This window comes from Falco peregrinus, chromosome 6, assembly GCF_023634155.1.
Source record: "Falco peregrinus isolate bFalPer1 chromosome 6, bFalPer1.pri, whole genome shotgun sequence".
NCBI lineage: Eukaryota > Metazoa > Chordata > Aves > Falconiformes > Falconidae > Falco > Falco peregrinus.
In genome coordinates this window covers 90550778-90681786 of record NC_073726.1, presented here as the reverse complement: position 1 = coordinate 90681786, position 131009 = coordinate 90550778, and the positions used below count along the sequence as shown (strand labels likewise).

Here is a 131009-nt window from a genome sequence, read left to right as displayed (position 1 = left end):
AAAGTTCACATCTATTCAAACTGTTGAGATGTGCTTGAATCCCTCGGCTCATGTCAGCTCCCTTCTGTGTGGGGGATAATCTCTCCAGATGGCGGATCACACGACAGATGAGCAACTTCATTGTCATTTCTCTCCAGAACTGGAGAAGACTCAGATCAATGGAGAGGTTCTGAAGAAGCTTCCTTCATAAGGACTTGTCCTGGGCACCAGGGCAGCGATGGCACAGCCAAGGACCAAAGGAAAGGGCTAATTCCCTCCTGGGGCTCTGGGGGTAGAAAACAGTCTAGTACGGAGCAAAAAAAAATGGGGCAAAAACATTTCTGGAGTTTAGAGGGGCAGGAAGAAGATGATTCCATAAGTCAAAGCAGCTAGGTCACCAACCCACGAAACTGAGATGGTTAGAAAAGTCCAAATGGTAGCCTGGATGAGGAAGAAAATGACACTAAGCACCTGCCTGAATTACGTACCTTTCACATGCTGACTATCATAGCTGCACAAAGGTGTAACTCTGCTTCTCGGAGGAGTAGTAGTGAGCTAAAAGTCACTTGCACTGGGAAGAAGCCAAGGACCTACAATTGTACAGTGAGTGCAGTGGTGGGACTCTGTGTGTTACAACCTAATGGGACGCCAAAGCCTGCCTGTATCTGATGAATGAATTAGCTGTTACTCCTTAATTTCCGTGCCGGTCGCCTTCCACCCCGCTTTCACCTGGGGCCGCCTCCTGCGCATGCACGGTGCGGATCCAGCCTTGCCAGTGGGGCCCGTGGGCTGAGTTAGCTCAGGGGGCTGAGAACAGACGCTCTTTTGAAGCAGGTCCAAATAATACCCTGCTGCTTTGTTTTAATTACTGTTGCTTGAATTATGACATGAGGGCTCCCGGACGGGGTCAGCTTTACTGTGCCGTCGCTGTCTCTCACGGTCCCACAACAGCTACCCAGCGCGGCTCCTTGCAGACCTGACCTTGACCTTGACCTTGGCTGTACCTCCTCGGCCCAGCCTTTCCCCACTGATGATGTGGTAGCCACAGCAAGCACAACGTGGTTTTATCTAAAATGCAGGGGGTGTCTGTACTCCCAGTAACGCTCAAGCAACCTCTGATGACAATTTGGCACCTAGTGCTGGTGTAGCACAACCAGGAGGTGTTAATGGTGTGTGTTAACGAAGCAGGGCTTCTGCGGAGGTTTTATTTAGGTGGTGATGGCACGAGGACGGTGACCCACTGAAAGGAAGGGGAAGTGCGCTAGGAAAGGGAGAAGGAGCTGGAGAAACGAAATGTCACTGACTTCAAAGATGAAGGATTCTCTTTATAGTCTGAAAGAGGCTGAATAAAGTGACTGGCATTGTTTAGCTACATAGGATTTTCTGCTTGTGTCAGATTATTTTAAACGTCAGTTTGATTAGCCTGATTGCTCTTGATTTGTCCCTAAGAAATGCATTACATTAGTTTAGCTTTATATTGAGAAGATACTTTGAATTATACGCTTACACAGACATTTATTGATGTGATTTCCTTTCTCCCAACAGATGTGTTAGCTTTGCCCACAGCGCTTGAAGTTTAGTTTTAGGCGTAGAGCTCACAGCTGGTTCCGGCTGCGGCAAAGCTGCCCTCTCCACAAACACCTGGAGCACCTGCTCACGAGGAGGCTCCAGCCATCCCCTCCACTTGGTACAAGAGAAAGCCGGTAACACTGCACCCAGCTGTGCCGCAGGCACCTGAGGGGCAGGGCCAATTCGCACGTCACGGTAAACCCCTGAAAATAGGAAAAGCACCCCTTTTGCTAATGTTTTTAAGGAGAAGGAGTTCCCAGGAGAGGAAGGAGGAGGAAGGCTTGGTGCACCCTCGTTGAAAGCACCACCAAAAGTGAGATTCTACGGCCCAGGAATGTAGCCAGCATTAAACCCCATTGCACTAAGGTGTATGATTAACAACACGTTGTTCCACCTCCACTTCGCAGTTGTGAAAAGTGGATTTACTCACTGAAGCCTTCCTGGTGAGCTCCCCCACCCATGGCACCAGGACAGAGATCACTCCTCATTCTCAGCCATACATTCTGGAATGTTCCTTCTGATAAAAGGGACCTGGGGACTCAAACAAGCATTTTAAGGATACCCTTGCCAGATTTTGTGCATGTCGTATCAGTGACCGGTCAAGGCATCTCTTAGGATGCTGCTGGAGTCTGGCTGCGAAAGAGCTGCAGCTCTTTGCTCCTGTGCCTCGTGCATGGGGCCCAGCCCTGGAGAGGGACAAGCACACAGCAAATCCCCACCATGAAATAACCCACAGACCGACCTCCTCCTCAGGCGGAAAGCAGCTCGGGAAGGAGCACCCTGTTGGGTGCCCCCGGAATCGCTGAAGGACAAGGTCAGGAAGTTTCAGGGTTGGCCTTGGCACCAACAGGGCAAAGCCAGGTTATTAAATCCCATGGCCAGAAATGAGCAACCTCTGGCCACCTCCTACAGCCCAGCCGTGCTGGGAGCGCTCCCTCGCATCATCAGCTTCTCGGTCCTGCCAGGTGAGGGAAACATTTCCAAGATTTCATTTAATACCTGTATTTAATCCATTAGTTCTCCCTGCAGACTGCCTGAAGGCTGGGCTGCGATTAAGGACGAGATAAGTGCCCTGCTTATTGCTCTCCTGATACTTCACTTTCCTCTCCACTTCCACGGGCAGTTTTCACCCCGCAGTTGTGCAGTGCCTTGGTAGGGCGCGTGGGCCCCGCTGCCCTGTCCTCTCGCCATGGGTTGATGAGGAGAGATCCCCCCAGCTCCAGCAATGCAGTTCCCACCCTCCCATGCCTGCAGCAGGGTAAGATGCTCCACTCATAAGAGGGAACTCTGTGCACTGCTGGGCAGGAATGGGAGGAGAGCCAGGAGTAAACCCCTTGCTCCAAGCATCCATACCTCCGAGCAGACATCTGTACCATCAGGAGTGGCCAGGATGGATTCACCAAGGGGAAGTCAGGCTGCACCAACTCGATAACCTTCTGTGAAGATGGGACTGGCCTGGCAAATGAGGGTTGAACTGTGGAAATTGTCTACCTGGACCTCACGAAAGGCTTTGATGTTGCCTCCCGTAAGATCCTCATATGGAAGCTGATGGAGTACAGGCCGGATGAGCAGGGAGTGAAGTGGACTGAAAAGCGGCTGAAGGGCTGGGCCCAGAGGGTGGTTATCATCTAGGTCTAGCAGGAGGCCAGTAACTAGTGGTGCACCCCAGGGGTCAGTTCTGGGTCCAGTCCTGTTGAACATCTTCATTAACGATCTGGATGATGGGGCAGAGTGGGCCCTCAGCACATTTGCTGATGATGCCAAAGCGGGAGGAGTGGCTGATACACCAGAGGGTCCAGAGGGACCTCAACAAGTTGGAGAAGTGGGCTGACAGGAACCTCATGCACTTCAACAAGGGCAAGGGCAAAGTCCTGCACCTGGGGGCGGAACAACCCCATGCACCGATATACGCTGGGGGCCACCCAGCTGGAAAGCAACTTTGCAGAAAAGGACCTGAGGGGTCCCTGTGGACACCAGGTTGAACATGAGCCGGCAACGTGCCCTTGCCACAAGGCAGACTGATGGTATCCTGGGCTGCGTTAGGTAAAGTATTGCCAGCAGGTCAAGGGAGGTGGTCTTCCAAGCCACACTTGGAGTCCTGTGGCTGGTTCTGGGCTGCCCTGTGCAAGAGAGAGATGGACATACTGGACAGAGTCCAACAAAGGGCTACAAAGGTGAGGCAGGGACTGGAGCAGCTCTCCTAGGAGGAAAGGCTGAAAGCTGGGGCTGTTCAGCCTGGAGCAGAGAAGGCTCAGTGGGGGAACTTATTAATGTATATGAACACCTGCAGGAAAGGTGTGAAGAGGATGGAGCCAGGCTGCTCTCCAGTGACAGGAACTGAGGCAACGGGCACAACACGGAACACAAAAGGCTCCAGCTGAACATCGGGAAATGCTTTTTTATTCTGAGGGTGACCAAGCCCTGGCACAGGGTACCCAGGGAGGCTGGGGAGTCTCCATCCTTGGAGATATTCAAAAGGCATCTGGACATGGCCCAGGTGCAGCTTGCTCAAGGTGGCCCTACTTGAGCAGGGGGTTGAACCAGATGACTCGCACAGTTCCCTTCCAACCTCAGCTATTCTGTGATTTTGTGTAGTTACAGCCCTTGTTGTCAGGAAAAGTTATCAGCAAGATGGACAAAGAGTCACCTGCAACCATCTGTTCTCCTTGATTCCTCGCCATTAAGCTATAGGTTTGGGTATCATCTGTTTCATTCTCCCAGTTTAAAGGGAAAATTGGGTGGTTTTTTTTCATATTTTCACTCTTCAAAATACAAGGGGAGGGCTGGGGGAAGTGGCCAGGCTAGGAAGGAATGGGAGTAACCACCTCCCACAGACCGTGCCCCGTGTACAGCTCTTCCCACTGATGCGCTGCGTGAATCCTGCAGCGCAGCCACGGCTCCTGGGAAGACCCGAGTGGACAAACAGCACCAGCATCTGCGGCCCGCCAGCTCCCTGCGCTGCTGCAGCTGTCGCTGCTACAGCACAGAGTGCACCAGTCCCACTGAACGTTTGGCTCCCAGGGCTAAAAAAGGCTGGATTTCCCATTCAGAGTGATCCATCAGTGGCTGTGAGGCCAGAGCAGTTCCCGTTTCTGCTTCCTTGTTACATCCCCAGGTGCCAAAGGGTGTTTCATATGGGACAGGGAAAGGTTCTGGTTCACCTCCCCTTTCTAGTCAACAAACATGATAAATAACACTTCGGTAATGCTGTTCACCTCCTGTTCGTTGGTTTCGACCACCTGAACAAATGTGCTTCCCCGCACAGCGTTCACCGGGCTTGGGTTTGGTATTTCTGATGGTTCGGCTCACACCTTTCCCGGGGCAGGCTCCATTAGCATGGGAATGGGCACTCCCGCAAGGGGCTCGTTAGTACAGTGCCAGGCCAGAGCCCTTTAGTTCATGGCAGCACCTGGTCCATCAATGCACCAAAGATGCTGGTGCCCACTGCATGAGGAGCAAAAAAATGCAGGTAAAAAACCCCAAACCCGACATGGAAAGGGCTGAACACATGGCGTCCTGACACCCGTCCGACTGGAAGAGTCCATGTCTGCAGCCGATGGAGATAAGCTCTTTTATTCCGAACTCTAGGCAGGCTGCAGCGTGACTGTCCCGATAACAAAACCTGCCACTATTTGTTGCTCTTGGCAATAGTTCCTACCTAAACCGTACAACATCCCTTACCTGTTAGCATTCCCAATGGGAGATGCTTTGGGGGGCTGGGCAGCACCCTGCATGACTTTATGTGCTTGTTTCTCATACACAGACACAACACGCGCTCAGATGAAACGTTCAGAGACAGCGGCACTTCTGAATGCAGCACCAAACACATTTTTGCAACTCACTGCTGCGAGGCGTTCTTGCACCAAGAGGTAGGAGTCAGATCATTCCAACGGACCCGCAGGCTCCTGCTGGCGCTGGTTGCTAACGTGGGACCTTCCTGATGCCTTTGTGTAACTTCCAAGGGGTTGGCACACTCGGAGAGTATTACCCTTCCCGACGGGCTCTGCGGCAGGGGAATACACCAGGATAAAGGCACTGCAAGCCAAGTCCCTTTGCAGCACGTTGTATGTGTCTTTGCTTGGATATGGCACCCGTGTCGTCCGGGAGAGTATGCGGAAGGGACATTTCTCCCAAGATGTGTCATTTCCTAAAGGCCATATTTCCTTCTAACCCCACTTCCCTCTACTCTTCCCTGTTGTAATGGGGATAGTTTTCATCTCCTGACATCACCAGAAGGGCTGGGAGATGCTGAAAGCTCTTCTTGGAAGGAAGCATTGTAAGGCAAAGGGAGAGCAATCGTGGTGACAGCACAGGGAGAGCAGATACACATCCCTAAAAAGATTTCACAGCCTCATCTGCATTAAAAAAAAGGTTTTGTTTTTGGGTTTTTTTTCTAGAAGCAGCAGGAAAACATGACAAACTCAGCAATTCAAAATATTCTTATGGGATAAAAAGAAAAAGGGTTAAAAAAAGAAAAAGATCAAATCCAGTCCTACCAAATCACATCTGGTTCAAGCAGCAAAGATCACGTGTAAGAAAGTGACCAGCCTGGGGCTGGTGCCAGTTCCCTCCCCGCTGCAGGGAATTAGGGATCCTGGGAGGCATTGCCCCGAGCCCAGCCAAGGCCTCATTTCTGGAGAAGGCACAAACGTGCCATTCATGAAACCTCTGCCAGGACATGGTGTGGCCTGAGGCAGCCATGGCCCAGACCAGCATGGTGGAACTCAGCACCACAGTGCCACCAGCCCCAGGAGTGGACGGGGCACAAGCCAGAGCTGCTTGGTGGTGGTGGTGGTGGTGGTGGTGGTGGTGATGGCGGTGGTAGTGATGGTGGTGATGGCAGTGGCGGTGGTGGTTAAAAGACTAAAACTTCATTTTAAATTGACACCTGCGTGCAGTCACAGAGGGGTTGAGTTTATGAGTGCCCATCAGCACTGACTGGGAGAAGAATCACCAGCACCTTCGCAAAGAGCCGGTACGGACAACCTGACCACAATGACCCAACCTACCATTCCCCTCAGGGCTGGTTCAGACGCTGCGACCTAAGGGTACGCAGGTCAGCTGGCAGCAGCCACTCAGTGGGGTTTGGCAGGACTGTACCCCCATGATCTACGTTAACAGGGCACAGGAAAAGCACACACTCTGCTAAGAGAGCCCGGCAAATCTGGCATTGGATCAGGCAGGTTCCATTGTCAGAAGTGCAGAACAGAAGTGTTCAAGGCTCGGAGGATCCCTTTACCGGGTGGAACCGAGCCAGGCTTCTCAGCTCTACGCACAATTTTAGCTCACTGCAAAACTACCACTGCTCACCCTCCTTTCAGCAAGGAACAGGATGGCAGAGGCTGGTGATATGGGTTCCAGGTGAAAAATAAGCAGGAGCAATATGTCAGGGCTTTAATCACATCTATCCGAGATGTGATTTTTCCTCCTTGCCAGACGTACCTCTTTTTGTACACAGACGTTAATGCTCATGGAACAGTATCTGATCAGCCTTAATTTCCAGCCTGGATCCCTGCCTGTTCCTGTGGCTGAGCAGCCCCAGGTCTCCTCCCGCCGCCGTGGCAGGATTTGTGCATTCATCGCTGCATGCAGCCGGGGCGATGCACGCAGGGTCTGTAACGCACTGCAGTGGAGCCGAGTGGCTGCCCATGCGGCTGGCGCTGCCTCCTCTCTGCCATCCCTGGCTGGCTCATTAGCATCAAACTGTTCAAAGGGATGGAAATTAAATTATATTTAGGTCACATATTTTAAGCAAAAATACCTATTATATTTAAAGCATCTTGTTCAGAGACTCTCTGTCTGCTGCTTCCAGGATGGTTGCACAAATACTCACTGTCCTTAATGTTTTTTAATGATACAGCAGGTGCTTCCAGAATCTGATTTTTGTTTAAATACAAATTAAGTTCATTCTCTCTCAATCTGATTAATGCTGGTAAATAAGAAACCACCTTCTGGCAGCTCATTTAGGTACCCCAAACAGTCAAAAGCCCAGATTTCCCTGGATAACTTTGAAAGAGGGAGAAAATAGCTCTGCCATAGAGATGGGGTTGTAGTCCTGGACAGCCTGGCGCTCTGCTCTGGGCTCCCTGCTAGGAGAGTGCAGGCAGGCGGGTGGGCAGGGGGACACAGAGGCAAGCAGGCAGACAGGGGGACATGGAGGCAGGCAGGCAGGGGGACAGGCTGGCAGGTGGACAGGGAGAAAGGGGAACAGGCAGGGGGGCATGGAAGCAGGCGGGCAGGCAGGGGACAGGCAGGCAGGGGGACAGGCAGGCAAGCAGGCAGCAGGTGGGCAGGCAGGCAGGCGGGGTGGGCAGGTGTGGGGGGCAGGCAGGCAGCTTTCCAGGAGCACCAGCAGCCAGACATTGCTCCCCATGCTTTGGGCTGCCGCTCCTTTTCTCCATGACTCTGTGCAACCACATCTTAAATGGCTTCAAGCATCTGGCTACGCCTCCTATCAAGACTGGATGAGTGATGATCTCCTTGGACTTTATAAATATCGATCATTGTTCTGGAAGCAGCCCAGCAGACAGGAGCTACTCTTCAGCCCCAGCTCCTGTGCTCCTGGAGAAGAGGCTGTGGTGACTCACAGTCCATACACTTTAAACTGGAGTGTGTGGTGGTGCTTAGGGATCCTTGGCTGGCCATGCTCACTGCTCCAAAGCCTCCTGTGAACAAGCCAGGAACATGGTTACTTTGCCCACAGCTTCCAGTGGGATAAGGCACCACCGGCCCTAGCACAGTCCAGTGCAACTTCCTGCAGCGCTGCGTGACACCCCCCCTCCAAGGGACCAAGCCCACAGCCTCACTTGTTTATGCCAACACATGCCAGTGCAGCGGAATGGGGCTGCTGCTGCATCTCTGCAGCCTGTCTGGTGGAGCAGCCTGGACAGCCTGCTGGCTTGCCCTGCTCCTGAAACGCCCTTCCACCTGCTCATAAACTTTCCATTTCCATGAAGGCTTTGTCTTGCATTTGATCCCTGAGACAATTTCTTCCTATGGGGGCACAGCAGGAGAGAGAGCCAAGCGCAGCTGGCTGCTCCCCCCCAGCTGTCGGACGTGCCCACAGCATGCGCTGGCACGGCAGGCATCACCTAGGCAGGGCTCCTTAGATGTCTCAGGGAGGAGGTGATACGATTTTCCTGCCCTTCCTCCAGGGGATCTTCAAATCCCTCGACTCTCACAGAGCAACACTGTTTCATCTGTTTGAAGGAGGCAGCAACCCAGGAAGAGTTGGATGGAGGAAGCAAAGTTTGGGGAGCTCAGCAGAAAAGATTAAAACATCCTGTTTTCCAGCGTTGATAGCTATCTTCCCCTCCATCAGCAGCTCTGCTGATCTGCTCTGTGCATCACTACCATGGCGTCCCTGACCCGCAATGGGCGCAGGGACAGAGGCACCCCTGACCTCCAGGAAGAGGAACATGAGCAGCTTGAGAAATGTGTTTTTCTTTCCAGCCTGAGCTGCAGTGCCCTGGCCTCAAGCGCACTTGCCAGCTGAAACGCACTTCAGGCTGAAAGCAGACGCAGAAACTGCTCTGAGTGGGGTTAGCGGATCACTCACCCAGGAAGGCTCCAGCATGAGGCCAGGCTCGCGGTGTCACTGGGTTGCCATCAGTGCCACATGTACGGCCCAGCAGCCAGAGGGAACAGCCAGGCCCTTCCTCAGAATCCCCGGCTTTCTCCCGTGCATTAGCACCAACCTGCTGGCCGTGGGTGGCTTTGCTCGCAGCAGCGGCCGCTCCTCATCTTCTGGCACACAGAGCCCTGCCTCAGCTGCAGGGGAAAAAAGGCCCTATCGATTGTACGTGCCGCTGTTCATTCAAGCAGCGCTTGTCGTGACAGGGCAGCAGCAGCTATAGCTGTCCTTCCCCTGGAACAGCGCAGAGCAGCCGTCCTTCCCGAGAGCCAGGAGCTGCTGGAGAGGGCAGGACACACGGATGGCGTCTGCTCGTGTACTCTGACCTCCCCAGTCCCGAGGGCCGCAAGCGGTGGGCGAGGAGGGGAGGCATGCCCTAAAATCTGCCATCCCTGGTGCGCAGAACGTACCTTACTGAAATGACAAAAATCACAACCACGGTACAACCCACAGTTAAATGCGCTTACTAAGTAAAACCACTATTCATACGTGATTATACTGGACACAGATGCAGTATCAGCGCTCTTAAAGGAAACGCCAGTATTTCTTCACTTAAGCTTTAACAAACCTCCAGTTTGATTATGCAGACTTAAAACTCAGTATATACTGGTGAGTTACGAGCATGAGGAGCTGTGCGGTGTTCAGGGTTAATCCTCAGGTTCTGTCTTCGGCTCTTTGTAAATCTACCTGCTTTTCTCCAGTGTTAACCTTGAATTCAACCAGATGAAATCTAGGCGCAATTGGTCCCCTGCTTCTTTTCCATTAGCTGATGATTGAATCTGACTTAGCAGCTCCATGGCTTGACCTCTAGAAGACTGACACCAGATCTCGGAAGCCTGTCTACACAAGAGTACGATTTTAAGTAGCAATAGGATGTCTGTGAGAGCTCCACCGCCAGCCTATGCTTCCCTCAAGGAAGGAGGAAAGGAATGGAAGTGCTGATCAAAAAGGGCCTCCCCACAGTGCCAGGGTAATGGAACATCCTTCCTGGAAGTGCGGAGAGTCCAGGAGGCATTCAGGGAGGCTCTGGTGAGAAGAAACAACGAGCAGTGGGATTTCAAATAGTCCTTCCCTCAAAGGAAAGCCGCAAATTGTTTTTTTTCTTGAATGGAGTAAATCAATATGATAAGCAAACAACTCTCCAAAGTAGGCACATGACAAATTGGAAGATGACAAAGGGCAGAAATTTCTGTTTATTTATTCCTCTTTAAAATTACTTAAAAGGAAATGTAAAACACTATTTAAAAAAAAGAGGGGATTCAAAATATCGAGAAGCTGAAAATAAAACCACAAAGGAGGCATTACAAGGTTAGCAGAGCATAGAAAGCATAGTTAGTATAAAACAGATTTACAGTCTCAGTGAACAGCAAATTCATGGTGCCCATGTAAATGGAACAGCATGTGATCTGCCCCTACCCTCTGTCATGAAAAATTATTTTGTCATTTTGTTTTATTGTAGTACGGGATAGGAAAACACAACAATTTTAAAAAGCAACATTTTCAACTGGAAGAGAGAAACATTAAAAATATGATATTGCTCTGTAGGCACTGATAAATATTTTTCTATGGTGAAAGAGCGTGCCAAAGCAGAATTCAAAACTGCAGAATTCAAAATTGCATAATTCCTTAAAATGATATGGCCCTGGTGTGACTGCAAAGAACAACTAGCTATGCCATTTCTCTGGCACTGCCTGACCGCAGCCCTGCCCACTACGAACCATCTGCAACGCTGGAGTTCGGACAGGGCGAGGCAGACACAACAGGCAGCAATACTGGAAATCGAGAGCGTCCCCTGACAAGTCAGAGCGCTCTGACAGCTCAGAACCACGAACGAAGAGCAGCTGTGTGTGCCTGCCAAGGCTTTCACTCGGCATCTTTCTAGTTACTTGAGGTGCTGAGACCTAGTAAGGAGCGAACAGGAGCATGAAAAGGTGGCTGCCCACAGGTCTGCTTAGAAATAGCTGCTCTGGTGGGCAGCGGTGCTGGTAGGGCAGCTGCAAGTGCTGCCCAAGCTCGCCATCGGCAGACGAGTCCTTCCCTCTCCCCTCGCTGAGCACAGGCAGCTGTAACGTGACTTAAGCCCTCCTCTGCAGAGCGCTCTCACCAGACTACGGAGCCCTTCTGTCCTCTGAGGGCAGGGATGTGGATTTCACTAGGATCTGCAAAAAAAATCAGCTCCAAGCAATTGGGGGAGGGCACCCCAAAGCAGATTTTTACCTTGCAAGCATCCTCACTGCTGAGGCTTGTCCTCCCCTACCTGTTTTGGCACGCGCAGTGCCCGGCTCCCCTGCACTGGTGAGCACGATGCCTGAGATTAGCAGTCCCAAGCCCCAGGGTCCCTGCGCACAGGGGATGAAAGGTGCGTGTCAGTCTTCTGTTCTACTAGGGACACTCTGGCTTGAAAAAGTCAGTTTTTAAAAGACGCCACGGCAGGAAGCAGTTAATCAAACATGTCCTCAAACATGCGCTGCCCCATGGCTATGTAAACCTCTTTTTCCTCTGGCGTCATCTGGGCCACCAGCTCAGGGCGCTGGCTCACTTGGCTGTATGAGTGTGGACGCCCAGCCACTGTGACAGTGGGGTCTTCTGCCACCACCTCAAACTCTTCATCTTCATCCTCATCCTCCAGCCCGTATGTTGTGGTGGCCGTGGTGGGAGGGCGGGGAGGGGATTCCTCCTCTGACTCACTTGTCTCACTCTCGGAGTCACTAGCGTTGGCACCAGAGAGAGGAGCAGCACCTCCGACGGTGACTGTTGAAGCAGAAGGCGTCTTCTTCTCGTGGATAAGCAGGGCACGCATCACCTCCTCGTTATCATCCAGAGCTGCCCGGCCCTCCTCACGCTCCTGGAAGGCACCCAGATCCCGGCTCCCTGCAAACAGACAAAGGGAATGATTGCTTCCTCACAGAGATCTGCCTAATGGCCCTGGAGGCTTTCTGCACCCATATGAATTCCTGCCACAGAGCACGCCTGGCCAAGTCACACCCGCTCTCGATACCTCCTCTCCCTTAAAAGCCAGAGGTAGTCATGTTTCTTCTCATAACAGCAGAGCAAGTATTGACATGTCCTGGGAGTTGGGAGGTCTGGAGTCAGTGCAGCTCCCAGCTGGGAGCCTCAGCCAGGAGCACATCACAAGAGAAGACAAAAAACGTATGGGGAGCAGGCACCTGGAAATTAGCCCCTCGCGGGAGATGTCCAGCCCAGGTGCCCCCCAGCCGGGCTGATGCGCTTCCCTGGCTGTGGAGCAGACAGCAGCCCTGGGGACCTGCGTCTGCCCTTCCAGGCACCCACAGCCCATGCTGCCACTTGCCAGAGAGACAGCGAGTACCTCGGTGCTGTTCCACAGGTGACTGAGCACAGGCTGTTTCCTTTGTGTCCCTTTGCTTCCTCAGCCTGGAGGACTTGCGGTCAAGACCAAGACAACTGTGTTGTCGGTGGTTGTTGTCTGTGTGTTGCCAGCACAGACCGTAAGTGCAGCCCCCAAACCAGGCTGAGCTCCCCACGTAAGGATTAAAATGGAGAAGCAGATGAATCCAGGCGGACGGGGAGTACATGGAAACTGTGTGTTACAGAACAACGTTCCAAGCAGGTGTCTCTGGTAAGCTCAGAGGTGCACCTACCAGGCAGGAAGGGAAAAAGCTCATTACAGGAGGAACGTGGCTGTGCTGTCGAGCAGGACCTACCTCATCAGGCGGATGCAGCGTACAGCTTGCAGCCAAGCTGCACAGCAGCTTAAACCAGCTCCGGCTCTCCAAGCTGAAACAGCCCAGCCAGCCACCCTGGCTCCCTACCCGACTTCTTATCTGCAGGGGACCACGGGCTCCCTGCTGACGGACACGCGTGTCCTCTTTCAGGAAGCTTGGCAGCACAGTAGCTGGGAGGGTTTGACGTCTGCAGTTCATGGATTCAAAAGGTAAAATTCTGTTCAAAAAGGGGGCATTCTGCAGAAAACCTCTCCTAATCCTACATTGGATGAGAGGGCTGTGAGTCCACCCAGGACCAATAAAACCTGCGGCAGTATGGAAAAAAAGAAAAAAAAAAAAAAAACCAAAACAAATAAAAAATAGAGAACCTTATGTAAAAACACAGCCTAAAAAGTAGGATAGATTCCTTGTGGCAAACTTTCCATCTTGCACCAAAAGACGTTGCCTATGAACAACTGCTGGAGCTGAGGTGACGGCATTCTGCCTTCATACATTAATGCCACTTCTCCAAGGCACGGACCCTCGTGGTTTCAGCACCCCATCCAGGCACCTGGCACCCAAGCCTATCCTCCCGGGGTCAAAAATGCACTGGTTATTTTTTTCAACCCGAGATGAAAAAATGCTATGAAACAGGTAAACTAGGGAAGTAAGTTATGAGTTTAGCAGTAAAAGCCAAGGGAGTTTGTGGTCACTCCTTTCCTGCAGTAAAATAAAGGCCAAAAGACCCACCCTTAATGTCACTGGACTTGTGTTTTCCTTGTAAATAAAACTGTAGTAACGGGTGACGGCTACAACTACTAATATTAGCACACTGGCAAAATTCTTGAAAGGAAGAACAAAGGTGTTGTGTTGGCAGCCTTGTGCTCAGCTCGTTGCTTGTGCCTGTCGAGCCTCAGAGGCTACTGGAGAGCATCTCTGTGAAATAACATCATAGCTCATTGCACGGAGAGCTGTGAAGTGACCACAGCCTGAGGGAGCTCCGCAAGGTCTGGCTTTGTGGCTCAGGAACGGGGCTGTGTCTTGCTTGCAAGCACTGTTCCTGCCACATCCAAGCAATGAATCTTTTCTGCCAACATTCACAAGTTTCTGTCCTCCCCGTTTATGTCCCCCAAGAACTACCGAAATGTGTGGCAGCAGCAATTTCAGGCTATTTCCACAAGTCCCCTCTTTGACCTTCAGTAGCGGCAGAGGTTAAGCAGCGATGCCATGGTGCCGTAAGGAGATACACTCCCCCTCCATGTCCTTTAGTGGCATTTGAGGAACATTTATCTGTGTAGACTGAAAGCCATGCTGAGGAGCCAATATAAAACTACAGGTGAACTGAATGTCTAGCAGAAAAATGGGGTGAGAACTCACCATGGCTGGTGAGTAACAACATCTGCTACAGACTGCAGAGGAGGCTGTTTCAGTCACCTCACTTTCCTATTTGGAAAATGCTTTGGGATCTGTATGCTTGAAAGATGCTGCAGGTGAACAAGATCATTAGATATATTCTGACCGTGATTTCACATCTGTTTCTTCACTTCCACTCTACCTACATACTCCACTCCTCTCCTGATCACTGCACTGGTTCCAGGGTCTCACACTCACACGTGCGGTTCCCTTTGCCATCTGCTCTTTCGAGGGCATCAACAGTTTCAGTCTATAATCTTTAAATGACTTGGAAGATGGCATCTATTTATTCACTCTTCTAACAATCATAAAAGGTCTCTATTTTCTATTTGTAGTGTGTAAGCTTAAATAGCACATTTACCAAAGCAGAATATTTCTACTAGCGGTTACAAGATCTTGACTATGGTCTACAGACAGTCTGATACCAACACAAATGAAAATAAAAGCCAAGATAATGAGAAACGAACAGAAGACTCACCTGCCACGGTGACAGACCTTCCTTCCTACTCTACTTCCAGAAGCTTTATTTCTGACGCAGTCTTCATATAAAACACATTTTGAAAAACAATTGGCAAGAAAAAGGCTGAGAGCAGAAAACCACTGCTGGTAAATCTGGTGGGCTTCAGTCACTGAATGATAATAAAAGTTATTTTTCATCAGTGACCTATCAGAGAGGCAGTTTTCTAGATAAAGCTGAAAGACCTTCACCTAGAAGCAATAAACTCTCAAGGTGGAAGATGTAACAGATAATTAACATTTTAGAAGCCCAGAAACGATTTTGCGGACAGCTCGGCTTTACTGACCTAGATTTTAATCCTGGATCTAATAAATCAGATTTTTTTACGTCTGCCTACACACAGGTGCTTTGCACAGCAGAGGGGAGCAGAGAAAATCTGGAGTGTTGGGAGCAGCAGCTGTACACACACAGGGGAACATGTTTTTGACAGCACTCTAAAAGCACCACATAAGCAGAGCAGTACTTCTGCCCTGTGCGTTTTCTTACCATCTTTGATTTCATCAGGGTCATACGCTCCCTGCACCGTGCTCTCCCGTAGCCAAATTGGCCTCTCTCTGGCTGGCTTTCCTTCACTTGCAGACCGGTTAAGATCTTCCTGGTCTTCCATGTTGATGACAACGTTCTGGGTATACAAGTCCTCGTATGATGGTCCCTTTGTAGACCATGCTTCCCGATGGTGTCCACCTGCAAGGCCAGCTGCTGTCCCCGAGCCAGTTCCAGCTGCACGCTCCTTGCTACATAAAAATTCAAAAAGAGAAAAACAGAGCGCTCAGAAGCCTTCCTTGGCCAGCCCTGCAACACTTCAGCTACGATTACTTATCTCCCATGATCTGCACCGAGAACTTGCACTCTCATTTCTAACATGTGGTGCCAGGAATTTCTTCACCAGCTTGCTGGTTTGGAGAACGTGGGGATCTCTAATGGCAAACCCCGCATGACTCCGTGGCAACATCCACAACAGACACTGAAAAGAAGAGGCAGCCCTAAAGCTGCTGGTACACTCGTGTAAAAACAAACATAAAACCCCAGAACACCCTGAAATAAAAGCCACAGTAGCAAAACAGTCGGGCAGTGATCTGGTATTTGGAAAAGCCTCTTATTTGGCCTTCACACAGCAACCATGTACCACTGGAAGAAAGCACTGAAGTTTAAACAAGTCCGATGGCAGGTCCAGAGACCCAGCATGCTCAGATGTGTGAACCACGATGAATCACAGGACTCGTGAAGGAGTTAACCCACCATGAAAAACACAGTTCAAACCTCTGCTTGAATCGTGAGTGACGATGGACACGATAAGCCATGTCTCCTGCGTTACACAGGAGATATGTACTGCCCACAGACACAGCCCTGGGAGGACTGGGGAGGCCAGGCAGAGGAGAAAGATGGGAGGGCACCTTCAAATCAGAGACCGGGGCAAAGGGCTTTGTGCGGTGATGGTGTGTGGGAGGAGGCAAGACAGAAGTGCTGTTACTCTGGAAAAGCTGGAGAAAGAAAGGCGATGACCGTCACCAAGTCACCAAGCCCTCCTTTGTTTCCTGAGAGGAGCTGCCACCAGCACATTCTCCAGGGCTCAGGGGACTGACGAAGAAAAGAAACATCCCTGCTTGGATCTGATGGGAAGAGGACATCAGGTGGAGTATTTTCTGCACAGTGATGGCAATGAGCCTAAAATACTCTGGTCTGTGCTGCTACATATGCATCGATCAGGGAAAGCAGCTGAACGGAAACTCACTACGTTCTGGGTGGGGAAAGCCAAATGTGACCGTTCCTCTACTTCAGGATCACATTTAATCTTCCCAGAGAGATGGATCCGCTGCAGCCTGCCCACCCTTAGCCACATCACTTCAGTCATCTGACAGCCAGTGGTACCTACGGATTTTCACAGCTAACAGTCCTCCCTGGATTCCTCTCGTCCAGAGCAAATCCATCAAGGATACTCGAAGTGTCCCTGTTCTGCTGCCAGCTGAGGCAGCAGGAGCTGCCAGTAAGCATGGCTCGGTCACCGCTTTCTGCCCAACAGCCCCTCCTCCAACGGAGCAGCTCAAAATCAGATTGCCGTTGGAGAAGACCTGAGTAATGCGCAACTTTTTTAATCAGCAAGGACTTAACCGCTACTTGATGAGCTAATTCTGCTGGATTTTTAGGGGCAAACAGTGAGGGGAAAATACATAGGGAGATGATCATCGCTCTTCCCCAGATCAAAAATATTGGTGTGTTCAGCTGCAGGTCGGATTGAGGGCTACTCGCAGCCTCCCAGCAGTGGGTTTGCTGGGGTCTGTTCGCAAAACACGTGACAGCATCCATGTTAGCGCGTGTCCACACACTAACTGGTTCTCTCCTGCAGCCAGCCCTGCCAGGAGAGCTTCACAGCAGCCTTGAATTTTGGGGCAGAAGATGCATGCACACGTATTGCTTATACAACCTAAGGAACCACACAGAGACCTTCTTCCCAGTGTGTTATTTCAAGTGCTGGTACCTTTCAGCTCTCCAAGACAGGCGTGTGTTCTGTGAAAAGCACCACTCTGCTTCCCACACAATAGAATTCTCTAACTAGCGTTTCCCTGACGATTTTATGTAATCCACTTTCCTCACACGATACACAATGCAGCTCTCCCTCCCCACGACTGCAGCGTGACAGCTAAACCCTCAGCAGCGCCAGGGACTGCCTAATAACGCTTTTGCACACAGGTCCCCGTAAGCATGCTTGAAATGGACTTTTTTTCCTACATAGTATCATTTAGCAGCAAAACACTTATTCCATGATGGCAGGAACATTTCAAAAATGAAAGTAACAAGCCTTAAGAGACACCTACAGTACCCATGACTTTAAGCCATCTACTGCAATGTCCTACACTTAGGTGGAACCATCTAGATGCTTTCTGACTACTTTCAGACCCCAGTGAGCTTTGCCAACGTGCATCAATTTCCTTCCTTGTTTGTGGAACTGCATCTTCAGCGACACTGTTGGTAGGAGCGAGCAACCCCTTGAGACTACGTGACTGGGGGAATACTCCTCAGGGCAAGAGGAGACCTTACTGCTCAGCGACCCCGTTCCAAAGTACAGGATTGACCACCACAGATCTGGCGCTGGCAACAAACCAGTTGTGCGAGCTGCCTTACAAGCAGCATGGAGTGGGTGAAGGGAATGCACTCTTAAATTCTCCCTCTCTTAGATCCAGGATCTGCTTTCTCTCCCCTCGGTCCAGACTCCGCATGGCCATCCTGCAGTCGGGAGCTGCGGCAGGTCAGTGGCCCAGGTGTGGCATGTGGCTACATTTGCTCAGTTACCCGTCGGCTGGTTTACCTTGATGGAAATCCCTTAACGAGCAGTTAGCTGCCTTTAGAGGCAACATAAATAATCCTTGCCATAGGTGAGGTATGGACCACAGAAACCACACTGTGCAATGGGGAAACAGCTTGAAATTTTCATCTCAGTCCTGCTCAGACTATTAAGAAAAGGTCTCGCGTAATGGGGATAAGTCTTTTTGTGCCATGTTTGAAATAAAGCATTTTTTCACTTTGCTGCTCTTAAGAGCTTCAACTTCACAGCAGACAACCCATGGTCCTTGATAGCATGACCACAGAAAATTAATTCTGTGAAGATTTTTCTTCTATAAAATCATGCTATTTTGACATAAGAAAATGGAGGGGTTATTAAGGTCCATCTGTTTTAGAAAACCACAGAGAAGGGCTTAGGTAAAGCAGGTTTTTTTCAAAACCTGTGGGGCTAATTCATGTTCTGCCAAGATTAAGAAAATTAATGACCTCCTAGAAAGATATAAATGAAGATCAGCCCAGTTTCCCACAGCAGGTGAATGACAGTTATGCAATGTCAGTGTGGTCGCTTCATGCTGTAAGTCTCCTGAAAACACACGAAGCCGCCTGTGTTGGCGCCAACACCAGACACAGGCACTTCGTGACCTTTTCTGTTTGTTTCAGAATCACCAAATGTCAGTTTTGTCAATGCTTTCAGACACTCAAGAGTCCATAAAAATAGAGAGAATAAATAATCCAGGGTTTGGCACTTTCAAAAAAAATCTCACAGCGGTGCTTTCATGCAATTGGCTGCTTTGCATTAATAAGTGTTAATAAATAATTAAATCATTGTATGTGCTGAAGCAAGTTGTGTTCAAGTAACCATTTAAAAAGCCGCCTATTTATTTTGTCATTCCTTGCACAGAGTAATTAATCATTTACAATGTTTTTAAGTATTTAAGAGTCAAGTAAGTGGGTGCTGGTTTTAATCATGGGACTGCACTGGACTTCTGCTGTGATAATTTCTTGGGCACAGAAGGGGAAGACTGAGAAATTACCCTCTTTTTGGTGGGGTTATCCCAGTTCTACTACTCAAACTACAGAAAAGGGTTTTTAAAGCAAAGTCTAGCGATTCAACTTGGGCATAAAGGCTTCAAAGAATTCCCGTATCACCAAAGACATGTTGAGCGACCTTCGAAAAATCTCTTCCCCTCTCTATATTGCTTCTGTTTTTCCATCAGAACGATGAGGAAAATTAGCTACCTTCTTGGCTAGAAAAAGATTATAAATAGATGAAGAAATTTTTATTATATTAATTAGAAACTGTCTAGCATGAATATATGAGAAATATTCTCTCCCAAGGTTAGCCTGAGAGAAAAAAAAAAAAAAAAAAAAAGGGTATCCTGCTTGCTCTGCCATTAAGTAAAGCCAGGCACCCCAAGGCTCTGTGGGAATGCTTCCCCTCATGGTACATCCCCCCCTCCATGCGTTTAATTTATTTATTTTAAACACAGAGAAGCGCATCACATTTCACCACAGCTGACAAAACTGACAGCTCCCCACATCTTTCTGCATTATTTAAACATCATCTGTTTTTGTACAGCTAGGAATGTTCTGAAAGAAAGTGTCATTTCCCATGGGTAGGAACATTTTAAAGAGTTTTTGACGATAACATAGTCTCCTCCCAAAAAGAAGAGGTGTGTAACAAGTAGGAGAAAATCAGAAGAAAAAGGCACCCTTATTATAAGTAATGCCTTCAGACTAGAATGATGTTACATGTGGGTTTGAAACGCAAGGTATAGAACGCAGATAGCTTAATTTCAAAAGCCGGATAGAAGCAAAAGGAATAGATGAAAGAAAGATAAGGGTCTGAGAGAAAGAAGACAGTGTAGATGGCACCTTCATGAGAGCCTTGCCGAACGACTGCACTTTGCATTTCTTAAATACTGCGGCAAGGGCTTGGTATACCTACCCGCTGCAGCACAGCCAGCAGCAGGTAATTCGTGTACCCCACCCCATGGAAAACTACAGGCAGGAGGCTGACCAGAAGCATAGTCATCTGCCTTGTTTAGCAGAAACTGGTTATGGCCCTTTGTATCCTTCTAAACATACATTCCTTGGGGAATCTGTCAGTTGCTTGCACAGCTGGTGCTGGACAAGGAAGTCCTCAAGGCAGCCAGAGGCTGCACCAGGTCTGGGAAAGCCTCACAGAGCAGAGGGACCGACTGCAAGGAAGCAGCGCAGCGAGAGAAGAGCAGGCGCGTTCCCACCTCTGCTTCAGGGCAGGAATCTCTGTGGGTTCTGGCTCCAGGATCTCATAGGCTAGGTTAACGTCTTCTGTCTCACGAAGCAGCGCATAGATGGGCTCGATCTGCTCATTAAATCTTGCCACGAGTGTCCTTGCATCCTTTTTGGGCATGGCTGACTCATCTTCTTCCACTTCAGTCTCACAGAAAGTACAGCGGAAAGTTCCTAGAATGAGAAAAAGTTGCTAAGCACTGGAAGGAGAGCAGCAGGCCCGGCTCTTACACAGCCTTTCAAGAGCAGTGCTTTGCTCTCTCCTTAGCTCGATGCTAAAGAGCCTTTCTCCCCCTGACGATCCCTTCCCACACGCAGTGTACCTGGTTATTATTTAAGCAGACAACAAAGCAAGCATTTTGATGCCATCCAGTGATACCCAGGTGGGTACAGTTCCTCGCTCTGAAAAGCCCAGATGGGTTGCAGTACCTCTACTGAGACATCTCCTAATCTCACTCCCTCTTTCATGCTGCACATTTTAAATGTCAGCTACGACTGGGCTGTGATAAAAGGCTATACAATATACTCTTAGGAATTCACATATCGTCTGTTTTTCAGGTGCTTGTGCTGGCATCTCCCAGGCCACCTGAACAGGCTAATTTCACAATGAAACAGGGTATAGTTTTACACTGCACCAACCAGCCTGCAGTAACTGCTGCTGGTATAACCATTTTTATTCTGCAACTACTGGAGAGAGAGAGAAAAAAAAAAAAAAAAAATAAGAGGCTTCTCATCATGTTTCAGGGCCCAAACATGCAAAACAGTCATTGCTGCAGAGCAGCAAATGCAAAAACTTATCCCACCTAACCTCCAACTTGACTTTTCCAAATTAAGAATGGCAAGATAAGAATTGTATGAATGGCAATTAAGAATAAGCTCATTTTACAGACTTCACCAGGATCTATAAAAACAGGTCAAACAGAAAGGCAACTGAAATGGTTGCATGGCAATGCAGTTACAAAAAACCTACCGAACTCCTCCACAGCAGGCTTATTCAGTCTCACCGCTCCATCTGCGAGTAGGACCCTTGGGGCAGTGCACGCACAGTAGGACCTTACCATATGGTCCACTGCGAGGGGAGCAACACGGTGTAATGACTTATCCTTGCAAGTGCTGGACTGAGAACATACCAGTGCCGCCTCAGAACGCTTACATCCAGAGTGATGCTCACAGGCTTCTCGACTTCCCTGCTCCCTGTGGGATTGTTTAATTTAACCGTTCTGTGACACCTCTACACATCTAGCATCATCTCTCAATACCCCAGCGTAGAAAGGAAAAGATCTTTTTACCAATGGGGAGCCTGAGAACAGGTCGTATCAGGGAAACAATAAGCTTATGTATAAAAATCGGAATTAGAATCAGTAATGAAGCCTACTGTATCACCGATGCTATGTACAAACACAGTCGAAAGAATGGGGTTTGCCCAGGGCACACAGGCACAACGTAATGAAGGCTTCTGGTATCTTGTTTTGCTGCTTACACAGACTTGCTAGTCTTGTCACTTCATTTTTCAGTGTATCTCCTTCTCTGCCTGTAATACAGTGATAAAACCAGACCTAACTTCTTCACTGATTGCTGTGAGGGCTAGACAATGCTTGCATGCTTCTTGGAGAGCCCTCAAAAGCACTGTTTGTGGCAGAAATCAGATCTGTTGCCTCTCATCACAGCCTGTAAAGATGCAGTCCTCTACCCTGGCAAAAGTAGCTCTTGCTCATCGTTACTCATTAATTAATGTGTGTTGTATACGTGACCTGTAATACGTACACACTTCATGCAATAGACTCTTTAGGAAATCCGCCTTATCTACATGTAAAAGCCAGAGCACCCAACAACAGCAGTATGTAAAGGAAAGGATAAGTGGATAAAGTCTTCTTTTCTCCCATCCAAGCATGAAACAGTCTGCTTATTTTTTTTCAGGCTATAAAGATTGCCCCTACTGATTCAAAACCTGTACATTATATAAGCTGTCAGCCCAGCAAAATCTGAAGCCAAAGTTTGATCTCCTTATCCCACATCTGAGGCTATTGGCATGACATACTGGCAAACAAGTTGAATCCATTTAAAATAATTAGCACATCTCAGTTCCCATAATGGACTAAGTGAACAGACGCAGATTAATGAGGAAAACTCCCCTCTTTTTACACCCCCCAAAAGTCCTGTTACATGTTCCTGAGACAGCTCAGACTTTTCACACTTCGGTCTGTGAACCCCATGAGTATTTGCAAAAGATTAAGATCGTAGGGAGAATGGTTCCAATTCAGAGCACCAAAAAATCAGAAAGTAAATACAGCTCTAATGAAACGGAACTCCTAAAGCTATCATGGATTTGCTGCAACTTCCACCCCTCAGGGTTCTTAATAAGAAAAAAAAAAGTTAATAGATGAATTATGTAAAGAACCTGGGAATGACTGAAATGACAAGCTTCCTCCATTAATATGCTGGGTTTTTTTGAAGTGATGCAGCATTTCACAAGAGGCATATGTGATTAGAGAACCAGGAAGTTGCTTTGCCACAGCAGATGGCATTTATATGTTGCAAACCTCTTTCGTTAGACTGTAAGAGGTCACAAAATGTCACCAGAGCTTTTATGACATGGCACATCACATCAGCAGTGACACATGTTCCTTACAGATATGGACTCAATGTGACAAATGTGAAGTGGAGGCCATCCAAAGGCTCAGAATGGCAATGTTCCCACTGCGCCGATGTATTTCCTTCTTCAGCCCTTACACAACTAATAGTTTTCCATTCAAATATGCTGCATAAACCAGGACAAGTGGACATCCTGGAGCAAACAGACATGAGGCTTGCCTGCATCTTGGAAATGCTAATGGAAAGTGCATCCATCCCCTCTTTCCACACATGCTCAGGCCCTCAGCAGACATCTCTGGGTACACGTTGAAAACCAGCCATCTGAAAGAGATCTCCTCATCTGCTCCCAGACTCTCCAGGGCAGGTACGCTGGTAATCTGGCTCCCCAGGGCACAATAAGATTAAAGCAGCTCAAGCTTTGAAGTATAGGGCCAGAATATTTCGAGATAATTCCTAATGACTTGATTTCACTTGAGAGAAGGATAAGGTCAACCACCCACACGCACTGCATGCATGATGTCCAAGCGTGCCTGCTGCATCTGGTACAATTAACACATTTAGCTGGCTACAGCCTCCTGAGTCCAAGCCCAGGTCCTGCTCACACCTTTTGCCAAGGGTTCAAGCTTCACCTCCGGCCCAACAAGGTGTCTTCCACTGTGCCCTTTGCGATACTGCCCCACACCCTCACTACTCTGATGCTTACAAACTCTTTTTCAACCTAAACTTACTCTCATTAATTTCAAACCATGCCCAAAAAATGCCCAAAACCACACCTCAGCACAGCTAGCTGCCATCTTGCTGTTAATCCTTCAGGTCTGTTTACAAACTGCTGTTATGCATCCCCCCCGTCTTCATTTTGCAAGTCTCAATAAGCCCCGCGTTCTTCTTTGCCTTTTCAAACCAGCCACCCATTCCCCCGCCCATGCTAGCAGCCTCACTGGGCACTCTCTCCAGTTCGATCCCACCTTTCTGCTGTAAAGCTGGAAGTATACACAAGCATCCAGACGAGTTCTCCCCAAAGCCCAACACCATTAGTGCTTCTCTGATAGCCTTTGAGACCTTTTAAGATCGCAGGGTAACATCATGAAAGTGCTGCCTCAATTATCACAAAATCTCACGACACCCCCAGATCTTTTTTGCTCCTTCATAGTTTCCAGTTGATGAACTCCAGGTTTATAGGAGACATTTGCATTAGATGCTAGGTGCATGACACTGTAACTTCATACTATAACCTTTCAGCACCTTTTTATTCCTCCAGCCTTCATCCTCATCATATACTTGATTCTTGACTGTTGTGGCACAAAACATTAAGCTAATTTATTTTCAAAATCTCCCACAACCTTCTTTTAGAAGTAGCATTATTGCCATTACGTGGAGAATGAGCTAAGGCACAGATGGCAATATTTCAGCAGGATCTGCTGATTTGAGCAGTACTTGATTTGAGATGCCTAAGAAATGCTTTTCTGAAACTTCTGTCTCAGAAAAGAACGTGCAGTATTTTTATCATTCTTCTTCCAGGCTCTAGAATCAGGCATCTCAAACGAGTTAGGTACAACTGCTCATGATAGCCTTTGCAAAGTTTTACTCAAAATTACTAGTCCAATGCCACACAGAAACCAGACCAGATCTGGAGGACCAGATCATGTTCCTGTGGCTACTACAGTAATTTTAAGTAATTCCCCGAGTCTCCCACTGCACCTTTTTCCTTCTTCTGCAGCAAGCCAGACAAAAAGTGCACTGTATGTGCACAGCTCTTCTCTCTCACTAAGCAAAGCACATGTTTTCTGGGGGGAAAAACCCCATTATGTCACAGAGAAAAAGTTACAGGATGAATAAGCAACTTGAATTTCAGCATCCCTAACTGTGAGTGCTTCATTTACTGTTGGAAAGAGAATATTAAGACCCTGAGGAAAGGATAGCAGTTGCCGACAGGAATCCGGACAAACGCCTCCTGCCACGTGCTGTTGTGCCAACAGCCACATGGTTCATCTGCAGCCACGACGCCCTCGGTTCTGCCGAGACCTCTGCCACTGGGCTCAACAAAGACGAGATGACAACCTGCTGTGCCGCAGGGGCAGCAGGACACCTTGCCTGCTTGCTTCCTGGCAACGGAGGGAGGATGAGAAGGAAACACCGTGGGTCCTGCTCCAGGTTCTTGAAAGCAATGTGCTTTGTGGGAACCTGCTACCCTACCTGCCAGCCCCAAGCCTGAGGTTTCCTACCCAGTGCTTCCCATCTGGTCCCACCCCAGTTCCAGGCTTCTCCCCACTCTGATGGTCCTAGTCTCCTTGCTAGCGAGTCCTGCTTTCTCAGCCCCGGCTTCTATCACTTCTCCATCCACCCTTCTTTTCCTGGGCTGCTTTTTCCAGCCTCAGCCTCTCCCCACTCCCATGCCTCTCTGCCCCACGCTCTTTGATCAGCTAATCCTACTTCTTAATTTGAGCCTTCGTCATCAGATTAATTTCCTGTTTCAAGCCAGAGAGGCAGAAGATCTTTCCACAGCACAGGCCGTCATTCGGAACAATATAACACAGGCTAAGGAACAGACATTTCTCCAGTCTCCTCTTCCATTTTCTCATCAGCCCATTCTTCAATACAGCCAAACGGGGTTTTGATTAGATTTTCCTAAGCAATTTAAACTTAGTCAGATGCACAGAATGGGAAAAAGTCAGCATGAAGTAAGTGTCTGACAACGTGAACAGAAGAAAAAACACAGAGCAATTCCTGTGCCCGCCCTCCATGAACGATCCAAGCTCATGTAATGGAAATACTTAGTAACCTAAGTAATAGGCACTGCTGTCAATACAAATTATAATTAACTGCCTGTCATTTCTCATCGATTTTCAAGATTTACAGGACTGTTTACAACAGCACCTAAAGGCATTTCTCTCCTGAATCATTAAAGACACAAAGAGTAGGCCGACTGGCTACAACAGGCTTGGATCATTAGTTACTGCAACATACTCCACATCAGGATATAAGGATACTCACCTACTAGAAGTACCAACCTGAGGGGTTAAAGTGAAGCAAAAAGAGTTGTAATGACCTTAATGGATTGAGCTCATAACAGCTAATTGTTAAAACTGTTGATTGTTAACTGGATTAATGATGATGCAGATTAGACTGTAAGAGCTGTTGATCTTTAGTGATTCCCAGACTCAAACAGACTTCTTAGCCCTCATTAAACTGTCCCTGTTAGCAGCCCAGCGTCTCCAGTGGCAAATGTGCTCCTGCCCCACCAAAAAGTCTCCTGTTGATTTTATCCAGTAGCCTTCCCTGGCCCCATCTCTCTTTTCTCCCAATACTGGAGACCTGTAGTCCCAAGTACATTTGTATTCACATTCAGTTTCCAAAACCCCAGTTGCTTTAGGGAGAAAATGGAGAAAGCCACCAATAAAATCTCTCCTGAACGCTGCAGCAATACCATTCTCTCTTGCAAGTAATTCAGTGTTGCTACACATGCATTACGAGAGCACAGTGTTACATAAAATGTAATGCCACAGCTCATCTTCCTAAGACAGGTTTCATGGTCCACTGGATCTCTATCTCTTGAGGACACTCCACAGCCCAGGGCTGACTGCAGATACTCTATCCTGAAATGTGACACAGAAAGTGTATGGTTTTATATTAGTCCTGTTTGGGATGGACCAGAGCAGACACTGTTGTCACAGCTTCTCACAGTCAAAACCAAACACTGGACCACGTGTAGGAAATGTCAGCATTTTGGGAAGATTTGCTAACCCCACTTCTGGAATAAAACATCCAGCTTTGCCATTGAAACCTCACATGCATCAGGTTTCATCCCAGCAGCCCGAAAAGGCTCGCTTCAACATTTCTGACTATAGGGAAGATAGGTGTATTGCAACTGAGATGAGTAACCTCAGTCAGGGATGGTGCCAGAGCAAAGCCAGAACACGCGGGTGATACCTGGAAGCAGGGAACTGAAAAGTATGTGGGATGGTGCTGCCCCAAGGAGCTGGGCAGCACAGTGGCTGCGGTTTGGGGCGCAGGACGCAGCACCCCTACGAATGGCGCTGCAACCAAGTGGTGACACTCACCAGGTGAGGTCTGTGCAGACAGGAACGTGGACTGCTAAATGCAGCATCTGCCCCCAAAACTGACAGCTCTCTTCATAGCAGGCTGAGAAAGTACAGCATCTCCTCTGTCCCTTCGCATGCTTTCCTGAAGAGGTACCACCAGGTACACACAATTAGGATTATGGGCAGGAAGGACACCAACAACCAAGGCTGCCATATGCATCCCATTATCAGATCCTAGACTGACATTTGCTAAAAGATAATGTGATATAAAAGATATCACAGTTCTGCCTCAGATGAGCGAGGAAGCGTGTGGAGTGCACGTTTATAAAATGTCAGGCACGGCAGTTCAACTTAAAATGGGGCTAGGAACAAATACTGTAACTAATACTGTTATCTGAAGAGAGACTTTAATCTCCATGAATTCTTCTGCAGTATCTGAATTCCTAAGAAAGTTCTGTTATCTACTGTTTACAAATGGGATCAAGACCCCAAAATGGAGGGAGGAGGGGCGGGGAAGTCTTTAAAATTTTATATGCCCCAAATCTAGATCCAGTTTCTCCCAGGTCTGTATGTACTCTAGCTTAAATCCTACCGAGTCAACAGCTATGAGATCAATACTTCTCAGTACCAGACCATAAGGTTTTAAGACAGGTTTCTGTGAATTAGAGAACGAGCAAGGGCCATTCACCTGCAAACTGCTTGTTTTCACGGACCTATTCAATAAGAAACAGGACTGTACAGTAGAGGCAGCAGGATAAAATCCAGGTCCTTGGGACAGCACTCAGCTGTGTAGCCCACGTGTAACAGGTTTGGGAAGGAGTCTTACATACTTCTGCCCTCCAAATCAGCCTTCAAAAAAGGTTTATTCTATGAATTCATTAAGTGCAAAACCCAGTATTTGATCATACAATTCAACACCATTTCATAACCCGTGCACATCAAGATACAGCTCTGGCTTTTGAGTACCTGATTTTGAGCCTTAATAATGCCTCTTAAATGTTTTTCTTGTTTAATGCAGATTCAGAGTATTCAACTGCCCACCAGGTATTAAACAGAGTAAACATTTCATTTGGGATTAATGTCAATCAGTTTCTTTTTAAAGGTTCTATTATTGTAATATAGACATAGCAGACACAGCATTTAAGGGCACTTATGCAGTAGCACTATTTCTGATTCAGATGAGGTAATTCTGCCAGAAAAGTGTTCAAGAAGGTTCAAAACTGCAACTCACCAACATATGAAAAATGATCAAAACAATTTGTTTAAAAAATAAAAACAAGATGGCAACTTACAACAGCAACAACAAAAAGATAAAGGCATACTCTTAAACACACAGCAGGATTAGCAAGAGATGAAAGAAAGGTATTTTATAATTGCCATTAACCAGTGTCTCACTATAATCAGAAGGAAATTTCACTTAGCCAGTGCATATGTTCATGTATTATTTATTCTCCTTGACAGCAGTGTGTAAATGTATAAAAATTGAGGGACTGGCAGTCCTGGAAACAGAAGGTCTCTCTGTTAAGCTGAAGAGCGGATTTTACTCAGGCAGTTACATTATCTTAGGCATAATTTGGAAAAATGGTGGTGCTGGAATGTTATTACAGATGGCCAAGAAGAGTGTCCAGCACTTGTTCTGGACTCTCTTGGCAGAAAATGAACCCTGCTGGCAACAATAAAAGTAGGAATTGCTGAGATAAGACACCCTTCAACACCTTTGAATACATATGGACAGCATTTTTCTTCCCTGAAAATCTCCAGCATTTAGGGACAGGGAAACAGAAGGTTTCAGAGGCTCGTTCCAGCCTCTCCTCCTGTTTCAGGCAATAGCAAACATAAAATCCTTCCCATGCCTGAGATCCATTTCTTAAACTACACCAGCACTTCTGATTTTCTGGAAGAGATCTCTTCTTCCATGCTTGCTGCCACTGCCCAATCCCTTCAGTAACAGATTCCCTGAGGAGAGAGATGTACCACTCTGGCACACCTACTATGCTACTTGTAGTCAAAAAGGGATCCCAATTCAATAGATGGAGGCTCAGAAATGCCAACAGCTGAAACCCTTTCTTTTCAAATTCTCCTCAGAGTTAACATGTAGCAAGAAAAAATCCCTACTGCATGAGATTCCTCCACAAAGCTACTAGGGCCGCCAACAGAGAACAATACAGATTAATAAAAAGATTTAAAAATATCATTTTCTCTCCATTATAATAAACTCCAGTTAAAAAGAAGGGTACCCAAGGGAATATGCCATGGATGCCAAGGTTTTGCATTTCACACAAATCTGCTCATGTACATACAAGAAATCTATTAAAAAACAAAGAGCAAGAAAGAAATCCTTAAGCCACGGTCCCGAGGCAGTATCTGAAAGGCTGACAGGGCCAGTGTCAGAAGCATGTGTTTCCATACCGGCGCCTCAAGCAGTGGCCAGCCTCGGGATGGCAACAGCTGACAATGGCACGAAGGAAGAAGCAAGGCAGCGAGCTCCAAGCCAGGGCGTTGTTCCCAGCTTTATTTTCAATGGCACCACACAATGGGCCAACATCAAGAGGACAAGCTGCTCTTCGGTCCACTTTTTCCTTTTTGTTTTCCAAAAGGCTTTGAAAGCCTTTCACAACGAACAGAGCAGGTTTTTCAGATGCTGGTTACTTAAAAACAAAGACTACAACCAGCATAGACATCATGTCAACCTTCTTGCTGAAGGTCTGGAATAGCTCATGGGCAATACTCGCCAGCTGTTTAGTGGTGTACGAGATGATGCTCCTAGCCTGAGTTTTTGAAAGATGCCCCAGCAATGCAAAAATATGCAATAATATGTGATAAGCACAAGTATTGATCTTCAGCTGACTTTTTGCAATTCGCTTGTTGCTGGACATACAAAGAATACATGTTAGCATTTTCTACTCGGCTAACCTGTGTTCGCAGCTACACAAAAAACATAATAGATCCCCTCCTGAAACTTATGCGTGTACGCTTTGCCTGGAAGTGGCACCTTTAAACTGCTGCCTTACGTAGTAGTCTAATAAATCTATTGATTCTTTTCGTATTTCTCACATTTTATCACATGAAGCCTCGCTTGTTACCTGCCATCAAGAAAACTGGAATATCCATGTATTCTTTTTTGTACCGCCCTTCTACCCTCTCCATCCATGTAAAGCTATCAGAGCAATGGGAGCAGCACAGAAAGCTGGGGCATCACTTTGCAGCTGAGGCCATGGCTGGCAAGACAGACCCCGTTTTCTCATTAAATAGAAGAGAAAGCAAATGGAAACAGCAGCTCCTCAGGACCAAGCTGAGCTCCAAACAGCAGGATGGTGCCAGAATTGCCATGGAGAGAAACAAGCTGGCGGTTTCTAAGTCAGAATTGCACAGATGCCAGCAGGTAACCTGGAGCACAAAGGGAATTTAACACAGGCTAGGCCTACAACAATGTTGGGAAAAGAAATTGGGGCAGGGAATAACAGGGCAGCAGGTGAAATGTGCGGGAGAAATTGCTGAGGCTGCTCAAATGCTGGCCCACAACACTGAGCAGGGTCTCTTGTGAAGCCAGGAACGAGGTCTGGGTAGCTCTGTCCCAGCTGCCTCAGAGAAAAAAAAGCAACTGGGGAGATTTATTTTTTACCTTACCAGAGAATGACCTTATCTATCCCTTTTCTTCTGACTTGTGCAATGGGAACCACATAGGCCTAATAGGCGAGAGGGACTAAAACAACAGCATGGCCTAGTGGGACCCTCACAAGTGCCATGGGCAAATGTTAAAACCCAGAATTTCTGCCAACAACCCTTCAGCGACTGAATTCCCGGCACTCTCACCTCTACTGCCTGCGTGGAAAGGAGGTGTTGTTTTCAATTACTGCTCTTTTTAGAGGAAAAACGTCTTCTACAGCTAAGGGCAATTTTTGCCTTGAGTACTGCAGTCTCCCATCACAGGTTTCATGGTAAAACTGAGTAATGCTCACCGACGGAGCCAGGCACCTCCGCACTGCAGGGTTTGCACAGAACCTTGTCTTAGCAGCATCCAACCACTTACAAAGATTTAAAGAGCAAGCCAGCCCATGTGCACGTAACTTTCTTTAAACTGTGCTTTCACTCCAGCAACTTGCATGCCAAAAGAAGCAGTTTGGAAGGGCAAGGGCAATGCAATAAACCGGGGATCCTGAGATTCTTTCTATATTAAAAAAACAAGTAAGACAGGGCAATTCAGGTCATAGAGATAGAAAATACCAAGAGTCCGTTCTTCCTGCAGGGCCACAAAGGAGAACTGGTCAGAAACAAAGCCAGCAAGACTAGCTTTCCCGTTCAGCCTGACCTATACATAACAAGAAATAAGCCAGTAATTTATTTCCACGCTCATCATTTGCAACACTAGCAATACAAAAGGACTTGTTCATATCTGGTGTATTTTAACAGTGTTCCTGACCTGAAGAATACTGCTGTTGCAGATAACCTACTAGTGGTTTGCCTTCTTACTCAAGGAACTGTTAAGGAGGGACACTGATGAAGCTTATAGTAATGACAGACAAAAGCAATAAAAAGCCTCCTTGACATGTGCAAATTTTGAGAGTCCAGAGAGACCACCTCTCTTTATGTCACTCTACCTTATTTCTGCATTAATTTCTTCTTACTGCTAACGTCTCAAATTAGATCACCTGAAAAATAAGAGTTGAAGCTTAATTCAGCCTTGCCTTGTCTCCCACTCACTGCTACATACAGAGCCCTCAGATTATTTTGCATAGCAAGTATCTCTTTAACACCCTAAAACAGCACTACCATTTAAAAAAGTAAGTATAAAAGACAAGAAGAGCTGTTAAAAAACGTGAAGAAATATCCAACTTCATCCCACCTTTTGTATTTTACATTGTATGTTTGTGGAGAACACGCTATTTAGGTTAGACCGTATGGACCTGACATAAAGTATTTAATGTATCACCAGAAACATCTTTCAAAACAAAACCCACAATTATAACATAAATTACACCATAGCAAAACAAAATGTATCTTCGGACATCAGACTGGACATACACTGAGATGCCATGACAGCCTGGACAACAGAAGCTGAAGACACAAAATAAGAAATTCAGTTTAACAAATGTTACTAGGTTAACAAAATAACTGACAGGTTACCTAAGAGGACTTAGCGATTGAAATTTACTGTTGATTTTCGTTACAAAACAATAATGAAAAAGGTACTCCCTATTTTATTTCTTAATATGATCAAACAAAACACCTACTAATTATTACACCATTTCATTAACCTCTCAAGTCAAACAGGGAAAAAAAAAAAGCAAAGGTTACATGGATAAACTACCCTTCAGGCTGCTAAACATCAAAACTCTGGAGCTGTACCTCTGGTACTGCCTTTCACCTTAAATGTGATGAGTCAGTTTTTGCCTCATCTGTTTTGTGAGTGTATAGAGAGTGGTTGTGAAGTGTTTTGAGCACAGCAAGTATCAAGTCCTTTCCTCTGACACACACCACAAACCCAAACCAGGCACATCCATGGATAACGTTTTATGCTATCCATACAGATAGTGCTCGTAAAGCTCCTATAAACCTCTTAAATGTTTTTATTTCTGATCATCTACAATTCCACCAAGCAAATCAAGAAGAAAGTGACCGAGTTTTTCCCAGTTGTTTTGTAGGAGCTAGGCATACCTGCAGACACAGAAAAGAGCATGAATACATTAAAAAAAAACACAAAACCAAAGCCTAAAAACATTCATGTTTTTCTCTTTATATAGTCTTTTTTCCATCAGAAACTTCTCGTATCTTCAAAAGCAAGCGCTCCTTCGATACCTCACTTTACAGAGCTGCTTCTCTGCTCTTCCTTCCCTTTTCCCAGGGGGAACAGTGGCTTCACTGATCATGTGCCACAACAGCTCCTGATTAATTCTGATAGACAACCAGCAGTTAGCTGGCACATCATCATCATCGCCCTAGGATGAACAATAATCTGCCTCGCCATCTGCTCCCAGATTTATTTTTAACCTGTCATCGCTCCCTCCAGTGCAGTGAGCGTGGCAGGAACGGCACACGGTCCCCTGGAAGTGCTGTGCTGTAAGGCGGTGGCGGGGGGCAAGGGGAGAATGTCCAGTTGTGTGCCCCTGAGCATCATGGTGGATAGGAAACAGATGGATAAATGCAGGATCAAAGAAAAATTGCTTCTTCACCATAGGGGTAGGCAACTGCCTGCTCTCCTCCAGCAGACAGAGCATGCCTGCTGTTTTTTCAGTTCTTTGGGCAAGTTTGGTAACATTAAATGGTCAAAGTTAGTAGGAGAAGTAGGGTGAAGTGATGTATACTGACCATTTACAGAGGCCCATGCAAAATTTCAACGTAAAAGCTTTTTTGATCACTTTGGTTCACCTCTGAAAGTTAGAACTATACAGCGTTCACAGACAGACACTGCCCCGAGCAAGCTGTGCTGTTGTGCCGGTTAGTCTCAGCCTATGTCATCCTTTGCGTTGTGTGGACTTGGCTCATTAATTTCCTTCGAAGAGGTGCACCAAGATGTTCTAGCAGCACGGGAAGCCAGCTGGAAGCCCCGGCAAGGACATAAACACAGGCTTAATAAAGTGGTAAGGCAGTAAGGAGGTTCATTTTGTAACCACATGGCCATGCTCACTGCCTTCGTGCTCACTTTCAGGTACAGCAGTACAGTCCAGGAGGTGACAATTACAGTGTCACTGTAGCTATGCCACTGCTGGGCATGACGCACGTGGAAACTGATGTCGTGTTGTAATAAAGACTTAGAATGAAATCAGGTGGAGCCCAAAGCTTTGCACGGCTGGTAAGATGAGCTACGCATCTTTGATATACTGTCACAGGATCTGACGGTGATTACCCCACAGAAAGTGGAACTGTTGAAAGCAATCTCCAGGATATGAAGAATTGTCAGGATCTCAGAATGACGAACACAAAGGGCAAAAAGAGAAGCTCTGAGTGATCTGAGAAAGAGCAGAAACACAGAGGGACCTTAACAGGTCTCCAGTCCAGCCTCCTCCTCAAACCAGGGCAATCAGACCTGCCTGCTCCCGACTTTATCCAGCCATGTCTTGAAACCTTCCAAGGGTGGAGACTGTACAACTTCCCTGGGCGACCTGCTGCACTTGCCTGACCATCCTCATGGTGAAAAGGTCTTACATCACGTTGGAGCCTCTCATTTCAATTTATACCTGTCAACTCTTTTCCTCCCACCGGGCACTGCTGTGAAGATCCTGGCTTCCTGGTAATCTCTTGTAAGGGCTGAAGGACAACTATTGGATGTGATGCAGTCTGACGCTAGGCTGTCCTGCAAAACATCCTCACAAGCAAACCAGAGAGAGAGGCTAAAGGTGAACTGACAATAAGGAGGATGCACGACTGAAAAATCTGCTCAGTGAGTAGGTCAGTATCAGCTGGGATAGCCCTGTGAAGTGAGGCCCTGATAACAGGTAATATTTTCCAGTGACTGGCAGATAACCAAGTTCTGTGAATTTAGTTCACAGTTTAGAGGGCAGGAGGAGTTACAAACACTTGGGGAGGCAGGACTGCAAATCCAAATGGAGAAATGATTGGAATAAGTATCATGAAATTCAGTAGACAAAGGTAGAAAATAATGCACTTGAGTTAAAAAAACAAACAAGGGGTGGGTGAGCGGCCAAAAGAGGATAACTGTTCCAGCAGCAGACTGCAAGCAACTCAGGTTTGTAACAGAGGAAAAAACCAGGAACCAACAGCGTTGTACCACAAAAAACGTAAAAGAAAATCCAGCTGCAACATATATTAATAACTATGCTGTGCAAAGCCTGAGACAATAGTACGTTAACCTGCTTTATTCTGCCCTATGAGTATCTGCTGACAAACTGGGTGCAGCTTCAGATCCCATACTTGAAGATACAGACTAACTGTAATAATTCCAAAGAAACAAAATGACACAACTTAACACATTTCATTAGAGAAAAATAGGAAGACAGACTTGTTTGGTTTTAAGAAAGTGGTGGTAGGGAACAGCAAATTTTGGTTATTTAGTATGTTACGGTAATGAAAATGGTGACAAACTGTTCTTCAATTTCACACATACACACAAAAGATTACTCACAGCTTTAACTTGGGGTAGAAAAAAAAGCTTTAGGTTAAGGTATTAAGAAAAACCAAGGATGAGAAGCCTGGAATATACTAGCCACGGAGGTTAAATTTATCCTGCTTCAGAACAGGATGATGGGCTATCTCTTCTAGCCCTGCACTGTATCTGAAAATAGCCTTCAGCATATTCTGAAATGCAGGTGTCTTAAATTGCATACTCATTCCCTACTTCGAACCTACTTTTCAAAGCAGAAACAAACATAACATTTTTAAAGCTGCAAACATAAAATTGTGAATTGAGTATGACAAATTCAAACAGAACTTCCCTTCCACCACTGATGACTGTTTAGTAAGTGATTGCTAACACCAGTTTTCCTTGGAAAATTTGATTCTGCATCATCGCTCTCGTTCTCAAACCCTTCCTCTCTTGTTTCTCTTGTACCTTTTAACCAACAGAATGCCAATTTTAGAATATAAATTTCCCACTATGCTTGTGCTGAAAGCCAGTAAACCAGGGGGACAGTAATTTAAGGGTACCAAGCTGCACACCACTTCTGGAGCCCTGTACTCCCCACTGAAACTAACCCATCAGCGGTACAAAAGCAGTGTCCAGAAAGAACTGGTTCGATACGCAAACTCCATGCAACAGCGTGCATACAGACAGAAACTACGGCTCTTTTAGAAGACACTGGAATCACTGCAAATGATCAGCTCAACTGCCCTTTTGCAAGCAGAGCAGTGATTTACGAGCTGTGAGGTACACTTGTCCCTTGCTGCAGTAAGGAACAACGCAGGCTGCCCAGTCTGAGTGGTTGCGTACTGTCGGGATCCTAACCAGGAGGCTACTGCCTGAAGTCAGCGACCCACGCAGCCGCCGGCCTGGGCAGCAGCAGCTCTGTGATGTGCTGCCCTGTGCTGCACACACACCCTGGCCGCAGGATAAACCTGAAAATCAGATGTCAAAGTTAATCATATCAGAGGACCCCAAGGCAGCTCTCGCACTGGCAATTACACCACCATGTCTTTATCTTAAAGTGAAGCAGCATACTGTCATGCAAACTTTCTGTTGCTCAGCAGTAGAAGTCAGTAAAATTTTCATCAAAGAAGCTCCTGTAAGAACGCTGAAGACCATCATGCTGGCAAACCTCTCCATGCATGGGGTTCTGAATATTGTCGTGCACCCAACTGGAGGTGTGTCCCATGCTGCACAACATGGGATTCCCAGCATCAGAGGGGTTGTAAGATCATCCATTCCCCCTTTCTTTCTTGTTAGTTCCAATAAATGATACTTTAATCAATATCTCACAGAGTCTGAATGCTTTTCTTACTTGGATCATAGCAAACACTTGTACCAGTGCCTTACACATATGGCTGACACAGACCATCTGCTAACCTGTTTAAGTGAAAGTCACAGCAGTGTTTTTTACTTTAACACAATATTTCACGTCTGACTTGGCACTGAACATCTCATGATGCTCTTGTCCTGTTTTCCCCATCTTCAACAGACACAGGCTGAAGAGTGTAAAATTGCAGACTGATTTTTACAAGAAATTCTTGAACCTCACGTTCTTTCCTATTGCTCCTAGCATGCTCACTTCCAAGGTATGCTGTCAGGTGCACACTCACCCTTCTAGCTAGCATGAACTTGCTGATCTGAAAGTGGGTGGAAGACAGCTTAATCCAGCTTGAATTCATTTAAGTGACTGCCACTAAAAAAAACCCAGACCAGTAACATTCTTGGTCCTTTGCACTTCTAAGCAATTTCGGGAGTGAAGACAAAAAATTTACAGATGAGGAATGTTACTAAAAGCTACCTTCACACTCAGGACACTGACCAGAATCCGAGACATTTGTCATGTCAGTTTGCTATAGGTGGTTTTAACAAATCAAAATAAAGCACAGTAGAATAATAATGATTACCATAAAACCCATTTTAAGATCAAATATTTGTTTTTATAAATAAAAATGTTTTTTAAAGACTAGTTTTACTAATGAAAACTAAAACTTAGTAATTTTTTTTTTTTATGATAGTTCAATGTTTCTCCTGGATTGGCCTGTTCTACACAAGAGTTTACCATATACCAGACAGTATGTGAGCAAAATTTGAACATGTGCCAGTCTTCCAGAGTCACAGAATGAAACTGGCATTTATATGGTGCACACGACAGGTAGAGAGGGCTCTTCCCACTGGACTTCAGACACTTAACTCAGACAAGAACAGAGGGGCTACTAGTCCGAACACAGGGGCTCCCTTGACTGGCAGCGCAGAGAGCAGCTCTGTTACAGACCACTTCTGCCTCGGTGTCCATGTCTGGTCTATAAATGCTTTAAGTTAGAAAAGATGAATACCCTGTCCAGTGTCAAGGCCCACTTGAGAGGAATCCCTCGCTCTCCTTTATCAAATTGTATTATTGCAATACTTTTTAAGGTCCTGCAAACACACTTTTAAACAAAACCAACAGTGAGGCTAATTTTGGCTTCCTTACGAAGTCTTCAAAAGAGTAGAGAAGTTAGCCGCATCAGTTTCCAGAACTGCATTTTATTTTAGCAATAATAACTAATGAAGAGTGCCACCCTACATTTGGCATTTTGCAACACAGGCAGATGAAATGTTTTACAGTTTCAAACTATGACTTGAGAAGGAAAATAACAACATCGCAGCCTTTCAGGTTTTCTCTGAGGAGATTTTGGAAGTCTGAACTCAGAGTCTCTTCATGGGTTTGTCACCAAGTTATTTCCAATTAGGAACACATCATATACATATCCATGCAACTTAGGTTTACATATTTATCTAACTTTGCCAGACCTCGCTGTAACATTGTCAGTTATCGCCATTAGAGAAGAACATTGACAAAATTATTAGTTCTTTTTAATAAATTAATTTTGCTGCCTCTAAGTGCCAGCATATTTTAACATTATACATGAAAATACAGTCTAATGCAAGCGTACACTGTCTGATACCGCACACAAGGCAGTCAACTTTTGCAGAGAAACAATATATCGCATTTCTTCTGAGAAGAAAGGGCATTTGTATGTTGTGTCAGATGCATACATACAGAAGAAATAAAGCTGTCAATCTACCTTAACATTGCTAATTTACTGGTGTTTGAGTATCGGTTATTCACTCTGTTTCAATCAAAGCCAGAAAGCTCCAGTACTGTTCTGTTCAGATCTTTCATGTCCATCACTGCAGTAACTTCTAGATTCTGATGTCAATAAATTTTCTTCTCTGCTATTCCTTGCCTCCTGGAATATATACATTTTTGAAAAATCTAACAGAAACAGCAATCCCAGAACTTATCTATTCTTGTATTAAACATACTTTTTTTTTTACAAAGCAAGTTTCCATCACAAATTTCTCTTCCCACTCAGATCAAAGGTCTTTCCTTATTTACACAATCCAGGATACTCTCTATGACTTTTTTATCAGCTTTCCTTTTTACGAAAAAAACACCTTCCCTACATATTTTCAAATTCATTTTGCCTCATTCACAACAATCTAGGGAATGAAGCAATTTGTTCTGGTTCCCTTTGAGCACACAGGGACCAAGGGGTATTTTGCCTTACAGCTAGAACTAAAGGCAGTGAACAGAGAATAAAAACAAAAGCAAAACCCCAAAGCGCATAACCTCACTCTGCTGGCATCTGCAAAAAGATGAGCTTTTAACTGGAAGTAGACACAAAAGCAATCACCCCAATCCCAAACGAGAGTATTCTCAATTCTCCTTGGGCACAAGACGAAGAACAACACTACAAAGTTAGTGGTACCTTCCCTGTGCTCCAAGGACTACCTTTCAGCTAGTGCGTCATGTAGAAGTCACAGCCATCTCCATTTAATCTGTTCATTGTCTGCCCAATGCACATCCAAATAGATTCACATAAACACGGTGATACAGGTCAAAGATGCAAGAGAAACCTCTCTCCACTTCACAACACAGTATTTGATGTTTAAAGGATTTACTTCAGGGTCAAGGAAAGCCAAACAAAAGATTTTAGAGGAAGCAAGAAGAAACATTCGGATTTTTGACAAAAGCAGTCAGGAAGAGATCAAGGTACTTCATTAAAATCCACCCAAGTCTTCTAAAGAGCACAAAACAGTGCTTATCAAATCTATAAACAAATCCAGAGTCTGATTTAACCCTTAAGTAACAAAATTATAATGTTCTGGATTAAAAAAAAGGGAAAAATTCCAAGACAAAGATCCTGACACTGGACAAGAGACTGGCAGTTATCTTTGGAAGGGAGGAACTTTGAAGGTCCAGATCACTGGTCTCAAAACTTTTCTGATTGCACACCCCATCAGTAAAAAATTTTGAGCACACACCCCCACTATGAGGATATTTACTTATAAATTACATACATGTACTACTGTAATAGTATGTTATGTACATTATAAAACATACACAGAAATAGGATGAGACAAAGATGAAAAAATGGTTTATGAGTTTTTTACTAATGGTACAAAACACATTTTCTTCATACACACCCCCAACAATGGTTTGTTTTTCATGCACCCCACCTGGGAGACTGCTGCAGATGTACAGCCACCTCTCCTTCCCGTTCCCAAGGACATCATCTGCTCCCTTGCAGCACAGTAAGGAACAAAGGAACAGCATTCAACTGGAGCTAACACGAGAAAAACAACTATGGCGGCAGCGAGCCCTGCAACAGGCATTCAGGATCTGGGGAAGAGTGGAGGAGGACAGAGACTCATGGCTTATTTTGTTAGGGATTACACTTCATAACACACTCAAGGAAAACTGGGTGCTGGTGGAGGCACGGAAAAAAATTTACTTGTATCGAGCAAACTGAGCAGGAATGTCAGTCATTACAGAACGAAAAAAAAAAAAGTGAGAGTAATCCTAAGCTTTGGAGAAGCTAAAGGATAACGGGAGAAATGGGAAGCAATCTATTTGGATTGAAGGAAGGAAGTCCAGTTGTTTCGTATGCTCTGTCAGCAAACTAAAGAAACACAGTCTTGATAAATTCATCAGAAAATGACTGCATAACTGGTGGAGAACAACACTTCAGATACAAGTAATGGTTCACTGTCAGCCTTAGAGGGCATTTCCAGGTCTATTCTGGTTCACTTCTATGTCATACTCTCCACTAAAGACTTTGATTGTAGAACTGTATATGCATATGCAATGCACTAATGAAACAAAATTGGAAAAGGTGGCAAATCCTTGGTAGAAGACACAATTGGAATGAAAAACTGTCTTCATAAACTACAGAAATTGTCAGCAGTCAACAAGACTGACGTAAGTCAAAAGACTTACTAAGCTTACTAAGTCCAAAGCATCATGCTTTTTATACTACTCACCCAAACTAGCATTTTACTTTCTACACTGCCTACAGAAGACCATTGTGAGCCTTATAAAAGCACCTTTGGATCTGCAGAATAGGTATGAAAACAGTATGTCATATCACTGTTCAGACTTTGCAATATTGGGGCACTTATAAGGACCTACACAGGCAAGATCAAAGTGAATGCCTATGCTTGAGACTGTACCACTAGGGATATTCTCAAACAAGGTAACTTCTGAGTAAGATACCAATTCCAAAGCTTTAACTGCCATAACCTGAAAAGAAAAAGCATATCACAAAATATATTAAAGGATTTTGCATCACAGCTGACAGCAGTTCTTAAATGAAGAGTCATCACAAGTTGAGGAATCAATGTTTTGACACTGAGAAATTGTATAGCATATCTGTAGTAAGCAAACACTGCCATTACATTAAAGAAAGTGACTTTATATAGCCTTAAGAAAAAAATCCCAGCAAAAGCATCTTGGAAATTCTTTGTCACACAAATTCTGATGCAGGCAGTGATCTGAGAAGAAAAAAAAAAACCCCAAACCACATAAGTGAATTCACAGACACAGACTTCCAAAACCGATTTCCTGTCTCTCAGCATTCAGAAGCTTACAGGGTCTTAATGCTCCTTTCAAAACTGATTATAAACAAACATACAGACATTAATTGCAAATCTCTCAGCTCTCACAGAGAGTTTCAAATAGAAGGCCCGCTGTGCTGTTTACTTGCTTTTCCTTTCTCTCTCCTTAAGTACGCATTCATGCTTGGTACCGCAAATGCTTGTATTGGAGCAAGCAGAATTGGCGTGACTCCAAGGTAAATTGCCGTTTTGCTGTTACAAATGCATTGTGCACAGATTTAACTTGTATTTTACCAGATTTGATTTAAGCGAGCTAAAAAATTAAAATTCAAATAAAAAGGGGTTAAGAGAAACAAACCCTTACTTCCTTTCCTTCACAGGTGGAAGAGCAGCAGTGCAGCAAGGAACTTGAATTTCTGATATAATTCATCACCTTTACTCTGAAGAGGAAGAAGCATGAAAGATTCATTTTTGCCAGAGATCATAAAGTCGCTCCAAATCCAAGAGAAGAGAGAAAAACAGAAGAACCTCAGAAATTTGTAAACACTTGTTTGTAATTTTGCCTTCTAGTTAAACATAATACAAAGATGGAATTTTGGAATAGTGCTGAAGACTAGCAGAGACTCACTGGTACTTCTGAGGCATCAGTCCTACTCACATGGGACACAGAGGCCCAGAGTTGCACAGAACTAGAGACCTGCAAAAAATACTTGGTAAGAAAACTTCTGTTTCTAACTTCTGTCAGTCTAACCAGACAAATCAAGCAAGTGCAAAGGTGTTATACATTTTCCATTTTGAAGATGGAGAACCCAAGTATCAAGTCATAAAGTGAGTCATAAGTCATAAATATGGGTATGTGGTACAAGGGGCATCTCTGGAGCTCCTGCCCAGTATGTCCACCTGCAGATTTCTGCTGTAGTATCTAAATGAGTCATCCAAGGAATATTAGGAGAATCCAAAAGGTGCATGCTGATGTGAGCACGGGTCAAGCTGAGGCTTAGCCACATCTTCCCTGGTTACACAACTGAAGCTGTTTGTCCCCATGTTACACTATCCACTGCGGTCTTGACAACACACAAGGTGGCAAATCCTCAACGCTGGAATTCCTGAATATATACTACAGATTCAGATGATGATTAGGATTACATTTTGGAAGCAAGTACTAATGGCTGAGGAGCGCAGCAGCCTTCATTGCTTGAAAGCAGCACGTTTCTGTCTGCTTTACAATTTACTGATTTTGTGGGTCATTAACCTTCAGCTCCAGGCAGGTTAAGATGAAACACCAAAGCACTTACCAGTGGCAAGACTCTTGGCCGAGAGGAAGGACTACAGGCAGGACTGAGGAACTCATTCCTCAGCAAAAACATTCCAGTCTGGACACCCAATGTTCAGTTATCACATAAAAATATTTGGGGGATAGCAAGCAGGTCGACTGTATTGAGCACACACAAATCTGCTCAAGTTAAATACTTTAAAATCCCCCAAAGAGCCAAGTCAAGCACAGAACCAGCCCAAAGTTTTAGCTGATACAACATCACATACAGGAAGTGGAGATGATTTCCTCTTTTCTGACAATTTTAAGATTTTACATCAATATTTTTATATGCACACACGGATCAGCCAATTTAATTATGACTGTTACTACCTTCTCATACGAAAAAAAAACATGTTGGGTTTTTTTTTTGTTTTTAAAAATGATGTGGTCTGTTCCCAACAATAATCACATATTCCTGTGATCTTGTTCACAAAGCAAGAAGAACCACTGAGACTGCCATCTCTCCATTTCAGCTTGAGTGAGGCATCACAAATCACCTAATCCTTTGTCTTTCATGGTCAAGTTACATCCTTGTCCTCCACTCACTGCAAGATCCTACATGTACTTCTTTTCAGGTTTGAGGGTAGAAAGCAAACCCTTTTTTCATCAGTTTCACCAGCTCAGTGCAATTATTATGGAAATTAAAAAGCAGGCCTCTCTTCTCTCAAATCCAGTGAATTACATACAGAAGTTACTAATCTCTTTGCAACTTAGAACTACAGTATTCAGGCATTCCCATAATCACAGACATTAGAGTTTATATACTCAAGTTGTGCAGTTTAACTACTAAATGCCTTTATCTACTTGTCAACAAGACTGTTTTCAGGAGCAGAATCGTTTAGCCCTTTTTCTCAGCCTGAACTCAGTAAACTGGATCATACTGTTTCAGACTAACAGCAAAGGTAATCCAGAAAAGACAGCCTGCCTTAGCTCCACTTGTAAGCACAACCAAAGAACTCATATTAGCGACAGTTAAGTCCCCAGGAACAAGCAGGAAAGTAAGAATAAAACTATATAAACAGCCCAGGAGAAAGAAAATTTTTGACTGCAAAGAGGGAAAATTCTTCCATGATGCAATTTTAGACTGGCATTCGCAGAGCGGTTTTGTGTTATTGAGCTTTCTCCTGTTCTGCCAAAGCAGCTGCCTATTTCCTTTCTACACCCAAATTTCCTTTAATCATCGAAGACAGGATGCTGTGTTCTGACGAAATGCCTTTCCTGGCCATCCCTGGTGGAGGGAATTAAAAGCCTTGCCAATCTTTTGAAATGCAAATCTTCACCAAGTAGGTTTCATGCCTCTTGCTATTCTTGCCTCTCCCTGAAGGGCACCTTAGGTGGAACAGTGAACAGTGGACTGTTCGCTTATCTTCTAAAATGATTATTGTCTTGCACTTGCAATCCTCTAATCCCTCCATTTTCCTCTTCCTCTTTCCTCCTCCCCAAATCTCACATTTTTCAAGCAAAAAGCTTTTTACCTCTAGATGGCAAAAAAGCTTGATCCTCCAGCAGCAAAATCATTAATTCTCTTATCTGCATAGCCACTAGGGCTCACTAGAATTTCTTTCTTCAAGTACTATTTCTGGTACCTGTTGAACCTTAACAGAATAAACATTCAGCCCAAATGTTTTTTTTTCGTGTTAACAACAGAAAAATTCTTTCTCTGTCCCTTTTTTGGAGAGCATGGGCAGGGGAATAGCATTTTAATTAAAAAGGAGGAGTACAATTAGAACGAGTAAGAAGCACACAGACCATAATCTAATATATGGCAGGAGAAAAGAAGGTACTGAACCTCCCTTCAAGGGAGCAAGAAACTGTCAATTTAAAGACTCCTAGCATAGTTTTGGGGGTTTTAGATCAATTTCAGCCCATGGCTGTGGGGGATGATGCAGAGAGAGACATAATCACCTCTAAAAGTGAAAGATAAAAGTTTTGTGCACCAGGACAAAGTTATCCAGATAAAATCTTTTATGCTGCAAAATATTCTCTTGAAGTCAGTTATGAGGACTGTATTGAATCACTAGAATGGTTGAAGCAAGACTGAAAAATACAGTGAAAACACATATTTAGGAACAACTCTATACTGATGGATGTGGAGTTGAGAGGTTTTTTCCTTTCTCTTTTAGGAACAAAAATTAAGAATTTTACACTATTCGACAACGATAGGTTAGTATCATTAAGAACTTACAGATTCTAACATCAAACTTTCAAATTCAGACAGAAATTTTAATTTTCATAGCCGATAATTGATTAGCAGCACTCTTAACAATACAAACCTTATTTTTTGCTTTATTTCGTAATGGAACTCTGGAACAAAAAAAGCAAGCAACGAATGTATTACCTACATGCATTCCGCATTGCGCCCATTCCTCAGAAAACACAGTGAGAAACACAACAAACTTGCTTGTGGAACATTTTCGTCCCTTCAAATATTTTAAATACAAATCTGTTCAGCACTGGTGTATACAGTGGGTTCTCCATTTCAGTTGTGCAAGTTCTAGATGTACACCAGGCTGTCTGCACTTCTGATTAAAGAAGGCAATGCCAACCAATATACAGTCTGTGGGCAAGGAAGGACGCTCCAGGAGAATTTGCACTTGTGTTATTCCTGCTGTCTTTTTTCAAGAGTCTCTTTGCTGCAAACATGTGTATTGGGCCACATTTAAGTAGAACCATCCAAGTATAGACCCCTTGTGTTGGCTGCCTTGTAGGCCATGTGCCCAGGTTCAGAAAAAGCATTTCTGAGACAATATTCCAAATCATACACCAAAGCTTTTTGAAATGTGCAATGGCTTCAGACACAGCAGAAGACCAGAAGGCTAACAGAAGCAAAGAACATTTGCTTCTCTTTATAATCCACTCAAATCCTTGGACAAGCCTCCCAAATGCTGTGCCTCCATTTCTCCATACAGTCCTTACCTTTGGTCTGTATTACAGTCTCCTTACAGTCTCCATACTGACATTACCTTTACCTACAACTCTGACATGCACACAGCTTCCCAGCAGTTGGTCACTCTTTGGAAAACCAGCTGTGGAACTTCTTGCCCCAAAATGTCACACAAGATGGAAGGAACCAGCAACCTTTTATCAAAATGAACTTCACTATTGCTTTGAATTTAAGATTGCTGTTGGTACCCTCAAACCCACCCACCACGTTTAAGAACCAGACCGAATCTGGCAAGGACACAAATAGTTCTTATTCTTGGAAATGAAGAAAAGAAAAAAAAAAGGCAGATTTTGTGCACTGGCAGGGCACATGTGGATGGCAACAGCAAAAAGTATGTTTGGCATGTAGGAGGATGGCATTACTGCCAGCTGTCGAGCATTTCCATTAGGGAGCCTGCTGCAGTTTCACTTGGCATGCTCCTGCAAGCAACTTCATCCTCACAATACTCAGCTATTGTGAAAGCTGGCCAGCAGCAACCATCCTCGCGGGAGCCCCTGCAGCACAATTGAGCAGCCGACTACAGAAACCCCAAGTTTCTCACTCATTCATACGATTGATATTTCTTGGTAAGCTGGGAAACCAGTCTGAACTGACATGGTATCAGAAAGAACAGCTTGAACGTTGCCAAAGGGGAAACTGTTAACTTTTCAGACAATGTAACAGATTAGTGGAAAGGATATTCCTCCAAACTCACAGATCAAGGTTCAAATGTATACCTTTTGTGTACAGAATTAAGTGGCAATAGGAACCAACTTGGAGCTTTTCAACACGTGATAATGTACATTGTATGTGGAAAGCTAAATGCAAAAAAATATCCCTCCCTCCCCCCCAAAAAAGAAAAGCCAAGAAAAAAACCCACTCCACAAAACCAACCCACAAAAAAAATTCCTGAAACAAAAATGCACGCCCCACCTGCAAGAATGACCCACACCAACCTACAAGCACTTTACCAGACTGGCAAGAGAAAGATTCTTCCCTTGTTTTCCCACCCCTCAGAAGTAAGAGATTTCACTCTTCTGCCACAATCACTTTTCATCAGGTTATTCTCAAATTAAAAAAAAAAAAATCAAAGAATAGAAAATTACTTCACTAGACATAGTGAAAGTTAGGCCCACCTGAGAAGGCACCTTCCTTTAACAAGAAGCAGCTGAACTTGGAACACTTTTACCTTGCAAGGTATAATAGAACATCTTAGCTTGCAAGTTGTTACAATTTCTACTATGTCTGTACAGGACCTACTTTTCACCCTCAAAAAAATACTATAAATCTCCAAACACTCAAACCGAGTTAAGTCAGAACTCCTCTAACCATGTAACTGCTTCAGCAAATCACTCTGGGCACCTTCCATTTGCTCTAGAGCTTGTGTACACGTTAGTAACGTTCTCTAGACTCCTACCATCTACTTGTTTAAATTGCATGTTGGTCAGGGCTCCCAAAAAACTCCTTCAGAGGGGCAGGAAGTTTCTGCTGTGTGCCTCCACACAGCAGACAGACACACACATCTCTGGTGCAGAAAAAAAAATGATAAAATAATAATCCTTAAGTAAAATACTTCCTCTTGAAGAAATACCTGATGGCCACAGATACTCTGCCTTTCCACTTCATCCTCTAGAGCTTGTAAAAAGTTGCAGTAAAGCTGACCAAATCTGCCTAATGAACCATTTCATGGTAAAGCCCCTGTTACCACCAATTGTCGTTGGTAATTGTGTTGTTGCCTAACACATTTCACTGTTACCTCACATGACTTACCACGTTTGACCATCGTAATGATAGTATTACTATGCCACCTCACCACTTGTCAGACAACACCGACAATACATCAATGCCAGGCCTGACCCGCAGCATGTGCTGAAAGACTTATTTCATACAGGATGGACACGCTTGGGCCTCTAACTTCTGACTTCACACCATGCTGTTATTGCTCTGATCTTAATTTGAAAAACAAAAATACACTAGCTTTTTCTGGCCAAGGATCAAGTACATCTACACAAAGACAGTCCAGGGGCCTAGTCAGCAGTTTAAAATACATTTCTCTAGAGCCCTGTATGGGATACAAGCTAATAACCTGCTGTGGCCCCTGGCAGAGCTCGTCAGCGGACAGTGGGGCACGCAAGGTGCTCTAAGGGCACAGCAGTGCTGTAACTCTTGTTAATAGCTATATTATGTATAGTTGTGGAATAGCCACTTGATCACAGCCTGCAATCTATATGTAGAACTGCCTACATATATATTTCTTGGGCATTGTTTAGGTAGCAAGCTCCAGCAAATTCAAAAGGTATCAACCAAATTTGCTTCTGCATTTCGCAACAACAACATTAATCTACATTTTATGGTACAGTCTCCCATTCCTGCTGACCTGGGTTTGCAATTAGAGAAGGGGAGCAATTTAACATTTGATGTCTTAAAAAGAAGAAGAAAAAAAAAGTACCACCACCTTCAGAACCACTTTGTATTATCTAGAGGAACACAGAGTTGCTCATTCATCTCAGTGTGCTGACCATTTTTAGCCTATCTAAATTAAAAATACTCTCACAGACTATTTGAGCGTTCAAAGACATTTCTCTGGGAAAGGTAAATTAAACATTCAAAAAATGGACTGCATGAGACACATCAAATTATTGATCGTTCAAAAGTGCCAGATGATTTAATACATACTCAACATAAAATTGGAAAAAGAAGAGAGGAATCCTTCCCTCTTCCCAGTAAGAGCTATTTCTGTTCCAGCTCATATGCACAACTCCAAGCTCAGAGTTCTTTCTTCTGTCCTGCTGTGGATAGATTAAGCCAGACAGTAAGCAGAGAAAGAGGGAATATCCAAAAGAAGCTCATTAGTAATTATAGAAACTTTTTTTTTTTAAACTTTAACCAAGAAGACTATGCCAAAATACCGAGTCAACACACTCCACCCTCGAATTGCATCCAACAGCAGAGAGACTACAACACAGGGTTCTCCAGGAGCTCCTGATCTGACTTACCGATACCCGTGCCTCAAAGGATGACACACTTTGCAGATGGTATTACCAAGGATGCAGTTTCAAAAGAACAGCAAGTTAGCGGAGTGAGATAGGAATGCTGCAGTCCAGCGTTCATCACGGCAAATGGCTTGGCGATATTCACAGATTTTACAGAGATGTTCTTGCTGTTATCTATTTCAATTTGCAAAGCCAAGAGAAAACATAGTGATAACCTTTACTTGAAGGGCAATTATTTCCTGCATTTCTACTAATAAAGTGTCCTTTGCAGATAAAAGATGTATCAATACTTTAAGTCAAGGCATGCACTTATCAGATATTTTATTTTTTTTTTAATCTAAGAGACACAGCACACCAGCCAGAGGTCAATGTGGAATACAGGGAAGTGACCAGCCAGCACTCTACAGGCAACAGCTTTTCTGAATTATTCCAGTGACTCGTGACCCTCCGCTCTGATGTTCTACATGGCACAAGCTCTAACACTACTTTCACCTATTTCTCCACCAAGCTGAGAGATCTGTGGTTATTAGACTAGACTGTTACCTTTCAGACAGGGTGTCCAACCTGCACAGAATGAGTTCAAGTTACAGATTTAACCTACACATCCCCTTTTAAGTAATTAAAGAGTATCCTTACTTTTAGAAAAACATGCATTAATTCTGATGGGTTTTTCTCAGTTTTCCCTTCTCTGTGGCTCCAGGCCTTATCAAGCTGAGGCAGAGTAAAGCTGACAGGAATACTCTTGGAGCTTTTGCCAGAAATTTGAATAGAAACAGAGAAACTAAGCAGAGCATGGGCAGTTTCCTTCTGCTGGTGTTTGCCAAAAGCTCTCAGTGGCAGCACAGACAAACAAAATGGGCCTGTAAAGTCAAGAAAAAACACACTGATGGGTTTACATACACTTGGAAAGCTAACAACAATTAAAAAAAAAATCTTCACAGAACTTGAAGCTGTTCAAACCAGAACTGCTCTGAATCCATTCTTTTTCAAGGGATGTCTCTGGTATGCCAATTTACAAAAAGACTTTTTAAGTCCTGATTTTGGCTGGTAAAAAGCTGTAAATTGTTGTAGAAGCGATATCATACAGCACATGCATGGCAGTACATGGTAGACAAAGCTATCCAGAATGTCTGTTCTGACAATCATTGAATCTGATAAAGGATAAGAATAAGCAGCATAAAGATCAACTAGGATTGACTACATAGTGTGAATATATAGAATAAATAGCTCTAAGGGATTTATTTTTTCTAATGGCTGGAAGGGATAGATCACAAAAAGAGGTGTACCAGAAACAGAGGTAAGACCTCCACAAGAAAAGGCAAGGCAAAAAAACAGGGAGAAGGGGAACCATAAGAAAAAAAAAAAAAAGAAAAAAAAGGAAATAGGACAGGCTCAAAAGTAATTTGAATCAGATGAGGAAGATTTTAAGCTAGTGTAGAACTTGCCTGAGGAAGTAGAAGTTCAAAACATGAGGACAGATGTGTTCTGAATAGCTCGCTTGGGATGAAGTGAGAAACTGGGCAGTCAGAAGAAAAAGGCAGTAGCTCTAGAAGTCAACACATAAGACCAAAGCAAAAAAATCAAAGAGTAGTCAAATTTCTAATCTCAGTAACAGGGCCCAAACCATACAAACGCCCAGCCGCATCCAGGCTGCCTGAAAGTGATATAAGGTGCCTTGTGACAGGCACAGAAAACCAGTCTCTGAACACACTACGTGCAATTCTGTTATGAAGTACACAAATTACTTGTGAGAGGCTGACAGTAAACCAAAGCGGGTTAAAATGAAATTCAACATCTTCCCTTCCCTTCTATAAAACCGATATTGCCACCTTCAATCTCTTTCCAAATTACATTTCATATCAGCACACAGAATAAGAAAGGGATCCAGATAGGCAGTATGTCACTATTACAGTGCATCTTCAGGAACAGTATGATAGCCATATCCGAAGTCATTCAACAAACCAAGAGCAAACTGTGGGAGGGCAAAGAGTAGACAAGTAATTAGCTGCTATGATTTCGAATAACAACAAAAGACTCTAGTGATTACAACTGCAATTAAGAACATCCCAACATCATCTTCCTGATTCATGTCACCCACTTATCTTCCATCCTTTTCTTTCCACTATTATTCTCCTCTTATCTAACTGAATGTTATGGTGAAGACACTTAATGTACATAAGAGAGACCAACTGTAATTACAATTTACCAATAACATCAAGATTTTTCTTCACAGCAGCAAAAATGGAAGAAACACAAGACTGGATAAAAATTATCTTGCATAGGTAGAAAAGAACAGAGGAAAAACTACTTCACCTAGCCTTATATTTTCATCCTAACATTGAATTCACCTGCTACGCTGCCGAGTAACCTGATACAGTTTGGTATTGGGAATACCTAAGGAAATCTAGGGCTGAATAAGTGTGATGCGCTGCAGGATGTTATTTCTGTCACTCCTGCTCTTCAACCCCACTCTCCCTTTTGCAGTTTCTAGTCACATACTTTCTTTCAAATTGACCTTGAATTTGACAGTCAACTCCAACTCTACACTAGATTTACAAATATGATTAGGGTATGAGAACAGGATACATCAGAGAGACCTTCCCCAACCAGATCCAATTAATCAGGCTACAGAACACATATCCATGTGCATAATTTCCAGTTTTGTGACATTCAATAAATTAATCAACTCAAGCCCGTACGCACAGAGAAAAGAAGGCAGCTCCCTCTACTGGGTGAGACAACGCAGCTCCTCCTGTGCTTTCCCCACATGCCACAGAACAGACTTGTGTGTATTTAATTCTCCAAGATTATTTTTTTTTTTAAGTCCAATCCACAAGATGGCATAGAGTAATTTATATTGCTCTGCAATTTCAGGAATTGGCCTACGGAAACCATATTTCTGTAGTTTCTACATTTAAAAGCACAGAGAAGAAAATTCTTTCCACAGGTCTACGTCAGAGGTGAAACACTTGAAAACCGGTGTCCCTTATGTCAGTGTCCACTGCCAGCCTAGGTCTGGGAATAGGCAGAGTTCAGCAGTGTTATTCACAGTATGCATTTAACATCTGGCTTTTTTTTACTGCTGCTCAATTAAACTCTTGTACATCACTGCCCCAAGAGATAGCCCTTACCTTGTTTAAGGCCGCAGCTTTCCATCTGCATGTGGCTTCATCACAACGGCAGCTGCAATGCAATTGCTAGCATGCAGAACAGAGTACGAAATATCAGAGCACAGGTACAAGTGAAAGGCGATGATGTGTATTTCAAGAAATGTCTGCTCAGCCCACAACAACCCAGCCTGTGCTAAACCCCACCAAAGGCACCGCCAGGTCAATAGCACACTGCAAATCTGCAACCTCTTCAATCAGAAAGTTCGTCTTTGCTACGCTACAAGCTTCCATAACAAACTTTCACAAAATAAAAGCAGGCTGGGTCCAGGCTGCACGCCTCTAAAAGCAGAAGTTACTCTACACTGTTTCTTTGGAGACAACAGTAAAAACTGCCACTGAGGAGAAAGTGTGGTATCTGGAGATCTGTTCAAGCTCTTCATTCAGGACAGATAGGGGTAAGATTCATAACCCAGGCACACCATGCTAAGAGGGGGCAGGCACCCACTGGTCATACAGCCAAGAGACTCCTCCAACAGCACACATGTTTCTTTTCACTTCTCAAAAGATCCCTTTGCGATTTGGAGCCGCAGCAAAACTCTGGGGTTTTTTGTCACCTTTTCACCATCTGACAGTTTCTTCAATATTACATGATTCCTGTCCTTGAACTTCTTACAAGTACCAGACAATACTTGTTCAACCTCTGACAGCACAGCAAGTTTCTGGAGCTTTTTTGGGTTGAGATGTTTAATGGCAGAAAAAGGGACAGAGAAAAATCATATAATACTTCTAAAAACAGAGAGATCGCACTCTCAAACTAACATTTATGCCATTTAAAATCACCTTAGTGGCAAACTTGCTACTCTGTTCAAAAATATTTTTCCAAATTAACTGGATGAACAGCAACCAAAGCACATCTATTACACACCCTTCTTACTATCAATTATTTTCTCTCAGTAGATACATTTCCACCTTACAAAAACACCAACAATCACATCTCCTGAGGAAAAAAATGAACATGGAAGTTTATTTCAGAATTATTCACAAATCAAGCAAAGCGCTAAAAAACCCTCCATTTGACAGCTGGTAACCTGTACGAAACAGACCTCTGCTAAAGCTGAGAGACAGACACAGGTGCTGTGCTAAAAATGAAAGAGCACTACAGATTGAACTTACGGACAGCTCTTCACAAGCACTCTTAATTCACAATAGAATGCAACAGAGTGGCTACAGTCATAGAGAGATTCTGGAAACCTCCTAACCATCACTAATAAGGAAGTGCAAGAGCAATAACCTCCTCTTCTAGCCCTTTTGTTCTACAACATTTGCTCAGTTCGCATTTAAGTGGTAACTAGGGAAGAGGAAAATGAAGCAGAAGAAAACACAGGACATCTAAAGCATCCCCATCTCCAAGTGACAAGGACAAAAAGCAGACAGTGAAACTGGATGTCTTTTAACAACAAATTGCCAATTTAAGTGCAGCTTGGTCTAGACTAGTGCAGAGGATGTCTTCCATGCTCTACCTGCTCCATGGACTACAACTGTGGCCCTGCAGGCCCTTTAACTCACAAAATTTTATCAATTTGAGCTGCTCCTAGACTGCAGCCAGGTCAACCACGACGCAAATCCATGTGGCTTTCAGCTACCCTTCAGCAGTGGTACTGCCAGAAGTTTCAAAGAGTGGGAGAGGTTTACGTATAGCACTGATAGGGGCTAAAGACATCCTTGGAAAAGGGATGCTACCGGCTGTCTAATAAACCTTGTTCTTCTACATGCCTTGTCCTCACAAGCTCCCTCTGTGAGAGGCCTAAAGGAGTCTCCATTCTTTTCCAATACAGAATTGTGCAGACAACACAATCCACTGTAAGATAAAGCAGTCATTCTCACTAAAAAAGCAAACAAAATTGCCCACGTATTTACTCAGAATGGAAACAAGCAGCTATCTCATGATTTGGAGACAGTGTGAGACCATCTTACACAGTAACTGGAGAGCCCTATCCAAACTGGTATTCCTTGTAAAAGCTCTTGAGAAACTACTGTATCATCATGCATTGTTGAGAGGAAGCTATCATTGACTTAGAAGTCATATAAGGAGAAATAGAATATACATAAATTCTAGACAGGTATGTTCTTACTGAAAGTAAGTGAAGGTAAACTGGCTATCTTGTTCTTTGCCTTTACACTGACAGAAATCAACTGCTGGGAATTGCTGGGGAAACAGCAGTCAACCTTTCCTTCCATCAGCAAAGCTGCAAAACACACTGTGTGCCAGCGAGTGATTTTGCACTGTGGAGACAGCCAGTGCCTGTACTGCACACAAACATTTGGTTGACCTCATCAGTTCCTGGAGCACATGCCTTGCTGTTCAGAGCTGAATCCCAGCACTATTGTGTCCTGCACCTCCTCAACAGCCACATCTTTGCTCTTGGAACTCAACACCCACACAGGCTGCGAGGATTCACCTGCAAAGTGGTACAGGTCCCTCTGGGATTAGTTTCTCACACTCCCCACTGCATTTGTTCTCTGTGCTGGTTCCCCACTCTCTCCTTACTGAAGGAAACTGCAAAAGCACTAATTCCCATTGAGCCCAACATCCACGACTGCAGCTGCCACAGATGATCATTACTGTAGAGACTACGTATAGTTTCCACACACAGCGGTGAGTATAGAAGATCTGTGCTGGTTTTGGTGCTCCATCAGGGAGCAACTTTTACTCAGAGAGCTGTGCTGGATTACAGCAACGACTGTTACTTGACCTAGTAGAATCTGCTTCTCTAGTACTCAATACAATTGTCACAGTTGTTCAAATAAAAGGAGTTTCACAGCTTTTGATCTTTGGAGGCAGGAAAGAGGGCAAATGATAGGCTGTTTGCCCTTCTCCAAAGCAGATCAGGTACCAGTACCCTAGACGGATACCACTAAATAGTGGTACCAATACCACTAAACAGTGAATTTTTAGTTTCTTATTATAACTTTCTTATTATATTTTATATTTTATATATATATATATATATTTCTTATTATAACTGACACAAAGCAACACACTTCAATACCTCTAAGAGCTCTTCTTACTTTTCCATGAAAATAAAAAAGGAAAGGTCAGATCAGGACAAAGAATTCAAAAGGAAAAATTTAAAAGTAAAGAAACTAATTCAGAAGGTGGAACCCTAACACCCAACCCCTGCTCCTTGCCTTCCCCCCAAAATAATCCCAGATTAGACTATCAAAATGGGTTCTCATCAGGTGCAGATGTTCTTCCTTTTGTTCCCTAGCACAGAAGCACAAAGTACTTGGGCTGCCCCTGTAGGCAATGACACCCAGAAAAAAAATCTTGTTTCATATGCACGAGACAAGACATGCACCTCAACTGAGACACACACTTCAAAAAGAACCTTGTTTACTCCAACCACAGACAAGCCTGCAATTAATTTCCTCTAACTTTTGTGAGACTGCCTTACACTGAGGAGACAAGGGTGTGCAGTATAATGAACTGGCTAGAAGAAAACTAAATAGTAACAACTCACTCCTTGCATGACCATGTCTAAATTAAAAAATTTTTGCATACCAAAGTCAACTACACATATGCCCTCTCTGCAAACTACCGCTAAGTCATACAGCTTACAGGCAAGAAAAGGTTATACTGAAAAAACATCAGCTTCCAACAAGGACAGACTGCCTTATTCACCCTTGAATTTATTGCAGTAAGACCTCCACCTCTCTACTGCTTGTCACTCAAGCATTTTACCAACATTGCTGTTTGTCTGTACAGACTTTATAAGTCTGTATACATTATTTTTGTATCTTGCTCAAACATTTACCACCCACAGAAACAGAGTGCCCTCTAGCTCTGGCTGAACTCAAGAGAATTTTGTAAGATGCTGTTTTAAAGTCCAGCACTTACAGACAAAGGAGACAGCAAGAGCATTCCGTTATCTGTACTCTTACCTGTCCTGGGGTCAAAGAGCTGGTTGGCCTCCAAGTCTGTGAAAGTGCTGAAGCAAATGGGACATTTAAAAGAGGCGCGATTGGTCGAGTCTCTTTCATCCGTCTCAATCCTCCTCCTCATGTGGTCCAGCTTGTACTTCACCACATTAACCAGAAGGCGGTAGTTAATGAAGTAGTAGTTATGACGGGTGGTTTTCCCATCTGGAGCTGTCTCTACCCTCATCCTGCATTTGATGAACTTGTCACCCTTGAGGGTATTGAGGACAGCCCGCAACTGCTTCCTATCAAACTTCAGGAGCTCTAACATGTCCTCTTCCTTCACGCAGGGGTTCCTGATGAGAATGTCCAGAGCCAAAGCATGTTCAATGCCATAAAAGCCACGCACCACATATTTGGCAAGGCGTTTGAGAGCTGCTGGGACCTCAGTGAGGACGTCTGGGTCAGTCATAGCAGATTCAGATCTCAAGCTTCATGTACACTGCAATGAAAGACGACAGATGGACTCTTAGCTAGTCTTCTAACTCCAGAAGTTTTAATTTATCTCATTTAGAGCTAAAAGAAAAAAAGGAAGGGGTGTTTTCCATTTCTCTTTCCCAAGCCTTGCACTGTCTCCTTAGGTATTAATAATGCCAGTGCTACAGAAACAGAATTAGAAGACTGTACCTCCCATTCAAAACAAAATGGTGGAAAACTTAAAAAAAAGCACACAAGAAATTGGTACCATAACATACAGATTTCATTTCTACTCGGTCACAGCCAACAGAGCTGGAATAAGAAAACTATCTTGAAGCTGAGCTCCAGTAGACAGCTTCATGATCAGCTGAGACTTGTAACTTGGGAGAAGCAGAAAGAGGCTAAGGCAAGAAAGGTCCTAAGACAGCCCGTGAGTGGAGTTGTCTTACGGCCCCAGCTGGTGTCACCTGACCACACTGTAAGTAGCCCTGCCTGCTTCTACTCCTCAGATCTGGGGGTATCGCTGGGCAGAGATACCATGCGAGGACAGCTTGCTAGTACAGATTGATGTGCATTCAAGCAAAACCTCCCAGCTGCACAACGTTCTGATGCGTTCTGATAAACAGACCTTAGACAACAGTCTGCAGCATGAAAACTGTTAGCACTACCAACTCCTACAACACAGGCTGCTTCAGCCTGGATCTTAGATGAGCAAATAGGTCTTTCCAAAGGATGGATACTTCATTTAAAGTGTCTCACATTCAGGCCTTAGAAGCCCATGGATACTATAGCACAATAAAGGAAGTAAAAATCAGGACTTGGTGAGCATTAAGAGACAATATGTTTAAAAAGAAAAAGAATATTGCATGAAGCATCCTTTGAGTTACTTATCACAATGTACCATGCTGTCTGACCAGACAATAATTTCTACAGAAATACTGTATTTTCACTTTATTTTTCTTCACCTTAACATCAAATGGCACAAATGCTCGTTAACAATTACCAACCATCATGAAATCACACAACGCTTCTGTGACATACATGGGACATATAGGATGATATCATGCAAGGAATTCCTCATGTTGTCACCCCCACCACAGACACAGCTAGAAATCAAACCCCAGCAGACAACTAACAGCACTGACTCTTCTGAAGCAGCTGGTTTTGTTCAGTGGAGAGAAAAAGGGAAGCGACTCTGTAAGACACAGAGCAAACCCTTACTGTCATTTCACAGGGTGGTTTTGAGCATTTTCTCTCCACACTTTCAAGTCTATACATCTGTTGGCAGTAACAAAATTCCCTTCCACTCATAATGCACTGGGATTTCTATGTATGAAAGGTTCAAGATAATCATGGCGTATTATAGGTGCTTTTGAAATACCTATTCAGGGGGTTATACTTCCAGTTAACTTCAAATAAAACTCTGAATAGTCTTTTTCAATATGAGACTTCTATGCTAGTTTAAGATATGAATAACCATTTATTAAGAAAAAGGTTCCTTCAATTGAAGAAAAAGTGCACACCTTAATTTGTTTGTCACTGCTAAGCAATTTTATCTGTGAATGAATATCATAAATAGTAAAACTCTGCCAATTTCAATTTTCTCTTCCATTAGATGTTTCACATACTGTATATGTACCTCCTCAGCACTCAAGTCTCAAATAAAGGATAGAGAAGAGTGACAGCAGAAGAAAGGATCTGGATGGGTATCCTATTTTCTTCATTGCTATCATAAAACCTGTAATATCCTTTCTGACAAAACACCATTACAGAACTTTTCTATACCCCCCACCCCAAACACCCCACTGAAATCACGAAGCTCTACATTAAACGAAGCAGCTGATGACTCACTTCCATCAGCTAAGACTACTCAAAAATCCGTGATCATTTATCGCAGTAGACTGCTTGGAAATCTATTTTATTTTAATTTTTTTGGTATGAGAAACACTGCCCTCTCAAAAAACTGTAAGTAACACTACTCACTGAAGCTTTGGTTCCCTCCAACCCCTACCCTCCTCTGCAACTGAGGTATGTTCCTCTCAAGGGTTACAGCCAGTGCAACTGCAAAGCAATTAGGCTGTGGACAGTGGAGCTTAACAGGAGGTAAATTAAGATTGTCCCGTCTTTTCTGCCTATGGGTAAGAAAAAACCCCACCTTAACTCTTTCCTTTTAAAACACTTCCTTGGTTGAGCTTTTCTTTTTCTCGTAGGGCTCGATGGTATTCACAGTGCTCAAATTGAAAAGAACTGAGCCACATCTGTTGACTGCTGCTGTGCAGGCTCAGGATAGCTTACAGAAAACAGTGCCTGGATGCCCAGCCCTAGCTTCCCTTCAAGGAAATTTAATAGAATATGTTTATCACAGCATGAATTAGCCATGAAACAAGTACTTCTCGAGTTAGTCAGCTTTCTTTTATATGGCAGATGCATTATGATTTATCTCACACAAAGGACAGTTTTAGAGAGCTTTGCGTTACAGGTGAAAGCATTAGCAATAAAGGATGCCCCATTGTGAGTTAGCCATACAGTATATTTGAATCTCTAAGTCAGACCCAACCTGAATACTGTCACAGGACATTGTCCTTGAAAATCCATTTCATTCTGTTGGTGTTTTTACAGTCTTTCACTTACTTAAAGATAAATCTTGCTTTTGACTGGATCTGTCAGCAACATACTGATGCTATAAAACAATGTCAATGCAGAAGCAAGCCAGAAGCTTTCATTTATTCAAATTGATCTTTACATTATATACTGTGCTTAAACTCTGAATGAGATTTAATCAATTTTAAATAAAACCTGGCACCACAGAAGAGATTTAAAAAGTCGGATTTTGAAAGGCAAAAGGTTTTTAAGTGCTGATCTAAAAAAAAAACCCCAACTAACGAAGCAAAAAAACCCTTCTCTCCACACCAGTTCACTGTCCCCTGAAAATTCCTTCCAGAAAAGCTTGGTGATGCAACTAATCCACGGATTAAATTCTAAATCCTGCAGAAGACAGCCTTTGTGTGAGCCAACTGACTGACTTGTGTCAGTTTTTAAAGAAATAAAGGAATAAATAAAGCCACCAAAGATCACCCTTCATCAAGCTTTGCTACAAGTTAACAATGCTGAACACAAGGAATTTGCCTCTAAAAACAAACATGGAGACACATTCAGCAAACACCAGTTTTTATATTACATTGAGGCCTAATGCCAAACTGCTCAAAAGCTTGAACAAGATCGGTATGGTTGGATGAAGAACATATTCTACATCATTCTGGAAAACGACGTTCTCACGTAAGCTACGACAGAGAGCAATGGCACAAGAGTGAGCACATACCACTGCCAGAGCTCACCAGGCCAGGGCCTAACAAACTGCTTCTCTGGGACAAGCTGACACCCAGCCCACAAAGAATCTCAGCCTACAGCATATGAGCTGCAAATCCTTGCTACCTGTCACCGTACCACCAGGCAAGACCGACAGTGACCCAGCTCAGAAGCTGCAATCCAGTGCCACGAGTATCAGTTTAAAATCCAAAAGCAAGGAACCTTACCATTGCATCCTTGAACAGTGATTTCACCTTTCCTCCAAGCAGTAAGTCAAGCCTGAATTAATTACATGTGCAAAGAAGTATGATAACATCTCCTAACAAGGTTTTAATGAACGTGAATCTTTCATAATCACGTCTGTACTGACCTAAATAATGTATGAACACCATGGACATGGTCAGGGGGAAAAAAAAATCAACCAGAAACAAAAAAGGAAGCAGACTGCTCTTCAGACTCATTTGAGTAGAGAAACCCTTTATAACACCCCAGATCTCTTCTGGGGGAAAACTTGGGAGTTGTAGGGTTGGCTGGGAACCTACACCTATCAGACATACTTGGAAAGGTGCTTCCCATTTTTCCCCACATCTAACTTAAATTGTTAGCATTCTTTTTCATTAAATCTTTGAGACCAGATTTTGCTGATTTGTTTGGAAAACCTTTCTGCGGGTTCTGCCATCAGATTTAAAAAGACAAAAAAAATTATTTGCTTATACCACTGACATTTTCTTCAGAAAAATCAAAATCAGATTATGAGTCCCTCACCTGTAAACATGGCAAGTACAACAAGCTTCTGGGAGCCAGTGTGTACCATATCCCACTCCAGCAGTCACTTGCGAGCAGCAGATCCTTCGCTCTAATTAAAATTATTTCAGAAGATTATGAGGTTAAGTTGAGAGGGGCAATTTTGAATCTTCCTGAGTACAGGCAGGGAAGGCACAAATTTCAGAACTACAGTGGGAAAACATGCCATCAAGATTTTACATGTCTGTATGAAGTAACCTCAGACACTACTCTATCTTTCCAAAAAATGGCAAAGAACCTTCCATTTTCCAGTCTGCTTTTTGTCACTGTTCTCCGTAGTAAGTGGATAATCTGTGCAACACATCGCTACTATCCAGAACTGCCTTTATCCCACATCACTTGCAAACCCAAAGTCTTCTGGTATTTTATCAGAAGCTTATTGAATTCCATTCCCTAGAGACTTCAGGAGCATTGCTGCTCAGCCTTCCTCCTCCACTACATCTTGATGAGAAATCGTGTATCTTAATTTCAAGACCTACCCTGAAGCATTAAAGGAGAAGAGAAGAATCTGCTTTCACTCAAATCCTACCTTCTTGTTGGCATTCCATAAACTGAAACCAAGAGTTCACAGGTATCAAAGGGGTTTCTTCACTAAAGATGAAAATTTGTGCTACAGCTGCACACAGAAAGGCTGAACAGCCTGCCTGAAATTAGGACATTTTCACCTAATTTCTTTCACAAGTAAAATATATGGAACCCCACATGATAAGGATGCAAGGTCTGACCATGCAAGGCAGAAATTGGAACAATACAGGCTTGGGATGTAATTCTCAATCACATTCATAATCCAAGTCCAACATAACAGCAAGATGTCAGTAAATTAAAGGACTACCTACGCGCATGTACACAAACAGATGTAATATTGAGAAGTACTTCAAATGCACATCAGCATTAACAAACTATTAACAGTTATAGCTGCAGGGGAAAAAAACTTGGAGTGCACTATTTATGGAAGGCCAAATGTAGCAACTAGAATAGTGCAGGTACAGTTTCCTGTCACAAATTATACCCTCCATCCCACAGAGAAGTCTTTTTCCTTCTCAGTCTTCAGCCACAACCCCTGCCATCATGTGCTAATTCTGACAGTTGCCTATTCATTTAGCAAGGTAAATCAAGTTGATAAAAGTGAAAAACATGTCAAAAAAAAAGTAGCATATTTTAGAGGGAAGCAAGAGGGAAAACTTCAAGAACCGAATCATTTATGTTACTAGACTAGAGCCTACACAAAACAAAGAGAAGAAAGAATGGCTAGGGATACAGAAACATGAGCTTTCCCCACGTGGTGGCAAAGACACTATTGAGATGACTCAATTGTAATGTGAAGCCACTAGCACATTTTAACCACGGACATCAGAAACTCTTAAAATTTATACTTAAATCTGAACATATACCAGCAGAAGAACATCATTTTGGAGACATCTCAGCATTGGCTCTCATGTAATGAAGTGGTAAGGTTTTGGGGCTTTCTTAAAGGACAAAAAGAGCATTCCTGATGAATATCAAGCCTAAGAAGTCATGACTACACTGAAGTACAGGGGGCTTAGCCCCAGCATCCCTTTTAAGTTTCTGATGGGAAGAAAGCAGAAATTGTTTTCCATACCCTGGATTCAATGAGACCTAGAACACCACACTTATGTGAGTGGTATTGTCTGACTGTCAAGAATTTCAGAAAGACAAAAATTTATGAAAGTATTAGGTTCAGAAAAGTTCTAGTGCATCAGGGTGTAGCAAACTAGTCTATATACTAAGGATGTAAGCAATAAAGAAGCAGAGAAACTAAGTAACAAGATACCAGGCTAGCTTTAATTCATGTAGTTTCTTGTTCAGAAGAATTCCCTAAAGCATCCTGTGTGAAAGCAAGCTATAAATCTTAAAGGAAGCAGAAGGTAGGAATGAGATTCGCACATCATCCCTTACAGCTGCCAGAAGGGTATTTGCTCCTCTCCCAAGGACATGGCTTTGCCCTCTCCCATGCCAGCTCTCACACTCACAAGACCTTCCTGTGCACCAATTTGCATGACTAAAAGGTAGAAAAATACCCTTTCTCCCCCCCTCCCTCCTTCTACTAGTTTTTTTTGACAGTTTAATCAGCTAGTAGGAAAGTGTGATGAGCAACAGAATCAGCAGATCTAAGAGGATGCCAGTGCAGAAGAGATGAAAGAAGAGCCTCCTCCTTTCATGGCTGAAAAACATTAAGCCAGCTGTATTTCATGAAAATGCACCTTAATGTGCACTGCTGAACACTCTCTGCAAAATGCCCTTCTTCCTTATTCATTCTGAGCCACTTGTAAAAATACAAGTTTGGCAGCTGTACTCATTTAACAGCTTGGTGCCATTAGATGTGATGTTCATCTGCCCCTCAGGGAACCAGCAAGCTCATGAAGCCAGAAGAAAACTAATGCACAAAAAAAAATAATAAAGATCTTCCTGAGCTAGAGAACTGAATGGTAACCTGGCAAAAAGCAACGAGCTAGGTTTGTTATACTGTTAGTTACTCCTCAGATTCTTGCATCTTCCCTCAAATTACAAGTTGCACAGCCTCCCTAGGCTACAGCAGCAGACTACGTTATGGCCAAGTGAAGGAGGGAACCCCTCCTGCTACCTGCACAGCTCCCTATTCCCTGCCCACGTTTATGTGTTGAGTCTGAAACATCCGAATGTGTAGGCTCCTGCAGGACAAGAGACTTGAGGGCTCAGCAGGTCCTCCTAAAAAAACGCCAACAAAAACACAAAGAACCCCCCCAAACCACGCAAGAGGAGAGGCAGGCGGTGGGAGGGAGCTGAAAGTGGTGCGAGGGCCCGGGGCAGAGGCCCACCCGGACAACGTGCGGGGAGCACCGACCCCGTGCCGGCGTGCTCAGGCCCCCAGAGGCGCCCAAAACAAGGGGGGGGCGGAGCGCCGGAGCGGGGGCTCTGAGGGCCTCGGGCACCCCCGGCGGCGGGACTCCCCCAGGCGGAAGGGGGGAGGGGGGCCTCCCGGCCAGCTTCCTCTGGCGGCACCGCGTCTGAGTCCCCCGCCAGGGACGGCTATGGGACAGCGGGGGGGACCCCGGGGGGACCCTGGCGCCTGGCGCGGCCCGCTCGGTGCCTCAGGGCGGGCCGGGCCGCCGCCGCCGCCCGCCAGGGCCGGCACTGACCTGCCGCCGCTTCCAGCTCTCCCCGCTCCGGGCAGCGCTTCCGGCGGCTCCGCGCGGGCACGTCACGGCCGCGCGCCCTGGTGGCGTCACCGGGGCGCCAGGCGCCTTGCCCAATGGCTCCCTGCGTGCCGCGCATGCGCGATTCCGCCCCCACGGCCTGCCCGGCACGCGTTCCCCTCTGCGGCTGAGCGGTGAGCGACAGGAAAGCAGCCAATCAGCTCCTTCATAGACCTCTTAGCGTTCCCGCCCTCATGCGAATGAAGCCAGTCAGAAGTGACAGTGGCGCCGGCTACTCGGACAGGCAACCAATAGGCTGAGTGCGGCGGAAGGAACGAGCGCTGCGATTGGCGGCTCCGGGACGGGGGGTGGTTGTGTGTGTCTCTGGTGTTGTTGCTAGGTAGAGTAAGATGGCGGCTTTGGACAGGGTCAAGGTGCTGGTGTTGGGCGACTCTGGTGAGTGTATGCCCGCTGCGCCGCGGAGCCGCGCGGGGACCCACTCACCCGGCCCCTCCGCCTAGGCGGGAGCCGCGGGGCCTGTCTGCCGCCAGGCCCTGGCCCCGCCGTTAGCTGCCGCCCGCCGGCTGCCGGCCTTGCGGCCTGCCTGGCGGGGGCCCAGGGCTCCTTCTGTCTGTGCGCTTGCAGGTGTCGGCAAGTCTTCGCTTGTGCATCTCCTGTGCCAGAACCAGGTGCTGGGAAACCCGTCCTGGACCGTGGGCTGCTCGGTGGACGTTCGAGTAGGTGATGTGCCCGACGGCAGGGTACCCTAGCCTGAAGTGTAAGGGAAGGCAAGGGCCTTGACTTCATTTTTTTTTTTTTCATTCCATTACTTACTGTCCCAGATAAAGTTTTTTTTCAGTGTTTTGGTTTGCTGAGGGCTTCATCTTTCGAGACAAATGTTATTAAGAGCCAAGTGCTTGCCTGAGCAAATTTTGACCTTCCAAGGCTGTGGGAATCAGACGTGTTTGTCATTCGTAGCACATCTCCTCGCTGCGGTGGCCAGCGCTGTGTTCCAGGGCCCGAAGCAGCCAGGTTCAGTCAGAAGGCACGCCACTGAAACCACGCTGCCCTGAGAAACACCTCATGCACAGCTAAATTGTCAGCCAAACGTGGCGGGGAAAAACAATTTGCTTGTTTAGTTTGAGGGTGCTGGCCGTGGCTGTAGGGTTGCTGCTCCTCCTGCCTGCTCGTTGCAGGACCTACTGTCAGCAGAATGAGGAATTTCATCTAGCAGGTTTTTTTGGCCCAAGCTACAGTCCTCATGGGATAGTTATAAACGCTTTTTTCCTTTATCACTCTTTGCTATATTCTCCTTGAAATGCATTGTCATAGGTTAGGAATATACTTCCAAAATTTGGGGAAAGAAACGTGGTTTTCTGTTTGACTGTGGAGCAAAACTCTAGCAGATCCAGGGGCAAAACTTGTTGATCGATTAATTCAGTCAAGATGTCTATGAGAATTTGGAGAGGAAAAAGGTGTAGTCAAAATCTGATGTGGTCACCTGGGTTAATATTCTTGTAGTACTACCGTGTGGGTTTTAAGAACTGTAAGAAGTCACAACCTTATTTTTTCATCTTGCTTTAGCAACATGCTTCTTCTAAACGTGTCATGAGGCATTAGGTTTGTTAATACTGAGGTGGAAAGGATACTTACTCTCGGCTGACTCACCAAGCTCCATCTCACATGTAAGAGCTGTGGTATCCAGTGGCCACTGCTTGACTCATTCCATCTCTTCTACTTGAGAGATTTGAAATGGTGTCAGCATGAGAATTTACAGATTTCTGTCCAAGTATAATAATCCTTTCAGTTGAATGTCTTAAGTGTTGTGTAGATTAACTCCTGTGAGCTAGTGATGTGTTTACATATGATGCGAATTTTTCATCAGATACATGACTACAAAGAAGGGACTCCAGAAGAGAAGACCTACTACATTGAGCTGTGGGATGTTGGAGGTTCAGTGGGTAGTGCCACTAGTGTGAAAAGCACACGAGCAGTATTTTATAACTTGCTGAATGGTAAGTTTGATTGCTGTAAATCTGGTTTTATCAGTTTCAGTTATGAGCTGTCTCTTGGTTCTGGGGCCAGATCCCTTTAGGTCTGGCTGAGGGCTATATTGTTTGCTTTTCTGATTCCGGTACATTTACACAGGAAAAAAACCTGATAGCATTCATAGGCAGTATTTTATGATTTCAGTTTTGAACTGGAAAGCTCTTTTAGGCAAACCTGTGCAGATTAGCTTGATCAGCCTTTCATTTCAGTCTTGTGCAGCTGGCACAACAGGGAGTCTTTGAAGTTGCAGTGTTGTCCCTTCCAGCTACACTGGTAGACATAAATGTTGCCTTCACCTTTCCAGGCCTGATATACATGCAGAAATATGAGTTATATTTTCTTATCTATTCAGTTCCAAAACCTACAGCAGGAAAATATTTATTTGAATTTATATGAAGTTTGATAGTTATGTTTTACCCTGGCAAATTTAAAGCTCCCATAAAATTGCAATGTGTTGATAACCATCTTGCCTCTGCTCATTTAATTTGCCAAATTATTTTTAAGAATTGAATCTTGCAACTTGCTGTATATAGAAAGTAGTATTATGCCTTCTGTTGAGGTACTGACTTAAAGGCCTAGCAGTTCATCTGTACCACTAATAAGAGCAAATAAGAGATTACAAACTAAACAGTGCAGAATTTCCATTGTTACTTTTTGGCACCCGAGGATAGTTCACTAAAAACTGATGTATAGCAGATTAACAACTGCTTCAGAAAGTCTGTCTCAAATGTTCTGTTGGATTCTCTTTTCTTGTTCCAAGTCATTTGAGGGCCTTTCAATAATATGTTAAGCCATACAATAAACATTTTTGCTCTGTGATTATTTAAGTAGTGATTTCTTTCTCCTTTCCCAGGAGGAAAACTGTGTAGGTACCTCTTGCTTATATTGTTAATGTAAATAAGGTTTGAGTTGTGTTGTGTCCTCAAAGCAAGCCTCTTTGGTGTATGAAAAACATTGATCTCTTTTTGACACTACATCCACAGTATGCCAGTGAGTGTGGGTCAGACTTGGAAATATCCTAGGACAGCCCATTAGGAGATGAGATCTTGAACTTATGTGTCTGAATTATAATTGATGATGTTATTAGAGTTATTTATCTCCACTGCCCAAAAGGTATTATTAGGCAGCTCACATATGAAGACTGTTGACTTTGGTAGTTAGCCTTGGCTCTGGTTTCTTTCATTAGATTAATTCCTTCATTAGAGCTTGTCTTGCAAATTGCCTCTGTTTGACCTGATTTAAGAAGAGAAGATGAATGAAGAATTAAGAAGAGAAGAAGAATTCTTTCTGTCTGACTGCTTGTGCTTTCTGGGCTTGCCATGGTCTGAAAAGCTGAGATCAAAAAGCAGTTAGTGTTTGGTGGTGGCAGCATCTGTGCAGGCTGTCAGGAACACCTGGTTGTTGACAAGGTTGGGTACGGTTTGCTTTTGGTTTGGCATCTGGTGTGTGGACTGTGAGAGTCTGGGACAGTGACTAGGCAGCAGGGCCGTGGCTCGCAGACCTTAATGTGGGAGGAACATTTCCTTGAGTAGTCACGGGTGCTGCCTGCTCTTTTTTGATGTCGACAGAGTCTTTTTCTGCTGGTGCAACTAACTGTGTAGGTTTTTGGTGAAGCAGATAAGCAAACTGACCAATCAAAGACATAACTGAGGATGAGTGTCTGGAGGTGGAGAGTGTTTCTCGCAGATTATGCAGCAGTGCCTCTGAACGTGTTGCTATAGGCCAAGTTATGTTGCAGCAGGCTTTTTCTCCCTACTCCGGGGGTGGACTCGCAGTTGAGTTACCTTTTTATGCTGTTACTGCGATAAATGCTTTGAAATAGGGCTATGGTTGTGATATGCTGGCAACTCTCATAGGAGAGACTGTGCACAGTCCTGTGAGGTAGTGGAAAATGTTTGTGGAAATGTGGTTTTTTCATAGCGTATACAGTGGGTGGCACCTCTGGGAGTTAAGATGAGAGAATATAAATTAATAATTTCCTCCACCTATAGGCTGTGCAGCGTGTTGAGAATGAATGCTGATGAAGATAAGCGGTATCATTACATTTTGTCCTTGAATTAGTGATGTTTTGAGGTCTGGAGGAGGTGGGAATGTCCCACAGGCTGCAGGAGGTGTGAATAAATAGAAGAAATTAGCTAGGAGCTGGTAATTGAATTAGGAACTGTGGTTATCAGAAGTGGGCATCTGTTAATAGTACAGCTAGGAAGTTTGGCTGGCTATTTTTCTATCTCGGAATTTACATTTTCAAGGATCATGGTAATGAAAAATGCTAGAAGCTTAATCTTAAATACATGAAATCTTGCTGATTCACGTTTCTACCAGACACTTGAACTGTGAAAATTTGTATCAGTCTGTTTTCCCTTTGGATACCTCCCCAAGTATGTAGCGTTAGTTGTTGAAAATGGAGGAAAGCTACAGCGGTCTCTAAACTCTCTGAAACAAAGAAACAGCTTTTAGACTCTTAGGTGGTGTGACAAAAAGAGCGTTAAGTTTACCAATTAGGTAAAACAGAGGAAGGCTGCATTCTCTGCTGCAGGAATAGAGAGTTTCAGTATCTGAGGCCTAGACAGAGCAGCATCAGGGAATGCCTGCAAGCCACTTGCAGATTAAACCCTGAGGTGGCTGTTCGTTTCCTCCTTTCATGAGATTTTTCTCTTAGCTCTTATCCTATTCCTGATAAGCAGCTTTAAAAAACCTGTTACATCCTGATATTTTCAGCTTTACTCATTCACTGTAACTGAACCGGTTATACATCCCTTTCTTCGTTCTCAGATATCTGGGAACTTGCAGATGTCGTTTTGGTAAGATAAGGGGAAAAAATGTGTATCATTAAATAGCATCTTGCTGTCTTCTCTTTCACTTTAGGGATAATTTTAGTGCATGACTTAACTAACAAGAAATCATCCCAGAATTTGTATCGCTGGTCTTTGGAAGCACTCAACAGAGATGTTGCTCCAACAGGAGTTCTCGTGACAAATGGGTGAGAGAAAAAACACACATGCAGGGTTAAGATACAGTAAATCCAAGCTGTTATGGAAGTCTTTGTTCATCCCTTAGGCTACTTGAAATCCACATGAAATTAGATGTGGCTAGACTTTTAAGAAAGAAAGAAAAAAAGCGCAGGATATCAAAGGAAATCACTGCTGTTCTTGTTTTACACTGCAAATCAGGCCATTCTGCCAGTAGATTCCCAAACTGTATGGCAGAGACCTTGCTTTAAGGGAAAAGATGTTTACTGCATCCTTCATTTGTGTGAGGCCTCTGTGAGAGTGGGTCCAGTCCCTGATACCTGAAGACTTGTGTGTCTGTATTGGGATGTGCAAAGCCCTTGCACAAGAAGTGTCATGGGATGGCATGTCTCTGTTCCAAAAGGCTTTCCCTCCATGCACCAAGGCTGAGGAAGTTCACTTAATTTTATTTTTTTTTTGGGGGGTGGGATGGCTGATGGAGGAATTATTTCAGGAGTGTGGCTAAAAAAAAGCACAGAAAACTCTGCTTAAACAGCATGTTCAGAATTGTCTTTCCAACATGGTGTCAAGTATTTCCTCCTATACCTCCATGCTCCTGTTATACATGTAGTCAAGGAGGTTTTAAGATCATTGATAAAACCTCACACATGAGCAGGGAAGCAATCATAAAGGGTAGCTTTTTGTGGGAAGAATATCAGTTGTTTCCCTACCTATGCTGGTATGCAGGTCTTTACAGAAACTTGGGAGAAGAGAAAGAGGATTTGCATTATATAACTGCAAATTTCTCCAGTTTTTCCAGGTGCAGGGTCTTCATAATTGTTTTAATCTTCAAAAGCTTAGCTTCTGTCAGGGACAGATGCTCAGCCACCAACAATTGCTTGGTTGAGTTGTTGCTGTTCGTTGTAAAATTACTTTCTAGAAAGCTTCTTTTAGGTAAAAATGAAAGACAAGTGATTATCCTAGCTGAGGAGAATGATTGGAGCTTGGATTTGTGATGACATTTAATTTTATTGTTTATTTTATAAAGGCTATCTTTGATGATTATTCATATCTGAATCAAAGCTTGTTGGAATTCAGCTTATGGTGGCTGCCTTTATTTGAATGTAGAAGAATTAATAACTTGACACCACACAACTGTTACTGCAGCCCTCTTTAACGTGGAAAGGGGTAGTGTTTCAGTGTTGCAACTTATTTCGTTGTCCCTCCTTTAACAGTCTATGTATGTAGAAACTTAGATGTTCAGCAATGCCAGCTGCCTGATATGTCTCTGGTGGCTGCATATGCTTGGTACAATACTGGCATTCCTGTTTCTTTCCTGCTTGTGTTAGCATTTTTTCTGCAGTTCATTTATGCTGAGAAGAAATCCAAATCGTGGTTTCTTTTCTCTTTCCTTTTAATTCCTGTGTAGTGACTTAGATGCAGAAGCCCTGCCTTAATTGATAGATGCAGCACATCCTTTCTTAGATAAATAATGACCCATAAATAAATTACCATTATTTGAAAAAGAGGGGGAGCTGTTGGCATCCCTGTGCCCACTTACATGACCATGGCTGTATTCAAGACTGTATTTGTTTCCCTCACCAGTGACTATGACCGTGAACAGTTTGCTGATAACCAAATTCCACTGCTGGTAATAGGAACTAAGCTGGATCAGATCCCAGAAACTAAGCGGAATGAAGTTTTGACCAGAACAGCTTTCTTGGCTGAGGACTTCAATGCTGAAGAGATAAATCTGGTTAGTATCCTTGTCACCGCTGTTGTTTTTATTTTATATGGGAGTGAGTCCAAATTTTAGTAAGTAAAGATGTGACAAAAACTGGGCTTTTGGAGATTTTCTCAATAATGCTGGAGTCATCACATTTTGGTTGGCTGTCCCCCTTGCTTGATGAAATGACCGTCCTTGTTTCACTACAGAGAGGTGTATGGGGTGTTAGATAAGGTCACTGCAGCTTGGAATTGATGGTTGGGAATTCAGTTTTCCCTGTTCTTAGTTCTGACACTATCCTTGAATGAAACATCAGGATCACTTTATTTTTATTTATATATATTTAATGTGTATATATATGTATAAAAATATACCTGTGCTGCGTAAGTGTTTGTATGTGTGTGTGTATGCATGTGTGTGTGTAATCTCATGTGTAGCCTGTACAAATTATTAGTTGACTGTATAGCTGGTAGCAGAAGGAAGACGTGGAGCGCACAGGGGGTTACTTAGAATTTTCTGGTGAATTCACAGAACAAAAGTTGGCCTTTTCTCTTGAAGGACTGTGAGGCAGAAAGCAGCAGATAGACTGTATTTTCCCTAGCTGATTGCAGGTCCGTGTGTCAGGGGAAAGGGTAGGTTGATTTCCATGTTTACAGCTTCCTTGCATTGATTTCCTTGTGCTTGGTTTGTTGTTGTTGTTTGTGTCTTCTAGGATTGTACCAATCCTCGTTACCTGGCTGCAGGTTCATCCAACGCTGTCAAACTAAGCAGGTTTTTTGATAAAGTAAGTCAAGTCAAGGAAATTATGTTTTATTGTTCTGTGTATTGAATGCTGTCTGTGATTTGAACATGGAACAACATTTAGCTGCCTCTTTCACGTTCTGCTTTTTGAGTTGGTTGAAGCCAGGCATGGAGGTGCCAAAGACTGGTCTGCTTCTGGAAACTCCAGAAAATAGCTGATCTGCTTGAAGAGTTGATTCTTGATCTGCATAGAGCAATGAAAAAGAGCTCAGAAATGTCCAGAGACACTGCATATATTTTTGGAGCCTTCTGGCAGGCCAGAAGGTTTGCAGTGTGCTGAGGTAGTAATGCGGGATGTTACAAGGCTGTGGTTAGCTCTGTTGATCGTGGTTAAAGAAAACTTTAGGACTTAAGAGATTTGGTATGTACTCTCCCTCCCTGCAAAAGACATCTTGTGCAAAACCATCAAGTCCTACTGTGAAAATGATAGAAGGAATGCTCTGGTTTAAGCACCCCCTGGATAAAGATACCATAGCAGAGCAGATCACCTCCTGTAACACGTCATGCTTTAGAGGAAGCTTGACCTGGATTTTCTTTGGAGGAGAGTTTAGATTGTACAAATGATACAAATCACTTTTTATTTTTTAGATTGACAGTACTGCCTCCATAGGTACCCCTCAGCACAGACAGTGTTGTGCATCACTCTCAGAGCGTGAGTCAGGCTACCTCTTCTCAAGCATCACCTGTGCCCAGGGGCTACTCAGAACCACTGGAGGTGTTATGCACCTGCAGAATGAGATTTTTTCTAGTTCTCAGAACCACTGCATCTGCAGAAAGAGATGGGAATAACTGATGAGTAAGGAGACACCCAAACCATCACCTCCATTACTAAAGAGGGCTAACTAAATGATGTGTGTCTAAGTTCAGAATAACACAGCTTTACTAAGAATGGCTGGAGGTGGCAACTCCTTCTATGTGTACTAGAGCATTGCACTTAAAGCAATAGGCCTGGAGCAGGGAACGTGACTTCAGACCTTGTCCCAGTTAGCCATGAGTTTCGGTGCTCACATGTGAAGTTTTGATTGGAATCTGAGGTTATGCTTATGTTGTGCCAGCTAAGATCATTCTCTGTTTTTCCCAGGTCATAGAGAAGAGATACTTCTTAAGAGATGGCAATCAGGTTTGTAATTTTTCCTCCCTTTTTGTTTTCTTTCTCCCTTTGTAATGTGAACTGCTGACAGAGTCCTCTAGAACATGGGTTTCATGTGACTTAAATGGTAATCTATGCTGGTAATTGGGTTTTGAAATCTGTGGGAGCACAGCTGTTTTGGATAGACAGAAAAATGGCTGACTTTTCTCAGCTAAAGTATTTGTAATGTGATTGGCAGTGAAATAATTAAGTATGCTAACATAGCAGAAGTTGCAAGAGTGAGATAAAATGGGCAGATATGATCTCTGTCAGATCTGTCAGCTTCAGGCTGCTTGGTTGCAGATTTAGGCCAGAGATGCTGTCCTGAAGGTCAATGGAAAGGCTTTTTTTTCCACAGCTGGAACTAGCATTTTATGTTTTGTACAGGTAATTTTCATAGAACCAGTGGAGCCACAAGGAGAACAGCAGTAAGATACCATTCCTAATGGCTGAGTTAACTGTTTTCAGTACAGGTGGTGAAGAAGCAGTGAAATGACTCTTCTGGTTTGGGCAGGCCACTTCAGCTCTTTGTGCCCCCCACCCCGCCGTGCACAGTCTGCCATGCGGGGAGCAGTGAGTTTCCATTTACCGTACCTGTGAGGTGCTTGCAAATTACCATGAACAGCACCTCTGAAATACAATCAAATGTATCGTTAGATGTAGCTGTGCTGAAAGCCCCTTAGGGATGGGGGGGGGGGGGGGGGGGGGGGGAATAGTCACAAATTACAAAATGCTTACTTTCTTTGAGCATTTTTCTATGCCTTTTAAAAACAAAAATTGCTTTTTCCTCTTTCAGTTCTGCATGCTGCCTTTTTTCCTCCCCTCTCCCCTTCTCCCCACATTCTAGTGAAAGGGAGTCTCCCTTTCATGGGGATAACAGCCTAATGCAGAAATCTGCTTGTGTGCTGGTTGTCTTTGAGTGATGTAAGATTTTTATTTTTCTGATTTGATCGTTTTTAGTGGCTAGCCAGGGATTAACTTTATGTTGCTTATGGCCACGTGCCAAAGATTGCAGCCTGCTGATGACTATTTTCATTTGCCTCACTGACGATAGCTGAGAAGCTTAAAACAAATCTTAAGTAGTGGACAGTCATTTTTAAAGAGACAAAATCCACATTGGAACTGGAGATTTCAATATAACCTCTTAAAGTTGTTAGTTGAAATGATCTACCGAATGTAAATCTTATGAACGTGTTTGTGGGTTTTCTACAATAGGTCACTTCGATCATTCGTGTTTTGAGGTATTTCTGTTATAGACTTCTTCAGGATGAAAAGAATGATAAGTTTCAAATTGTTTGTAGCCATGATTTCGATAAGATCTCTGATAAATAATTATTACTTTTAATTAGTGACTTTGATATAAAAAAATACAGAAACAGATAACATTTTATCTATGGTGTCCTGCTACTTTTTTGGTCTAATGATTGCATTTTTCCGTTTTGAATTCCCAAAGCAGTTTTCATGAGATGAACCTTTGTGCAAAATCTGCCTGATTTTTCCCTTAGAAATGATTGCTTCTCAGAGATGAATAAAACAATTCCTGAATGAATACCTTGCATATCTGTTTGAGTTTTGGGCCTGAAAACCCTAACTAAATCTAAATAGTGGGTGGTTTAGTGGACTTTTATTTTGGGTAATAGCTTTTTCAGTTTACCAATGAAGCAGTCTGCTCTGTATTGTAAATTACATTTTCCTCCCATCCCATCCTTACATGCCCATGTTCTCCTGGCATGATTTGTAGTGCTCATTTGACACCTTCCACCGTGTATTTCCTATGAGAGTGTGAAATTGTTTTGGGAGCATGTGCTCACTGGGTCTGCTGTTTTTGCTTGTGTGTAGTTAGGTACCTAAAAGTTACTCTGGACTGAAATCGGAGAGTTTCATGATGCCAATAGGACAAACATGGTACACAGTATTAGAAAGCAGTGCATCCCTTTCTTTTAAGGGATTCAAGGGTGCACTGGATTGCAAATCTGTTTGAAATACTGTTAAGCCAGAGAAGCTTCCAATGGTTTCAGGTAGATTTTCTTTGTAAGCACTCCTTGTCACGGTGTGAGCAGTATCTACAGATTGGCTACAAAAGCAGGAGTGCTAATCCTTTGCATTGTTGCAGCCATTTCTATTCTGATGGTTTTCTTAGTTTTCAGCAGTTGATAAAACTGTGCTTTCAACTACCAGTGAATTGCTGTTGTCTCAGGTTAGAAGGCATAAAGTCCTAAAAGCTCTTTAATAGGACTTATTAATACTATTTTGTAGTTTTAAAAATGAATGGAGGAGAAATTCTGGTATGCATTTGAATCTGGGGGGAAATATGGACTTTGAAATCTGCAATTAACTGGTTTAGGATTTGCCCAAGAAATTAAGGCTTTCATTGTAACCCTTGCCAAAAAGCCTTAAGGAGCTCCATAGAACAAATGAGCCATACTCAAGTTTTGCAGCTTGTTTAATTAATGGTGCTGCTCCTCTAGCAGTAAGTTTGAAGCATTTTAGTCCTGATTCTGGCGACGGTGTGGAAGAGGAAGGCATTGTTGCAGCTGGTTTGGTAACAGGCTCTCAAATGTGGGCTAAAGGGAGCTCCTGCTGATTCTGACATTACAACTTACCTTTTCTGTCTCTAGATTCCTGGCTTCTCTGAAAGGAAAAGGTTTGGAGGAGGGACACTGAAGAGCCTTCATTATGACTGAACGCTGAATAAGTGGAAGATGACTTCTCCAAGTTCCTAACAACATTTCCATTCCAACTGGTTGCTTAAAGATAATAATGCTTATGACAAGCAGAGTAAAATGATACTACGGCTCGGTAGACTGCTGAAGTTACTTCTGCTGGAAAAGACTTGGGGAAGAATTTCCAAAAATCTAATCTGAAGCCTGGTGCTTCTTGGGGTTGCAGGCCATCTGGATACATGGGGGCATCTGGGGAAAGTGTACAAGAAGTTGAATTCCTCTCACGCTGCTGTGGGAACCTTTATCATACACAGCAAGTATATGTGACATCTGTGTCTCCATTTTGGAAAACTTACGGACAGTCTTTGTAATGAATTACATTTATCTTACCTCTAAAGGAAAGATGACACTGAGTGGGATTCTCATTTACAGTAAAGTGAACAAACCAAGTGAGTGAAATGTAAGGATGGGTGAGGAGTGGTCTGGAAAATAATAAATGTCTTCATTAAATGAATGGTGGTGTCTCACCTGAAACACACTGCTCAGCCTGATTCAAAAGGGATAAAAGAAATAAACAAGAGATGAAAAAGGATTTGAAGCCTTAAAAAGAAAATTGTGAGTAGAAAACAAGTGGTATTCTACTGCTTAAATTAAAATTGTTTACTCTGGAGAGGACAAAGTGAATCAGGTACTCCTGTTTATTTTTTCGTAATTGAGTGTGGTCTTGTTCTTAATACTGAATTAAAAGGCAGTGCATTGAAAGCTGGTAGAAAAAGTGCATTTTTATACAGTGCTTATTCAGAACAAATATGACATGGTCTTACTGAGCCTGAGGGCTTAGTGGGTTCAGAAAACATGAAATGTGAGAACATCCTCTGAATTAGAATAGGCAGAAATTTAAAAGGGTTTTAAAGCACTGTAGAAAGTAGGAACTGAGCATGATTAGAAGGAAAGTTCTGTGATAGGGATGTTTCCTTTTCATATTTAGTACTAAGGATAAAAGGAGACTTGACCTGATCCACTGTGCAAGCTGTTGTCTTCCTAAATAGCCAAAGCTTTGCATAGTTTCTCACCTCCCCGGAGTTGTATGGAGTGGTAAAAGCCTGATTTATGGCAGCTTCTTCTTTCCCCTCCTTCCTCACAGTCACCTCTAATGGTTAAGCCTCTGGCAAAGGCTAACTAAGAGCTGCAGTTAGATATAAATACAGATTAATAATAAATGGGGGTAGAAGAAAGTAAAACGCTGGTGTGAAACTGACAGCAAGCAGTGTTTCGCAGTCTCCAGGTTACGCCTGCCTGCAGCTCTCCTTTAGCAGCTGCTTAGAAATAAATGCAAAACTGCCTCTTGCCACTAATCAGGCACAAAAATGACAGTGAGAGGTGCACCAGTCAAAGGTATTATTTTCCTTAGGCCATTTCCAGAAAGGTCTTGGAGCATTTGCAAAGGTGAGTGCAGTAAGTTTTTAGATGCCTGTGTGAAATAGGTTATTACTTAACATTCAGTTTACAACCAGGGAAGATAAGGTACCAAAACATTCATAGCAGCATGACAGTGACAGCACCAGTGTCTCTCTCTGCTCCTGTGACAGTGAAAGCTGGAATTACTTTCTCCAGGTCAGGTGCCGCCTTAGGGTAACCAGACCTGGGCTCCCTCGGGTTACTAAGGAACTGCAGAGCAGAACACACAAGCTAGGGCTATTTCTTCTTCACCTGATGGCTTCTTTAGGAGAATTGGAAGTGTTCCAGAATAAGGAAGGCCATTTAGTTTAAGATGCTGCCTTAAGAACGGTTGCACAGATCTTTGATTTGGAGGAAGCAACTTTCCAAAGTAGCCCTCTTCAAATAATCAAAAAAAAAAAAAAAAAAAAAAGGAACGTTGCTCAGCATGCTGTAGGGTGGCCTGAGCCCTGATTGCAGCACACCTGTGTTCGTGTGTTTCACCTCAGGCTCCACAAACAAACAGCAAAGCCTTTGTATGAGAAACCCGGTTCATGCTCCAGGAATAGGAGGGAATGCACGAGTCCTGGGCATCAGTGGTACTGAAGGTTGACAATCAGGATTTGGGAGCAAAGTAGAGCTATTGTGGTAGGAGGGGAGAAGATAGAGAATAGTACTGAGGAAATGTAGAGCTTGTGGGCAAGTGGTGGTAGCAGATTGAAAGAGAAGTGTGGTTGAGGCTGCAGCTCCTGTTTGAGGCTCAGCTAAGTCTGCCTGGGCTCACTCATCCGGCTGGGAGCCGTAAAACTCCTCCCTGGACACCTCCATCCACTCTTGAACAGACCTGTGTGGTTGACAAGCGACTTCATGGTCAGTCTCACTGTCCAATTTGCAAAATGAAGGAGGCTCCGCTGGCAGCATGGCTTTTATGTATCTGTTTATCAAATTGTGGTTTTTTCAGCACACAGGTTTTTAAAGAGTAAAGTCTGGATGTTTAACTTGAAGAAAATGAGGATCAGGGTTGTTCCAAGATGTTTGTGTCATCACAATATTTATTCTGATATCACCACCCTTAACTCTGTCCTGCCAATCTTAACTTCAGCAGTTAGTTTTAATTCACTGAAATCCTTTAGACACCTGTCATTTGGTTATCATTGTAAAGGGTAAAGGCTAAATTTCTATGCTGTCTCCATCAATAGCCCTGAAAAATGATTGCAGACCCATCTCGCCATGATTGCAGTGTTTTAGCCTTCGTGGTCACAGATTAGAATAAATTACTGTGTAAAACACGTGGTTTTTTCCATGTATTTTTACCTACTTTTCTTCTCTTATTTCATCAGGGCCAAGTTAAGGATAGTAGCATATTCCAGTTATTTTTAAATACAATCCTGAAGTTTTGTGGGTTTCCCATGCTTGGGATTTGGATAATTACACTATCCCTGTTTCATGGGTTTTACATTTAGGTGACAGACACACACTGCAGCTCTCTTGAAGTAGCTCCATATGATTTTTGTTTGGAGTGATAGCTTCTGTTTTCCTGAATGTAATGCAGAGCCAGAATGGGCTGATAATTATATATTAGACAAACCATGGAAATTTGTAGAAGTTGTTGCAGGCACCGTTAGCCTACTGACTAGGTGTAGTGTGGGATTAGGTGCATCTTTCTCTTTATTTTAATGGGAGGTAGTGGCTCGGTACGCAAGTGCCACCAGTTTAGCACTGTACCTTGGTGGTACCCATATTGTTTCTGTTTATAGAGCAAGAATGTCTCACACCTGCTGTGGCCATATATCAAATGTCAGAATCCAGTGGGCGCTGCAGAATGACCACCCCAGTTCTTTTTGTTACTGACTTTACGCTTACTCGCTACCCTACCCCTTCCGTGCTTCTGCTTTACTTCTGTCTTAAAGTGTCTAAAGATCAGTCTTTAAATTGTCACTTAAAAAAAAAAAAAAAAAAAAAAGCTGTGTTGATCTTTCTCCCAAATATTCATTGTCCAGCCAAACCCTTTTTGTTTTTTTGATCACGGGTTTAAGTGTAGTGGTTGTTTTACACCTGTGTTAATGTTGTGTCATGAATCCAACATCTTTGCTATTTTAATACAGATAGGTCTCCAGTCCAGATTAAGTATCTTATTTGTTTAGATCTCAGCAGGTAACCGCCATTAGGTATAGTTTTTCCTTTTAGGACAAGGTGATGTGTAATGAAGTCGTGTATGTTGATGACATTACATTTCATTTCAAAGGAGGTGCCAGCTTCTTGTCGGACCCAGGAGTATGTCAGCAGCTGGAGTCAGTGGTGTTGCTGTTTGCACCTTGGAGAAGGTGCTTGGGGCTGTGACGCCAGACGACTCTGTGTCACACTTCGTTCCTCTTGTGTTTCACCTTTCCTTTCCCTGTGTCCCCCGTCCCCCCATGCCCTTTATGGCCCTTCTGTCTGTGTTGCCTCTGTCCACCCACACCCCATTCTCTGTTCCTCCAGCGCCCTTTCTCCCAGTTTCTATTCCTCTTTCTCTCCCCACTTTCCGTGCCCTACCTGTCTGATCGCTCTGTCTCCGGGGGTCACAAAGACCCCTCTCATTGTTCCCCCTTTCTTCCTCTGTTTCTCTCTGTTTCTCTCCACCATGCTTTGTCTCTCTGGCTGTACCCCTCGAGTTCTCCCTGTTCCTCTCTCTGCCTGTCGCTGCCTCTCTGTTTCCCTACATCTCTCCTTCCGTCTGTCTCTCTGGTGCCTGTCACAGGCACACAGATCTCACATCCAAGCACTTTTATGCAGTTCCTTTAAACTGCAGCTACTCAATCTCTCCGTTGACTTCTCAGGCAGAACTGTAAGCCGGGGTGCTGCGTACCACAAGGGCCAGTGAGGGCTCACGCGGCTACCTTTGAGATGTGTTGGGCTACACATGTGTGCACGGGTGAAATGTATAGCTAATAAACAATGAGCCTCTCCTCTTCCCAAGGGACTCGGCAGAGCTTTCTTGTTGATTTATGACCCGTTTGATGACTGAGGGGAATAGTCAGAAGCTTGAATATGTCCTAAATGTGGAAAAAAACCCAAATCTGCCCCTCTTGATTTCCATGCAGAAAAGTAGGAGACCCATGTGTACAATAACCTTAAATTCTTGAGTATACGTTTTTGTTTTCCTAGCAACAGGATCGCCTGCTCCTTGCAGCAATCTTTAGCAAAGGTGACGCTGGCTTTAAGCATGTGAAACCTATCCAGTAACGGGGTTTCAGTACAACCTTCATACAAATTTGCATTATTGATAACAGTATTTGCAGAAGCAGCTGCAATATGCTCCATTTATCACAGATGAGGTACAAACTGCTGCATTGTAGCCTGCAGCCAACGGATTTTTTGGTGAGGTGTAGTGAAGTTGGGGCTTGAATTCTCATTCCTCAGCTGATAAGGAGGCGACAGACTTTGACTGGTCGAAAACCTGCCTCTGCTTTTCAGCAAAGGGAGCTTAGTCCTTTTATTTCTTCTGTTAGTCAGCTCTTCCCATTAGAAGTCATGTTCCTGTCTCCCTTTCCTTACAAGGACACCATTTGCTTTGATTCCTTTACAGGGCTGAGCAAGTCTGTGGCTTAGTGCACTAGTTCTCTTTGACAAAAAGCCGTTATCGTTATCGATGAACCTGTCACTGGCTGGCGACGTGCCAGAAAGTGCTTGGAGGAAAGCTCTGCTGAAGCTGTGCCTTACTGCAGGACTGGCACTAGGTCCTCAGGCCGACACTGGGTTTGGAAAAAGCATCACATAGGTGTCAGGTAGAAGAGGGGATGGAGAATAAAATCGGTCCCAATCCTCTTTTTATTTCAGATGTGCAATCAATGGCAGAGCTGCCCTGCCTAGCGAGGGCCTGACAGGAGGCCAGAAATATTGTCCTCAGTGTCACCCACTTGGGCTGCTGTGGGGTTATTCTCACATCTGATCAGTAAATGGGGAACACATGTTTCTTTATGGAACATGAGAACCTAATGAAGAAGTTCGGATTCTTCTTTCGCTATCCATGGGTGTACGAGCAGCGTAAGGGTTTCCAGCTGTGCAGGCAAAGCTGCAATAAACCATGGTTTCTCGGGACCCAAGTCTAAAAGGATCTTGAAATTAGATGTAGTTACCTAATAGTGAGAGTGATGATGCCCGAAACAGTTATTGCAAAAAAAGCAGATTTGTCATTGTCTGGGGTTTTTCAGGGTAGAATTAGTAGCTTTCTGAAAGACGAGCTTTAGCACAGCTTTGAGGAAAAGTCCCCCAGTGTGTTTGTAAGGAATTTGGTTTAGGTGATCAGCTATCTGTGGCCGCAAAGAGACTGTGAAATCTGGCTTTGGCAGTTCAGCTGCTTAGCCAGCCCTGCTGCAAATACTATTAAGTACAGAGATGTGTTTTCTTCTTCCTGCTTTGGCATTACATCGCTGAGATACAGCTTGTTGTGCCCCTTGGGCTTATCACTGCGCAGAAACTCTGGTTCCATACCTACTGGAATTGCACAGGGATGTTCCTTCTTGGCATACCACCACGGGCTTCTCTCACAAAGACATCGAATACAAGACAAGCTCATAAATGAAAACACGCTTTTTCTTGACTAGATCAACCGAATAAAAGTCTGGGCTATGCGGGCAATCCAACTGTGAAAGTTCAGTCATTTCTTCAAACTAGGAGGACCATGAAGTGAAATAGCATACGATTGACTCATGAACAGCCACGTTCCCTTTGACCCGAAAGTTAACGTTTACAAAGTGGAAATGTACTGCTGCCTTTGGGTTAAAGATTTATCAAAGGACAAGGAGGCCCAGTAGCTTGGAAAGCTAGGACTAAGTCCACAGTTTGTATCTTGCTGTCTGATGCCATCTTCTCTTCCCCAGGCTTGTTCTGCCGTGGCTTACATGGGCCTGATGAATGTCCTACCCTTGATGAATAAAAGTTCAGACCACAAAATTCAGTGACTGTCCAAAATTAGCACCCGCTTTAGCCGTTGCAACAGAGTGGGAAGGACAGAACAGGGCAAGGTGACTAAATTTTCTACTGATTCCTAGGAGTGCTTCTTCTAGCCTGAAGACAGAAGCATCACAGCAAGGTGAGCAGCTGGCATCTCCAGCCTCTGTTCATGCAGCATCTGCTTTTTGGTGACAAGGAGTGTGTGTTCTCCACTGCAGACAGTTTCTATGATCTTTCCTGCACAAATAAATGGTAATAATTAACTTGTCTGGCATCTGCTGCTGAATGATCCCAGAAAAATGACAAGGACATATTTCATAAGAGTCACACTACAAAAAAGTACATGTTATTAAAAAGAGCCTTTTTTGCCACAAAGCTGTTGGCAGTGATAAAAAAGTATATTATTGCTTTATTTTCTCATATTATGATGAAAAGTTCAAAAAAGAGATTAAATCCTCTGGTAGCATGTACACGGTACACCAGCAGGTAAACAGAGGCAGCTGCTCTAGAGAGCTCCTGTCCCATTTGGCAGCATGCGAAGGGTTAACACCCAGAAGAAATGCAAGTTGGGGAAGCTGAGATTACAGAGACAGGAGTGAATGGATATATTAATAAATATGTACACCGATAAATACATTTAAGCTGGATGAAGAGAGGCTGGAGAAGAGGTTGGTACTTTGAGAAACAAGATACGTCACTGTGAAAAGCAACAGGCCATTGCAACAGCAGGTCCGTGGCCACATCAGAAAGGATCTATCCCTCTCTGTTACCTCTTAAATATGTTGTGCGTGGGACGGAGGAGCTTTACTGTTGGGACTGGCCAACCACCTGCTACAAGAAGTGGTGGTGAGCCATGATCCAGTAGTTATACTCATCATAGCAGCACTGGGAGACTGCAATATCCATGCTAGAAAGTGCTGCGCTAAGCATGGAGGGGTTTGTGAAGGTATCGGCCCCGCTCGAAAGTGTATACCCTGATAGACAAGTATTAAGGTAAAGGGACAGGGAAGAATAGGAAGAATATATAGCTTTGCCTTTGCCACGTGGCATGAAATACACATTGCAAAAGAAAATGCTGGTGGGGAGCATCGGGACGCAAAGGGATTGCTGTCCCATGTCTCTCACGTTTCTCGCAGAGACCTGGGTCACTCACCCACGCAGTGCCCTGCTACCTGAACCTGCAAGTGATCCAGCAGGAAACAAGAAGCCTTTCAATGCCCACACTATGAATTTCAGTTGAGTTCCCTTTGTCTATCGGGTCAAATATTGCTGCCTCATCTTCTGTTGGAAAGGCTTTTTCCATTCTGCTCCTCATCTTCCATTCACCACTGAGATAGATGTTGAACACCAGCTGTTGACTTTTCTAGCAAGTCCCTTGGCACGGTCTCTTACCCTGACTCTGAGATGAGCTCCTTGTGCATCTCCATCTCACCCTGACTCTGAGAAGAGCTCCTTGTGCATCTCCATCTCACCCTGACGCTGAGATGAGCTCCTTGCACATCTCCATCATGATGCCTGTGAGAAGAGTTCATATCTAAAAAGCTGCTGGTGCGCAGCTTATACAGTTGCATATACATCATGTGGCAGCAAACAGTTGCATTGATATCCTATGCTTTTGTACATATCTCTTTTAGGTCATTACGCATTTCAGCTGGGATCTCCTTGGAGTAAAGGCCACGTAAAGCTATGTGCTGGCCAGATGTCATAAACCCAGAAAGATCATTGAGAAGACACCAAACGCTTTCTATGCTTGTTCTTCCATGCTTAATTCATTGTGTTTATGAATGATGTTTATGTGGTAACAATTCACTGTTTTTCTGAATCGTATTTACATGATAATGAAGACAGTTGCTAAATTATTAATGAAGTACATCTATACTTAATGTTTCCTAAGATCTATAGTTAAGAGCTGCTGCAACTAACTAAAGGGGTTGTTTAAGCTGAATCACTGAGGCTGGGAAGCTCTGGAGATCTACTCCAACCCCCTGCTCAAGCAGGGTCAGCTGGAGCAGGTTGCCCAGGATGACGTCCAGTTGTGTTTTGAGTACCTCCACAGCTGGAGAACACACAGCCTCTCTGGGCAACCTGTTCCAGTGTTTGACCACTTACTATTCACATTTAAGGGCAAAAAGGAAAGTCCACCAAACTACAGGCCAGTCGGCCTCGCCCTCCATCCCCGAGGAGGGGTGCTCCATCACTCCAAGGCAACTAATCCTGGAAACTGCTTCCAGATGCGTGAAGGACATTAAGATGATTGGGAGTAGTCGACATGGATTTATGATTTCTCTCTGAAATGGGATGGGCTAGGTCAGAAACACCACAGGAGCGTTAAGAAATCTTTTCTGTATTCCACAGAATCTGGAGGTCAATAAATCAAGTGTCACTTCCAACAGTATCTCATTAAATGATGTTTGTCCCTGCACAGAATGGAAAAGCAAGGGTCAGCACCCTCGTAAGCTCTAAAACATTTACACAGCCATCAAGTGAGTAAAGTGATAATACCTGGTCCTTTCTCAGGAAACAAGAGCAAGCAAGAAGCAGGTCTCCCCATAATTAAAAAGCAAAACCTTTATTTTTACCTGTCCCACAAGAAGAAAACAAGAGAAGAGAGCCTGTGAAGAACTGTGAACAAGGTGAAATGCAGGTTCTCAAAGGGGAATATCCGCTAAAATGTAATATTATCGCTCCTGCTGCGTGGCTCAGCAGAAGGAGATTTTGGAAACCCCTGAAACTTTGCAACTTCGGCTTGCAAACCTGTAGCCAAATGTGTAATTCTTCACTGTCAGAAAATAAGTGAGATGAACTCTTTACTGTTAAATATTGTCTGGTAGGAAAGGATTCTCAAGGGTAGGTGGCAGGTGCCAGGTACTTTATTTCTTTGGCAGTGATGAATCACTGCTCGGGGTGAGAACACCTTCACGGGCTCTGCCTGGAGCTGGAGAATTCCTTGCAGCTGATGCGGGTTTTTATGGCAAAGCTGGAAGAGGCCAGGATACGGAGAGAGCCTTCCTGGGCGAGTGAGAAGATGGCAAGCGGTAACGGAGACCTGAAGATGACTCACAGCTTGGAGATCACTCAGTCTGTTCTTCTGGAGCCTAACGCAAGGGGGTCCAGGTTACGGTTCAAGACTTTTGGGTACCGCTGTAAGAAAATGATGGAAGTTCCCGCTTGTACCCATCCTCACCCCACCCACATTGTACCGGGGCTGAATTTTGATCTGTTTTAGAGAAAATACTACCTGATGCTGTACAGCCAGGTTAGCCGAGTCTGTTCCTGGTGACCATGTGATAAAACCATCGGCGTCATGAAACCAGGGGAGCCCAGCTCAGCCCCCGGACTGGCCCTGTGCTGGGGGAGCTGGAGGCAGTGGGTCAGGGTGGCTCTCAAGCAAGTCCCTGTGGAGTTCAGGAAAGGATAAGATGCTTTCTTAGGCCATCTCTTCACAACACACGTGCTTGTGGGTTGTGAGGCATCAGCTGCAGCCCGTGCTGCCCATAAATAAGCCTTGATGCTTTCTAGACAAGCCTTCAACTGCAGCCCTCTGCGTCCAGTCCCCAGTAATTCCCCCGCACACCATGTCTCCAGCGCTCTGCCTGGGCTTGCTGTCTTGCTGTTTTCTCAGGACAAAACCACATGCAGCAGCGATGACAGAAGTGGCTCAGAACATCTTGGACATGTGGACAAGCAAAGGAAGAAACAGCAGCAGCAGGCAAGGTGCCGCCGGGCTGTGGTGCTCCTGCTCCAGGGAGCAAGTGGTGCAGGGGAAGATCCCGTGCCCGGCTTTGGGGCTACCAAACCAGCTCCCCACACCAACCACAGGGGCCAGCCAGGCTGGCTGGGGGCTGCAGCCCACACGGGGAGGAACCAGGGCAGAGATGGCTCCGGGGAACCAGCCAGCAGCTCCCAATACCTGCTGAGAGGTTACCAGGAAGACGGAGCCTGGCTCTTCACAGTGGCGCGTGGTGGGAGGAGGCGATACAGCTGGCATCAGCTGACACAAGGGAAGTTCAAGCTTTTCGGTGGTGAGGGCAATCGAGCAGTGGAACAAACTGCCCAGCGAGGCTGTGCGGTCTCCATCCCTGGAAGTCTTCAAGACAAGGCTGGATAAGGTCCTGCGCGGCCCAGCCAGACCTCAGAGCCGACCCTGCTTTGAGCTGGGAGTTGGACTAGGGACCTTCTAAAGTCCTTTCCAACCTCAAATATTTTCTGATCCTGTGATCCTAAGACCAGAAGGGACAGCTGAGGAACACTAGCTCTGTGTCCCCCACCCGTAACCACATCCTGGTCATACACCCCACCTCCTCCCTCGTAGCCACTCACCTGTCTTGCCAGACCTTGAAAGGTGGCAGCTCCCGGTGGCCCTGACGCTGCTCCGGTGGTGTGAGGAGGTGCTGGTTTTTAGAGGCAAACCCATGAACTGTCCCTCCTGCAGCCCGAGCTCTCGCTCAGTAACTGCTTTCAGGAGGGAAGGCTCCAGGATGCTCCAGGATGCTCCAGGATCCTCTAGGAGCGGGGAGACGTTAACTTCACTGGATTCCATTTGTGTTTGAATTCCAGTGTGTGCCTCCTAGAGCGTTCCTCCTGGCAGGACTTAATAGTAGAGCAGGTCACAGAAAGGGAAAAAAAAATATTGCTTGCAAATTATTTTTTTTTCTTTTGAGGACAGATGAAAATTCAAAGGAAAACAAAATCAAATAAAAAAATTGATTTTTTTTTTCCTTGCAACTTCTGGAAATGCAGAACTACCTTCATTAGTATTCTGTAGCTAAATGCTTGCTGCTGCTCCTTCTTCAGCAACAGCTGTCTTGTAAAATACTAATATTTCAGAATTTATAAGTTCCTCTCACTACTTCTAATCACAGGAATACAAAACCCTCCCCTACTTTTGGCCCCAAAACGCTGCGTAATGTTGCCACATGGTGTTTCACAAATACTGCTACCCTCACCAGGACGGTGATGTGATCCTTTCCACCCCCACCATAACACAGCATAACTAACAACTTTTGGTACACGTTTAGAGGACGGTATCTAAAAATTTCTAGAGGTTTAACTTTTGAAAGAAGCTTATAAAACCGTTGCAAAAGTGGTTTTTCTTTGTTCTTAAACACCTTGTTCTTTTTTTGCCACGCCATGGGTGGGGAATACAGCCCCATTTTTAAGATTTAAAGAGGAACAGTGGCAGTGAGGGAACCCAGTCCCCCTCACCCCCTGCTTATCATCTTCAAACGGATCCCGGGCTGGTCCTGCGCCGAAGGGCTGGTGCTTGGTTAAACACAGACTGGGCTGAGCAAACAGGTTGAAAACTCCTGTGGACTTTCTCACTTGCAGCACTGTCACCCTGCCACCAGCCCAGCTCGGCCAGCCAGCTAGCAGGCTTCGCTCGCAGGCTGCTTCGGCCAGGGACCGGCCAGGGCTCTGTGGCTGCTCCAAGAGGAGGAAGACCAGGAGGAAGATGACCGGCCTTCAGGTAAGGAGTCGGTGTCTGCGACCCCCGGTGCTGGCTGCGGACACCCCTTCCCTGCCGACACTGGGTTTGGTGTCAGTGCGTGTGCACCTCTTGGTGTTCCAAGGTGTGTTTTTTTAAAGCTCTCTTGGGGTAAAGGATTTCGCCGCTTTTCATCTATGAACAGGCTTTTCTCTCCCTCTTCTCCTTCTTTGGAAACTATTCTTGGTCAGGCTGTCCCAGCACAGGACCTCTTCATCACATGATTTGTCCTTCCCCCACCCTCTGCAAGCACCCCTCCTCCTGCCCCCGCTGCCAGGGGGTGTTTCCCCCTCAGCCTATGAAATCTGGCTGGCAACATCTGCCCAGATGTTGCAACCCCGGCCACCATCTTCTGCGGCAGCCCAGGGGAGCAGCGGCTCCATTCCAGGGCAGTTTCTCAGCACCCCTCACGTGGCACGCTGGCACATCGGGGTCCAGCCGTGCCCCCCTCTCCGAGCCCCAGAGGGGCAGCCAGCAGGAGCTTCCCCTGCCGCCGTTCCTGCAGCATGGGGGAGGCTGGGGAGAAGGGTGGGATGCGGTGGGGTTGGCGTTCATGTGTAGGAACACGAGACTTACAATCCTGGATCTCATCAGCATCTCGTCATTGCTGGGGGGCTGCCCCGGGGCCGTCAGGGTGCGTGAGTGGCAAGGGCTGGCCCCAGGACGTGGTGGGTCTCAAGGGTTTGTGCAGGACCATCATGCTTCTCCCCAGACTCTGGGGCTGTGGTTGTCACTAAGCCTTTTCCTGGCTCTGGATATACCCGAAAGACACATGGATGTGCTCCTTCACCACCTCCCGCCGTGTTTGTTATTTTACACCACGGTGTTACAGGTCTGCTGATCCATCTCTGACGAGTCCTGTCTCATACAGTGAAACGTCACCGTGCCTCTTCCTTGCCTGTCCCCGACACCTCTAGCTCTCACCATCCTCTTTCAGCAGTGGGGCAGCCTTGCCCCTGCACCACTCTGGGTGGGTGGGCACTGGTTTCTGCCACGGCTGTGACAGCATCTGCCATGTACAGCTGCAGCTCCGCTTTATGTAGTGAGGATATATCGAGCTGTAGCCCTATATATAGTACCAAAGACAGCATCTTCCATGTCCAGCTTCAACTCACTCCTAGCAGACCCTAACACCTTGTTGGCTGGTGTGACCGTGGCTGCAGGCTGAGCACGGCTCTGCCCAGAGCTGGCCAGAGGAACGAGCTGCTGTGCCAGCACCTCCTCTGAGGCATCATATACATCCACACCCCACTGTCACCTCTCCCCAGCCAACTTCCCTCGGCATCTTTCCCCCAAGACCATTGCTTCGCCCTTTCTCTCCGCTCCTCCTGGCATCCACCCTTCTCTTCCCTCCTCCACCAAGTTCCCCCATGCTGGAGCTGGGCAGGTCTCTTCAGGAAGGGTCTGGGACCTGGACCACTCCCAGCACTTTTGGAGCAGAAGGTCGGCAAGACGCCGGGGAGGCGGCAGCTCCTGCCAGGGATATTGGCCCCATGGCACCGTGGTGGCACCGGGCAGAGCTCCAGTTTGGGTGCTTTGGTTTTACCCCTCAGGGAGACTGTGGAGCCCCATGCAGGGGGTGAGACCTGCTCTGCTCACTGCCCAAATGCTCGTGTCCCTGTTCCTGCGGGTTTGTGTTAGACGCTGTGGTGCTGGCTGGACAGAGCCAGTACAAAGTGCCGTGCCTTTTGTGGGGTGATGAATATTGTTTTCCCGTGTCCTGCAGCACAAGCTGATAGAGAAATGTATTATGCAGTGTTTGAAGAAGGACCTTAATTATTTTGCAGTCTGTGTGTTCAGACTTCAAATGCGTTTCTCCCATGCCTGCTGTCTAATCCGGTGAACAAAAGGTTATAGTTTATAGGTCAGAGCACGACACCCATTGCGAGCACTCTGCTTTGCATCCCAGTTATTCCAATCAATGAGCTTTGCTGAATTTTTTATGCCGTGCTGAGCTTTTATCTCTCCCATTTTATTGAAAAACTACAAAACGAAAAACAAAGAGGAGTCAGATGAATTCCTAAGATCCTGTTTGCATATAAAGCTACAGGATCTCGAACAAAATAACAACAGTAATTAAAAGGAAAAGTGAAAACAAGGACCACAGAGAACTTTTTGTTCTACAAAGAAATCACTTGCCCAGTTACCAGAATAGTGCCCATTAACCCACCCAGCCTGGAGATGCCCAGAACATGGCTGGGGACTGTGGAGGCCAGGCAGAGACCTGGGGGGAGGCTGTGTGGGACTGAAAACGCTGTGCCACTTCATGGAGAAGGGCTGGCTTCCATCCTGCCGGATCTCTGCCACCCAGGAAGGATGCTCTGGTGGAGGTGCTGGGTGGGCAGAAAGGGGTCATTTCCCCTGTCTTGGGGGCACCCTGTGCAATGCCAATGGAGAGGCAGGAGGTGGGCTCAGGGGGCTGGCAGGGAGAAGGGCTGTGATGTGCCTGGCACTTGCACCGCTGCTCCCAACAGGTCTGCACCGGCAGGGTCCCAGTGCGGTGCCCCAGAGCCCTGGCGCATGATGCCTCCACACACACGGTGAGCTGGGTGACCCAGCTCTTTGTGGCAGCCCAAGTGGTGTTTGACACCGACCCCTAAGGGTGTGCCAGGGAGAGAATCCTCAGAGAGACTCAGGTCTGCTACAGGGAAAGACAAAATAAACCAAGCGAATGAGAAAAGCCACTCTGAACATCCAGGCAAAACCCTGGAGCCACACGCGGGGTGATAAATCACCGGGAGGATGATGTCTCCCCTCCCGTGGCTGCAGTCCTGCCAATGTCTTTGTTTTGGCCCTCGATGCAGTTACCTGAGGATTAATTGGGGTTTTTTCTTGGCAAGGAAGAATCAATTGACCAAACAATGATGCAGCAGCTTCTGCCCCCCTCTCAGGGCAGCAGGGTGATGGCACCCTCTCCCAAACGCCACCTCTTCCCTGCCTCGGCTCCCCTGCCCCAGAGCACCCAGCCTCCTGCATCACTGGGTGGTGGCAGCAGCTCCGCAGCCCTCAGTGGTGCACAGCCCCTGATGGTGCACAGCCCCCGACGGTGCACAGCCCCCGGTGGTGCACAGCCCATGATTTGCACAGCCCATGATTGTGCACAGCCCCCGACGGTGCACAGCCCCCGGTGGTGCACAGCCCATGATTGTGCACAGCCCCCGGTGGTGCACAGCCCCCGGTGGTGCACAGCCCCCGGTGGTGCACAGCCCCCGGTGGTGCACAGCCCATGATTGTGCACAGCCCCCGATGGTGCACAGCCCCCGGTGGTGCACAGCCAAGGAAGGCAGCAGATGCTGCCTGCACCGCTGCCCGGTGGTGAGCACTGCGCAGTGGCTGGCGCCAGGTCCTCGCTGCTGAGCCGGGTTCCTTTCAGTCCCCTGGCCCAGCAGGCAGGAGCAAAGGGGCTTTTGGCGATGGGAACGGGCAGGCCAGCTATGTGGCTCACCAGCTTTTTCAGCCTGAAGGATGGACGATGGATTTCTCACAGCGAAAGTCTCCGTGCCGCCTTCCCCCCTGGACCCAGCAGCGTGGCAGGGGGCTGCTGGGCAGCACATGCTGGTTACCACCAGACAAACCCACCCGAGGACCACGGACTGTCTCCTCCCAGTCCCCCACCAGCTTCAAGTCGAGCATCTTGCAAGTGATGCTCAGCAAAGCAGCCTGCACGTTGTGTTAACCCTCTCCTTGCTGTGCTAATAATGGCAGAACCTGCTGGGCCTTGCTGGCTGTGCCTCTAGAAAACGAGCCTGCCTCTCTCCTCCTCCTCTTCCTCCCTTCTTCGCCTTTTCATCTAGGCTGCCCCGCAGGCAAATGCTCCCACCACCTGTATGTGGCTGGTAGAGGAGGATGCAGTGCGGAAGGTCTCAGTTAATTCTGGAACTGCTGCAGTCCCATCAGATATTGCTGCATTTCCGTTTAAAAGAGGGGAGGGAAAAAAAAAAAAAGGGCAGGGAAAAAAAAAAAAAGAAATGCTCCAGTACAATACATTTGCCAAGGCTGCTTAGGTGACCTGCTGCTTTGCATATCAATATGCTTCTTGCAGGGGAAAGCAGAGTCCTGGTGATGCACTTTCGTTTGTAAGGAGAGAAATATCCTCCCCGAACTGATGGAAAGTGAGATGTTTTCAGGGCCAGGCTAAGCAGGGCTTCCAGCCAGCCTGGCTGCAACTGGGAAAGGAGTTTTCTTACAGATCCCTGGAAGGTGCCTGAGGAAACCACTGGGTTTCGCAGGCGGTTTTTGGTTTGCTCTGTGTGCTACACTTGGAAATTTCTGGGAGGGGGGCTGCAAATTGCACAAGGATGAGAACGCCTGGGGGAAATAATCCAGGCACTCTAATAGTAAAATAAAGCAGGTATAGGGGCTTTGTCCCCCTGGCTTTGTGCCAGACCTCTGCCTCCCAGGTGCCGCACCGAGGGGGGTCCCTGCCACTTGCCGGGGTGTCTCGGCGCTGGAGCCCCCCGGCAGCTGTTGGGGTGCAGCCGCATGGCAGTGCCGCAGCCACCCCGGCACAGGCAGTGTGTGTGTCAGCCAAGCGCTGGCAATCCTGGGCTCTGCCATCCCAGCGCTGCTGGGTGAAGGCAGGTGACAGAGGGGAGCATTAATATTTAACTCTCTCCCCAGGCCACGGAGCTGAACCACTGATCGCTGCCAAAACACCTCCGTGTTCACGCAGAGTTCAACAGGGTGGCTTCGTGCCTTTCTATAGGATCTGAAGGGACTGTATTTACATTTCTGTCAGTGCAAAGCAAAGGTTTCTGTTACACCGGCTTCCCTTGTGTGCCTCAGGGTTACCGTGGGGCTTTTCTCAGTGCCGCAAAGCCGGGAGCCACGTCCCCTGGGATCCCGTGGCTTTTAGCCACGCGCAGAGCATCGCAGCTCCAGGCAGGGCAGGCACGGGAGGGCAAGCAGCTCTGTTCCAGCCATGGGTCCTTCCGGTATACATCGCCCTAGAAAATCAGATTATTGACATTGCCCTAGAAAATCAGATTATTGTCCGGGAATGGATTAATTCTCACTTACCGCCACGGTGGACAGTTCACGCCCCACTGGGCGATGCTTATTTAGGGCAAATCAGTGATACAGTTTAAGTCCCAGGTGAGTTTCCCTTCCTCCCTCATCCCACCTACATCCTGACCTTTTTCTTGATGGTCATGGGGTTGTATCACAAGAACGTGACAACCAAATGGCTCCCACTTTCGGCCCCTGAGCATGTGAGTGCATAAATTTGCAAGGCAGTCTGCAGATCTTGCAACATCCCTTATTCAAGTGAAGTCAGGTCCAATGTGGATGGTGCTAGCATGCCTCCGGAATGCTGGTGCTCACCTCTTCCTGTACATCACCCTGTTGTTCTTGATACAGTCTGACTGGATATGTGATATTTTGCTTATTTCTCAAGTGCCTTCATGCTGCAGAGTGTGGTCAGAATAGATGTGCAGACTTGGCAGGAGAGCAGATCCCATCCGTGCTTCCCAGGCCACAAGTTAGCTACTGAAGTGAACCTAGAAACTGTGGAAATGGCCTGTGGCAATATGCAAGTAGATGACTTGAGAAATTCTTAATGCACACAAAGAGCCTGGAAAAACACACGGGGAAGTGATGACTGGGTGGTTTGGAGAGGTTTAGCTTGTGTTTTCAAATCGCTGATGAGCTGTGTGGTTTGTTTTACAGTACATGTCAGGATTTGGAAATGAACATGTTTCTGAGGATCCACGCTGCCCAGGAGCTTTACCAGAGGGACAGGTACCGAGTTTTTTTAAAGTGATTTATTAAAATTACATGCAATGGAGTGAATATCTGTTCCTGGGGCTTCTTTTCATCTTAACGTGTTTCCTTCCTCTCTGCCACCATGAAAGTCTCCAGGATCCTTCTTCATGCAGGACTGGAATAATAAGACATTGGCAAAAATCAGAATTAAAGATTTCTGTTCATACGTTCTATTTTTAAGTTACTTGCGAGCTTCCAAGTTTCACCTTGAGGTTAAGACTTGCTTAAATGACCTCTGCTCAACAGCAGGGTTTTTTTCCAAAAGGAGTCTGTGATACAAGTGGCACGGAAAAGGAAGCCACCGGCTCTGGAATAAACCAGAGCAGAAGTTTGAAGCTTGGCAGAGAGATGTGCTCGTGCAGAAGAAGCAGCTTTGGGAATTTCTGTAGGAATTGGGTTTGTCAAAGCTGGTTTATAAGCCTTGGGCAGGAGAGCAGCTTCTTTGCAGGGAGGGGACATGAATGCCTGTAGTATATAAACAAACAGATCCATTCTTAAACGTTTTATGAACATGTTTTATGAAAATAAATCATGTGTCATTCTGTTTGAAAGAAAGGAATGGTGACCCATGTGACACTAGCCACTTGGTCTGCAAAGGCAAGAACTGAAGGGTTCAAGTGTTCTCATCTCTCCTGCCCTGGTCTCCGGTACACCAGCGCACATTTCGAGGCTGACTGTGCCCTCTGTTGGATCTCTGGAAATCCCTCGTGCTCGGATGGCAGCATCTGATGCTCAGTCAATGACATCTCTTGGAGCAACTCATCATCCTCTGTGCAAAGAGCCCAGTAGAATTAAAGTCAAACTGGGAGCTCTACACTTTGCTTTTCCTGAGTTCTCTGGATCTCCCCAGCTCTGACGTTTTACACATTGTGTGCTGGTGTGGCTGGTAACACACAACACAAGGGCGCGTTAAATGCATATATATGTCCCCCGGGTCTGCATTGCAGCCTATGGTGTGCCCACAAAAAAGACAGAGTGCTGTGCTGGGTCAGACTGGTGGCTCAGCTGGTGCAGTGCCTTGTTTCTGAGACTGGTTATAGCAGATGCTTGGAGAAAAAATGTAAGAAAGAGGCACCTGAAAACTGGGAGATTGGTAGTGGTGGCTGCTGGTCTGAACAGGCAGTGAGCTGTGCTCCTCGTGATGTCCCCGGGCAGCACCGCTTTCCAGAGGAGGAGGAGGAGGAGGACCCCTCCAGCTCCTGACTGAGGTGCCCTCATCTGCACAGAGGTCGGCCTCGGTGTCCAAAGGGTTAACAGAAAAATCCGAAAACGAGTTAGACACAAAAAAATCTCCAGTCCCAGAGGTGGATCCTTTCCCCTCTGCAGTATTTATAAGACTGGCATCTGCAGTAGTGCTGGCTAAGATAAAAATGACAAGGGCTATTGATCCCCCTGCTTCACTGCATACTCATACGGACACGATGGAGTTTCAAGGCTGGAAGCTACGTGGGTTGTGAGAGCTTTACCTCTTCCCTCTGCCCACCTGTCAGGGCAGCCTTTGATGCCGTATGGATGGCTGAGCGGCTCGGCCGCAGCAGGGTAACAGGATGCTAAACTAGACCTTGCAGGAGGGAGATGGGATAGCAAATGGCGTATGACTGTCCCACCGGGATATTTCCTGCAGTTCTTGGATGCCTTTGCTTCTTGCTGATCTCAAACAAATAGACGCTGGCCTACTTAGATCAAAATGTTTCGTTTCTGTTCTCTGAAAAGGAGGAATCTGTCCTTCAGTCGTGAACTCACAAGGGCTGCTAAACCTGCGCTAGTGGTACCCACGGCTCTGCGAAGGGGAAGGTGTCCCCTCTGTGCTCCGCAGGAGGACTGGCACTGCGCAGAAACCCTGAGACACAGCAAAGGCTCCCACACAGGTCACCCTGCTCTCAGGCAGCAAACAGCACGGGCAGGAGGAAGGAGCAAGCCACCCAAATGCCTGCTCCATCACCCCTCCCCTGGGCAGAGGGCAGGAGGAGAAGGGGGCCCTTAGTGCGCAGGAGCGGAGAAGCAAAGGTGCAGCTGCTGGGAGTCTGTCCTCTGGAAAGCCAGCTAGACACGAGGCTCTGGGGCAACCCCTCTGAATGCTTGCTCCTCAGAAAAATCTGGGCATGATAACAGTCTGCTTTGCAATCTGTAAGCACTGGGAATAACCCGCTTTTCCCTGACGCTCCCGTTGCTGGTGCTATGAGCACTGCCCTCTTGCAGCTTGTTCCATGGCTGTGCCGATTCCTCAGGGCACTCGTGTGGGAAAGGGGCTGGGGGGCTGGGTGGTACCCGTGGGGCACCCAGCATCATGGGAGCAAGAAGATACAGCTTCCAGGGCTGATGCACAGCCTCAGGAGCAGAGTCCACGCCATGGCATCGGGGTGCTGGGCGCCCATCACTGTGCTCTGTCAGGGGCTCCACAGTTAAATCCCACGCTGCCACTCCTCACTCCTTATTTTTCCTTCTCCTCCCATTCAGAACAACCCTCAGGTTTGCCCGTACGGCCTGTACGCTGAGCAGCTCTCGGGCTCTGCCTTCACCTGTCCCCGGCCCACCAACAAGCGAAGGTACTGTGACCCCCAGCAGCGGGCGGGTGATGGGGGGCGCTTGGGGCATGCAGCAGAGAACGATGGAGGAGCTGCCTCTGGGCCACCAGTGCCTTCTGCCAGCTGAAAAAGCTCCCGGGAGAGAGACAAGGGCAGAAAACCATGGGAGAGGGAAGGCTTCAGTGGGGTGAGTGGGTTACAAAAATGCTGAGAAAGGAGGTGTTGGGGTGGGAAAGAAAGTGGTTTTCTGAGCAAGGCGAGGAAGGGGAGGTGATATTCATGGGGGCCAGATGGTCCTGAGTGGGCTGTGTGTGCTGTGCAAAACAATCTCAGGGTCTCAGCCTGAGCACCTCAGCGCTGCTGCGACTGGCACTGGTAAGCACCTGATGGACAGTGTCAAAACCAAGCCTCTGAGCAGGAGCCCTTCCTCTTCCTCAGGATGCTCCTGCGCATGGGCTCGGGCTGGTGAGGCGCTAGCTTGGGCTGTACCAGTCCTGGGACTGGCCAGGGGCTCAGAGCAGAGCCAGGCACCCAGCACCCTGCCTACCACCCCGTGCTGCCAGCACTGCTGGGGACGGCTTGTTCCAGCCAGCAGCAAGCGTCCTGGAGCTCTGTCCCAGGCGTCATGCTCCATCCATGACCAGACTGCAGAAGATGCATTTCTCATTTCACTTCTCCCACGGTGGCTTTTCTGTCCCTTCTGTTGTTCGTTCAAATGAAAGGCAAATGCATCATCCAAGCTGCCTAGCAGAGCTCTGCTCTCGGGGCTGGTGCCAGCTCGCGGTGTGCGTGGGAAAGGGATGAATCATTGTTTGCTGCACAAAGACGTCCTTGATGGAAATTTTCCAGCTCTCAAGGGAGAGCTCCCTCCTCCCCTCTCCCACCTACCCAAACTGCAACCACCCCTGTTAACACATCAAAGGCACTGGCAGCCCTGCCTGTCTCAGGCTTTCCCCATCACCTCTGCTCACCTGCCTGATTAAAAGCCCAGTTTCAGGCTTGGCTGCACCTGTGCACGGTGTGCGGATGCTGTTTGCAGCTGCTGGAGCAGCAGGGGCTGCAGCCAGGGACACGGCAGGCAGCCAGGAAGGAGAGTGACAGTCCCAGGTGGCAATGGAGGCATGGAAGGCCTCCTACAGCATCCCACATAAAACTCTGGCCTTCGCTGCATGGGCTTGCTGGTGGTCCTATGGGCGTGGCCAGCCAGGCATAGGATGCTTCTTGCAGTAGCGCATCCAAATTCAGATACTGGACGGGACCTTCTGGCTCCTGAAGGTTCCTCTGTACGTACAGTTAGATACTGCGCTCATCCCGTGTCCGGCCGGCTTTGTAGCTGTGGTTAAATAGGTTTTTATTTCACTTCAGAGGTGGCTGTATTGCAGTGACAGATAAAGCTGTATCTTTATTTTTTATATACATATATATAGGTGTGTGTGAGAATGTAAATGTATGTATAGGTAAACACACATATAGGCATTTACCTATATAGAACAGCATATATTTGTAATTAGAGCCTATAACAAAAAGCCATCTCTCTGGCAGTCTCTGCCTATGAGCTAGTGTTTGGTATTTAATACTTCTGGCCCAGTTGCCACCATCATAAATGTTATTAATGCCTTCAGGAGCTCAATCAGCCGGCAGCCACCCAGAGGGTTTAACCTCTTCTCCAGGCTAATCCAGGACTTTTCTTTCTTTGTAGCTGGCTGTATCGGATCCTACCTTCAGTCTGCCACAAACCCTTCAAGCCTCTCGAGGAAGGCCACTTGACACACAACTGGGATGAAGTTGAGCCTGACCCCAACCAGGTAACCATGCTGGAAAGAGCTCTGGTCCTGCCAGGATGACAGCCCAGCGATTAAGCTAACAGGGGTGCAAAGGTGCTGAGCTGTAAGAGGTCTGAGAAGAGCCGTAGGGAGCTGGGGGGCTGGCCAACACAGGGGCTGGGGTCCTGGGTGCCACCCGTTGCTCCTCACCTTTGGTTCACCCAAGGAAAGACAGACCTTGAGGTGATGCTTGTTGCTTCCCACCCTGATGGATGCTTGTGCTGCTTCCCGGTGTCACAGGGTTTGACTTGTGCTTTCTATCATCTCCCCTGGAGGCTCCTGTTGGCCACCTCTCAGGCCGCTTTCTCTTCTTCTCCAGTGTCCCCCATCAAAGGCTCATCATGCCCGGGCCCGGCAGGCAGAGCAGCAGCATGTCTCTGCCATCCACCCCCTCCTTCCCTGCGCTTCTGGAGAGGCTGCTGGCTGCCAGCCCATTTCTCCGCAGCCCTTGTGGGAAATCAGGCTTCATTCTGGAGAGTCATGCAGAGACATGGCATTTGTCTTCCTCTGTTACAGCCTTGCCATCATCTTTAATCATGATTTCTTCCCTGCCAGCCCCAGAACATTTGGCTTTGCTAAGCTGAGTATCTCCTCCCGCCATTCTCCTCTCAACATCATCTCATGGCCATCAGTTTTCACTCTGCTCAGGTTCTGTCCTTTGATGCATCATCATTAGCTAATTTCCAGCCTCCCAGCGGCCTCCCCATTTGTCTAAATACTTTCCCAGTTCTGCTGGAATATGTTTTCCAGCCACTGACAAAGGAGTGGTGACCGGCTCATATTTACGTGCCTTTGGTGCTCCTTCTCAGATGAAGATCCATTGACTTCTGTGACCACTTCATCCCTCTCTGATGCTCTTTTGCAGCCCACATCTACTGTTGTGGTTATTTACGGTCACAGTAATTCCACGATGCCTGGCTTTCCAGCATCTCAAGCCATTTACATGCTGCACATCTTTTACTTAAGGGAACAGCCACAAAGCTCCTGCCCACTCTCTCTCACCGCTCTCCATGGCAATCACCAAACCCAGAGGGATCATTTCCTAGCAGTAAGTGGGACCCATCTTCCTGCTTTCCCTCTCATCCTCTCTGAAGCAGAGCCAGGGACCAGGTTCAGTTTGTTGGAAAAGACCGACACTTCCCTGCGGCGCTTTGCGTTTTGCCCAGCTCACTTAGGGAGCTTTCCCAATCATCATCCATCTAAAAGGATGGCCATATGGAGGCACCTTATGCAAAGCCCTTTGAAGTCAATGGGAAAAAATATCCTTTAACCTTGCCCAAAGACAACGACAGAATTATAAAAGGCATAGGGGACAAAACAGAAAAGGGGACAAAGGTGATGAAAAAATATGGGTAGCATCTGTGCAAGAAATGCAGGAACAAAGGAAAGCTCTCCAGCCTGGAATAGAGATGACCAAGGGAAGCTATGATTAAAAGGCAGGGGGAAAACAAATACCAATTATCAAACGTCACATTAAATTAAAAATAAAAAGCGTCAGCGGTGGAGCTTCTTGCAAAAGGATGCAGGTGGATTCAAAAAGGGATCGGACAAACCTTGGGAAGATAAAACCCCATAAAATAATAGTAAGCACAGAGGTGCCATATCTCAGGAGGCTCACGGATGCTGCAGCAAGGAAACAACACTAAAAGCCCCCCCCATTTTAAGCACCTGGTGCTGGCTGCCACTGGCTGTCTTGGAATTCTGGCTCAGGGCGCTCCTTCTCTTCTTGCGCTGGTGACACCCAAGTGCAGCAGAGACACGGTGGACAAACGGCGCAGAGCCAGGCAGTGGCTTTGCAGTCTGCAAACATTTCAGAGGAGAGGGGCCAGACACCATTTTCAGTTGCAACCAACAGGCTGGATGACACACGCACTTACTGCTCCCCTTGTCCCACGGGAATGACAGCTGTGGAGGTGTCCACAGGGACCGAAGTGAAAATGGAGCTGTTCTGCAGGGACTGCACTATACTTAGTACTTCGTCTGTAGACTTACTGTCATCTTCTGTATTCCTCAGCCAGAAAAATTGCTTCTATTTAGACCATCTTTATACCTGACATTATTCCTTTTCTTTCCCCTGTTCTCCCTCCCCACCGCCTCTCTCCCCCTCGTTTTCGGGGTCTTCTCTCTTTGTCCCTCTGCGTGTCCTTTTTGTCCGTATTTCCCAACGGTTTCTACCCACTGGGTCCCAATTCCCAACCCCAAAGGCTTAAAACAGTTCTTGGAGGAACAGCTCACTCTGAGCCACCACCGCTGGCCCTCACAGATGCCCCGAAATGAACGGGACCTGGGGGAGGTCCCGCTGCTGGGGGTGGCAGCAGGCTCTGCAGCACCTTCTGACCATGCTTTGCTTTGGCTCTGGTTCACGTCTGGAAGGCTGTCTTGGAAGCCAAAGGGGAAAAAAAGCTTTAAAGAGGGCTGAAAGCAAACCCTGAGGTTCAGCACTGGCTCACTGGCTCATCTGTGAGGTGCCAATGTCTCGCAAGGGTCACAGCTGATCTGCTGGCGGATGCATTTGGTGTCTCCATCCAGAACACACAGGTTCTCCGGCAGCCTCCTCCCCTCCACCCAGCAGTGTGACCCTCAGCAGGCACTGGCACGGAGCTGCCCGGGTCTCCCAGGGAGGAAAACATGCCTCTGCCAGGCAGCGAGCGGGATGGGGGGCGGAAGGGAGGAGGGATGGATCCAACCCCGGTGACCCAGGGCTGCCACGAGGCTGTGGTGGTGGGATGCCCTGGGGGAGCAGATGGCTTTGGAGAGCAGAGCAGAGGGGGCCAAGCTGCGGGGCCAAGCCTGGGGTGCAGCCGATTAATTAGCGACGAGCCCCTGCTTCGTTCAGCGCTGCTGGCGATGCACTGGCTGGGTGCAGCCGCCTGCTTTCTCCCAAGGCCGGCTCTCTGGAGAGCCTGACAAGTTGCCTGGGCACCCACATTTTGATTTGGTGTTGGAAAACTGCAACACGGCTTGGGGGAATTGAATAACTTTGTATCCCTTTCCAATTTAGCCAAAATTTCACATAGTTCACAATTTTGGGGAGCAGCAGGCACAGACACAGAGTCCCATAAACTTTGTTTTCTCAGGGCAGCAGCCTAAAAACATGTTGAGAACCCGCAGGTCAGGTAGCTAAAAGCCAGAAAATGTTTTTGTGGGTTCCCAGAGTCACAGCACTTTCTTCTGGGGTCAAGCGCATCGATGCAGGGGATACATCTGGCAGCTGCCGTGTCAGCATCCTCCTGATTTGGGGGGGTTGGGTTGGCCTGCACTGAACCCCCCAAGCGAGGAGCTCTCAGCTGCAGCACCTTGTTCCCAAGAGCTGCAAAGACCCTTAACACAATATTAGCAGTAATAAATACTTTGGACATTTCTAGCACCTTCTGCCTGAGGATCTCCACAGGCTTTTTAAGAAGTAATTAGCGCTGCTCGCAGCTCCCACTCACGCAGGTAGAGATTTTTCTGCTTCAGATGTGGAGAAAATGAGGTGGAGCAAACAGAAGCGTTAAGCTCAGGTCATGGAGGGAGTGAGTCATCCAGCACGGAGCGGAGCACAGGGCTGTGACGATTTGGCTGTGCAAAGACAGCTGAACTGAATTTCTTTGCTGTCAGTAGTGTTGTTAGTAATAGAGGGAGAGACAGCTTTTAAATAGGATTATTTTTTTTAACCTTTGCACCGCACAGACCTGCCAATTATTTTACAAAATTATGATTAAAAAGGAAAAGAAGTGCCATAAATCAAAAGAAACCTGTAAACCAAATTAAGCAAGGCAAGGAGGAAAGAGAAAGCTACCTCAGCTAGCAGAGGGCAGGGAAGCCGGCGGGGGGACACACGGGGGTCTGCTTTCTTTGGAATTGCCACCTTTTGTGTTATAACCACTGGCATCCCTTTCTTGCTTTTCGTTTGCTGGAATCTAGCTGCGATGGAAACCTTTCGAGATCCCCAAAGCCCCTCAGAATAAGCTGGACTTTGTGAGCGTAAGTCAGGGGCCAGGGCACCCTCCACCGCTGCTGCCCCTGGGTGGTGGGGGGGCACGTGGGATGCTCAGCGTCGGGCTAACAGCAGCAGTTTTGCCACTGCTGGGCTTGCAGAGCGTCTGTGGGAGGGGGGAGAGGCTCCCAGATATCCACCAACTGACAGTGGACTTGATTTTCTTCATTGCCTTTGAAGGAACTCTTAAAAAAAAAACACAAAACCAAACACACAAACCCCAACCTGCAGCTCTCCCCAGTTCCCAGGCTGGAAAACACCAGCTTACATGGATTTTTAAGAAATCCTTCATCTATTAAAGGAAAGTCAAGATGTCTGGCAAAAAGCCATACATGGGAAGGCTGGTAGTGGTGTGGGAAGCAAGGAGAGAGGGTGAGCCCAGCACGGGGGTGGGATCAGGGGAGAAAAGGGGGCTGCCCCCTGCCCCGTGCCCACCACTCACTCCTGATGCGTTGGCTTTCCCGCAGGGATTGCACACCTTGTGCGGTGCCGGCGAGCCCAGAGCACGCAACGGCATTGCCGTGCATGTCTTCGTCTGCAATACCTCCATGCTCAACAGGTCAGTGACTGCTGCTCCGCAGGCTCGGGTGCCCATGGCTGGCTGCCCACACGTGTACAGTGTCACTGTCTTTATGTCCCTGTGTCCATATGTTGGGTGGTGCTCATGGTGTCCATGGCAGGCTGTGCTCCATGGCCAAGCACGGGAGGAGTGGGGATGCAGCCTCCAAGAGGAAGGAGCTGGACATGGGGGTGCAACAAGAGGGGATGTGTTGGATCCAGGTGCTCTTGGCTCAGGGACCAGAGCTGCTCCTTGGAGGTCACCATGCACACAGCCTCTGACAGGCATTGCTACCCCTGCAGCGGCTCATGGGGGAAGCCAGCCCTGCTCCCTAGTTTACAACGTCTGATGCAACCATGGCCACAACAGCAGAGACCTGGCAGAGGTCAGAGGACGTCCTGCTTCCCGGCCAGGCATATTGAACCTCCCTCTGCACCAGCCAGTATATTGCATTCACTGACCTGCAAATAGCATTTCTGGTGCTAAAGGGGAGACCTCTGCCACGTCATTCTCCAGCTCAAAACCCCCAGCCGTGGTCGTGGCATGTGTAAGTGCCTGGGGCTTACAGCATCTTGACCTTCCAGTTCTCCTTTTTCTTTAGATGCCTTTATAATTCAGATGGCGACTTCCTGATTGGTGAGTTGATGCTTTGGCTTGTCCTTTCCCCCACAAGGGTCTACCTGGGTTGCCACCTGCTGCCTCTTTGTTCTTCCAAAGCCTTGGGCCCAACAGCCAAGATTTGGAGGAGAGGGTGGGCTTCACCCTCGTGCTATCCCGATGTGGTGGTCTGGCACCAGCTGGGCTGCTGGGTGGGTTGCACTGCTCCTGCGCAGCTCAGGGAGCGCCCCTCTGAGCCAGACCTCAGCTTTGGCTTTGAGCAGTGACACAGCTCCCTTGGTGCGGTGCTCAGCGATCGCTTCCCCGTGCTCCCCTGACCGGTATGAGGCACACCACAGGCGGAGGTTTTCTGGAAAACATAAGCCTCAAGATTTCTGAACAGCTTACAGCTAGATGCCTTCGTTGCTGCAGTCCAAGAGTATTTGGGATGGAAGCTTAACTCCCGTGCTCCACCAGCCTCAGGCAACCAGGCTGCCACACTGGGCATCGAGGTTGGCACATAAAGTACATATATGCCAAAAAATATTCTGAGCGATATCATAAGTCTGATATTTGCTTGTGTCTTGGTTGACCGAGGGACAGAAATGCCTTCAGGTCACCAACAGAAACATTTTCCCCATCAAATAGCTATTAAATTGTTCTCACTCACCTCCCTCACTACTGTGAAGTAAAAGTGCTAGGGCAGGTGTTGTAAATCTGCTAGGTTTTTAAGTCAAAATGTGAGCTCCCCTGCACAAGGACAGTCATGGAAAACTGCGGACGTTAGTGAAGCATTGCTTCCACCCTCAGCAGTAGGGAGAATTAGTTATTCCCAGCCATCTCATGCCACCACAGTTATGACAAGGATGGGCATGTGCACCATTTTATCGTGAAGGTCATGAGACAGACACGTATGGCCAAAACCACAGCAAGTCCCATTTATTTGGGCTGTGGCACAAACGCTCCATCAAGGGACCAGGAGGTGATGGATGGCCAAGCCTCAAGCAGGTACCTGTGTGACGTGGAGGCCACGGGGCTGGTCTGGAAACTCTGCATCCAGCATGGGCATCTCTGCCGCAGGCTCCGCACAGGCGAGGGAGCCCGGTCCCGCTGTGAAGCAGGGTCAGAACAGGCCCGGTGCTCTGCCTTGGAGCCTGGGTGCTCTGGGGGGACAGAGAAGGTGGCAATCACCACGTTACTTCAGCTCCTCTGCCTGTATTTTGTTTCCACAGTGCCCCAGCAAGGGAAACTGCTCATTACAACTGAGTTTGGGAAAATGCTAGTGGAGCCCAACGAAATCTGTGTCATCCAGGTAAGCTGACTGCGCCTTGCCTGTGGCTCAGAGCCTGATGTTGAAGCAAGCCAGCTTCTGCATTCAGCTGTTCAAGGTCTGTCAGCAAACCTCCCGATCCTGGGAGGATCCTAGTATCTTCCTTTATTTTCCAGCAAGGAATGCGTTTCAGCGTGGAGGTGTTTGGAGAGACCCGAGGTTACCTCCTGGAGGTGTACGGGGCACACTTCGAGCTGCCTGACCTGGGACCCATCGGTAACAATCTCCCATCAGACTTACAGTGAAATTCATAGGGACAGGCAAGAACTGCAAGTCCCAACCCACCTTTTGATACCCTATGTAATACATCCTCCCACGCACGCCCTCCTTCACGAAGATGCTTTCTATCCCAGCACTGTTACTCCCCAGCAGAGCAAGCATCCCCCCCAAAAAATGTGACAACCCAGTCGTTCTGAGATTCCCCTGGCGCTGGAGACTGTTTCTCTCCCATCCTCTTTCCCACTTTCTCTCTACCCTTCTGGTCTGGGAGTCCCCGTCTGCTGGCTCTGAACATGTTCCTACCAAAAGAAACTCAAAAGGCAGTCATCACTGAGGCCTCTTACAAACAGACATGGCATACGCTGGAGTGATAGGAGGGAATTTACCCAGTGAAGGGAAAGGCAGATTTCAGAGGCAGCAGATACTCTTGGAGCCAAATTTTAGATTTAGTCAGGTGTGTTTCTTCCCCCCACCTCTGTTGACAGAGGCACCTAGAGCTCTAGAATATAGAGTGCCTTAGTGTCAGAAGCTATTCCCCTCGGAGAATTAGAAATCAAGAAAATAAGCAGCAGAGGCACAGGACTCAGACCAGCACCACATTTGCACCTCTGTGTTGTGCCCCAGATCCACTTTCAGCCAGCACAGGTGTAGCTCTTGTGACCCACAGACCCTCTGCCAGCTGCCCCTGGGCTGGGCAATGACAGGTAGCAAAGGCACGGCCTCTGGCTGCCGCAGCAAAGGTACGGCAAGGGTGCATGGCACCTGAAGCCCCACCATCCCCGCTGTGATTTCCCAGGTAGCTTTCTGGAGGTTCTCAGCTCCAGTTATTTCATCTTCCTTACCCCTGGAATGCTGGCCTCCAAACTTTTCTTGCTGCAAAAAAAAACCAAACACCTGGCTGCTGCTGCTAAGATTGTCACAGGGAGGGAAGGTGGAACTTGCCCCATAACAGCTAAAGTAGCTGTTGTAGTCAGAGTCCAACTCAGTCAGCCTCACACAGGGCACCAGTTGTTGCAGCACAAACTAGTAGGCTGCAACACTGTCTGTGCTGTAGCTCCTTCCTCCAGAGATCAGACCACACTGCTACCCACCCACCCACCCACCCACCCACCCACCCACCCACCCACCCACCCACCCACCCACCCACCCAACCAACCAACCAACCAACCAACCAACCAACCAACCAACCAACCAACCAACCAACCAACCAACCAACCAACCAACCAACCAACCAACCAACCAACCAACCAACCAACCAACCAACCAACCAACCAACCAACCAACCAACCAACCAACCAACCAACCAACCAACCAACCAACCAACCAACCAACCAACCAACCAACCCACCCTCTCCCACACTCCTCAGGGCTATTTAACCACTTAGTGGGGACGAGCTACAGCTGCACATCATCCAGGTCCATCAACCCACTGCCTTCGAGGCAAGGCCACAGCTGCATGTTACCAATGTTAATCAACCCACCGCCTTCATTCCTCTACAAGTCACCACAAACCCCATACCAATAGTTCTCTGCTTTTGGACCAGTGTTTTGAGATGAGTTGGGTTTTTTTTTCATTTTAGGTTCTTTTCCACACTAGACTGGGCTTAACTTCTAGCTCTCAGTGAGATCTAAAAGGCTGGCCCTGCCTGAAGCAACCTAACTAGGTGTTACCGCTCAGTAACAAGCTTGGCGTGGCCCATCCGCATTCAGGGGGCCTTTGCAAACATCTCATGGCCACCGTGACAGTGAAGATGGTCATTTGTACAGTGGGGAACTGACCCAATTTGCAGCTGTTTCATGGAACCTGCCTCAAGCATCTCTCCTGTATGACGTGTCGGGCACATCTCTTTCCACATCTAGCCCACCGTGGGTTTTCAGCAGCTTTCCTCTCAGCCAGCTGAGGTTACCCACCTTCACCCAGTTCTCGTGCTCCGTGCCTGCTCCACTTGATGACTGATGTTGCTCCAGCCTGTTTGTAACAAGTTTTCCCATTAGCTGGTTTTTCAGACACTGTTGGCATGGGTTTGTGTGGTGGATTCTCCCCGCGCCACCCCACCAACCCCCCCCGCCACCCCGCCCAGTCCAGAAGGCAGGAATCTATTATAAGGTTTATTTTCTGGAGAAAAGAAAATGAGTGCGCTTGCCTGTAAACTTTTTCAGGAGGTGGCAATTATAAGAGCTCCTCTTCTCACCACCTACCTGCCTTCCCCTCAGAGACCAAGATCCTTTGTATTTCGGTCTTACTTTATTCTGACTTCACTTTTCCCTTGAAAAATGACAGCTGGAGGAAAGCACTGACTGTTAAACCTTCGCAGCAGGTAGTAATGTCTGCATTTTTATCTAAGAAATTCAAACCCACTTTGTAACAATAATACTAATGAGAAGAAGAAGAATGCTTTGGCACCCATATGGTGCTTTGCACTTTGAAAACGCACTCCTCACACTAACCAACTGCTCAGTGTGCCCAGAGTCTGTAGGTACCACTATCTCTTATTTTATTACTCTTTTTGCAAGCATTCAGAAGTTTATTTGGACCCCTCATTACATGCCTCTAACTTCTGCATGGCTGTGTCCAACCAGCAGGGTGTCTGGGAACAGAGAGCCACTCACCCTCCATTTTTTGATTAATTCCTAGTTGTTGCATGACTTTAATCGAGGATGACATGCTAATCATGTTCAGCAGGCAACGAGGGGAGACCTGTCTTAGTCACATAAGGGGAGCATGGACTTAAACGCTAGGATGTACTACAATTACCTACTCATACGAGCACGAGAAGTACATGACCATGTCAGGTTTCGCTGTGGGCCAAGAAGCAGTGAGGTCATTCAAACTGCAGAAAGGCACCCACAAAGCCAGAAAGTTGCAGCAGCCTCTCGCTGTGCTAGCAGGTGGCCCAAGAGCTCTGGCATTTCTCTTTTTTTTTTTTTTTTTTCACAGGAGCCAACGGCCTGGCCAACCCACGGGACTTCTTGGTGCCCGTCGCATGGTTTGAGGACCGCCAAGTGCCGGGGGGCTACACGGTGATCAGCAAGTACCAGGGCAAGCTGTTTTCAGCCCAGCAGGTGAGGATGCTCTGGGAGAAGAGGGAACACTGGAGCACAGTGACTGCCGGTAAATGACCTGGGATGTGCAACTCAGTCACATGCACGTAGTCTTGGGAGGTCCTGCTGAGTTAAGCAGAACAGGACTGAGCCCCTGCTTTCTTGCTTCCTTCATCTTCAAAAAAAATGTTTGTGAAGACTTGGTTGCCCAAAGACTCAATCATGGTCTTTGCCTCAGTGTTTCCGTGTGTTTGTAGTGGCAGAGTAGAAAAGAGGAGCTGGGGCTGCTATGGAAAGCCAGTGCTTCCTCACCGAGAGCCCACGTGGCAGCCAGCTGGCCTGGTTCAGGTGCTGCCTGGACACTCAGAAGCCCTTAGAGACCAAGCCCCAGGGGAGGGCTGAGGCTCACGAATGGAAATGCTGAGGAAAATCACATCCTTGCGATGTCAGGCTGTACCTGAAGGCTTCGTGCTCCAGGCTGCAGCCACAACTCTCCCCGCCACTAACCCATTTTGAATTTGGGAAAAAGCATCGCCCTGCATATGTGCAGCGAGTTGGCAGGCCGTGTACAGTAACCCTCCACCTCTCTGCTTTGGTAGGATTTCTCCCCCTTCAACGTTGTAGCCTGGCATGGGAACTACACACCGTACAAGTACCATCTGGAAAAATTCATGGTCGTTAATTCCGTTGCTTTTGACCACGCGGTAAGTTCTGAAGCTGGGTAAAGCAAAGCGATGCTTCGTGGATAAATCACCTCGAGCTCCAAGGGCTCAGCACTCGTTAAAAACCACGTTGTGCTCTAAGAAACAGTCTGAAATCTCTTGCACTGCTTTCCCTGGACCCAAACCAAGCCCTTGTAGAGAAAGACCACCTCTTTTGTGGTAGAAAGACGTAACTGGAGGTTGATCGGCTTCTTAAACAGCTTTAAGCAGCTTAGTATAGAATTTCTGCACCCTGGAGAAGGGCTGAATGCTGAAGCCAACACACAACATGCAACTCAGCAAAAAGACTTTTGCTTCAAATTCTTGCCTCGGTTTCTTTCTTGCAGTTGCACAGCCTCCTTCCCCTGCTGCCTCCGAGCCCAGCACTGAAATTCATTTCAAGAGCTGGCAGCTTTCATTGCAATAATTTCTAGATCTCACGGAAAATAAAGCCCAAACTAATGTGAGCAGCTCTTCTAAAAAGGAAACCAGCCCCGTGGGAGAGGCGCCCACAGCGATGCCATCTCTCAGTGCTGCTTCTGTAAGTGGGTGTGCAAGGAGACTGGAGCATTTCTAGTGAGAAAACCAACAGAAAGCATTGTTTAAACTCCAGAAAAACCTGCCAGGAGAAGGATGGTTTTGAGATCAAAGCCCAGAAATCACTTTAGTGGACTAGAGGCTTCAAAAATCCTTGCAGCAAGCCACAATTTATCTGAAATTTGTTCTCCCTGTTTGTAAACTAACAGGGCGGTGAGGCTAAATGGCTCCAGCAGGATGTTCCTGTCCTCTGTAACCAGCTAAGGAAAAGCTATGGTCTTGTGGTAGGAGGAGTGCTGGAGACTGCTTCTGGAATTACAGCACCCTGCCTTGCGCGGCTGCCCCCACCCATGCCTCCAGCGCCGAGGGTGTTGTGCTTGGGGCAGCGAGGGCTCTCCAAAGCTGCTCGTAGGAAGAGCCACACATTCCCATGTCTTCCCCCCATGTCCAGCATGGGATCGAGATGCTGGGTGCTGTCATACAGGGTCACAAATCTCATCCGCACCATGCGGTGCAGGTGGTAGAAGTGTTTAGGCAAGGGAGAGGCTGTGTCGGTCAGGTTTACCGGCTGGCTGACCGGAGCGGACAGCTCTGAGCCCTGCTCTCCTTCATGCTTTTTGCTTTTCTTTTTTCAGGATCCTTCTATCTTCACCGTCCTGACAGCCAAGTCGACCCGTCCTGGAGTGGCACTCGCTGACTTTGTCATATTCCCCCCGCGATGGGGGGTGGCTAACAACACCTTCCGGCCACCATACTACCACCGTATGTCTGCTCCTCCTTGGTTCTTCCTGAGTACAGGGCTGCAGAAAGAAAACAAGCCCCGTTTCTTTGAGAGCAGGCGCAGGGAAGAAGCAGTCTGACAGGCTGCCTTTGGCACAGTTGCAGTCAGCTGCTCGGAGCCAGTCAGTCCTCCCTGGAAAATGAACAAATCCAAAGATGTTCCTATTTAGAGCATCTCAGAAAAACTTAGGGGTGAGGACTGGCTGCATCTGCATAGATGGATGTGCCTGTACTCAAGGGGCTCCCACAGAGACGGGGTGCATATTGAACTTGGCATTGCACAAGTGTGTCAGAAATTGTCCTGTCATCCATGAGCTCCTTAATAGCTCACTAGAGTATATAGACAAAGAACAGGAGAAAGGAAGACATGATACCACAAGTGGTGAGAAGCGCAGAGGTGTGTCAAGCTGCCCAAGGCCACTCGTAGGGCAAGATCAGAGTTACAGCAAAGGAGAGCTGGCTCTCCTGAGCCCTCCTTCATCTCCCACACAGTGATGGAAGTACCCCTGGCATGTAAGGAGCCAGAGATCAGGAACTGGGCTCCTTCTCAGGCAGAGAGTTGGTTGAGGGTTTGGGAATTTGGCTGCCATCACCAGAGCTAATTTCTTTCGGGTAGTTTTTGGTTTCGTCTTGGCAGAGCATGGCCATGTGTTGAAATGAATGGCTGCTAGAAATCCAATTCCCCAGATGGGACTGTCCTTCAGGGTGGGGATGGGGCACCCTGCCCTGCGAGACCGAGGGGGGACTCTCACCCATCCTGCACCCCTTTTGGCAACAGCTAAAAGGCCCCATCTCAGAAGCTATTGAGGTTGCACTGTGGTCACTTTGAAGTGCTGAGAGGCTTTCTGCACACTTACTAACCACAGTTTAATAGCCAACTCCTCCTGTTACTCAGACATATCTCCAAGCATCTTGGGGGCTGGCAGAATTAGTGGCACTTGCAAGCACAGCAGGCAGCTATGCAGCCATCTGGGTAAATCCCACCAGCAAAGTCCTGGCCTGTCATCCTGCTTTCATTTGCAATAATGAATCCCACATGGAAACAGGTCTCCTGACTGGCTGGGATAGTGCCAAGTCACTTTTTTTAGACCCTAAAAGGTGAGACGCAGTCCTAGTTAACCACAATTACTTTGCTGCCCATCATCAGAGCTGTGCTAATGTCCAATGGATGCGTCGTGAGCCCTAACGAACATGAGGTTGTTCAACCTTGCTTCGTTTGTGGTAGCAGACAGCTGAAATAACTCTCATTCTCTTGTCCATGCTGTGATTCTAAGCGCACCCATACAGCTACCCCAGCTACTCACCCCACCACAGTACCTCAGCCATAGGCTTGAACACTGGGTTCATGATGAGCCACTTGGTTGTCTGCTCGTCCCAGGCACGGAGGGCAGAGCCTGAGTGGGTAAGGCAGGCACCGCAATGGCCAGTTATCAAGGCACTGGGGACATTGGTTCCCTCTGAAATTAGTACCATGATGAGAATCTTGTTCTGGGGCAGTAGCACAGGTTCAGTGCTCTGAACTCTTCTCTCTCCAAATATTTCACAAGAGGCCCATTTATTTTGCCAGCAACCCCCTGTTGCCTCCTCTTCTCAGGTGCAGTGGAAAGCCTGTGTTCAGAGAATTTTGTGCACTCAGAGCCACGGTTTTCATCTTGCACTAACTTTGCCCCATGTATAAATATAACAACGGTGGCCCAAAAATATTTGCCTTAGATACCACAACAATTTTACACACAAAGGTGGCTGTGCAGCTGATAAATACCAACTTCTCTTGGTCACCTTTCTACATCCTTGGAGGCTCTGAATTACTCCTAGGGTCTTTGGACCACAGGTTGGAAAATGTCTGATGCAGTTTTTATACTGTGGGCATATACTGCCCCATGTCTGAGACAGTACTTGTATGCTTCTTACCGTGCTGGGACTGGGTATCTAACAGCCACTCAGGGATTTTAACTTCACAACATCCTGCCTGTAGAAGACAACACTATTTCACCGACAGGGAATGGAGGCACACCTAAGTCGCTGAGGGTCACACAGGCCATCTGTGAGCAAGTAAGAAACCGGTCTCAGCTCAGGTCTTAAGTCCCAGCTTGGTTTCCTACTCACCCGCCCCACTCTCCCTCCGTGCCGCTGTGAGCCCTGCTGCGGCAGCGCTGGCCACCCAGCCCTTCGGGTCTGCACAGTCCAAATGAGCCAAGCGCAGCACAGAGCGGGGTCAATGAAAAGCCCATAACAATCCAGTCTTACACGAGACACTGGCAGCCTGGGATGAAAATTAATGGAAGTTTGCATAGGTATATAGGCCAACCCTGCTTTGAGCTAAATTATTATTGTTGTTAAACATTTCAGACCCTGGATTGTACTTAACGAAGACTGAACTAGTGGTTAAAAAGGGCTATATATAACACAGCCACAGAAGCCTGTCCTGGTTTTGCAAAAACTGACCACTAAGCAGAAAGTTGCCGTGTTATTTAGATGAATCACATCAGGTGTCCTAAAGCTGAGCGACTGGGCCGGCAGTTGTTACAGTACTTACAGGGAGCATAACTCAGTAAGCAGTGAGTGATTAGACACAGCCATCCTTAATTAAGTTAGTGGTGTACTACTCCGTTGGTTTCAAAGGGTCTACTTGAAGTATTCTTCCTCAGGGAAGGACAGGATTTGGCTCCTTGTCTTTGGGCACACAGTGGCTCTTGAGAAATAGGTGGATAATGGGTGAAACAAAAGCATAAGCACCTGACTGCACTGGAGGTGATAGAAGAATATCAAACAAAATGATTTGATGCTTATAACCTGAGACAGCAGACCAGGCTCTCCCACCAGACTGTTGGCCAGGCATTTTGTGCCTGTACCGTGGAGATGATGATGGAAAACTCCCTTTCCAGTGCTTTAAGATCTCTGATCCAAGTCTGTAAATATCAGGTTCCACCACGCAGCCCGTAGGCAGGTGTAGCACTTAAGCAGCTCGAGGCAGTAGGAAAAGCACAGGTCTGCCAGCATCGATGCACCATCGGTAGGGAGCTCTGTTTCTGAATCCAGATAATTAAGAGTGGAATAAAACCTGTACAGCTTTCCAAGCCACGCCTGCAGGATCCCCAGCATCCTCTCACGATACCTGGCTTAGAAACCTCTGCTCCACTGTCTGGCCCAGCTTAGCTTGTGGGTTTCAAGGAGCTCACGGCCCAGCTGCGATGCCTCCAGGCCACTCTGCCTTGCAACCTCTTCTCTATGCCTCCTGCAGGGAACTGCATGAGCGAGTTCATGGGGCTCATCAAAGGCCACTATGAAGCAAAGGAGGAAGGTTTCCAGCCCGGAGGGGCCAGCTTGCACAGCATGATGACTCCGCACGGGCCAGATGCCGACTGTTTTGAGAAGGCGAGCAAAGCCAAGCTGGAGCCTGAGAGGGTTGCGGAAGGGACCATGGTAAGGAGCCAAGGGAGCTAGAGGATTTTGAATACAGCATGGCACAGTGCCGCCTTCAAAGCACAGCCTGGCTTCTTGCTGGCAACTTGGAAAAGTACTCAGACCAAACTGCTGCAGCACTCACCTCCCGCACTGCTCAGCTCCCAGGAGCTGCCTTGGAGACATGTGATGCCAGGCAGCTTTGATCATCTGCCCACATAAATTGTTGCCTGAGCAGGAAGCTGGGAATTTTCATGCTGATTAATTTAATTTTGGTCTTAGCCTATGGACAAAGAAGAAAAACCTCTGAGTGTCCTCCTTTCTCCACCCCCTAAAATCTAATGATGATCACCAACAGAACCTTGAACTAGAGCTTTTGGAACAACTTGGCTTTCCTGGGGCTGCAGGGAGCACAGAGTCACTCTTGAGACCTGGTTAATACCAGCGTCGCGATGCCAGCTCTGAAGAGCTTTCTGCCCCTGGGTTAATCAGCCAGGAGGCAGAATTTGGCAGTGCTGGACCACACATACAAAGTCCTGTTGCGGTGGAGCAGGGCCACCTTGCCTGGATTTAAACCTTTTCTCCTTTGCCCTAACCTATCTTCCCTCTTCCCAACAGGCATTCATGTTCGAATCGTCCCTCAGCCTCGCCGTCACCAAATGGGGCCTCCAGACCTCCAACCGCCTAGATAAAAACTACTACAAGTGCTGGGAACCTCTGAAAAGCCATTTCAATCCTAAGTGCAAGTAAAGAGAAGTATTTGTTGTTTGCAATACGTGAGTGAAGGCAGGGAAATCCAGCATACCGACGTGTGGTGCCGCACTCGGCTCTGGCAATGCGGAGTGCTCGAGCACAGAACGGCATTTCCAGCAGCCACCAAGCCATGAAAATCCCCACTGCATTTGGCAATGCCGTTTAAAACCACCATTATTCTTACCAATTAAAGCTTTCCTGGCGACACACTGAAGCTGAAGTGCTTGCGCGGCTCTCACCACATGTAGGTGGTATGAATGCTGTACCTGGTGTGGACATGAGGTGACAGCCAGCCCCCCGCTCACAGCGCCTCCTGAAAATACCACCCCAAATGAGTCTGCCAGAGGGAGAAGACAGGGATCCCCAAAGCATTTTGTGCTCTCTGTAGGGGGAGAGCTTTACAAACAGAGCTGAAGGATCTACCAGACCTAAGCCTCCTGTTCGAGCAGGCCGCTCCAGCCTGCTGTTCTGTGGAGGATTGCCAAGGAAAGACTTGGTGGTCAGGAAAGTAGACCGTAAATTAGAAAAGATTGGAGAATCCACAGTGCTTCACTGCTAAGTGATGGAAAGGTTCCTTTCCAACCCCATGCTCTGGCTATCCTTCAACATTGACTCCTCATGTCAGCACTTGACAAATTCCCTCCCTAGTTCAGCACTAATTCGCAGCACAGCAAATGTGGAAGGGCTCATCTAGCCAGTCCAGGCATTTGCTCCTGGGAAGGTACCTGGAAGCTCAAATGCAGACAATGTCATGGAAGACATCAAAATGCACTGGAGTCTGCAAACCTCACCCCCAGGCAGTGAGCCCCATAGGGTAGAGGCAGAAAGCGAGGATCCAGGTTGGGTGGGAACCAGGAGCACAGCCCAGGCCCCCCGGCCCTCAGGCCTGACTTCAGCACATACCCATGTGAAAGATACTAAGCTTGGTGCCATCGGGATCTGTGCTTCGCACTTCCCAAGAGAAACAATCCCTATTATTCCAAAAGAGAAGGAAATGGAGAGCTGCAACACCTAAGTTCAGTCTGTTACATCCATCATCAGTTTTGGATCTGTATCAGATCCTTGCGGGGGGGGGGGGGGGGGGGGGGGGGGCGGGGGGGTGTTGGAAACCATGAGCTTTGAGCAAAGTGTTACATTATCACATCTGCAGGGAGATGTTTACTATAAAATAGCCAGCTTAGAAAAGGATGTTCCAGAGAATCAATTTGCCAGAGAAGCTGATTTAAACAGACTGATCTGGGGATAAATGAGGTCTAAACATTTCACAGGCAGAGGGGAAAAGCTTGTTTTCTGTTTGGGACCAAATTTATCATCCAGTGACCTGCAGGCTTGAGTTTCTCTTGCTATAGCCTCATCACTGAAGGCACACACGGCTGGTAACACATCAGTCAAGGGTAAAATTCCACGAGGCACATTCATGCTCCTGTCTTCACCCTACATTTCCTCAAGGGAAACTCCCCATTCCTTCCTCTACGCACCCAGCACCACCCCCCCACGCCACCAACCCCACCTCCAGCAGCACAGCACGCTCATTCCTTCCAAGAAAACAGCAAGGAGAGTTCTGCAAAATATCAAGAGAAAGTAGGGCAGCCTTTCCCTGAGCACCACGCTCAAATCTGCAGGGACGCAGCATCAGACACTCATCTGCAAAGGGCTGTGGCAGGTACCACAAGCATCGGTCCGAGGCTAGCTTAAGAAACCAGAGGCACCACGCTCGTCTGCAGCCCATCCCCAACCGCTGGCTCAGCTGGCCTGAAACAAATACAGCTGTGAGGCAGAATTTACGTGTGTGGCAACCCAAGTTCCAATTAGCTGAGGAAATGGGTCCTGGGAGATCAAATTATTTTGTGGCAGCAGGAAGATAGTTAATTTAGCATGCTCAGACAAGCAATTATTTCTTTCCCTAAATACCACTTTCCCCATGCACTGATGCCTCTCTGCACTGACCCACAGCCGTATCGTGTAATATCATTTGTGACAGCCTTTTAGAAGCTGTTCTGCAGAGAGAATGATCTGGGTTTGCTTTAGTTCAGCTAGCAGAACAAGCTGCAGCGGCAGGTGCAGGAGCGGTCCTAGGAGCACATATGGGATTGCAAAAGCAGGCCATGGCTTTGCACAGCTGCTGCACGCAGCGCTGGTACCCAGCTCCCCACAGCCTGAACATTTCATGACCCAGCCATGAAGGAGAAGAGCTACAAAAAGAAACTGTAAAATAAATAAATAAATAATGTATCAGGAAACACATTTTTACTGAGGGTTACCAAAGAGGTTGTGGAGTCTTGATCGTTGGAGATACTCAAAAGGCCCTGGGGACATCATCCTGGACAACGCGCTCCAGGTAGCCCTGCTTGAGCAGTTGGACCAGATGACCCCCCAAGGTCGCTTTCAACCTCAGCCATTCTGTGATGATGTGAAAAAAGCTCATCGACTCACTGATGGAGAGGGACTTCACATGGACTGTATTATTGCCCTTATCAAGGAGGAAAGGGATGGGGCAGTGCTGCTTTTGCTGACTTCGCACAGGCCGCTTTACCAGCAGGCAGAGGGAAGTTTTCCAATTTTACATCAAACTGAGGTTTCAGCATTGACCTCAACATTTGGGAAGAAACCGCTCCCATACGATGTCTGAAGAATGAGGGGGTTTGGATCATGAAGGCACTTACAGGCCATGTGAAAATTCAAGCCCATATTAAAAATCTTTTCCTTGCACTCCCATTTCAGCACTTTGACAGTAACAGATCCAGAGCTCTATATACCAGTTAACCTGGGCAGAAAAGACTTGTTTCTTATAAGCATAAGCAGAGAAGGCACCTTTGCAGAGACAAGGTTGTTAGGCTTGGCGGGTTTTGTGGTGTTTTGTTTTTTTTTTTAAAATCACAGCCCATTTGCAAGGATGAAATGGAATTCTCCTACACTGTAAAGGAAGCAGCATCAAAAATAATCATCCTTATCTTTTTACTTCTTATCTCCCACTCACAAGAATCACAGAATGAGTGGAAAGGCTAGTCACCTATAGCATGACAATGTTAGGCTCACTATTTCCAGGTGTGGTATAATTTTATCCAGAATTTTATTGTAATAAACACATGGTTCAGGCTTGTATTTTATTAGGGAAAATAAAAATTAACTCAACTTACTGAGAACAGGCAAGAAGACTTCTAAAGTTATTAAAAACGTATCACAGAACTTGCTTATATCCAATTAGGGCAAACTACATAGTCAAACCAACAACAACAGGAAGAAATACCTAGCAAGCAATGAATAGTTCTTTAGGAAACTGTTTGGGCTTGCTTAACATTTTAGGCTGCTACTAATTTTAAATTTCAGCCTGTGTTGCTCTGACAGCAGCAACTTCCATGCTTTAAAAGGAGCCTCTGTGTGTAGACCAAAGGACTACACTGGTTGAGTTCAGAACATTCTCTCTGTATCAATCTGCATTAGATACAAAGATCCTGCATTTTTGCACTTTCCATAATTGTTAAAGACACAAGACAACCAATAAGCAATTAAGATTTATTCTAATCAAGGAGAAATGTCAGCATACAATATATCTTATTTATATCCCATGAACAGCACTGCAGTTCCAGGAGCTTAAAATACACTGAACGGTCGCTCATATTTACCCTCTCGGATAAGCTTCTCTTTACGATCCTGTGGAAGAAAGAGAACGTTCATCATTATCCTATCAGAGAAGTTTCAATCAGCCTGGGATAAGAGAAAACCCATTTAGTATTATAGCATAGACTACAGGAAGACAGCACCACATATGATCTTAAGGGTCTTTTCCTACCTAAATGTTTCCATAAGCAAACTCTGGTAACACCTGTTATGGTTAACAAAAGAACAAGGCATTTAGATTCACCTACCAGCCACAGAAAATGTGCTCAGATTGACCTCTGCACATCTAGCCACTCTCACAGGCCAACAGAGACCAATTCCTGTGATGCGTTTTTCACTACATTAGTTGTGTCGCAGTTAATTTATACATTTAGTTTCTGCTTCCTCCTTCTGGCTGAAGAATCCAGCTTAGAGATCCAATTATGGAGAAATAACTCGCCTTAATGTGCCTGTGTTCACTTTCAGCCCATTTGTATCTCATTCTGCAGTCATGTACCTTTCTGACAAGTACTGTTACAGTACAGAGACTGAGACATTGCAGATATTGCCCCAATTCCTTCTGCTGGATAAAACCACATTTGCTTAAGACTCAGCAATTTGTCTCTTGCTTTCCCAGAACACAGCAAACACCCCTCAGGAAAAAAAAAAAAAAAAAGTATAATAGCTATTGAGCTTCATATACTACCAGAAAACCAAGAAAAATCCCCCAAACATCAGTAAGGGAACTAGAATAAAGGAAAACAGGTTGTTCTGGAGACTACATTAAAGACTTCAGCTTAAATATTCCCAGGCAAGGATGTCTAGGTTCCACTCACGCAGGTTTATTTTCAAGAACTCACATGCTAAGCCACACTTCATGGTTTCACATGTAAAACAAAACCAGTATGACAAAATACTGCTGAGATGCTGAAGTGTCAAAAACATTTATATCAACATGCTCGGCATGTTTCCCCAAACCTGTATTTTCAATTCATCCCAGCAAGCGTTCCCTACAACTACTCTTCATTTTAATTGATGTTTGTGCTTCTCAGTTTATGACTTGATCTAAAAATGCTACTTTTGTGCATAAGAGGGAAATAAGTGTTTTACAATAGCCACAAATTCACTAGTAAAAGCAACCACTGTCTGCCAGTAACCTAGCATGTTCTTATCTATGTATATAGCTGAGGTTTTTCAGAATGATCTATTACTCAGGTTCCGACACCCACATTTCAGGAGTTAGAACAGAAGCAAGATAAACCTTCCAGAATCTCTGAGATCAGACACTGCAATTGGCACGAAGTACTCCTCCCCTTTTGCTTCATGAGATTAGGGAAACGGTCAAGCAATTCACAGAGATGTTGCTAGCTCTGTCATCCATAAGCTCCCTATTTATTTATTTTAGAAAGCTTAGTTACTGCACCTCAACAACTGAAAGTAAGTCTGTTATGACTGATTTACACTGCCAGTGCTACAGAGAGCTTTATTACAGTAAAATACACTGATCAGAGAAACTGCGACTGGCCATACCGAAGGGCACAATACAGGGCTCTTCACGCAACTGGACTTTGCAACCAGTTAATGAGGCTTTTGAGACAGCAGGCTCAGTATCAGCCTTCCCTCCTTACTTTAACGGTATAAACATTCTTAGGTGCAAAAGGCTCCCACCAATTAAGCCTCCAGGCCAACGGACATTTTACAATCTGGCGGTCGCTGACGTTCAGTCTCGGCAGCTGACTTACCCTGTCAAATTTGAAGACAGCGGACCAGAAGAGGATGGGGACTATCGCCCAAACAACTCCTAGAAAGGATGTCTTGGGGGTCGGGCGGAAAGTCGGGTAGATGTTGTATGTCCTGGCATAGGACCACCGGAGCAAGGCAGGATTTTCCTGGGTTGGAAAGAAAACGGCTGTGAGGGGCCAGGGGCCCAGCGCCGCTCACCCTTTGCCCCCGCCGCCGTGCTGGGGCCTACAGAGCCCGCCGCTGCCTCCCGGCCAAGGTCACGGGCAGGCCAGCGCCTTCCCCGCCCGGACCTACGCCCGGGCCCGGCTGCGGGACGCCGGGTGAGGCGGCCAAGCCCCCCGCCCCCCGCCCCACTCACGATAACGGCCGGTGGGTTAGGGTTGTTCAGCTGCAGCTGGTACTGCCGCTTGAGCCTGGCGCGGATAGCCAAGCGCTCGGCCTCGGCACGGCGTTTCTCCGGAGACACGTCGTAGGTGGCGTGATCGAGCTCGGCTGGCAGCGAGACGTAGCGGCTGGGCCGGTACGGCTCAGCGGCCGGGGGGTCCTGTCCCGCCGCCATCTTAGCGCCCCGTCCGCCGCGGGAGGCGGGACTGGCCGCGCGCCGCCGGAAGAAGCCCCGCCCCCGCGGGCCCGCGCGCCGCCGCCGCGCCCCCTGCCGGCCCGCCGGCGGCACGAGCCCCCTCCCGCCCGGCGGCAGCTCGGCTGAGGAGAGGGGGCGCAGGCGCGGCCGCTCCCTGCCTGGCCAGAGCTCCAGAGGGTGGCGTGGCCCGTCCCCTGCCCCCTCCAGGGGGGACCGGGACCTCCAGGGCAGAGCTGAGGCGGCAGGGACGCGGGGCGGGTGAAGGGGCTGCCCACCTAGGGGAGAACGGGGCGGCCGTGGCTTCCCAGCCCTTCCCCTGCCCTGCATCACGCACATTTAGGCAAGACACTCAGTCTTACAGAAGTGGTTCATCGCAGGTGGGCTAGAAGCTGCCAAATCCTGCCGTTACTGGCTTTCAGCTGCAAATCCTCTCTGAGATTCCCTAAGCAAGGCCCGGGTGGGTTGGGTAAGCCGCCAGGTAACCTTCAGGATTATTGTGCTGTGACTCGCTGCCCTGATAACCTTTATTGACAGGTTCACAAATCACCCTTGCTGATGAACAGGGGGCAAAGAAAGCAAGCCCTGGCCTGAAGGTTTTGGCTTTAGGAAGTTTCTGTCTCGTCGATATGAACAGCTCTGTTGTCCAGAGATGCAAAAAATACATGCAAGTTGCCTTTCCGGAAACAAACTTACCAGTACACAAGTTTTCTGCTGGTTTTTTTTTTTCTTCTTTAGGGTATGCAAAGCAATGATAGTTGTGCTCGTTGAGCTGAGTGAGTTAATGGCTGTGTATCTGTAATTATGGCCTCATTTACACTGGGGTAACTACAGACTCGGGTAATGTTGGATGAGGGATTACAGTTTACTCCTAAACACACACAAAATAATATTGCTGACTTTATTTAAGATGCTGTGCTTTGGCACTGCAATAATGAAGCAGAAGCTTGGCTTCACATCTTTATGATTTCGTTCTTATACCTAAGCACTTGGAAAACAAATAGTCTCCTTCTGGTCTGAGCAGCTAATTAGGAGCTGAGGCTTTGTGACTTGCTTCCAGCAGGATGAAATACAAGTTGGATATTCCGGCAGTTTGTGCACCTTGAGCACACCCCCACAGCAGGAGGTACTTCTCCCTCTCTCCAGTACAAGCCTGCAGTCCTCTCAGAAACTTTCTCCCAGCATTTCTCCAGCTTTTCCACCCTCGTTTTCTTCACAAACACATGGCTGCAAATCCAAGTGAAAACCAAGCTGTTTCTTTCACAGTCAGCTCCCAAAGAAGTACTTACATGCCCTGTTTCTTTGTTTCCCAGGGCTTTCAGCTTGGGACAGTGGCTCCTCTTGCATGGAACAATTTAATCCCTTTACTTTCCGATTTCATGACCATCAGATTTCATGAGCTCTCTCTCCAGCCCCGCGATTGTCTTTCTCCGTAGCTGGCTTGTGGAGAGCTACCTGAGCAGCGCGCTACATATACCAGCAGCACTGCCATGTGGCACTCCTGTGGTACTTTCATCTCCGAGGGTTCCCAAAGACTTGGCAGCCTGTGTTTCCCTGCCTGTGCACAGCCTGCTTCTTTAAAAGCTGTTCCTCCCTGCTCTCTCTTATTTCTTAATAAATGACACACGCAGCCTTGAAACAGAGAGATTCTTGGCAGGAACAGGGGTGCAAGGTTGGATTAGCGTTCTGGGAAAAGAGAGCACGCTGTGGGAAATGGTGGGTCTTTTTCCCCTCTCTGCTGCGTCACCGAGTGGAATGGAAAAATCCTGTCCCTGCAGATCTCCCAAAGGACTTTTAAAACAGCCACATGCTTTTCCCCCAATCTGCTGGCTCCTGAGATCTGTCTGTAATGGTGTGGGACAGCTGCTGTGGGCAGGAGCAAAGATGGTCTTGTGGTGAAGTCACTTGGCAAAGGCAGCGGGTTCAGCTTCAGCTCCCAGCCCTGTTGCTGACTCTTTGTGATCTTATCTGTGCAGGTCCAAGCTGTGCCTTCTCCCTCTACCCGGAGTTCACAGTTGCGAGTGTGCAAGCTTGGCATGCAAACAGTGCCAAAATTAATTCTACTGGGAGAAAAACAGAAGGTGCAAAGCTGCATTTCCATTAACAATATAATGTATTAGAATGTAATGTATTAGAAAATTGAGAAGCCAGCCGCTATGCTGAAAACACCTTTGCATTTCATCTCTAATCACTAACTCATCCTCCCTCCCAAAGGATCAAGTTCCCCACAGGGAGTCTTTTCTGAGAGATAGCACTTGTTTCATGGGGTAAGAAAATAACTAAATCCCTGCCAGAGAAGTGTATTCTCTGACACTCAAGCCTGTGCATTGCAGTTTGTGGTTTAGCACTCCTCTGGAGGTGATTTTGTGCATTTGCTTCATTTCATAACAGCCATGTCTCTAACTTTAAAACACCATCCTTTAGCAAAAGCCCGAGACACCAATAGCAAGTGTCTAAACCTTGCATAAAGCAATGCAGGACAAAGACAGAAATACTGCAGTTAAAGCACTTGACTGAAATCAGTGATTGTTGGGTTTTTTCCTACTGACAGGAACTGCTGCACACAGTGAGAAATGCTGCGGTGACAAACTGGACTCCTGTGAAGACCTCTTACACCATCTACTCCTTCTGGGCCACCCTATGGCAGACTCCGAACACAACCAGGCTGCTACTGCAAACCACCTTTGAAACAAAAGATTTTGCAAGAACAAATGAGACCCTTCTTCCCTTGTTTTTGCCAACCAGATCATGAAGCTCATTTCATTCACCTCCTGACTGCTATTGTTGACCTAAGACAAGCAGCAGGAATATGAAACAGGCACTAATGAGAGTGGGGCCACTCTCAGTAGGATAACACAGGCTTAAACTAGAATATTGCTGGTCATAAAACCACGTCCTTGTGGGCTCAGACACCAAGACCTGAAAGGTAAGACCCCAAGTGTTTTTCTTCTTTTTAATCAGAACTGATGATTATTGAAGTTTGAGGTTGGCAGTATTGAATTAAATTGACAATTCTCATATGAAAATGCCTTTGAAGTTTACATCATCTGTTTTCTTTGTGAGTAGCAGTAACCAAAATGGAAAGAACCAGTCAAGAAAATTAATCTTTGTCCAGAACCCTGTGGAGGGTTGACCTTGACTGGCTGCCAGACACCCACCCAGCTGCCCTCTTGCTCCTCTTCCTCAAAAAGACTGAAGAAGAAAAAGACATGGAAAAGCCCATGAGTTGAGATGAGTACAATTATTAAGAAAAGCAAAAGCTGCATACAGAAACAAAGCAAAAAGAGGAATTCATTCACTACATCCCATCAGCAGGCAGATGTCCAGCTACTTTTGGGGAAGCAGGGCCTCAGTATACATAGCGGTTGCTTGGAAAGACATATGACATCACTACAAATGTCCTGCCATCATCCTCCTTCCCCTCAGCTGTTATTTCTGAACATGACATCATATGGTATGGGTTAACCCTTTGGTTGGTTGGGTCAGCTGTCCCAGTTATTTTCCCTCCCAAACTCTTGCCTATCTCCAGCCTACAGACCTTTAAAGTTGGTGGCGGGGCGCTGGAGAGAGAACCTCGATGCTGTGCAAGCATTGCTCAGCAATAGCCAAAACACTGATGTGTTACCAATGCAATAGCCACAGAGCCACTGAGGCAAGGCACAGCTCCATATGGGCTGCTGTGAAGAAGGTTAACTCCAGCCCATCCAGACCCAGTACAAAGTCATCTTGAATATTGTCCTACACACTGCTGAATTTCTGAGAGCATTCTCATCCAAATTAGTCTGAAATCAGTATGACAGTCTGAAAACTGTATGACAGACTCTTTGGTTGAAGCTGCAAGAAACATCCACCTTGAATTTAAAGTAACCCAAGGTACTGACCTTCAGTTTAGACCTGTGAGAATTTGTTGGTGACTTTTCAGTCATGCTCCAAAATACACACAGACTGGATTTGTTCAACAGTATACGCAAAGTCACATCTTTTCAGAGTGACCAGACTAAAAGACTCTGTGCTTCAAGTGAATGAAAGAAAAATTAACTTGATTCACAGATCTGTCTATCTATTTCTGAGGTGATCGTGCATGACACTTTCAGAAGATACAGGTTAAATGTGCTGTCATCTCAAAAAATACTTGTGTCTGTCAAACTTGTTCTGAGTACTTGCGGTTGCCCTGTTTGCATCAGCTGTCAGGCTGGGCCAACATGTTACTGGGCTCTGTTTTGAATTCTCACTGACCTTTTGCAAAGAAAGCAAGCTGCAAAACAGGGGAGAAGCTGACAAGATCACTCATATCACAAGAAGGTTCCTGAACAGAGGTCCTTTACTTCTAATTTCCATCTGTAATCAGCAAGAAGGGTCATTTGGCTCCTGCTCCCGTTCCATACAAGTGAATGAATACTGCTGTGTGTGCCACTGACCTTCTTCTGAGGGGAACTGGTATCAGACATCCATCTGCATGGATACATCCATGGTAAAAAGCATAGTAAATACAGAAGGGGAGCAGTGCAGAAATTATTAGTACACACATAGTTTATCTGGGTTCAGAACAAGTGTGTCTAATTGCAGTATGTAGCTGTGTTAATAAATTGTCCAGATAAATGTAATTCATTCTGCGTTAAGAACTGAAGTCCCCAGTATGTTTATCTTACAGTTGTTTAAAGGAAGCCTGGCATGCAAAAGAAGGAGTTAACATGGTTAGGGGAATTATGAATAGTTCAATCGTTATTACAACCAACAGGCCACCCATAAATGTGTATCAAATGTTGAGCTCAGCAGGAGTTAGTTGCAAAACTAGGACACTTAATGAGTCATAAAGTGCCAGGAATAATGAGAGACGGCATTAAACAAACCATTTCTGCCTCTCCTGGGCTTGTCCAGAGATGGTGACAAGAAGCCCTCTGCTGTTTCAGCTTTTCCTGCCAAAATAAAATTTTTGACTCACGCTGAATTATAGCTGCGGCTGAGCTGCCTGAGCCAGGGAGCTGATGCCGCCTGGAAGGGTCTGGTAGGAGAGAGAGAAGCTGGCAGCAGGCATCTCTTCTCCACTCCTTTGCAGGTCATTGATTGTAGTATAAGCTCTCCCTCTGCTTCCAGCTCCTCACAGGAGAGGCTATTAATAGTCACATAATGTTGAAGAGCGGGAGAGGAAGAGGGCTTAGAATAACGTATGGTGGGAATTAGAAAGCTGAATGTCTGAGGGCAACCCTGTTATTGGCTAACTGTTGGAATTGCTTCACCAGCCAAGGGCTAACACTATTCGTAGGCTTCCCCTCATGATGGCTGTCAGGAACTGGAGTACCCCAGCAAGCTGTCATTGCCCCAGCCAGCCTCCACGGGACCCTCCATTACCCACTGGCAAGCAGCACTGATGCTCAGTCCCTTGGCCTTAGCTCTTGCCTGAGCTGGGTCAAGTGTGCATTGTGGCTAGCCTTGAAGAGCAGTGGCTCAAGTGCCTGGTTTGTCCTCAGACCTTTCTTGTCACTTTGGCCTTGCCTGGACATCATTGGACTGTGGCTGATCATGGTTATTGCCACTGGACCTGCCCTGATCACGTTGTTTGGCTCCCAGCTTGCCTTCTCCATGGAGCAGCCCAGTCTTGCTGTCCCTGGACTGCACCGTCACTCATGGAGCAGTGCTCAGCCTCATGACCGTAGGGAGTGTGTGTGGCACCAAGGGTGGACTCAAACTGACACCAGTAAGAATTGAAAAAGCAGTTGCTAACAAGAGTCAGTGAGAGGAAATAAGTGTTGCAGGAAATGTTTCACCCAGGGTAAGGGAAGACGTCTTTTCTGGCCTACTGCTCCTGACACAGATCACCACCAGCAGCTGACGTTTGTTTTCTCCCTATTTCTCCCCAGGTGTTTTGTTCTGCCCGTGAAAGAAAGGACAGATCTGCCTCATTCAGCTGAAGTATTGGAGAAATAGCGGTGCCCACTGTGAACTCTGCCTGCATGTCTCTGACACCACGGAGGGAGTTTTGGATGGTGAGTTCTCCTACCCTAAAACACGTCTGAGAGGCTGTGAGCCATCCCCTGGAGATCCTGTCTTTCCCTGTGGGCTGTGGAACGAGTCTAGTTTAGCCCAGATACTTCCCAGCCCCTGGACTGTCCAATGTGTGACAAAGTGCTGTGGCTTATGTAGCTGGAGGCCAAATGTTACACAGCCTTTATTGTACCTGGAGGATGCTCCTGTAAGTTCTGCCCAGGCCCACAGGTGAAACCCTGGACTTGCTGACAGCAAAGGAAAAACCCCCCAAAAATGGCTCTGGCCCACAAAAGCATCAGATTCCCTGTCACACCTTACTTGAAGTTACCTCATGGGTTTAGCTGAATTTCCCTTCACAAACAAAATCAGAGTGTGCGGTAAAGGCTACTGTGCAAAGATCCAACCAAAAAAGGCCAGTGAGACTTTAACCTCCAACATATGTGGCTGTTTCTGCTCCTCAAGACAGAAACACAGTGCCTCAAGGGTTGGTTTCATGTCAGGGATTTCCATGTCCTGGTGGGGACCACTCATAAACATGATCTTGCAGAAAGCCTCACTTTGTGGGATTATCCGTTCCAAAACTTCTTCACAGCCTAAAATAATTTTTTAACTGGAAAAGGAGCAGGACTTTATAGACAATAACTCTTTAAGTCACAGATTTCTCCTTTGTACAAGAAGACACTGAAGCCCTGTGTGGGCTAAAAAACCTAGCCTGAAATCTGTGATAGATCAGCCTTGAAGGAGAGGCAGCTCCATTTTACAGCTACGTAGAAAAAGATACTGACTTTATTTTGCTTTATATATTTTGTTAGAAGTTTGCAGCTTAAATTTTAAAAGCAAGTCTTTGGGAACACACTGTGAAGCAGACCATCAGTGTGAATAAAATATGTTAGTGGGGACATGTTGAATTTAGTGTGACTGCTTGGCAATCTCTGTATTGCAACGGGGAAGTACTTAGTTGTGGCAATGCAGAGTGGGGTTTTTTTTGCTCAAGTAAAAGACAGAATACAAATGAGGCTGTTGCTGCAGAATGCCAGCCAGTGGAAAAGATACAGTGTCCAGCCTTGGTATTTCAATGTTTAAAAAAAAATGATGGCAATACTAAAACCTTTAACTTCTGACCTATACAGATATAATGGCAGTGCTTTCCTTGGACTCTTGTATCATTGTATAAATCGGGAACATTATCTGAATTAGAAATACCCCTTAGCATTGTAGAACCCTGTATCCATCAGGTTTCATCTGCCTTGTTGGGGAGACTGCATAAGGCAGCTGCCAGGGTTGAAAATTGCCTCCTAAATTAATGTCTCCATACTTCTCTAGATGAGCTCTTAGCAGAGAGGTTTGCTCTTTGGATAAACCACTTCTGTTTAGAGTGGCGTCCCACTAGTCAGCTGGTGTAATTGTGATTTGTAACCCCTGAAGGAAGGATTTCTGCCTCTGGTGTGATCCTTGCAGGACCCTTTAGACACTGGTTTCCTTGCTTTCCTACTGCCCCTCACTCCATCCTGTTGCACATATCTGCTTCCCTGCTACTTACCTGCAGATGTTTTCTGCCCTACCCAGCCCTCTCCTCCCACGCTCCACCACTGCTGAAGGGCTCTTTATTCCTTAAACCTGCTTTGACTTCCCTTGACTTCCTCTGCCTCCTACACTTGCTGCTCAGTCTTCTCCTTGCTCTCTCCTGGCCATATCTCACTCTCTTCAAAGCATCTTCACAAGAAGTTCCAGTCGTGGTGGAAGCCACTTGCAAAATGCTTAGCAGATGGCAACTGCCAGCCTTGTGGTGCTCTGTGCCCTGTTTCCTCTCATCCTCTCTGTGTCAAGCAACCTGTACGCAGCACATTGGGGGCAGGGGCGCTCGTGTTCTTCTGACTTTGCTTTCACTTACTTTAGAGCCCTACTTGGCCTGAAGCCAAGCGAAGTGCAAGCAGCCATCATACTGCTTGCTGGTTCTCCTCACCACATGAGGGCTGATCAAACTCGGTTTCTGCAACAAGCCTTTTAATTTTATAGACCAGTGCCATGGCAAAGGCTACGGAGAAGGGCCCATCCACCTCTGTACAAATGCCTTGCATGGTTGGTCCTTCCTTTTTTTGTGTGTCGTGGTACCCTCAGGAGTGAGTTTGTCTTTGCTCGGGCACAGGCATGGTATCACCACCTTCTGTTGTTGTGTTGGGTCTTGCTGCAAGCTGCTCCAGGGAGGCAGCTCCCTCTTGTTCATGACATGGTCCACCAGTCACTGCTGTGACCAGAGCTGCCCATGACATATGGTCACAGACTGAACAAGTCCAAGGGGAATTGCAAAGCGTAGTGCTGTTATGTCTGTATCAGGCTTTCACAGCTGGCTGGGATGCCTCTTCTGCTGGACCCATTAATAGGGAGGTTGCATTTCTCCATAATTTCCCTGGGGACTGAACACATCCCATCAGCTGAAGGAATAAGGGCAGTGAGTCACCTCTCAGCCTGCCTAATTTATTCCAAGGTAGTCCTTCCCAGTAGGGACTGAAAATGCCTGGGATACACCCATGGGAGAAGCTAATATGCCAAAATCTGTTTGTCTCAAATCCAAATGAAAATTTGAAATATGATAAATCACCCACTCTGCACAACAGTCACCAAAGTCAAAAGTGCTTTTTCTTTACAGTTGTACAACTCCTCCCCAGCACAGAGCAAGATCTCATTTCCCATCCCTTTGTTTTGCCCTGTGGGACTACCTCATTTCCTTGTTCCTTCCTTGTTTTACTTCACCGTAGCTTGGACAAAGCAGGAAAACTGAGCCCCTATTCTTAAAAATCTACTGTGTGTTTCTTAAGATCAGTGGAATTATGAAGCTTTGGTTTCCTTGTTCTTAGACATACATTTTGCAGATGGGTCACAGGGGCAAGATCTGTTCCTGACAGCAACGCTGTCCTCTTGTCAGGCAATGATGGAAAAGGTCTTTCTGGCCTGCAGAGCAGTCTCAGAGCAGAGTTACCTCTGGCTGTACCCTCCCACCTCTGATAGCAGTCAAGCAAATCACTTCAGTTGACAGCTTATGGGCTTTTATCATATTTTCTCACAGCACAACCTCTTCCAAATACCAGCATCTCTATCTGTCTTGTCTGAGTGGATGTGTATTGCACCTGGCACCAGCTCTAGCAAACAATGGGTGAACCTGTCCAGTGGCTACATCTAGATTTGTGAAAAGATTTGGGACAAGTTCTTCTGACTTGCTGATCGTGCAGCGTACCGCTCATACATACTTCTTGATGCTTTGTGCGTGATGCACAGATGTGCAACTGCAAGATGCAATACTGTGGTGAGAGGTCTCTTCCCTGGGACCTTTTGGAGGGAGGAGCTGTCACTCAGTGCCTTATCTTGACCTTGTTCAGAAGCAAAGTGCGAAAGTATTTCTTGGGCCTAGAGTCTAGACAGCTACAGCTTTGACCAATATTGAGTTTAAGCAGTTTCCTACAGAGGGTATTGGCCTTTGCCTATGGCCCTAAGGAGACCTTGGCGCACAGCATGCAGCCCAGCTTCCTGCAGGGAGATGTTCCTAGCAGTTTAGAGCTGATAATGTTGTTTGCATTGGCTTGTCCTTGCCTGATACCTTGTTCATGGAGGAAAGGAACAGTCAGGGATTGGGTGAGATCTCCTTTGGACAGAATATTAGTTGATCAGAGCATAGATATGCCGAGGTGACTTCTAGCAAAGGCTTGCTTTCTTGCTTAAGAGTTGCTTGTTGTTTGTGCTCTGTGGCAGTGAGAGACCAGGATGTGACATGGAAAAGGTGATCATTAGTCCAGGCACAGGAGAAGTGACTCACCAGCTCCACAGCTGGAATTGCCTTTATGATACTGCTTGTCACTCTCCTGCTTTTATGGCCTGACCCTGTCTCAGGAATTGAGGTCTTTTGATCTACTCCAGCACTTCTGTAGAAATCATCAGTCTTTCCTAGCAGTGAGAGGTACCACTGAAAGCATAGTGGGTTAATGATGATGGTGATAAATATACCAAGAAAAACAGTGTGACAAAATTGCCCTCAGCAACCACTTTCACAGATTTTCTGTTTTGATGTAACATTTCTGTTTGGTTTAGCAGAAACAGAAGCACCCTCCCTCCATTTTATTAAAAAAAAAATCTGTTTGTTTATTCTTTGCCTCCTTTCCTCTTCCTTATACCAGTTGCTAAGGAAAACAGAGGAGAAAACAAGAGGGGAAAGTGAGGGGGATAAAGGAGAAGATGACAATTCAGGTTGTGTGTTTTTGAATTATTTTTTTCAACCAAACCCAGAAATACCATCATGATAAAAATATGAGAAAAATCCTTTCAGCAAAATCTGTCAGTTCTCCATGCTTCCTCAAATCAATTTCTGCTGCATTGTGTGTCCGTGAGTGTAGCAAAGGCAGACTAGCATAAGGAACCCAGAAAATGTTGGCTTCTGACAACATCCCTGGTTCAGTTTTAGAACTGCAGAAAAGCAATGGTAAACAGCAAATCCTATTTATTTTCTTAAAAATTATCCATAACTGGTGCTTTACTTGACAAAGTAACTTCAGGTTGCTCCTTTCTGCGCTTTTGACCAAAGCCTCCTGAGACTCTGCGTACACTGGTCTGGTAGGTGTGCTGCAGTCTGGCCACGTTTGCTGGAGCGTGCTTGAGTCCAGCTCCGAGAGGATTATTATTGATGCGAAACTTCAGCTGCCTTTCCTGAGACTAAATCAGTGAAGCTCTGCAGAAAGCAGGAGGTGAATAGCAGTGATGCAGCAAAACTGTTTCCTAGAAAAGGAGATATTTTGTACAGGGCTTCACACTGCCCTGCAGAGACCATAAGAGAGTCAAAACAAGCTCTGTACTCCTATAGGTGTTATCAAACAACTTGTAGGAAAACTATTCTTCTTTATTAAACTCTAGAATACTTTTCCATTGGGTAGTCAACAATTATGCACAGCTGGATGGGGAAGGAGGTTTGAGTAATGCAGTCCCAAACTAATAAAATAGTAGAGGGGTTCAAAAAGGAAAGGATCTTTGATGTAATTCAAAACTTAATACATATTTTCAAGATGTGTCTCGGCTGCGGCAGTAAAAGTAATAAAAATCAATACTAATTCCGACCAGTAAGCTGGATTTCAGCCCAAAATAAAATTCCTAGAGGGAAAAAAAAAGGTTTATAATAGTAGCACTGACCAGACTGGAGCTGTCAAAATACCTTGCCAGCTGATGAAGAGGTCAAAATTAATTCTTAGGGCTGCTTTGAGAGGCTCATGCACAATATGCCGTGCTATGAAAGGGTGAGTAGGAGCTCTGTGCCATTTCTTTGAGGCAGAAGAGCTGTTGATGGGGCACGGCTCTGCAGCCCTGCTGCCTGCTGGAGAATGCCAAGGAGGCTTTGTACACGATGAGGGATTTACCATTAACCTGCGTGATGGGCTTTGCCCGTGATGTGCAGCCCAGCCCATGTGCCCCATTGCCGTTATCAGTGGGACAGTCAGGTTCAATGATGTCTGTCATTCTTACTCATTAAGCTAATGTGACTGATGAGCATTTACAGTGATGACTATACATCTCCTTTGTGGGGAGTGCTCATTTATCCTTCATCACCACCAGCTGCAGCCTAGTGGATTGTGTCTAACAGCAAGCAGTGGAAGACCTGATTTTGTTCTTGGCGTTCTTGCTGACCTTGGGAAATCTCTCCCCCTGCCTACTTCAATTTCCTTGCTTGTACAGTGATAATAATATTTTTTAACCATTTTTGTCGATGGCTTGGGGAATTATAAGCTGACCACATCCCATATGCTGATTTCTTACTGGAGATCGCATGTTTGGTTTTCCAAGGAACCCAGGAGTATGGCTGGAGCATCACGGTTGCTACATAACCACCTTGAGGTTTGAGCCTACTGTCACAAGGGAGGTGTAGCCCAGTGTCTAAGAGCTGAATCAAAAATCTATCCATGGGAAGCTCGGTAAAGAATCCCCTCTGGTCATTGCAAAAGAACGATTAGAGCAGATCCTCCCAGGCTAAAACTCTGGGTAGAAAGAGAATTTGACATCTGAGTTATCTACATCTTTAATGCACGAGATCAGGAGACAGTCCAGCTTTTTCTGAGTTCCTAATTCAGAAGTTTTGCCCAGGGACATTTCAGATTACTCACGTTGCCTAATATTTGAAAATACATATAGAGGCATTTATAGCACCAGTCACTTTCATCCAAGATCAATGCAGTGGGACTGCAGTGCTGCCAGAACAAAGTCTCTCAGTACCATCTATATTGTGCCATTGGCAGAGAAGACTAAAAGCCATTTGGCAAGTGGAGGATATAGGTTTAAAAGGGGACAGAGCAAATGGGTTTAGTTGCCTCATGTTGGGCAGGAGATACCAAAAGGAATGACAGGTCACATCACAGGGGGTTTACCATGATGATGACAGGTTCTCATTGCTACTGTTTCTGGTGATGGGACTACAGCTCACAGGCTGGAGATGAACATGGAGGAGCAGTAGTGGCTGTATCACACTGTGGACATCTGCCCACCGTGTCCTCAGGGCCCTGCTTTGGGCTTTTGCAGTGCTTTTGCAGCCCACAGTTTTAGCGACGAAATCTTGTGCATTCTTTGGGAGCAACTCCACTAATCTCCTGGGAAAGCACCCCTCAGTTATGTTAAGCTCCTCTTCTCTGGTGATAATTGCCTTTCCCTTTCTGAGTCTCCAGGGCTGGCTGCTTGGCAGCTCCACAGCCTCGGAGCCATCTGGTGCATGTAGAGAGATAACTTGTCAGGGAGAGAGGACAAAACCAGATGTTTAAGATACCCATAAAAAGCCTGCTGATGCCTGGTGGTGAGCCTTCATGAAATGCTGACTTGTGTACATTTCTGCTTACAAAAAGCAGAGCCTTTCAATTGCCTGGTATTTTTGGAATCCTGATCATTTGCATGGGAATACAATCTTGGTTGCTTGGGAAAACTGTATGTCCTAAGTCACTGCTTGCAGACTCCTAACCTTCTCCAGCACAACAGGCTCCGGTACCT

The 131009-nt window shown here is 46.3% G+C and overlaps 4 protein-coding genes across 5 annotated transcripts; 2 read left to right on the top strand and 2 right to left on the bottom strand.

The window, feature by feature from the left end:
- Positions 1-10363: 10363 nt before the first annotated feature.
- GTF2E1 (general transcription factor IIE subunit 1) lies at positions 10364-63044 on the bottom strand. 2 transcript variants are annotated; one of them, XM_055808539.1, is made up of 5 exons: positions 62923-63044; positions 55223-55700; positions 20320-20521; positions 15281-15528; positions 10364-12052 (listed from the first exon to the last, which is right to left on the bottom strand). In XM_055808539.1, exons 2-5 carry the CDS (start codon positions 55668-55670, stop codon positions 11622-11624), a joined length of 1329 nt encoding a protein of 442 aa, XP_055664514.1. In that variant the 5' UTR covers positions 55671-55700; positions 62923-63044; the 3' UTR covers positions 10364-11621. The 2 variants fall into 2 exon arrangements, with proteins under 2 accessions (XP_055664514.1, XP_005231146.1); XM_005231089.4 differs by lacking the exon at positions 62923-63044 and adding an exon at positions 59747-59771.
- Positions 63045-63217: 173 nt separating this feature from the next.
- On the top strand, positions 63218-74919 carry RABL3 (RAB, member of RAS oncogene family like 3). Its single transcript, XM_005231090.4, has 8 exons — positions 63218-63375; positions 63565-63656; positions 64805-64934; positions 67834-67948; positions 69522-69672; positions 70355-70426; positions 71525-71563; positions 74191-74919. The coding sequence occupies exons 1-8, from the start codon at positions 63330-63332 to the stop codon at positions 74254-74256; spliced, it is 711 nt and encodes a 236-aa protein (XP_005231147.1). The 5' UTR covers positions 63218-63329; the 3' UTR covers positions 74257-74919.
- Positions 74920-85914: 10995 nt separating this feature from the next.
- Positions 85915-112316, top strand: HGD (homogentisate 1,2-dioxygenase). Its single transcript, XM_005231091.3, has 14 exons — positions 85915-86074; positions 91760-91831; positions 94313-94401; positions 96080-96185; positions 100110-100169; positions 100650-100741; positions 101343-101377; positions 102571-102650; positions 102785-102884; positions 105826-105950; positions 106529-106633; positions 107803-107929; positions 111189-111370; positions 111968-112316. Exons 1-14 carry the CDS (start codon positions 86060-86062, stop codon positions 112097-112099), a joined length of 1320 nt encoding a protein of 439 aa, XP_005231148.1. The 5' UTR covers positions 85915-86059; the 3' UTR covers positions 112100-112316.
- Positions 112317-115601: 3285 nt separating this feature from the next.
- NDUFB4 (NADH:ubiquinone oxidoreductase subunit B4) lies at positions 115602-118047 on the bottom strand. Its single transcript, XM_055809069.1, has 3 exons — positions 117801-118047; positions 117442-117588; positions 115602-115753 (listed from the first exon to the last, which is right to left on the bottom strand). Exons 1-3 carry the CDS (start codon positions 117999-118001, stop codon positions 115694-115696), a joined length of 408 nt encoding a protein of 135 aa, XP_055665044.1. The 5' UTR covers positions 118002-118047; the 3' UTR covers positions 115602-115693.
- Positions 118048-131009: the final 12962 nt, after the last annotated feature.

Coding starts and splice junctions, on each gene's coding strand:
- GTF2E1 (XM_055808539.1), bottom strand. CDS start 55,670: ATGACTGACCCAGACGTCCTCACTGAGGTCCCAGCAGCTCTCAAACGC. Junction 15,529..20,319: donor ATTCCTGCCCTGAAGCAGAG/GTGGGAACGCGC, acceptor ATTTTTATGTAG/CAAGGAGCGTGCAGCTGGAA. Junction 12,053..15,280: donor CCCTGATGAAATCAAAGATG/GTAAGAAAACGC, acceptor GTCTGTTTGCAG/GGAGCCGGGATCTGGGTGCC.
- RABL3 (XM_005231090.4), top strand. CDS start 63,330: ATGGCGGCTTTGGACAGGGTCAAGGTGCTGGTGTTGGGCGACTCTG. Junction 63,657..64,804: donor GCTGCTCGGTGGACGTTCGA/GTAGGTGATGTG, acceptor ATTTTTCATCAG/ATACATGACTACAAAGAAGG. Junction 69,673..70,354: donor ATGCTGAAGAGATAAATCTG/GTTAGTATCCTT, acceptor TGTGTCTTCTAG/GATTGTACCAATCCTCGTTA.
- HGD (XM_005231091.3), top strand. Junction 101,378..102,570: donor AGATGGCGACTTCCTGATTG/GTGAGTTGATGC, acceptor TTGTTTCCACAG/TGCCCCAGCAAGGGAAACTG. Junction 105,951..106,528: donor AGCTGTTTTCAGCCCAGCAG/GTGAGGATGCTC, acceptor CTGCTTTGGTAG/GATTTCTCCCCCTTCAACGT.
- NDUFB4 (XM_055809069.1), bottom strand. CDS start 118,001: ATGGCGGCGGGACAGGACCCCCCGGCCGCTGAGCCGTACCGGCCCAGC. Junction 117,589..117,800: donor CTAACCCACCGGCCGTTATC/GTGAGTGGGGCG, acceptor TTTCCAACCCAG/GAAAATCCTGCCTTGCTCCG. Junction 115,754..117,441: donor CTGTCTTCAAATTTGACAGG/GTAAGTCAGCTG, acceptor TTTCTTCCACAG/GATCGTAAAGAGAAGCTTAT.